This window comes from Miscanthus floridulus, chromosome 2, assembly GCF_019320115.1.
Source record: "Miscanthus floridulus cultivar M001 chromosome 2, ASM1932011v1, whole genome shotgun sequence".
In the NCBI taxonomy this organism is placed as follows: Eukaryota; Viridiplantae; Streptophyta; class Magnoliopsida; order Poales; family Poaceae; genus Miscanthus; species Miscanthus floridulus.
Window position 1 is genome coordinate 160,110,829 of NC_089581.1, and position 140,757 is coordinate 160,251,585.

Below are 140,757 nucleotides of genomic sequence, written 5' to 3' on the forward strand. Positions count from 1 at the left end.
AGGCACCCAAACTTGCTATGTAACTACTCACTAAGAGCTCAACTAGATGAATGTAAATAATAAAGCAAGCTCTCAATTCTAATTACACTAAAGAGCTTGTATCAACTAGTTTGCAAGAATGTAAATAAGTGAGTAGGGTGATTATACCGCCGTGTAGGGGATGAACCAATCATAAGATGAAGATTAAGCCAATCATCGGGAGAATGCAAATGACAAGAGACAACCGATTTTCTCCCGAGGTTCACGTGCTTGCCAACACACTAGTCCCCGTTATGTCGACCAACACTTGGTAGTTCGACGGCTAAGAGGTGTTTCACAAAACTTGTCCACACCATTGGACACCGCAAGAACCTACCCAAAAGTGTGGTAACTCAATGACACGAGCAATTTACTAGAGTTACCTTTTGGCACTCCGTCGGGGAAGGTACAACTCCCCTCACAATCACCAAAGGCGGCCATGAACAATCATCAACTCGTGCTGATCCTCCACGCTGCTCCAACCGTTTAGGTGGTGGCAACCACCAAGAGAAACAAGCAAAATCCACAGCGCAACACGAATACCAAGTGCCTCTAGATGCAATCACTCAAGCAATATACTTGGATTCTCTCCCAATCTCACAAAGATGATGAATCAATAATGGAGATGGGTGGGAGGGCTTTAGCTAAGCTCACAAGGTTGCTATGTCAATGAAAGTGTGCAAGAGTTGCTCCTTGAGCTGGCCATGGAGCTTTAAATAGAAGCCCCCATCAAATAGAGTCGTTATACCCCTTCACTGGGCATAACGTGGGCTGACCGGATGCTGCAGTCCAACTGACCGGACGCTCTGATCGTGAATACCAGACACGTCCGGTTGGCATACCGGACGTGTCTGGTAGCCCCAGACTGCCACGTGTCCGGTTCAAATCATCATAGCCGTTGCCGCACATTCTGCCGATGACCGGACGCTCACACCGGACATAGAACCTCAATGGACCAGACGCAGCACCACCGAGTTCGGTCGAGTCCAGTAAGCCACTAGGGCCGACCGGACACGTCTAGTAGAGACTGACCGGACACTGAGCCTCAGTGCCTGGTCGAGTACAGTAAGCACCCATGGACGACCGGACGTGTCCGGTCACACCGGACCAGACATTGCCAGCGTCCGATCGACTTCACTGTGGAACACTGTTTTCTGAGTCATACCGGACGTGTCCGGTGTGGCGACCGGACGCATCCAGTCGCTGAGTCTGCCGCCGAATACCGGATGCGTCCGGTCACTCTGTAAACAGCGCGACTCACTCCTTTTCGATTCTGTCTCCTTCACCCTTGCTCAAATGTGCCAACCACCAAGTGTATCACCTTGTGCACATGTGTTAGCATATTTTCATAAACATTTTTAAGGGTGTTAGTACTCCACTAGATCCTAAATGCATATGCAATGAATTAGAGCATCTAGTGGCACTTTGATAACCACATTTCGATACGTGTTTCACTCCTCTTAATAGTACGACTATCTATCCTAAATGTGATCACACTCGCTAAGTGTCTTGATCACCGAAATAAAATGGCTCCTATGATTTTACCTTTGCCTTGAGCCTTTTGTTTTTCTCTTTCTTCTTTTCCAAGTTTAAGCATTTGATCATCACCATGCCATCACCATTGTCATGATCTTCGTCATTGCTTCATCACTTGGAGTAGTGCTACCTATCTCATAATCACTTTGATAAACTAGGTTAGCACTTAGGGTTTCATCAATTAACCAAAACCAAACTAGAGCTTTTAGTTGGGGACTCCTCGCTCCTCGGTGCTCGGTCATCGCTGCCTACGCCGGAGACTCCTTGCTCCTCGCTCCTCGGTGCTCGGTCATCACCGCCTACGCTAGGGACTCCTCGCTCCTCGCTCCTCGGCGCTCGGTCATCGCTGCCTACGCCGGAGACTCCTCGCTCCTCGCTCCTTAGTGCTTGGTCATCGCCAGCGACATCGAGGACTCCTCGCTCCTCGGTGCTTGGTCATCGCCGCCTACGCCGGGGACTCCTCGACGCTCGGTCATCGCCGCCTACGCTAGGGACTCCTCGCTCCTCAGTGCTCGGTCATCGCCGCCTACGCCGGGGACTCCTCGCTCCTCGACGCTCGGTCATCGCCGCCTACGCCGAGGACTCCTCGCTCCTCGACGCTCGGTCATCGCCGCCTACGCCGGGGACTCCTCGCTCCTTGCTCCTCGGCACTCAGTCATCGTCACTTACGCCAGGGACTCCTCGCTCCTTGGTGCTCGGTCATCGCCGTCTACGCCAGGGACTCCTTGCTCCTCGCTCCTCAGTGCTCGGTCATCATTGCCTACACCGGGGACTCCTCGCTCCTCGATTCTCGATCATCGCTAGCTACACCAGGAACTCCCTGGGTGGTCGAACATCGCCGGCTACGCCGGGGACTCCTCAGTGCTCGGATCTTGCTACGTCTCGTCGGTGTGCTATCAAGCTGCTCCATGTTGTTCGGATCAGGGTGCTGATCTTAGGCAGCACATCTGGGGTCTTGATACGCGCATGTCAGACGACGTCGGCAAGCTTTCAGACTTCTTTGATCTTGCTACAAGATTCATTCTTCATCTTCCAACAGGCTCGAGGACTAAGTGGGCACACTTCACCTTGTGGTGAATGTGCTTGTTCTCATCTCGAGGCTACGCCCAGGGACTGGCTGCCTGCTCGGCTGGTCTTCTACTTTATGACCCTGACACCACGTGACTGCGTCACCTACTGTCAGGCTTAGGGACTAGCTGTGGGGGTATGGCCCCCAAGACATGGGCTACACCATTCGAGATAACCCAGCCCACAAGATCAAGGCGTACACGGCGCTGCTCGGCGTGCACTGCAAGACATTGTATAGTACCAAATATGATACTTACCTTGTAACCCTACCTCCTCCAGAGTATATAAGGAGAGGTAGGGGTCCCCTAGCGGATAAGATACATTAAGATCTATCTACTACAGATTAATACAATATACCAAAGACACAGGACATAGGGTATTACGTCGATCAGACGGCCCGAACCTGTCTAAATCGATGTCTCTGCGTCTTGTGTCACCATCCGGTTCCTAATTACACGCACCTCCACCGACAAATCTACCATCGTGGGATACCCCTCGGTGGACTGCCGATAATATTCTATCAACAGAGAGAGTATGTATGCTTCTAAGCCTTATTGCCCACGCCGGCGGGTACAGGATGATGGTAGGCACCCGCAATACTATTGGATGTCGGATGCATGTGGGAGGTTACTTCGTTTTGTTTAGGTATGGCAGATGTCGATACCTTCTATACTGTTGATGCCTAAAGGCATGTGAGGAGTTTTACTATGTTCACTCGGTATGGTAAATGTCGGCGCCCACAACACTGTCGATGCCCAGAGGCACGTGGGGGAACCTTACCATATGGGAGTTAATGGTGCCCACAATATTGTAGGGGAAAATGTTGGCGCCTACAACATTGTTTGGGCTCTGTTGTGCTAGGGAGGTTGCAGAATACTATTTCTGTAGGTGTACAGCATATGGTCCCTGGTATCGTGGTTTGACTTGTGCGCCCTACCTTGCTTTCTCCGCCCGTTTCCTAGTCCTTACCGAGCGGGCATCCCCGGTCGGTTAGTCCCAGTCGGCTCTGATTGAGCCAATTGGAGAAGAGTAGTAAGTAGGGTTTTAGTGTACCCCGATCGAAGACGTGGGGTCAGAGTCGGAAGTAGTGCTTTGGCTAGACCTTCTAGTTAGAGAGGCCATTCGGAGGTGGGCTAAAGATCGAAGTGAGCGCTCCGGTCGAAGGGGTGGGCAGGAGTCAGAAAACGGGTACCGCTCCTCCTCGGCCAGGCCTTTCGGTTGGTGATTGGATCACCCTTCTGGCCTGTTGTTTAGATACTTGGGACGGCCCATGAGTTGCGCGTTGTCTGTTTGGGTCGAGCCTTTGTTAGAAAGCCAGTCCTTGAGGGACCCCGGGTTTATGAACCCAACAGGAGCCCCCGAGCCCTCGGTCGATTCAGGCAGAATCGTCTAGGGGGTTTTCATGTTGCCAGCGGGGGAGGTTTTCATTTCATCAGCGGGTGCGCGCGAGCACACCCATGGGTGTAGCCTCTAAGCCCCCGGGCGATTTGGGTAGAATCATCTAGGGGGTGTTTGTCAGTGGGTGTGTGCGCGTGTTTTCAGTTGAGACGGAGTTGTCAACCAAGGTGTCGTTGCGCAGTCAAGGCGATTAGTTTTTAGGGATTATGTTAGATGAAGCTCGTGGATCCTGTCGTCGATGCGTGCCATGGGATCAGGGGAGGCAGTTAGTCTTTAGGGATCGAATGAGACAGAACTCATAGGTCCTGGCTTCGATGCGTGCCGTAGGATCAGGTGAGTTAGAGTCGTGGATCCTGGCCTTGGCGTAGCCAACGTAGTTAGTTTAGTTAGTTTTAGGGATTGAGCGAGCCAGAGTTCATGGATCCTGATGGGGCGAGTTTGAGGTCGTAGACCTAGGCATTTGGTGTACAGTCGAAGTGTAGCCGATGGATGGGGCAAGTTTGGGGTTGTAGACCCGGGCCTTTGGTGTGCAGTCGAAGCGTAGCCGAAGGATGGGGCGAGTTTGGGGTCGTAGACCTGGGCGTTTGGTGTGCAGTCGAAGAGTAGCCAATGGATGGGGCGAGTTCGGGGTTGTAGACCCAGGTATTTTATGTCATTTGCCCCCGAGCCCCGTTGGGCTTTGGTAGGGGTCGGTTTGAGTTATGTGTGTTACACCGTCGTTAGTTTCTCATAACCGGAGGGGCTAAGTTTTGTCCCTTGTCCCGATCGCTCAGGCTCAAGTGATGCGCTCGGTGAGTTTGCTAACGGGTATGATCAAGTGGAATCCGGGTCCGTCGTTCGTGACGGGGTTAGCATAGCCCTCTTGTGACATTCCACTGCTCCTTTACCTACAACTCGACAGATGCCTAGGTCATTTCAGAGACTGACTCAGGTGGTCTGACGGCCTCCCCTCGATAGAGATTCTATGGGCTTGGCAAGAGGTTCAGGATCAAACGAGAAGGTTGAGATGACCCTGTCTACTTTGGGCCAGATGGGTCGAGGGCCGCACGGGGCTCATCTACGTTTTCTCCCTGGCTTTGTTTGACATGGGGTGGCCTCGAGCCCTTCATGGGCCAGCCTTCAAACCCTGGTCGGTCGTTGCTCATGTCAAATAAGGCAAATGTCGCTCCGTGACGCAACACGGAGCGTTGTGATGCATTTCGCTGCACGTGCGATGGCTTAGTTCTCGAGCCCCCGAGCGGTTCAGGGCCTAAATCATCTGGGGGCATGGGCGTATGGAATAAATGCGTGTATGGATGTATGAAATGTTTATAAAGAAATAGCGGGGGTCAGCAGTGTTACCTTGATGACTCGAGTGACGGGGTTTGAAGAGCTCTAATTAGAAATGTTTGACCGGGGCCCATGCTCGTCGTTCGTGACAGAGTTGGTGTGGCCTATAAGGGGCGTCCCTTCACTCCCTACCTATCTCTCGGTGTTTTCTTGAGCCATTTGATCGACTTAGGAAGCCCAATGGTTTCTCCTGGCGAAGATCCCGTTGTTTGGGTTTTTCTAAGTCCCGTCTAGGGAGGTGGAGAGCTGCCTGCGCGTGGTGATGCTTTGGTTTTCGCACCTAGGGTGCAATAGTGGTGGGCCATACCTAGGCCATGTCCTGTCTTACTAGGCAGTGTTCTATCTGACCAGGTGTCGTTCCGTTGATCAGTGTGTGTCCCATCTATCGGGGTGCGTCCCTCTTTAGCTATCGCATTTTCTCCTTAAATAGGGGGGGGAGAGGGCTCTCTGTCATAGTCCTCTGACTGTTCTCCAACTATTGTCTTTCCTCCTTCTTCCTCCTCACCGAGAGTGCCTGTATGTCATGGCGGTTCCTAAGTGAGATAGAGGGTAAGCCAGGGGGAGGACTTACAGATCCTTTCATCAATCCGTAGCGCGATGTTGAGCTAGAGGCTGCCCGGGGTGGTGCTGGCTGTCTTTGCCTGAAAAGGGGCGGCTTTTGCCGAAGGGGGTGCCGTGATGGATTCTTATGATGGATTCATCTATGAGGCCTTCTTCAGGATGGAGCTGTGTGAGGATTTTCTCCAGTGGATCTTCACCGGGCGAGCCTTGTTGGAGGGGAAGTTGCTTAGGATCATGCCGGTGGAGGGTTTCATGCTTGCAGCTGCTCAGGTTGCCCAGTTCATAAAGTTTGATGAGATCTCTTCTAGCCATGGCGGCCATACCTCGGTAGCAGTGTCCTTGCCCAGGAGCTGCCTTGACTACATGAGAAGGTCAGGAGCAATATGCTCTTCTGCTAAGCATCTATGGGTGTGACACCCTTGACGTACCCGTTGTGCTCACCGAAGTTGAGGGAATGGAACTGGGCAGGGCCCCTGTAGCGGTGGTTAGTCTGGTGGCATGTGTTGTGGTCTCACCTTTGGTGTCAGGCGATGTCGTCGAGGGGCCATAGTAGTATTTGGATTAGAAGTAGTTAGAAAATGTAATAGTTGTGGGTGAGCCCCCGTGTGAACAATTTTTGTATCAATGAATCCATCAATTCTGTTCTTGTGATAGAACCACTATCCGTTCCAAGTTTTTTATCATGGCATAACTTTTGTTTTTATCCTTTCCTTTTTTGCACCCGCCTGTTAGTTCCGTAGGCTGTAGCTATTAAGAACCTAGGCATGGCTCGCGGGGCTCGGCTGTTTGTAACCGTAGATCGTGGTGGGATGTGTTCGGTTGGGGGTAAGAACAGAGTCACTTAGGGCAATCAAAGGAATGGAATGTGCTTCTGTTTGGGGACAAAGTTGTTTACAATGTGATAGTAAAAAGAGAGGTAATATTTAGTATTGTAACCTCATAGATCCCTCGAGCGACCTGGGCTGAAAATGTTCAGGCTAGGGTGCTTTTACAGGAGCAAGTGTTGACTAAAAATCGGTAAGACCAAATTTTGGGGAAAATGACGTAGCTATTTAATGTTCTAAGTGTTGGTGAGAACGTCATCGTTGTTGTCCTCTAGTCAGTAGGTGCTCGGTCAAATTACTTCGGTCACTGTATAGGGCCCTTCCCATGGTGGAGAAAGTTTGTGTTTTTCCTTCGTTGATTAGGTCTCCGGAGTATGAGATCACCGACTTCGAGTATCCTCCCCTAATCTTCCTTTCATGGTACCTACGTAGGGTTTGTTGGTAGCGAGTGGAGCAGATGATGGTCATCTCATAGGCCTCTTCAAGTAGGTCAACTGCATCTTGCTAAGCCTCCACAGCTCAGTCACGGTCGAAAGCCTTCACTCTTGGGACACCGTGGTCGAGGTCGGAGGGCAGCACTGCCTCAGCTCCGTAAGCCAGGAAGAAGGGTGTGAACCCAGTGGATCGGTTTGGGATCATTCTTAGGCTCTAGAGGATCGCTGGGACCTTTGCAACCCATCGCCCGGCATACTTGTTGAGTTGGTCGAAGATGCGTGACTTAAGTCCTTGAAGGACCATGCCATTGGCACGCTTGATCTGACCGTTAGTTCATGGATGTCCGATCAAGCCCAGTCGATCCTGATGTCGTATCCATCACTGAAGTCCAGGAACTTCTTTCCGATGAAGTTAGTCCCATGGTCAGTGATGATACAGTTAGGAATGCCAAACTGGTAGATGATGTCAAGGAAGAATTTGACTGCCTCTTCCGAGCGGATGTTGGTGATGGACTTGGCCTCTATCCACTTGGAGAACTTTTCGACTGCTATGAGTAGGTGAGTGAAGCCGCCTAGGCTCTTTTTGAGGGGTCCTACCATGTTGAGGCCCCAGACCATGAATGGCCAGGTGATGGGGATGGTTTGGAGATCATGCGCCGACAAATGGGTTTAGCGAGCATAGAACTAGCATCCTTCACACATGCGGACGACCTCCTCTGCATCTCATAGCGTGGTGGGCCAATAAAAACCTTGGCGAAAGGCTTTTCTGACCAGCGACCATGAGGCCATGTGGTGTCCGCAAATTTCGGCATAGACCTCGAGGAGGAGCTGCTTCCCCTGGTTGGTGGGGATTCACTTCATGAGCACCCCTGATGGACTCCGTTTGTAGAGCTCGTCATCGAGCGCAATGAAGGTCTTGGCGCATCGAGCGATCTGATGAGCTTTAGTCCTTTCGGGCAGGAGAACCTCCTCGAGGAGGTAGGTGAGTAGCAGTGCTCACCAGTCGATTTGATCGAGTGCCAATACGGCGATGTTGGCGGGTGACGTCGTCATAGAGGTACTAGGATCGGAGCCCCTGAGCGTTGGCTTGGCGTCGGGGTTAGAGCCCCTGGGCACCAGCTGGGCGTCGAGGTGTGTCTAGACCAGACCTTATAGGATGCGGGCGGATGGCTCATGGACGTCGTTGATGAAGACCCTGCTTGGGGATGGATCCCGCCTGGCGGCCAATTTTGCAAGAAAATCAACGGCATCGTTGTCCTTTTGGGGGACATGATGCAGCTTGATCCCCTAGAATTTGTCCTCGAGCTTGCACACCTCTTAGCAGTATGTGGTTAGGGTGCTTTTGCAGGAGGACTCTATCATGACCTGATCAACGACTAGCTCCGAGTCACCATGAACATAGAGTAACGTAGCACCAAGCTCGATGGTGATGCGTAGTCCATTGATGAGGGCCTCATACTCCACGGCGTTGTTTGAGGCTGGAAAGTGGAGGCAGATGGTGTAGCTGAGCCTACTCCCATATGGGGAGATCAAAACCACTCCAGCCCCAGAGCCGGGCGCCATTATGGACCCATCGAAGTACATTATCTAGTACTCGTGGGTGACGTCCGGGGTCGGTAGCTGCACCTCTATCCATTCGGCAATAAAATCTATGAGTGCTTGAGATTTAATGGCTGTACAGGGGATGTACCTCATGTCATGGCCCATGAGTTCGAGTGCCCACTTAGAGATCCATCCCACAGCGTCGTGGTTGCGGATGATGTCCCCGAGCAGGTATGAAGTGACGACTGCAACTTCGTGGTTGATGAAGTAATGCAGGAGCTTCTGGGTTGCCATCAACAAAGCGTATAGGAGTTTCTACACCTGGGGGTACCGGACCTTAGGGTCGGTGAGTACTTCCTCGATAAAGTATATGGGCCGCTGGACCTTAAGTTGGTGTCCCGGCTAATCCCTTTCGACGACTAGCGCGGCGCTTACCACATGGTTACTGGCCGCGATGTAGAGAAGGGGTTCTCCCTGTTTAGGAGCAACGAGGATCAGGGCTAACATCAGGGACGCTTTGAGCTCTCTAGGGCCTACTGAGCTTCCTCAGTCTAGATGAAAGTGTCCATCTTTTTTAGGAGCTTGTAGAGTGGCATCCCCCGTTCGCCGACCTAGGAGATGAATCGACTTAGGGTAGCCAGACAGCCGGTGAGCCTTTGCACACCCTTGACGTTGCGTATGGGACCCATGTTGGAGATGGTAGTGATTTTTTTGGGGTTGGCCTCGGTGCCGCACTCGGACACAATGTATCCCAGCAGCTTCCCCGAAAACACATTTTTTGGGATTTAGCCTGATGTTGAATCTTTGGAGGTTCGCGAACGTTGCGGCCAAGTTTGTGATCAGGTCATAAGCTTGAGTTGTTTTGACCACTATGTTGATCATTGGTCTTGGCCGCTCGGCTTGATCATGTTGATCAAGCATGTCAATTTGGTCGGTGAAGCATTGCTGCATGCACCTTTGGTAGGCGGCGCCAGCGTTCTTCAAGCCGAATGGCATGGTTTCTAGCAGTACGAACCATATAGGGTGATGAATGAGGTTGCGAGCCGATTAGACTCTTTCATCATGATCTGGTGATAGCTCGAGTAGGCATCTAGAAAGGAGAGGATCTCGCAACCTAAGGTGGAGTCGACTATCTGGTCTATGCGCGGCAAAGGAAAGTGATCCTTTGGACATGCTTTGTTGAGGCCAGTATAATCAACACACATTCTCCACTTCTTGGTCTTCTTTTTAACAAGAACAGGATTGGCAAGCTAGTCGGAGTAGAATACCTCTCTGATGAATCTGGCTATCAGGAGTTTGGCGATCTCTTCGCCTATGGCCCCGCGCCTCTCGTCGTCGAAGCGATGTAGGTGCTGCTTGGCGGGCTTTGAGCTCAGGATGAGGCGCAATGCATGCTCGGTGACCTCCCATGGTATGCCCGCCATGTCAAAAGGCTGCCATGCGAAGACATCATGATTGGCGCACATGAAGTCGACGAGCTCACATTCCTATTTGGCCATGAGCTGGGTCCCTATCCGTACCATCTTGGTTGGGTCGGTGGGGTCGATTCCCACCGCCTTGGTTTTCTTGAGCAGGCGGAAGGCCATCGAGGGGGTTGGTTCGTTGCATTCTAGGACTACCGGGGTCGACGACTCCTCGAGCCACGGGAGCTCGGATGAGTTGATGACCACGGTGTTGAGCTCAAAATGCTCATGGTCGCACGTGAAGGCATGCGAGAAGTTGCTGCTCACGGTGATGACATCGTTCGATCACAGCATCTTTAGCTTGAGGTAGGTGTAGTTGGGGATCGCCATGAATTTGGCATAGCATGGCTGCCCCAAGATGGCATGGTAGGACCCTAGGAAGTCCACCACTTCGAAGGTGAGGACCTCCGAGTGGAAGTTGGCTTGGTTGCCAAACGTGATGGGCAAATCGATCTGCCCGAGTGGGTATGCCTGCGCTCTCGGGATCACCCCGTGGAAGAGAGAACCCGCAAGGCGGAGTTCCGACCAAGGGATGCGCATGGCATCGAGGGTGTCGACGTAGAGGATGTTGAGGTCACTACCTCCATCCATCAGCACCTTGGTGAGGCACTTCTTGTGGATGATGGGGTCGATGATGAGCGGGTAGTGTCCCGGTCTCACGACATGGGAGGGATGGTCCCTCTGATCGAAGGTGATCGGAGATTCTGACTAGCTGAGGAAGGAGGGGACGGCCATCTCGATGGTGCATGCCTCCCTATAGTGTACCTTATGCTGGTGCTTGGACCAGAAAGATCATGATGCATTCCTCAGTGTCGGGGAAACTGTCTCTATCCTTGCCCGCCGTGCCTCCTTTCTTAGTTGTCGCCTCTTTGCCGTCCCCTTCTTTTGGCCCGCAGGCCTGTTGTAGGAAACGTTTGAGGAGCTCGCAGTCCTTGTAGAGGTGTTTGACGGGGTAGGCGTGGTTGGTGCACGAACTGTCCATGAGCTTGTTGAAGTGGTCAAGCAGTCCCTATTGGGGCTGCTTGCCCATGCGGTTAGCCGCGGCGACCAACGCGGTGTTGTCCAATCGGCGCCGATCCTTTTTGTTCTTCTTGCCCCTCTATGTGGAGGGGCCCTCATCTTGGTCCGTGAGCTTGGCCCTGCCTTTGTCCTAGACCCTGTTGAAGATCGCTCCGACTGCCTCCTCGTCGAAGGCGTGGTTAGTGGCGATGTCGAGCAGGTCGCGGGTGGTACGGGGCTTCAGGCATCCAAGCTTGTGGATCAGGGACTCACAGGTCATCCCAGAGAGGAATGCGCTGATGACGTCCGTGTCGACGACATTAGGGAGGGAGTTGCATCATTGGGAGAACCTACAGATGTAATCCCATAGGGACTTGCTGGGCTCCTGCTGGCAACTCTTGAGGTCCTAGGAGTTTCCAGGGCGGACATACGTCCCCTAGAAATTTCCAATGAAGACCCTCTTGAGGTCCGCCCAGTCGCAGATGCTGTCGTGCAGGAGGAATTCAAGTCATGCCCGAACATGTTCCCCCACGCAGATGGGGAGATATTGAATGATGAAATAGTCATCATCCACCCCTCCGGCTCGACAGACGAGCTAGAAATCTTCGAGCCAAATACCGGGGTTTGTCTCCTCGATGTACTTGGTGATGTTGGTGGGTGGTCAAAAGCATTGTGGGAACGACGCTCTCTAGATACGTCGGTCAAAGGCCTGTGGTCCTAGGCCCTTAGGGCTGGGACTCTGGTCATCCAGTCAGCGACCGTGCCTAGGGCGCGTTTCACCGCTCCCCTTGATGGTTCAGTCGGGATCCGTGTCACCTGCTCTCACCATCGCTTAGTGGACATCATCATCATGCTGAGCCCGATGCCAGTTGCTGACGATGCTACGAGCGTCCTGGTGTGGACTGGGCCGCTCATGTACCGGCGGTCGATGCGGAGCAGGCGCCAGGTCGGACCAAGGCGCAGCTGCTGCCTCCCGAGTTGCACCTGGCGGCTGTACCGATAAGCGGATGGAGCGATCCATCTGGCACGTCCCCGCTCCTCCAGTGGGGAGAGAGGGCGCGTGTCGGAGTCACGATGTGGAGCTTTCCGCTTGTTGAATGGTGGCGGCTTCTACTAGAACCCAGAGGTTCTGGTAGACCACTGGCTCCTAGGGGTCGACGGGCTCGGGAACGCTACGCAGAAGCATTGCTGCAGCTGCGATGTTCTAGTTAGCATGAGCGAACTGTGGGAGATCATTCCCCTCGTTCATGATGTCATGTTGGACCTAGCGGGCGTGACCTCGGGCGCCACCCGCTGGATTATGCGCATAGGGCGCAACGTGCGGCACCGAGCTTGTCGGCGTAGGCGATGGCTGGTTCTGCCACCGTGGTCGTAGTTCCTCGGTGTGCCCTTGCGCAAATGTGAGGGCCCCCGCATGTGCGCCTAGAGGGGTGTGAGTTTGCGTAGACTCTGCAATGATCGGTGGCTGTCCTGGAGAGTCCGCCATAGCGCACTCTCAGGACGGACGGTGGCTAGGTGCCACATCACCAATGCTGGAGCCATCGCTCTCACCCTCGTCATCCGAGAGTTCATGGAAAGTGGTAGGAGCATAGCTCGCCATTCCCATGAACTCGGATGTGGGGGGGATGGCGGCAGCGTCCCTCGGGGGCCCCGAGCGCACGCGTCCGCAGGGGACGTGAGGCCGTAGGGGAACTGATCGTACAATGTCCGTGATGCGGTCAATATAGTCCCTCTGAATAATCGGTGGGAGATAGTAAATAGAGAGTAAATTACAGTATGCATATTACTCACAGCGGGGTTTAAGCAGAGAGTTTGCTCAGAATAAAGCGCAGATGCCTCGTCATTGAAGTCATCGTGCATCCTAGAGCCGATGGAGGGTGCCCCTCCGATGGGTGCCAGAACGAGTCTCCTCACGAAGGCGTAGTACGCCGAGCCGATCGGCGATGAAGTCCAGGCTTCCAAAGAGGAAGGCCTAGGACGGCTCGAAGACGGGTGGAACCCACATCCCAACTGGTGGGAGAGCAGAAACTCGAGTGAGCCAAAGCGAGTAGTATTGCCTAAGCCCGCCATGGTGAAGGTGGTGGAAAAGTGGGTCATCCGATGACCAAAAAGTGTTGAACGTACAGCGTCTTCCCCACGGACGGCGCCAACTGTCGGTGAAGAAAATAACCAATAAGTAAATATTTGTAGTTTTGCCATACGTTGTGATTGGAGGTGGCCTAGCACTCAATGACACATGATTTATACTGGTTCAGGCAATATGCCCTATGTCCAGTACGAGTCAGTCGGTGACTTTATTCTTGAGCCCAGGTGCTCGAAGCTTGTAGTGAGATTACAAACGAGAAGGAGAAAGATGGAGGGTACAAGAGGTCCGGTCAGACTCTAGTCGAAAGGGCCGAGAGCGATAGGAGCTCTGCTATGAGCTAAGTGTTCGAGCGTGTGCTTATGATTCAAACCTGGTGGTTCTATAGTTATGTACTAGTGAACTTGATCGGTCTAATGAATCTAGAATCACTTGAAGGTTGGGAGAGAGCGCATCCTCTTTTATAGATGAAGGAGATGGCCTTACAAGTGAGAGGGAGAGAGTATGTATGCTTCTAAGCCTTATTGCCCACATCGGCGAGTACAGGATGATGATAGGCACCCGCAACACTGTTGGATGTCGGATGCACATGGGAGGTTGCGTCATTTTGTTCGGGTATGGCAGATGTTGGTACCTGCTATACTGTTAATGCCCAGAGGCATGTGAGGAGTTTTACCATGTTCACTCGGTATGGTAAATGTCGGCACCCACAACACTTTCGATGCCCAGAGGCACGGGGGGAGGGCCTTACCGTATGGGAGTTAACGGCGCCCACAATACTGTAGGGGAAATGTCGGCGCCTACAACATTGTTTTGGCTCTGTTGTGCCAGGGAGGTTACAGAATATTGTTTCTGCAGGTGTACAGGGTATGGTCCCTGGTACCGTGGTTTGACTTGTGCGTCCTGTCTTGCTTTCTCCACCCATTTCCTGGTCCTTACCGAGCGGGCGTCCCTGGTCGGTTGATCTCAGTCGGCCCTGATTGCGCCCGTTGGAGAAGAGCAGTGAGCAGGGTTTTGGCGTACCCCGGGCGGAGACATGGGGTCAGAGTCGAAAGTAGTGCTTTGGCCAGGCCTTCCGGTCGGAGAGGCCATCTGGAGGTGGGCTGGAGATCGAAGTGAGCGCTCCGGTCGGAGAGGTGGGCCGGAGTCAGAAAATGGGCGCCACTCCTCCTTGGCCAGGCCTTTCGATCGGTGATTGGATCGCCCTTATGGCCTGTTGTTCTGATACTTGGGCCAGCCCATGAGTTGCGTGTTGTCTGTTTGGGCTGAGCCTTTGTTGGGAAGTCAGTCCCCGAGGGACCCCGGGTTTATGAACCCGACAGATACCCAAAGCAAGGAAGTTAGCGCCCACGCTGACTTCCCCGGATGGCTCGAGACGTATTAAAAGGTCTCGCCCGGCCCTAAGGACGCGGCTTCCGTCTCGCCCGACCTCGAGGACGCGGTTTCCGTCTCACCCGACGGGGACCCATACCGCCGCCAACCACTCCAGATCCAGGCAGATGGGCCTGGGTCAAAACTCTGACGCCAGGGAAGAGGCTGGCACGCCTCGATGTAAGCCGTGGCCATGATGGGCCATATCTGGGGATTCACATCAAGAACAGTGTCGGACGTGTCGGTGCTGTTCTGTCTAATCCTCATACGGACGCTGACAGGCGCGTCAGTTCACCACGACGTCTATCGGGACAGAGTGGAACGCCATGACCGGCAGATAACGCCTGTGCATGGCACCAGTGACGAACAGGGCTACGACATGGAGCCGTCCTTGTTGACATCTACACGATCAGCGGGACCCGCATGAAAGAGAAGGACCCGGCAACCCTGGAAGCCTTCTTCTCTCTCACGTTCTTATCCTTTTCCTCCTCTGTAACCCGTGCTTTCCCTTCGTCTATAAAAGGGAAAGCAGGACGCCCTACGCTGGGGAGATCGGAACACAAGAGCACAACACGAGTACACAGCTGAGCGACAATCGAGCTCTCATCACCCGTTCACTCCTTCCACCAGAGACTTGGGATCCACTCCCTCTCTCGTCTATTTGTAACCCCTACTGCAAACCAAGTGCCGATAACACAAGCAGCAGCGAACTGGACGTAGGGATGTTCCGTCCAAATCAGTATAAACCCTTGTGTCCTCCGAGCACACCATCCGAGCCAAACGCGCAAATACAAATTTACTCGTCGGTGGTCCGAAAACACCGACACGGATACTAATCTATGAATTCAGATATGGTACATTTCAAATTTGAGGATTTAGAAACGGATACTAAATCTATTAATTTAGATATTGTACATTTCATGCAGATACTAAATCTATGAATTAGGATATGGTACATTTCATACGGATATTGAAGCCTGTCGATTGGTCAGTCAAAAAATATTCGTACCATTTACACTCCTTGGGTATAGTTTTAACTTGGACAAAGCTATACAATTTATTGGTGTTTGATCATTTTGATAGCATACTATACACGGTTATACATGTGATTAGTTGCCTACATAACTGCGAGATTGTGCCTTGGGCTGCAAAGCAGGTGCACGGTGGGATTGTGCCTTACTAGCTAATGTTGCATTGGCAGGATTGAGCACTGTACAAGCCTACATAAGAAGCTTTACAGGCAATTAAATGTGTACAAACTACAGTGCACAAACTCAAGCTAAGCAGGCAATCAATCAGACTGGTAGTTATGTCAAGACCTTTAACCTCTCGATAAACCCCTCCATACAAACGGTAGTAGCCAAACTCTTAAAGTAAAATTGCTTATCTAATGTTGCATTGGCCAGCTTTGAGCACAGTACAAGCCTGAATAAGAAGCTTTACAGGCAACTAAATGTGTACAAACTACTGTGCACAAACTCAAGCTAAGCAGGCAATCAATCAGTCTCGTAGTTATGTCGAGACCTTTAACCTCTCGATAAACCCCTCCATACAAACGGTAGTAGCCAAACTCTTAAAGTAAAATTGCTTGCCATGATGGAATCGGAGTATATATAAATTAAAAGGTCAAAAACTTTAGCTTTACACTGCGATCAGCTTCAAGTGGCTGAAATGAACTTGAGCAATTACATATTGTACAACAACAAATTTACATATAATTGGCTACTAATATGTGTGCAAGGAAAAGAATACCCTAAGCATGTGACAACACCTGTTGCGATTAGCAAACCTCGACTAGGCCTAAACTATAGTTCTACGAGCAGTGCTTTGGCAGATGGACTCGAGAGCATATGTTAGCATGTCTGTGCAAAATTGGTCGTCTGGTTTCAACCATAGAGCCTGACCAAAAAAGGACACACATGAGAAAACCACTGGCCAATAAAGCATTTGTTGCTGAATGCAACGGACACAACTGAACAAAAAAAAGGAGTTGGTCCCCATTACCCAACACGTCTGGTTAGAGACAATTTTGGGGGTATGGGTTGCAGACTTGCAGGCATGTATTAACAACAAAGTCAAAGCACAGAGAACTCAAGGAAAGATGTATCTCACTTAGTACTATTTTTGCATAACCAGTACCATGAATTTGCTTAAATAGAATTGATAAATTTGAAATGATCAAAAGGACACACCTTATGGTAATAATTTATGGCAGCCTCAAAATTATCCTGCATAACAAAAAGGGCATGCATAGAATTCAGATAAATTCTGGACATATATGAAGATCAGTCAACCAGTCAACCTAGAACATAAAAAAATCATTTCTATGTTCTACAGTAGTACATAGTACTTATTTATATGCAAGTTGAACTTTCTTCTGTTTAATTGTCAGTGTACACAACTTATATTTCAACAAACTGACACTACAATTAGCAAGCTTGCAACAAGACAGTGACCCATTATTATTTGGTTCTTATTTGTAAGAGAACTTCTAAACAATGGCACCCCTAGTTAACGGATATACCTCAAGCATCACTCAGTATAAAATAATTGCCACCGTAACTGAAGAATAGAGATGCATATGGCTGTGGGCTTATGGATAAAACTTTGCCGAATATCAATGGACCTAAAATCGACAGAAGCTAAATGATCTTTAACATACCACAACTTTCAGCCTATATAAATACATTTATAGTATGACAAGACAGCAAAACAGCAGCAAACATTGTATGAAACAATAAATGGAAGAGGATCAGAGAAAAAATACCATCAGATGGTAAGTATAAGCAAGACCAGCAAATGCACTCAAACTTTTGGTTGGTAAAGTGAGTGCCTTTTCATAATATGATACTGCTTTCTGATATTCCCTGTTCAAACAATAAATAGTTAAACCATGGACGATAGTTCAACAAGAGTCAATAAGAATAGAAATTAGGGAGGAAAAAAGGCATTCATCTGAGAATATCTTAAGCACAAAAACTATTGTACACATATACTAGTAAAGTTATATTGTGACTGTCGGCTATACATTGAATGTCAAGACATAAAGAATCCTACAAATTCAAATGGAGTGTGGTGACCCAAAATAAGTGTAATGTGTTCTTGTAATTTATATATACAAAACAATGACCGAGCAAACAACTATAGTTGCATACTAGGATAACTTTGATAGCTTAATTCAACAAACTGATTTGTCATTTTCATGCATAAAATTCATCAATTGAGAAGGCTATTGGATCAGCAAAGGCAAGTCTATAGTTGAGTTAGTATTAAATAAAGAAGCTCAAAGAAAGAAAGAACTCAGTAAAAACTAAACATAGCAATATGGCATAATTTATCAATTACTTGAGTTTCCGAAGTGCATGCCCAAGATTCACCAATGTTGGTTCCCACATTTCATTCAGAGAGGATGAAGTATGGTCCAATGTTAACTCAAACAACTGAACTGCCTTTCGGTACCTAAATGTTGAACAAACAACTCTATCAAGTGTTTGCAGAGCCAAAAAAACATTAAATATGAATTTAGCAGTGGATGTTAATCAAATTGATATTCTATTCAACAAACTATCACATATAGTTGGATGGAATGTCATAAGGAATTCGGTGCTAAACAGAAAAATGAATGAGTATCAGTAAGCAAAACCATATTGTACAAAAGCAGACAACAAACTTGCCCCACCAAGTTGAAGAGTGCACATATCTATTAAAGATTATGTTCAAATTTTCAGAACCACCTATTCAAGTGTACGTACATCGTAAGCACTGATTAATGCTTTTTACTGTTCTTTTGCAGGCATTTCATGGTTTCCAGAGCTCTGTATGGTACATCCAGTTTTTTTTTTACTTTCAGATAATAAGAAATATGTCCTTGCGCAAAAAAAAAAAAGATAATAAGATATATGTAAAATGGCACTTCTAGAGCAACTAGTAGAGCTAAGAATGATGCTGTTCATGAAAGCAAAGCATCTAGAACCAAAAGTAGAACAAAGAAATTTCTTACTCCTTCATATTATACGCAACGACCCCCAACTCATTGTAAATAAGTGGATCAGATGGGCACATGGATTTTGCTTGTGTGAAGAACTACATCACATAAACGAAAAACAATTTGTATCAACACCACGTGAGAAAGAACTTTTCTGTAATGCACAATGTTCAGAAAGGCGCTAGGCGCTCTCTAGGCGGTGACCCTCAGCCTAGAGCCTAGGCGGGCCTAAGCGAGCCTAGGCGTTACAAGGCGTTTTTCTAGGCGCTAGCATTTACATACATATATGTTTAAAAAAAGAAAAGGAAATAAGAGATAAGTGGACTTTATTAAAGAGAAAGGCCTGTTAGCAGGCTAAAAGAAGCCCAATAGCAGTATTTTCAGCCCATGTCCAACATATTCATATATATATAGTGTGTAACCCTAAGAGACAACGCTTCTCTCCCATCCCAGCCGCCAGTCGCAGCTCATCCGCTTTCTCCCTTACGCTTCTCTTCTCTCCCGCTGCTTCTCACCCGAAGTCCCTACCGATGGTTCTCCTGCCTCCGACGGCGGCAGCTCTTCCGCTCGCCCTTCGTTCTCCTCCCCCATGGCGGCGCTCGCTTGCTCCCATCCCGCTGCTGCGTCTCGTCTTCCTCCCGTCCGTGCCCCAGCCTCCGCCTGCATGCGGCCTCCTGGCCGCGTTCGCAGCCCGCCCTCCTCCCAGCCATGCCCGCGCCCGCCGCTAGCCTCCTCCTGGCGCGCTCGCCGCCACCCGTTGTCACTCCCGCAGGCAGCGCAACCCTGGATCCGGGGGCACACCGCCTAGCCTCCGCCTACCCCCTTAGGCGAGGCGGTGCCCCTCCGCCTAGCGCGTAAGCGCGCGTAGGCGAGCGCCTAGTAGCGCCTTGAATTTCATTGGTAATGCAACAAGCTTAGGATGACTGGTTATTGGTAGTGCTACAATCTGCAGATGCAAGAATACTTAAACAATGGAGATGTTAGCAAGCAAAACTTGATTGCAGTTTAACCACTCTGATAGTTAAACAGCATGAGAACCCAGCTCAGATTTGGCTCACTTGGATCAAAAGCCAAGCTCCAGCCAAAATTCAGAGAAGCCAAAGTGCTGAACTAGAGCTGGTCTGTGTATCACATTCACAAGCATGTTCTGCAGCGTATTTGAAATATTCTCATGTATGGAAGTTTACCAATGATAAATACTAGGTAAGGTGCCCTCAGGATGCGAGTTAGCATAGCTCTAATCATGAGATACAATAAATAGCACTCCCCTGGAAGGAGATCAACAAATACCAAAAGAAACATGCTGATTTCTGGATAGCAATTGCCAGGCTGCTCATTTGCAAGATGCATTTGGACAACAACCAGTGCCGTTTTCAAACCTGTCTTTGGCCGAAAACATATAGTACTGAGGTAAATGAGGGGGATATGGCACAGAAAGATAGATTGCTCTAGTCACAGTTCCTGTATCAGAATGAAGTTCCTTACAAGAAAATCAGAACCAATAAGCAGTTGTCAATTAATATTACCTGCTCAGCAAGTTTGAAATTGTGCATTCGCACATATTGCATGCCCATGTATAAAGTGGGCAGATGACATCTGAAAATGCATTATTGAAAATAATTAGATGATAGCTTGAGAATTTTTTACAATATTTTGCATTAAGAATAGTTACGAGAACTTATAGTAAGATTTACAGGAAATATTTTGCACTGAGTCACATATTTGATAGCGTAAGAAATATGATAAATAATTAACAAGAAACATGTAGCTTATTAAAAAATGTTTCCAGGTTATAATATGATTAAAAAATACAGTATAAAATACTACTAAATCCCAGAGGAAACTTAAACAGTGGTACATATAACAGAAAAAAAAATCTTGATAAACTAACAACTCTAGTATTCTGTAAGACCGAACTTAATTAACACATGAAAACAATAAAACACAGCAAGTATTCTCAGAGATGGTCACGCCTGACTAGATCAAGAAAAAAACAAAAAAAAAGGTGTACAGTGAAACTACAGGAACATTGAAAGGGGATCGGATTTAAAAAAACTGTGATGGTCCGGTGCTACCAAGTTGAATGGGGATTGAGCGGGGATGGATGAGATGCAGTAATCAAATAAAACTGTGATTTAAAGGGGATTTAACAGGGATGGATGAGATGCAGGCACGAGAGACCTCAGGGATTGGCTCAGCGCTGGAGAGTACCTTGGCAATCTGGATGGAGATGGTTGAGTCGCCGCTGCACTGCACAGTACGCTTGCGCCGGCTGCATGTAACTCGATTGGGTCCAGCGGGGTGATTTTGTAGCTGGTCCTATGCGGGACATAATACCCAGACGTAATTTTGGGGATCTTGTTTCAGCTCTTCTTTTCAACGGAAAGAATTCGGGGACGGGCATAGCGTCGGGGGGCCGGTGATTTTGGCGGCGTACATGGTAGCTGCGGCAATCAGGGGATAGGGGAACGCGGGATGTAGCATCGGAGGCGACGATTTTTGCGGCGAAGGCAGAGCTGCGGCAATGGGAGGGTGGGATCCGGCTGGATTGGGAGCCGATGAAAGAGCCCAGTTGAGGATAAACAATAATCGGCTAATCTGAGTCCGAGCGGATCTAAAAGCCGAGCTGGAAAGACCGGTGGGTGCGGGCGTCGGTGGGTTTGGTGGTGCGCTGTTGGGTCCGGACATAGAATTGGGTATTCTGTGGCCAGCCATAGAAAAGTACATATATATATATATATATATATATATATATATATATATATATATATATATATATATATACTTATGCCACAACAGAACATTTGAAAGAATTTTATACCCCAACTTAGAGAGCAGGCATAAATCCAAAAAATTCACTGTGAAATAGATACATTAAGAGAGCTCATCAAAGTTTCAGAAAAGAAACACCAAAGGTATCATAGTTAACTTCCCGAAAACATCCCAAGTATACCAGACAAAGTTCAGGCACAAAATTTCAAGAATAAAAGATAAATGTGTCAACATTCAGTACACGTACAGAGTTTTTTTTTTTCTAGCCAAAGCCATGAAAATTAAGTTGACATCAACAACCACTTTGGATCTTCAAGAAATCAAGAAAATAAAGGAAATGGATTACTCACCCAGGAAATAACCGAGCTGCCGTTCGAAATGCAGCCATTGCTTGGTCACCCTCCTCTTGAGCAGCATAGGCAATGCCTGTACCAATCCAAGCAGGAGGAAACGTCCCGTCTAAACCTGTAGCTTTGCTGACAGAAAACATATTAACGTACATTAAACCACAGTACCTACCGAGTTTTATCAATTAAAATAATTCCAGTGAAACATAAAAGTTAGAACAGAGAAATAAAATTCAAGTGAGACCTTATTTGGCCCTTGCTCAGCCTTTATGCCAGAGGTACATGTCTTAGAACAGCGCTCAGCATATTGTTCATACTGGTTAGAGTTAGTTGATACACAACTTTGGGATAAAATGTTGGTTGTTTCTTTTTACATGTTTAAAACTACAATTCTGCATGATTGATACATGAGCTTTCCTGCAGGTTCAAGGGGAAATAGTACTTCTTCCAAACTTATAAACTGTGCCTTACATTTTGTTTACATTTTGAAATGGAGAGATAGTATAACAAAAAAATATATGGTGTGGCATGTGTGGCGTGTTTTGCAGCACATGCATGCGTGTTCTCTTAAATAAGCAAGGTGTCTAATCCAATTGAAGATAACTTTGAGAGCATGGTAGGAAAAACCTGGAGTTCGCTCAAGTTATCACATGCTTACTACTGCTTAATAATATCCTGTTCACCATAGCATGGTGTCAAAATTAATAGATTAAATGCAGAATTGCTTGGGAAGCAAGCTTACACAATACTTTCAAAGTCATAGGTTTTTCACGACCTGTAACTACTAACTACATGCCGTCCAAGACGTGCACTGGCTCAAAGAAAGGGAGTGGTACCAGTTCGACAAAAAAAAATATTCTAATAGCAATTACCATGACAAAATAGCAAGTAGTGCCAGAGTTTCTGCACTAAGAAGATTTTTTCCAAGAGAAAAAAAAATGGTACAATAATGAAGCTAGAAATGAAAATGATAATGTGGTGAATTGTGACATTTAAACAGGACAAGATGATCACCCGAAGTATCTTCGCGCTTGATCATACTTCTTAATACAGTAGTAATAGCAACCGACAGCAAACCATGAAATAGCTCTGCAAATGAAACGAGTAGAAATTAGAATTATGCAATGATCATGATTGGCCGCAAACTATCAAGGACAAAAAAAACTTCTACCCAGTTCATGCAATGAAATGTTGCATATAGTGCACAGTACAACAGAGCCTTACTATATCTCAAATTATTTATTAGCATGTTTACTGTTCCTTTATTACTAGCTGACTGCCTTGGAACCTCCCCTGGCTGCCACTTTAGGAGCTAGGCCTTGTTTAGTTTGCAAATGTTTTGGCGAAATGGTACTGTAGCACTTTCGTTGTTATTTGGCAATTAGTGTCCAATCATAGTCTAATTAGGCTTAAAAGATTCGTCTCATGAATTTTGTCTAAACTGTGTAATTAGTTTTATTTTTTATTTATATTTAATGCTTCATGTATGCGTCCAAAGATTCGATGTGACGGGGAATCTTGAAAAATTTTGCAAAATGAAGTGCAACTAAACAGGCAGCTAGACTAACACAAGAGAGAGAGGGGGAAGCACACAGGCGACAGCCAGGGAAGATTCCCAGGCAACAGCAGTCTAGCAGCAAAAGGAGAAGTAAGGGGGTGTTTGGTTACTACAGGGAAATTTTAGTCCCTGTCCCATCGGATGTTTGAACACATGCATGAAGTATTAAATATAGACGAAAAAAATAACTAATTGCACAGATTGTGGCTAATTTGCGAGACGAATTTTTTAAGCCTAATTAGTCCATGATTTGACAATGTGGTGCTACAGTAAATATATGCTAATGGCGGATTAATTAGGCTTAATAAATTCGTCTCGTAAATTAGTCTCCATCTATGTAATTAGTTTTATAATTAACTTATATTTAGTTCTCCTAAATAGCATCCGAACGTCCGATGTGACATGGACTAAAATTTAGTCCATGGAACCAAACACCCCCTAAATACTAGCAGTTAAGAGGGGGAGTAAGTAGGTGACAGCCAGGGGAGGTTCCTAGGCAGTCAGCTAGTAATAAAGGAAGCAGTAAACATGCTAGGCAGTCAGCTAGTAATAAAGGAAGCAGTAAACATGCTAGGCAGTCAGCTAGTAATAAAGGCTAAACATGCTAACATTATTGACATGCAAATGAAGTGAGGAATCACTGAATCAGGGCATCTAGCAGTAATAGTCTTTTTATAGAATCAGATAAACCTTTGAGTCAGGGAGAATACTCCCAACTTTTGTCGAAAATTAAGTCAGAATACTGAACATATTGGACCATGGAGATAAAATCATGAATTAATTAATCAATCAATGATTAAGATCCATACTCACTTTTGAGGATAATCCTTCACTAAGTTGCATGCCAAAAGATAAAGATCATTGGAATGACCAAGCTCCATTGCAGTTGCCAAATGAACTAATGTGCTCTTTAAATGGAAAGGGTCTCTCTCGAGTAACCTGAGACAAATTTGAACATAAGTGAATGTGATAAACATTTGCAAGTAAATGAAAAGTGAAATAGTAATGAATGCTACCAACTTACGAGGATGTGAGTTGAAAACATTTTTGGTAATCTCCACTCTCGTGGTAGTATTCAGCTTTGCAAGCCAAAACATCAATGTTATTTTTCATTGTTTCACCAGAACTCGAGGACGAAATACTACAAGCTTCTTGTTCAAATTCCTTGAATTTTGCTTCAACTAAATATTCTTTTTCATGCTAAAGGCAGAAGAGAAACCGTCAGCAAAAAGGAAGCAAGTACCATTATACTTCCATCATTTGCATGTGCCAAAGTTCAGATACTAATTCAAGTACCTTCGTGATCAAACATGAGTAGAATGCTGATAGCCATCCATCTTCTTCCCCGAATTGCAGAGACGACAATAACTCAGATTCTGAAAAATACCGTTGCACCATCTTAGGCTCTATAATGCTCAAAACTACAGAAGGTTCCGAGTAAAACATGTGCTACAAATTATTTAAATGAAGAAAATAGAACTTATGATATTTTACAGAAATGCCCTCAACAGATACATTTTGCAGATGTGCCATCAGATTAATCAATCCTATCAAGCTGGTAGTAGAATGTCTAGCCATTTCCAGTTATAAGTTATCTGCTTAAAACATGATTGGAAATTTGGAATGCATAGGTTAACCGAACAATCTATATCGGTAGATCATATTGGGAATGAATGTGGTTCTAACTTCTAACTCTAAAAGTGATGCAACACTTAAAACTAATTCAAGATATAAGAAAGCCTCAAGATAAGCAAAAGCCCAATTTGAAATTACCTTCCTCACATGTCAACATATAATTATCAACAAGACATTCGAGAGCCTGAAACATATATAAATGAATCACATTCAGGAGACTACAAAGTTAGAATATCATATAGCATTACATCAACTCGAGAGACTGTCAACAAGAATTGTAATTGCCAAAATATCCAGTAAACAATGGTTTTTATATAATGCTATGAGCTCACTTCAATTTTCAGAATTTGTGGAAACAACAGTAGTAAACAGGGTGTGACACATTGTTCATTTGACACTACAAGTAATAGCACTATAGTTCTAACTTATAAGATACCTCCACAATATTCAAAGGTTAGGCATATTAATTGGTCGTAAGTATTTAACTTCAACAAAAACAGCACGTGCATCATGAGTGTCATAATAGACAGACTCAGCATGTCATACAGTTCAGACTACCCAAGTGAGAAATATACAGATCGAAGTAAATAAGAAACACATAAAACAATTCAGATATTGCATGTAAGGTGTGTGCACTGTACACGTACGGAATTAGACACTAAGATAATAATAACATGACACTACATGTTCTTTTTTCTCATAAAAAGAATAGTACTGTCATTGAGTCACTGTTCTTCTCACCTCATAACACAGAGGATCGGCTTTAACAGCTGCCTTGTACCTGACCAAGAGGGAAGAAAATCATAAAGGTCAGGTACAACAGAAGACTAGCAAGAAGCAGCATAACCAAACTTTCAACTTTATTTTACTATATAACTCTAAATTAAGGGTAAAAACTTGAAGGGGTAAAGTAGAACTAATTTTACTTTAAAGTGTACAGGAAAAAATATTTTAGCAAAAGTGCATAAAAATTAATTGAATATATTAATGATAATGGTACTATTTTGAAATACACTATCAACTTTAACCAAAAGAAAAGCAAATGAAGCTAATTATTTTTACCATTGGCAAGCAAGATCACGGTTATCCAGTGCTTCATACGCCTTACCACGTAAGAAACATAGAGCTGATTTGATCTGTCAAGCAAGTATTACAGTAGTAAGCAAGCATCTAACAGCCAGAAAGGAGGAAGAAGGTGTTCAGGGAGGGAAGGAGCATCATCACACATTGATCTCATGAACTTCAGCGTCCTTATCAAAATAAATATCACTGCCATCATCCTGATCAAGGACATTTCCATGCTCATCCACTTTTGCATCCCCAAGCATCAACAAACACTGATGCCACTCTGTCAACTCCTCCTAATAAACAAAGAAACAAAACTGTGAAGTTGAAGTTGTAGCAGAAGCACAAAGCTCTCACTAAGTTAACAATCTAGAATAACCTAGAAGTGGAAAACTGAAGCCTTCAGCTAAAAATCCATATATGACAAATACATTTATATAAATAATATGTCACGTCATCTGATATGCCCGCATGCTCTTCTCGTTGCTTTAATGTCCAGGATTAGGAGAAATACATCAGAAACATGCTGCTCATTCCATGCGGCACTATTGACCATTTTCCCTCTAAGAGATCCTGACATTGTTCTAACTAGATCTAAGTAGCAGGAGGCTGATCAAAAAAGAATACAAAAACATACAATCAATTTGTTTAGTGGCAAACATAAATCAAGGCAGCGTGTGGACATTTAGAAGCTTTCCACCACAGGTCCAAAACGAAATCGATGGCACTAGGGGCGCAATGTATCTGAGCAAATGCCCAGACACACTCAAAAGCATCACCCGAAATAGAATCAAGCGAATTTCAGTATTTTAACATTAGCTGAAAACGTCCGCAAGGTGTTCGGCCAAAGTACTAGCCCAGAACGCCTGACGAAATGTCGAGAGTTGCTGGTAATGAATCAATGGAAACCAAAGGACGCCCCGCGATCCAAACAGCGAAAAGCAGAACGCGCGCCCCAAACTGACACGCATGGGACGTGCTCGACGGAATGAAACGGCGCTGGGGGGGGTGGGGGGTGGGGGGGGGGTGGGGGAGGGTGGATGATCAGAGCAGCCTTACGAGGCACTTGGCGGCCAGGAATCTGAACCGGAGGTCGCGGAGCAGCCGGGAATTGTTGAGGAGGTGGAGCGCGCGGCGGAATTGGCGGCCGAGGAAGAGTGCCTGCGCGAGCATGTAGACGTCGCAAGGGTCCCCCGTGACCGCGGCCACCTTGTCGGCGAGGAAGATGGCCGACTTGTAGAGGTGCTTCCCGGCGCAGTCCCGCACCACCCCGCGCAGCCGCTCCAGCGCCTCCTCCCTCATCTCCGGCGGCGGATCGGTGGCCTCTCCTATTCTCCACCGCTTGGGGCTCGGCTCGGCGGCTGCGGAGGATGTGGGCGGGATGCGAGGGAAACCGAAATTTGAGTTCCGCATTCGATTTAGGGTTCGGGATTGTTTCGAAGGAACGGATTGTGTCATGTCTCGTGTGTGGGTCACCTCAGCTGGTCAGGATGTGTGCATGAGATCAGTCCCGTGGAAGTTTCATATTTAGGCCTTGTTTAGATTGTGAATAATTTCAACCCGATGAATAGTAGCACTTTCGTCTTATTTGGTAAATATTGTCCAATCGTGGACCAACTAGACTCAAAAGATTCATCTCGTGATTTTCAACTAAACTGTGTAATTAGTTATTTTTTTACCTATATTTAATACTCCATGCAAGCGTCCAAAAATTGATGTGATGGAGAGAGAGTGAAAAAACTTGGAATTTTGATGTAAACTAAACAAGGCCTTAGGCTCAGTTTAGTTCCAAAATTTTTGGCAAAATGGGTACTGTAGTATTTTTGTTGTTATTTAACAAATAGTATCCGATCATAGTCTAATTAGGCTTAAAAGATTCGTCTCGTGGATTTCGTCTAAACTGTGTAATTAGTTTTATTTTTTATTTATATTTAATACTTCATGCATGCGTCTAAAGATTCGATGTGACGGGGAATCTTGAAAATTTTTACAAAATAGGGTGGAACTAAACTGGCCCTCAATCCTGCGACTAAAAAGAACTGGCCCTCGTTTAGTTGCCCCGATTTGACGGCGGCAAATTTCTGGTAGCGCACTGTAGTGTATTATAGCATTTTGTTTGTATTTGGTAATAATTATCCAATCGTTGACTAATTAGGCTCAAAACGTTCGTCTCGCAAAGTACAACCAAACTGTGCAATTAGTTTTTGATTTCGTCAACATTTAGTACTCCATACATGTACCGCAAGTTTGATGTGACGAGAAATCTTCTTTTTGTATAGTGCCAAAGTTTGGATTTTGGTGAAACTAAACACCCCCTGGATATTTTTTGATGAGACGTTTATTTTGGATCTGTCTCTCCACCCCGTGTGATACCGTGGCTCCAACCTCGCCACTCCGTTCGCGTTCAAAAGTAAACCTCGCGTCGGACGAACCAAAAGGAAACCTCCCCCGCAGTCTCATGATTCCACGCCTCCCTGCTCCATCCAGGGCAACGTCGTCTAAAAGGAAGGCTCCAATCTCATAAAGCGCAGCACTGTTTCCCCTTCCCCCAGTCAGCGCTCTGTAAAAAGGAAGCATCGGTCGGTTCCGTCCGTACCGAAACAATCGCTAAATTGGTGGTTCGCCCGAGCAGGCAGTTGCAGCGTCCGACGAGCGCCGGGGCAGGCGGTGGTGGTGGTGGCGCGTGGGCGCGAGCGTGAGCATGGGACCGCCGGGCACAGCAGCTAGCAGCAGCCGAGCACCGGGGAGGCGGCGGCGCAAGCCTACGGGTAGAGCCGTGGACGCGGAGGCAGAGGGATGGCAGGCTCCGGCACGCCGTAGGCGGGAGGCGGCACCGCGGCGGCTGGGCCCGACCGACCGGCTGCCCGGGAAGGCAGAGGCAGCAGCAAGCAGACCTCCTAGTTCGATCTGCTTCACCTCCTGGATTAGTAAGATCTACCCTCTTCCCTCTTTGATTCTAAGCATCACATATTGCTCATATATGACATCTCCAACTTCGGTGTTCGCTCGTAAATCAGGGGCTTCGTGACCGTGGAAGAGATGTGCCCCTGTAGCACCACTCACAAATGAGCATTCTGGCATTCAAGTAGGTTCAGTAGCCACGTAGGGGAGGTGTTTGTCGAAATTTCCCAGAGAAATGTGCTTGCGTTTTTTACCATTTATTTTGTTCTAATCTGTGTCTTTTTTTTCTTTCTGGATATTTGAGTTGGATCACCTGAACATGTTCAACCAAACATTATGTTGGATCCAATGAGTATATACTGAATATATGGCGATTGAGGATCAGCTACGATTTCTTAGATAATATGTATGTTTTTTCACCATTTATATAGTTTCAATGATAATGTTTGTTTTTCCCAATTGACATATGTTAGAAGACTAAAAATTATGGGTTGAAAGTTGTCCATAGCCAGTAATTTTTTTCAGTTCTCCTATCATACTCATTGGTTTTGTTCACTATTACATTTCAATTTTATTTTGACCAGATAATCTAATAGGCAAATGCTGCTTCGATGGTAAAACAAAAACATATTATGTTCTGACTGCTATACTAAATTTCCTACTTTATGCTTTTTGGGACAAAATAAAATGGAAATACCCTCGTTGTGACGAACTAATCCTAAATCAATTGTTAAGTGCAATGAAAGTATGAAACTGTTCGATGGAATGCATGTATTGGATTGCACGGGGATGTATTCTCAAAAAAGCTGAGGTATTTCTTGCATTCAGTTTACTTTTTAGTTGTAAGAACTCAATTATTCATGCCAATACATGCCTCTAAACCACTGCTACATGTCAGGTACTGCAATATAAATCTTTATGCTAAAATCATGGAACTCTAGAAGAGTAGGTTAGTGATCTATAACTCTACATATACATATTTGCACTATTCATGCGATCGAATTCACTAGATAAAGCTTGGTAATTTTCTTCAATACAAATACAAAAATGATAAAATTTACCTGTGTTAGCTAATCAGGCATGACTAGAAAAAACAAATGTAACCTCCAAAAATCTCCATTCAACTCTTATCATATGCTTTATGCATATCTAATTTCACTGCACAGAGACCGAATTTTTATTTTTTCCGATTATTAATAGCATGCACACACTCATAAGACAAAAGAATGTTATCAGTGATCAATCGTTCTGGCACAAAGGCACGTTTGCTGAATGTCTGATAAATAATTTTCAACATATTTGCGAGTAATTTTGCTATCACCTTATAGACTTGTATTACATAGACTAACAGGGTACAGAGATAGTATGCTCTTTGGTTATTTAGTTTTGATATTGCTTGCTAACCTATATCAACAAGACCAAAACTGGATTGATATACTGTCATATTATTTAGTATTTAGTCCCTGAGTAACCAAAGTCAAATCAAAATTTTGTTTTTTTTCCGTAAGTCTTTCCTGCGGCTTCGATTTTCATTCTGTTGATGCCTTCACGACAAATGAAATATAGAATATAAATTGCTTCCATTTACCAAGCTCTTTGACAACACATGTTTAAGCTAATCTTGGTAGTATGCTGATTCTTTGGTCATCGATGCTGTTGTGTGGTACCGGACTATGTATTTGTGGGATCTGGCGTCATCGTTAGATGGATTGATCAAAGAGAATGTAATCCTAAATGACAGTTTTTTCTATCAATTAAAGATCCAAATAGAAAGGTATCAGAACGCATGGTTACATTGATTCGTTTTGAGATAGACAACGTGATCGAGAAAAAAGGTATATTTTCCTCTTCTACTAGACATCTTGTGGTGGTTCAAAATTCTGCTTCTTATCCAATTTTAGTATCCCTTGTGGAAAGTGTTATACGCTACAGATTGAAACAAATTCCTAGCTGTTCGTTCAGGAACGAGTCCTTACGAATTTGTTAATACCGTGGAGCCATTTCAATATGATAATATCTTAACAGAGCAATGTGTCTGCTACCGGTTATAATTTCAATGGTGACGTGAAGTTGCAGCCTCCAAGACCGACCAAGGATAAGGAGAAGTACCATCGGTGACTACTGTACACTGGCCACATAGGTGATGATTGTTGTAGGGCATATCTTTTGTATTTTTTTGGACAAAGATTAAGGTCTGGCATCGGTAACTTATCTAATGTGATCGAAGTCTATTAGTGTCCAGATTGCTATCCGGTGGATACACAAATCATTTAACATTGTATAGCAAACGAAGAACTAGCTGCTTAGAAAAACCCTTAAAGAGTTCATGACAATTCTGATAGTTCTGTTGATCTATTTATCTATTCTATCTTTACCACATCGATTTTTCTTTCTCTAAAACATACTTGATTACTCGTAAATTCTTGGTTAATGCATTAATTTTTGGATTGTTATAGCTATGGGCAAGGTTGTTGCTCGGCCCTTACTGAGTCGGTGAGCCTACAACGCCGTGCTCTCCGTGACGGTGTTAATTTTATGAATTTTGCTTTTTGGATTAAATGTCACTTTAACGTTTTCACAGTATTGGTATTTTATCGTGCAATCCTTATGTTTTTAGTACAAAAGTTTTACTGTCCCGTAGCAACGCACAGGCACGCTACCTAGTCTATTTTTAAGAATAAAGAGAAAAGGCGAGTTTTATTGAGATAAATAAAAACGTCTATAGAGTGTCTCAATGGACTAAACTAAACTTTAGTTCATGTGTTTAGATGCCAAATTGAAGACCTCGTAAACTAATCACGGTCTAGAGACTAATTAATGAGCAGAACACGTTAGGAAAAAATTGATTAGTTCATGTTTAGTCTATTATTCAACCACAGACTAAAGTCCGGCCTAGTGTGTTAACATACGCGCGACTCAGGCATTTATGCTCTCTTATATGCGTCAACAGAGGAGGAGACATGGAATTCACTGGATGGACAACGTTACCGAAACAGAGTAATTGCAAAGTCGCAAACGGGCATATATGGGCAAAGGAAACTCGGGAGCAGAGATAGATGGGAGCGTCTAGTGTGTTGGCATATGCGGAAGATTCAGACACCCTCTTATGCGCCAACGGAGGAGGCGTGAAGAGAAGCACTCGGGAGCAGGAGCAAAACCCAGTACATTGAGGGCGTTCGGCTGGTCAGGTTTTGGCTGGTTTTAGATGATTTTGGATAGTTGAATAGTATTATGTGAGAGAGAATAAGCTGAAACAAGCTGAAATAAGCGAAAACGAGACGAGACCCTACCAGTCGAACGCTGTGAAAACCACTTATTACCCTCACATCTCAGCCCTGTATGCACCTACACACACCTCAGCCTAATATGTTGCACCCACACATACGCTCCACTCAAAAGTTTGAATGTCAGCCCATGATTGAGTTAGAAGGGGTATGTAGTCTATTCGGTTGGCCTTGCTTGGCTGGCTGCAGCTAGCATACAATGGAATGTGAGGACTTTATATCGGACGCGGATACATGGATCTAGGCTCGTATCAAAACCGAGTAGGACGCGGACGTGTGAGCTCTAAGTTGAGGATGATTCATATCAAACACGGTCATATGGACATGGGTCAAGATTTAGTATCACTATGATGGCGTTACAATCTTTTACGTGTATAAGGGATTGATTGGGCTAGTTATGTCTTCGTATGGTGTTGAACAATCTTGACCCTGATCAATAGGCTTCATGTAGCAATCTAGTCTCTTGAATATATAATAATCTACTTCATGATCTGCAGTTCTTAGAAGAAAATTTCTTTTAATGTCTCTGGTCTTTTGAATAATAGATCAGCTTCACAACGAGGATTTCGAAAAAAAAAGTAGCACAAGTGATAAGGCTCACTTGGAAATTGTCAGGTCTCCAAATCGATCCTTTGTGTATGTACAAACAATAGGAAAGGCAACATAATCTGAACGCTCGAGCGCTCACACCTTTAAGGTTAGATTAGCCAAGTGTTTAGCAACTACCGCTATCCGAAGGGATGCCTCCTCCCGTCCTCGATTTTCTGAGAGAGCACGTGATTTGAATATATCTTTTGAATCTGCCCAGCCTGTTCGCTTTTTATCAGCCGGTTTATCAGCTAGAATCTACAGTATTTTTCGCTCACAACGAAACAGCTTCAGCCGGCTTTAATACCAGCCGAACAGGCCCTGAAGAACAGTATAAGTCAACTTGACACATGACATAAAAATTACTTGAATGTGATGGAACCAGAAGCGCACGCCATGTTAACATTTCACAACTTAGAGCATGTTTGGTGAGGCTCTGCACAGCTCCGGCTCCATGACTATAGCACCACTTTACGTTTACTGTAGCTGAGCCATGCAGAGCACCAAAACTGCAGCTCCGTCTGCTCCTGTCTGAGTTGAGCCGGAGTCGGAGCCGTTTCACCTACATACAAGAGACGCACAGTGCTAAATAGTGTTGCAGCCAAACAATGTTTTATTAAAGCATCTCCGATAGTACATAAAAAAAAATCTGGTTTAGCAACCTTTTAAATAAGAATTTGAAAAGATATAATCCAACAATCATCAACCGTGTTCTCAACAATTTACGCCTAAAAATAAAAGAAGTAGGATTACTTGGAGATTTTGTTACCACACGTGCCACATAAAATATGTCGCCAGTCGTTTCACCACCGACGATACCAACCCCTAAGTTGCAACTGTCCAAAATAGAATCTCCATATTGTCCGGTCTACTTCTCAGTATTATGAGATCCTGAACATAGTGATTGGAGATCTAATTTCAGCGAATCTCCCAGGTGGCAGCGGGGCGATTGTGATCGCCTTGGACTGTAACTTAAAGCCCAGAAACTATACAATGAAATCTGCATTGCATAATATACTTCTTAGTATTCCTGTATCTGAAGATAATGCTTGGGTATTCAATTCTGGTAAACCACGCAGCTGCGAGCCGAGCGTATGGGAGCGACAGAGTTTTGAAGAAAAATAAATGAGTAAATTGCACGGCCGGTCTTTAAAGTGTTGGACTGATTTCGTCTAGGACCTCAAGCTATGAAATCGCACTCTTAGTTCCCCAATCTATTTAATTCGGTCCATGTAGGTCCTAAACAGCCCAGACGGTGTCAAGCAGTCGACGTGGCTTTCCACCTACGCAGGGGAGGCTCGACTTTCCACGTACGCAGGGGAGGCACGTGAGGCACACGTGACCCTCAGCTGCACACGGATGGGTGCCAATGCCGCCATGCTTGCTTGCGCGCGCACCGTATAATCGTTGTGCCGTCGTTGGCATATATGCATGCAGAGGGGTACTGCTGGCGCGCACGGCGGAGCGGCAGGCGTTGCGGATGCGGGAGCGGTACCTGCGGGCGGTGCCCCGGCAGGACGTGGAGTACTTCGACCTCAAGGTGGGGTCCACGTCGGAGGTGATCACCAGCGTCTCCAACGACAGCCTCGTGGTGCAGGACGCGCTGAGCAAGAAGGTGCCCAACTTCGTGATGAACTGCTCCATGTTCCTGGGCAGCTACGCTGTCGGGTTCTCGCTGCTGTGGCACCTCACGCTGGTGGCGTTGCCGTCCGTGCTGCTGCTCATCATCCCCGGGTTCATGTACGGCCGCATCCTCATCGCCCTCGCACACCGGATCAGGGAGCAGTACACCCGCCCCGGCGCCATCGCCGAGCAGGCGGTCTCGTCCGTGCGCACCGTCTACTCGTTCGTAGCCGAGCGCACCACCAGGCGCAGTTCTCCGCCGCGCTCGAGGAGTCGGCGAGGCTCGGGATCAAGCAGGGACTCGCCAAGGGCGTCACCACCGGCAGCAACGGCATCACCTTCACCATCTGGGCGTTCAACGTCTGGTACGGCAGCCGCCTCGTCATGTACCACGGATACCAGGGCGGCACCGTCTTCGCCGTCTCCGCTGCCATTGTCGTCGGTGGCCTGTACATGACCGTGATTTTATCATCAGCCTGCTCTGCTGCATGTTATTCCTAGTCCTAGATGATGATGTGATGACGGCGCCATTAACGAAACCATGCAGAGCTCTGGGGTCCGGGCTGTCGAACGTCAAGTACTTCTCCGAGGCGAGCTCGGCGGCGGAGAGGGTCCAGGAGGTGATCCAGCGGGTGCCCAAGATCGAATCGGAGAGCAGCGCCGGCGACGAGCTGGCCAACGTCACCGGGGAGGTGGAATTCAAGAACGTGGAGTTATGCTACCCGTCGCGCCCGGAGACCCCGATCTTCGTGAGCTTCAACCTGCGCGTGCTGGCGGGGCGCACGGTGGCGCTGGTGGGCGGCAGCGGGTCCGAGAAGTCGATGGTGATCGCGCTGCTGGAGCGGTTCTACGACCCGGCGGCCGGCGAGGTGACCCTGGACAGCGTGGACATCCGGCGGCTGCGGCTCAAGTGGCTGCGCGCGCAGACGGGGCTCGTCAGCCAGGAGCCGGCGCTGTTCGCGACGTCGATCCGGGAGAACATCCTGTTCGGCAAGGAGGACGCCACGGAGGAGGAGGTCGTCGCGGTGGCGAAGGCGGCCAACGCCCACAACTTCATCTCCCAGTTGTCGCAGGGCTACGACACGCAGGCAAGCTATTTACCACACCACGTTTGCAACTGTCGTATGCATGCAGTCGTTTGGTTCGCTACGTTAGCTGCCTCACGTGCCTCACAGCCACATCGACTGCTTGACACCATCTGAGCTGTTTAGAATGTACATGGACCGAATTAAATAGATTGGAAAGTAAAGAGTGCGATTTTATAGTTTAGGGACCCAGACGAAAATCAGCCCAATACTTTAAGGACCAACCGTACAATTTACTCAAAATAAATCGTCACCTCATGATATGGACTAACGACATATATCTTTCGATAATGATACAATTAAGATGTTTATCTGTCCGGATGTCTCCGATCACTCCCGCACGTGCCGCTTGTCCAATGACCCTTTTATCCACTCGTTCATTTCTATAAAAGAATATAACTCCAGCACTCCTCGCTCTGCTCCACTCCCGCAAGCGGCGCTCGACCGCCAGACCTACCAAGCGCGGCGCGCGGGCTGCCATCTCCTAGTCTCGGCGCACAACCAGCTGGGAGTCGCGGCGCGCGACTGCCGGCCTGCCAGGAGCAGCGCGCAACCGCCTACGAGTCGCGGCGCTTGGCTGCCGGCCTGTCAGGCGTGGCGCGTGACCGCTACCTCCCCGCCTCGTCGCGTAGCCGAACCGCTGCCTACAAGCGCCGCCGGGCTACTGCCTTTGGTGAACTCCACGTGCCGACGAGCCTCTATTCTCCCAAGCAGTAAGAAGATGTTGCGATGTGCTAAAAATGCATGCTGCAAGAGTGTGTTAAGTGTTTCAGATATTTTAGAAGTATCACTACACCATAACCTTTAAATAGCGATTGATTTGGAGTTGCTGAAAGGGGTGTACAATGATGGATAGTCAGTTGCTAAAGGTTATAGCGATGGACCCCTGCAGTTGCTAATGAAACCGTCATTATAGGTAAAGAACAACGGACATCATCTTTAGCAACGGACAGTTCGACGGTCCAACTTTTAGCGACCGACAATATGTTAGAGCTTTTAGCGACCGACAGTCCAATGCTATAATAACTTTTAGCGACCAACAATTTGACGGGCTCAATTGTAAACAGATAAAAAAAAAGCTTTGTCTGAAGGTATAGCTGATGATCAAACATTAGCCATACATTGATTCACGTACACAAAAGTGATGACATTCAAAACTGATCACATTATCCATACATTGATTCATGTATTGAACAAGTACATTATACATGTAATGTCACTTAACATCAAACTAGTCCTTGTTTGAAGTACCTGCTGATCAAAAGCAAGGCTAATCCTAGCTGATGATAAAAAGTTTAGCATATCACATGTCCATGAAAACCAACAAGCTCAGCATCCAAAAGTTCCTGAAAAAATGATAGAATCAGTAGTCTAATAAAGTACAAGTTCCAATGTACAACTTATACGGGAGTGAGAAGACACAGTTTTACGAATATAAATCACATTCAGTTTGCCTTAAAAAATGAAACGTCCAGTGCTTACCCCTTAGTTGTTTGTGTTTTATTTTCACCATTCAAGACTTCACTACTTGAGTTTATTGTTTCCCAGACTTTGATGACTGGCTCGGAGCAGACAACAAAAATAATGATTCAACAAGACAAGCTGATAAGCTATCCTCTATTCAATCCACACATCCAGTACTTGTAAATTCAACTTGTAGATCAATAAATTTAATTTGAACAGCAATGGATCGAGGAAGGGAGTAACACTTGCCTGGTGTTGGCTGACTTATTTTAAGGTAGGCATGAAGATGGTCTGGCAAAAATGAGAATTTTTTCAATGAGCCCAAGACTTGTAAACATTGAATACTACTAATGCCATGTCTGAATACTACTAACACTACTATTGCCATGTTTTCCTATGAAGTATTTGGTTACTACTAAAACTACTAATACAAAGTAGTATTCATGATGCAAGAACGTGTCAGAGGTAAGTCTACTATGTTCAAAAATATACTACTATACCACCAGAACTACTGTTAACTTAAAAAGCGTCTGCGGCTATCCTAAAATGGATCTGAGAAGAATTTGGAGAGTTGAGTTAAAAGGTTTACTCTGAAGAACTGAGTTAATGGCATTCAAGAGTGCTCCAGCAGAATCGATACTCAGCAGGGACCATGCCGGTGACCTGTCAATGACAAGTCAATTATCAGTAACCACTAAACAGCATTGAATGAGAAAACCAAATACTACATACAGACGTGCTGAAAGAATAAAGTAGAACTAGCAGGTAACCCCGCGATTCACGCGGGTAGGAGACTGACTATATTCTCGAAATGCAACAGATTTAGATGCAGTGACCAATGCGGTATATATCAGTCAATTATGATTCAAACATTGTCTCTCCATTTCAACACGTTGCGCCAGCTAGAAATGCAGAAGGAATAAGTAGTCCTTTTTGCGTAATAGCATATAAGCCGGTACAAATGTGTGTGTATGTCCTCTTGCATACCCAGCCCCAAATAAAGTATGCGTACAAAAGTACATGAGCAAACATAGTGCTGTTAGATATAAATAGCACAACCAAAATAGGTAAACTCTTGTTAAGCTGCTCAAATTTGCTTCGCTTGCCAATTTAAAGAAGCGGGAACAGTGACAACCATAAGCCTTTGATAAGTTGACGGATGAAGCCTGGCACACTCTGCTCATAAGAAAGATCAACTTATGAATTCAGAGACATGAAAGAGAAAACTACAGAAAGAGTGCAGAGATGAGCATTCAGTAAGAGCATAAGGCTACAGGATTATGACAAATCACATCGCAAAAGCTGCAAACTTTACATAATGATGGAATAGACATAATAAAGCCCTTCTTGTCACTGATGTAGTGCTTTGAAACCTTAAATTTGTGAACTAAAGATGAGATAGTGCCAACTGTATGATCACCAAAAAATATTATTGAAATAAGAGAGTATTTAGTGGTAACCGGGCACTATATAACATTTTTCTCTATAATCAACAGGTAATTAGCAAGTTAGGCTACTGCCTTAAGAAATTAAGAAGGTAGATAAGAAAACAGATAGTGGTGAGAAGAAGTAAAATATGCAGAAATGAAGACACAATGAACCAATTTTAGAAGGGAGGAATCTCTACTTGCAGACTATAGACTATGTACACATTGTTGTTATAGTTTTCAGATTCAGAAATGGCACCAGCAGGAGGGCATGCGCTTTGTTATGGAGCCAAATATTGTAAGGCCAAATATCCTTTTTCCTAATCACCCTATGCAAGAGGAATGGCAAATGTTTGAAATTAGAAGTGGGCATGATAAAATTTTCAAAAAAGTGGTCTGATAAGAAATCATAGAATCGAAAGAATATCAGGGAAAAAAAGAGATCTGTTTTAGTTGAGCTCACTGAATCAACAATTGTCAGCACAGCCATGACCATGTGGGAAGTCGTTGATGTAAGTAGATAATGACCTGACAATTAATAACAAAGGCAATCAATGTGCATCATGTAAAATCAAATGTATAGAGGAAATATCTAGTGTGGTGACACAAAACAATTGTTGTGCTCATCGTTGGCGTACAACTGAACTCAAGAGTAATAAAACACATCACTTTTTTTCTGCAGGAATAATAATTTTGTAAAGCCCTGGGCAAGTCTGTTGCATTAACCGGTAAGTCGTAGCTAACCTTGGCATCAACCATCACGAAGGGGGGTTTTGAGGGTCAAATCAATTTAAATATATGTTCGTTGTCAGCCTATTAACTTAGATTAGAATATGGTTTCTGAAAAACCATCACTGTTTATTTAACTGATTCAGACAGGGAGAAAAACAACCTACACAGTGTGCATGCTCGTTAGAAGTTGCCGTATTCACATTTGTTTAGGTCAGCTTACTACATCTGTTTTATGCTAAATGGCACTGGGAATCACGGTTTGCTATGGTGACAGTTGCAAAACAAATATTAAGCATCCATATTAATTGCTTGCAAAATAGATGCAGAGAAGGAAAAATAAATATAGCAAAAAGAAGAGAGATAGGTCCACTAACCTTGTTTAGTTCCGGCAATCTTTAATCCTCTCTGCTTACTTTTGGCATCACAACTTATTCCACTAAGTGTAGCCAATGTTGAGCTTTCGTCTTATGCATGCAAGGTAAAAAGAAAGAAGGAAATAAGACGAAATAGGACAATTTCAAACTCCTGAGGCTTGATATCAGTATAGCAAGTGCGTTTTATGGAGCACCTGGTGCACAGCCAGCATTTGCAGATGTAATTGTCTCTCCTGGGATAATATTCAATAGGTCCAATTGAAAACAAACTACGACAGTTGGTGCTAGTGTACCTTTGATCCTCCTGCATATCGATGTTGACAGAAAGCGCATACAGAACACCGAAGACGCAGATACATAGCTGATGCTCAGCACCGCGGCGCCCAGGTGCACGCCGCCTCGGACCCCTCCATCGCCGGCGCGCAGGCCGACCTCAAACCCTAGCGCGCTGGCACACAGGCCGGCGCGGCCGCCCTCAGACCCCTTCGTAGCCGGCGCTGAGCACCACGCGTCAGGCCCCTGCTTTGCCGCCGTGCAGCACCCCGCCTTGGATCCCTGCATCGCGGTGCTGAAGGGCCGACATGGGAGTCATCACCGCTTGCGCTGAGGACATAGGGAAAAGGAAGGGGAAACCGTCAATTCCTGGACGGAAATTGCTAGATCCATGCAGAGAAGAGGAGAGGCGAGAAGAGGGAAAGACGGCACCGGTGCGGGCAGAGAGCAGACGCTGGACGGGGAACGGGGCGGCGGCCGTCGTGTCGCGCGGCAGCGGCGTCCGGACCTCGGCAGGAGCGAAACGCGGGCGGCGCTGGGTGGGGCAGTCGCGCCCGCGGCCACCGGCGGACGTGAGGAGCAGGGAGCGCCGCGCCGGAAGTGTGAGGCGCGGGACGGCGGGGTTGTGGCGGCGTGAGAGGGAAAATTTGGGGTTGGCAGAGTTTTTTTTTTTTAGGGTTTCATCTGATGGGCTTTTTAGGCGCGAAATGGGCTATTTGACCGCGTGGCAAGTTCAATTATTTATATATATATATATATATATATATATATATATATATATATATATATATATATATATATATATATATAGAATTACTATCCTATAACTGGCTGCAGAATAACTTATTCTGTAGTCACTTTGAGTTACGATAATTACTATGTTAATTTACGAGATTTACAGTAACTCCTTACTAAGTGGTTTACTATAACGTTATGGTAAATATTCCCATGTGTTATAGTAACCCAACTATCGTAAATATGTATTGACATTATGGTAAATTAGTATATAAAATTATGGTAAATAGAGGTGGCTACAGAATAACTTATTTTGTAGCCGGCTGCTGAATAGCCTCTCCCTATATATATATATATATATATATATATATATATATATATATATATATATATATATATATATATATGACGGATGGTTGATGAAATATGAGGCTTTAATGATCGATTCTTCAATGATAAAGCAAAATAAAAATAGCGATCGATGTTCGGTTAGAGAAATGAAAAGTAGCGACCCATCATCTGTTATAAAATTTTCGCAACCGATCGTCCATTGATATTTTGGTACTTTTAGCGACCCACCTCCGACGCTATTTTTTGGTTGTGGTGTAGTGTATATTGCAAGCGTTTCAGATGGATATGCAAAACTAGATCGTGATGTTGCATATATTGCAACACGTATATTTGCAAAGGTCTGCTCCCAATGTTTCATCTGTGTTTTCGCACGTATTGTTACGAGTGTGTTTATTTAGTTGTTGCATACGTTTCAAATATATGTTGTTTTATCTGGATATTATATATGCTTGCAGTGGTTTTTAACTATTTTTCAGGTGTTTTGTAAGTGTTTCAGAAGCATATTTTAAGTGGTTCATCTGTCTTTTTTTATATTATAAATATTATATTTAGATATTTTAAAAGTAGATCGGATGGATCTCCATGTGGTCTGGCGTGGATCAGATTTGGTATTTCTCGTCTATATGACAGTTAGTGGAGACGGGCAGACCATACCCTGCAGCAGTGGTCCAGCGGCGGCTTGAAGCAACTCTCGAACGGTGCCTCCGGACGATACGGACCCCGTATGGGCATGCGAAATGGCACTTGAAGTGAATTGCTGGCTCGTCTGTCCGGACGTGGAGAGCCAGCAGTACCGGTTGGACGAAATCTCTCAGCTTTTATCACGTCTTCTAAGAAGTGTCCAAAGTCATTTGGTTTGGACGCAAAAGCGCTACCGGCACAAACTACGCACGCGACCTGACACGCACTCGCGCATGGCCACATATGCAGATGCAGCATCGCACACGCGCGGTACGCGTCCATCCATCGTAGATCGGAGCATCCCAACAGAGCTAGCGCCGTCGCCGCGCACCACCAGCACGGAAGACGGCGCCACGCAGAGACGGCGTCGCAGTTACCTGCGTGCCGCACCGCTGGAAATCCGCGGGTCGGGGCGGCGTTAAACTCCCCTGGACCGCAGCCGCCGTCGGCGCTGGCGCTGCGGTCGTCGCGGTGCCCATGGCTTTCCTGTCGCTGTCGGCCATGTCGCCGCCGCCGCAGGAGAGGAGGCACGTGGCGATCCGGGCGCAGCCGAGGCGGGTGACGACGATGGCGTAGCTACCGTTCCGGTACAGCTTCATGACGTAGCACTCGTCGTCGTCGTGCACCCCGCTGGGGTTGGCCGCCGACGACGACGACCGCAGCGCCGCCCGCGCGGGCGCGGGCGCTGCGGGAATGGCGGCAGTGTCGGCGTACGCATCGTACTCGTCGTAGCAGACGAGGTGGCACTCGTCCCAGTAGATGGGGCAGTACCTGATCAGCAACGGGTTGCGGCCCGTGCAGAGGTAGCAGATGTATCTCTCCGTGTCGTCGGCGAAGGGCGACGTCCCCGTGCCGTTGGTAGACATCTACGGGTTCACGCCGCCGTCGCCTGGCGGCACGGAGGCCGTGGCGCCGAGGAGAAGGGTGAGGAGGAAGGCATGGAGGACGGAAGCTGCTGAGAGAGGCATCTGGGGCAAAGAGAGAGATGGTGCGTGTTGGTGCGAGACGTGGGCGAAGCGGCGTACTTGCTTGTTCCTGGACTTTTCCGGGGAAGCATGAATGCCCGCTATCAATTTGCAGTTAATTTTGACCAGTTTAATTCTCACTTTAGAAGCAATCGAGCTCCTGAATTTGGCTGTGTTAACGTTTTGGAGTGATGCTACTCTACTTATTGCTTCTCGCTAGCTAGCAACGTCATTCGCAGACGTTCTTCACCAGGCCAGCCGGAAATCTACAAAGGACAAAAGCTGTCCATAATGACTGTTGTGTGTGTGTGGTTGACTGCGTTTGGATTGCCAGCTCGACTCTGGTCTCTGGACCGCGTGGCAACGCTTTTCACGTACGGCCCTGAATGTTTTTCAGGCCATGAGACGTAGTACCAGGCTCTTATCTTATTAGCCCCCATCTGTAGCTAGTAGGCGTGGTCGTGGATAATGCGGAAAGCAATGGTTGTCGTTGAAAGCTCATTGCGGTTTACGAGTCGGCAAAACTGTTTCCTCGAAAACAAACCACCGAATCGCCAAGTTGGGGTGTTTGTAGCCTGGTAAGTGAGGTGACTTCTTCACCTATAGCCACATAGCCGGCGCAAACGCTTCAGAGTTCCGTCTACTGATCGTTCTTGTTTCATACTAGAACTATATATTAGTATCAAATTATGACTGCACATCGCCCTTTTTGTTGTTTCATGTACTTTCTAATTTCCTCGAAATCAAAACAAGCAGATGGATGTCTTGGTGTGCTGCAGACTGCATTTTTGTTGTTGTTTGAAGCACTGTGTGTATAAAAATCTGAAAGGATTATTTGTAGCAAAATGTTTTTTGTTATCTAAAGGAAGAAATCGGATTCGATTCTCCAACATCGCTTATCGTCTTTCGTTCTTCTAGCGAGAGCTGCGCGCATCACTCTTCTGAATATTGTTCCCTGCACAAACTATGTGACCAACGACTTGGGCGGGCCTCACGTGGACATGCACACGCACAGGACAAAAAAAGTCTCGACCGGACATTTTGACAGCATGCATCGTCGTGGCTGCTGCTAGTGCTAAATGGCTGGGACGGCGGCGCCCTGTGCTGTGGCATGGTCGCCGCACCGCTCGAAGTCAGCCAGGAGGGACGGCAGCGCGGCCCTCGGCGCTGCCGGGGTGGTCCCAGCGGCCCCGTCCCGGCCAGGCTCGTCGCCGTCTTTGCACGTGAGGTAGCACGCCGGGGCGGCCTGCCGGCAGCTGACCACGTCGACGACGACCCAGCTGCCGTCCGGGTGCACCTTCATGACGTAGCAGTCGTCGGCGTCCCTGCCACTGCCGCCGAGGGCGGTCACCGGAGGCGGAGGGGAGCGCGTGGAAGGGGTCGGCAGCGTCACGCAGGCGACGTGGCAGCCGTCCTTTGCGATGGGGCACCGCTTGATCATCAGGCTCTTGCGCTTGTGGCACAGGTAGCAGGTGTACTGGAGTGAGCCGTTGGACGCCGCCGTCGACGCTGGCAGCGCCGCGGTGGAGTTTACACCACCGCGGCGCGCCTCCATCCCTGCGGTGTTCATGGCCACAGTGGCATTGTTCGCCCCAGCCGCGGTGGCCGTTGCGAGAGGACGGCTAAGACGGCGGCGGCCGAGACTTAGCCGAGAAAGCCATCGGAGAGGGAGCGCTTTGCGGCGTGAGTGGAACCGCAGAGACGATCGAGGATTGGGTTGCCGGCGTGGTTACATATAGGGCGTTGTATAGGCAGTGGCGGATCCAGGAATTTAAACACGGGTACGAACCTAAGCGATGCAATTCGCTAATGATATAATATAACGAGAGAAAAAAATAGTTAGGTATACAGATTTAAGGATACAATTCGTCAACATTCATACAAAGATAGTCATTCCCAAGGTCATGATAAGCATATTAGTTCCTTGGTGTCGGCCTCTCCCTCCCCTTATGTTGTAAATATATGTTTCAAGTGTTTCAGATATTATCACAGGTACGTTGCAAGTGTTTATTCAAAATGTTTCATCGATTTCAGACGTATGTTGCAAACGTTTTTGATTTGGATGTTGCACATGTTTCACACATATGTTGTAAGAGTATATTCGAAATGTTTCAGTTGTTTAATTCTTATGTTGCAATAAGTGTTTTCACGTTGTAAGTTGTAAGTGGTTTATCTGGATGTTACATATGTTTCATACATATATTGCGACTGTATGTTTCAAATATTTCATCTGCTTGAGACTTATATTGTATTCAAGTGTTTCATATTGCAAGTGTTTCGTGTTCCAGATGTATGTTCAGAGAGTCATGGGGGCACGGTCTGGACGCTGGGAAGGGGCGTGGTGAGCCGGGGGGCGGTAGATGGGGCGCACGAGCTCCTGGAGTGTGCTCGTCCTCATTCAGGCTCTTGGGTCCCACCCACGTGGAGAGAGGAGGGGAACAGGGGAAGGAGTGGCGAGCGTAGCTGGGGTGCGTGTGTGGGGCGGGGCGAGGCAGACGGGAGCAGTGTACGCGTGTCGGGGTGGGGCGAGGTAGACGGGGGATTGACGTGCGTGTTCACCAGCGATACGACACAGCGGTAGGTACGGGCGCGCGAGCTAGGGCAGCAGCATGCGCGGGGCATCCGGACGCGCTCATCTGCTTCGGACGTTCGACCATTCGTATTTCGCTATTTTTATTTGATATTAAGTGTTCTACATATTAGCCCTGTACGCTTCGCTGAAAAGTCATGGCTGAAAATACTGTTCGCTGATTTGTTGTGAGAGAAAAATACTATTCCTTCGCTGAAACAGTACGGCTCATAAGACAAGCGAACGGGCCAATAACCTACTTAATATTTTTACAAAAATTTTGGGGTACACGCCCCTGGTATAGGTGGAGTTGATTAGCGTTAACCCCTCACCATATATTAGTCAGAAGAAGTACTTGTTTTGAGTTTTCATGTATGGGGATAAATAAAAGATGATACAGGATTTAATCCTTTCTTCGGTTCTTCCTATTTAAAAAATCATGGAATGTTGCAAAATGAGAGATATTAGCCGGTGGCATTTATCTAATGCGCTGGGGGTGATTTGCTACTACCCTGAACGTTACATCGATTTATATTTTTTTTTACACATCAGAAAGTATGAGCCGACAAATCTCAAGGACCTAAAGTCATCACATACATCTCACAATTGATATACAAATAGCATTGTTAAATCTTAAAATAAATTCATAAAAATAAGAGCATCCTTATTAAGGCCATGTTTGGGAGTTGGGACCGTGGTGTGGCTACCGCATGGCGCGGTATGGTGACCACGGCACAGAAAAACATGAGCGTAGTTCTATCTCGCAGTCATTGTCTCCGGCGGTGGAAAGAATCATTTTCTGGGTGTGTTTAGTTTCCACCCAAAATCCAAAAAGTGCTACAGTATCCATCACATCGAATCTTGCGATACATACATAGAGTATTAAATATAGACGAAAAAAACTAATTGCACAGTTTGATTGGAAATTACGAGACGAACGTTTTGAGCCTAATTAGTCCACGATTGAACACTATTTATCAAATAAAAACGAAAATGCTACAGTAGCCCAAATTCCAAAATTTGGGCAACTAAACACGCGCTCTCGTGTTGGGACGAATCTGCTCATTCACTACATCGATTTATATTATTAGCACTTGAGTCGATAACACGCAGGACTATCAGACAAATATTTTCTTGGCAGGCTTCCATACAATTTTTTATTTTCAATATTTTTAAATGCAATACAGTTCGATTAAGAAGCCTGTTATGGGAACATGATCTCTCCCTCTCCGTCAAGAATACAACTTTACCCGACAAAGCTCAAATTTAAGTGTTTCAGTGCCTTTTTAGGTGGTCTGATACTCTGATAGATACGGGCTTGCATTGTGAGCCATATTTGCATAAAACGGACTCCAATAATTCGGAGACAACTATCCCTAAGAGTTTGGAGCTAAGCTATGGGGAATTTATTTAGTTCATTATTATTTTGTAGTACTTATTTTAGATTAAACATATGTGGTTTTAAAAGTACTTTCTTTTTTCGCAAACTCTACTAGGCGTCCCGTCTCGTGGAGTGCGGACAATGCGACCCTGCGGCCCAAGAGCTCGCCGACGTTAGGATTCCTGGTTAGAGGATCTACTCATCGGCAGCGCTACAAGGAGGTTTCGGGGCGGCGGCCGTGACATGGCGGTGGAGCGCGGTCGAGACGGCGACAGGGCGAAGCAGCAGGGGCGTCGCCTGCTCGGGCAATGAGAGATGGCGGTTGGGTGGGGCTGGCGACGGGGCGTCGCAGCGGGGCGGTTGTCGGCTACCCTGTGGGTATGGGAGGGCAGAGTCGAGGGGCGGGGGCGAGAGGTGTGGCAGGAGTCGCTGGCCGTGGGTGGTGGAATCCAGAGGCGGGAACGGGGACGAGGACGAGGACAGCAAGGTCGCACGCCCCTCAAATGCGTGTTATTTTTTTTTTAGAGTTTAAGGGCATATCGCCCCCAGCCTTTCAATTAATATCGAAAGACTAGCAAATTTTTTACAGCACCGGAGTTTAAAGCCAAAAGGTGTCCACCAGAACGATACATCCAGGAATGAAAACAGTTTGAGCTACTTTTAGCATAACACTACCAGCTACCAGCTAAAACAACTAAAGCTTAAACCATCTCATCTTCAGTCCAGATTTAGCGAAACGTTCAGAGCATTCCACCAGGTCATCTCGCTGAGCTTCGAGTCATTCCCTGCGTCTTCAGGATTCAGGGGCATCCTGAACAAGTCGTCAACTTCACTCTTGTGAAACTTCAAGTGGTGCTTTGGGTCACAAAAGGAAGCCAGAGGATCTCGCCTGCTACAGATTTGATCTTGCTGATGTACTCCATTAGTAGATCCTTCTTGTCGGTACGACATAATACCATCCAGTTCAGTTAAAGTCCAGAAATCCTGAAAAGAAGCATTTCCATGCTTCTCCAGCCAATTCTCTAAAAACATAAGTCATTTCTCAGTTTCCAAATAAACCAAATAGTAGCTGATGAGATCATGTTTAGAATACAGTGTCTCTTATTACTAAACCAAAACTTGCCTGTATCTATCATGCTCCCCCTACCTGGAAACCTAAGATATCTGATAAGATTTTCCAGCATTGTTTAGCTACTACACAGTCAAAGAAAACATGTTGAATAGTTTCTTTCTCTAAACAGAAAAAGACAGTTTTCATCATCCACTTTCCTTCTTTTTGCTAGATTGTCTCTAGTTAAAGCCCCATTATTAATCACTAGCCATAAAAAGAAATGAACTCGGGGAGGTATTTTGAGGCTCCAAACAGCTGAAGCATGCACAGATTTGATGCCTCTAAAATTGATAACTTTATAAAGGGACTGAGAAGAGTAGACTCCAGAGGAGTTAAAATGCCAAATCATCTCATCCTCTTCATTTGTAAACTGAACAGTTGCCACAAGTTCTACTATATCTAACCAAGTTTGATACAACTCACTAGAAAAGTTTCTTCTAAAAGTACATTTCAAGTTTACACCATCCCATAACTCTGCTAAAGTTTTTCTTTTTTCATTAACAATTCTATATATAGGCCAGAATTGAATGGCCAGGCTTGAGGAACCCAACCAATTGTCCTCCCAGAATCTAATCTTTTGGCCATTACCTACTTTCCACCTATAACCCATCTTAGCTGCTTGGGCAGCCCACATGAAACCCTTAAAGAAACTTGAAGCTCCTACTGTCCTAGACAAAAAGATGTTGGGATTTGTAGTGTCATACTTATAATCTACAAGCTCTTTCTAGAGTTTATCCTTATCTATCTTATATCTTTTCAACCAAGAAGCCAGCAAACTAATGTTGAGGTCTCTAAGATTTGGAAGACCCAAACCTCCATATTCTTTGCACATAGAAACTAAATCCCAGTTAGCTAAATGATATTTATGATTTTCTACTGAGTCATTCAAAGGTAATTGCTCATATGTGTGTTAAGGATTTTGATAGCCCACTTGGGAAACTTAATAAATGATAAAAGGTAAACTGGTATACTTGCCAGACAAGATTTAAGTAACATAGCTCTAGCAGCTAAAGAGAGAAGCCTCCCTCTCCAACCTGCAACTTTTTTCAAAATCTTATCTACCAAAGGTTGTATGTCATCCCTAGTCAAATTCTCATAATGTAGAGATACTCCTAGATAATTGATAGGAAAGATCCTAAAGGGGCGGAAAAAATATGAGCTAATCTATGTGCTTCATTTTGATCTAAATTCAAGGGAACTAATTCACTTTTGTGAGAATTTATTCTCATACCCGACACTTGCTCATACCACATCAAAACGCATTTGAGATTTTTTAAAACAGATTCCTCTGCTTTAGCGAAGAGGATAGTGTCATCTGCATATTGCAGTGACACTATGCCTCCAGGTCTGAAATCTTCAAGTAGACCTTGCACTAGACCAGCATTTAAAGCTTTCATTAACATTTTAGAAAGACCGTCACCCACCAGGTTAAACAGGAAAGGAGATAGAGGATCTCCTTGCCTTAGACCTTTACTAGTTCTGAAATATGAGCTATCCTCCCCATTAAGCATAATTCATATAGAACCTCCTACAATTATTTTCTTAATCCAATCAATCACCATTGGGTTAAACTTCCTAGCTTGAAGCATATAAAAAGAAAGGTCCAATTTACCCTATCGTATGCCTTTTCATAATCAAGTTTGAGAACAATTACTTTCCCCAGACTTGTTAACACTATGAACAAGTTCATGCGCGACTACTACGCTTTCCAGAATGTATCTACCTTTGATGAAAGCAGTTTGTGTTGGAGCTACAATCCTTTGAACTATAGGACTCAGTCTAAGAGTAAGAATTTTGGAAAAAAAATTAAAACTACAATTTAGAAGGTTGATCGGTCTAAACTGTTTCATATTGGTAGCCTCACCAACTTTTGGGATTAAAGTAACTAAAGCACAATTTAACCTATATAGATCTAGTTTTCCTTTGTGAAAGTCTTCAAAGAGAGCTACTAAATCTTTTTTCATTAGGTCCCAAAATTTTTAGAAAAACAAGAAAGGAAGGCCATCAGGACCAGGGTCTCCTTCAGCATAAGAACTAAAAATGGCTTCTTTTATCTCAGATTCTGAAAAGGGGGCTATTAAAGAGCTATTCTCTTCGGGTGTAACACTATCCTGTTCATCCCAAAAGTTAGCACCTAATTTAACCTTAGCACCTAATTTAACCAAAGCAAACAACTTCTTATAGAAGTCTACAGCTATTTACATCATACCTTTTTTATCATACACTAGACCAGTGGGACCCTCAAGGTACTCTATCCTTTTCTTCCTACTTCTTTGATTTGCTATTGCCTGAAAATAGGCAGTATTCCTATCACCTTTCAGAAGATTTCTATCCCTAGACCTCTGTCTTGTCTTAATCTCTTCTAATTTACAGATATGTTCTAATTCTTTTTCTACTGATCTCAGTTCACTAAGTTCAACTAAATCAAGCTCTCTAGTTTCAGATAAACTTTCTAGCCTACTAAACTTCTCCATGAGAATTGTTTTGGATTTATTTAAGGAAGCAATCTCATTAGCTGCCCAACCCCTCACCACTCGCATAAGGGTTCTGATTTTAAACTGCCATCTGTCTATACTACTAACTGACCTACAAGGAGTGTTCCAAGCTTTCACAACCACATCCCTAAAAGTATCCTTTTCCAGCCACCATTTTTCAAACCTAAACCTTTTTTTTTCCGAAGCTAACATTCTCCCCTGAATTGATAACTAGAGGATTATGATCACTAGGTAACCTTTCTAAAGCTTTTACACTGACTAAGGGAAAAGCAGCTTACCAAGCTGTTGTAACAAAAAATCTATCTATTTTAGCTAAAACTGAAATATCTTGGTTATTTGTCCAAGTAAATCTTTTATTGCTAGCACTCAGCTCAATCAAGGCCCACTTATCAACTCACTCATTCAAACTATCAGCCCATCTGTGATTAATCACACCATTGTTCTTATCAAACGCGCGTTATCTTGTACGTTATCTTCCTCCTTTCCTACAAACTCCACTTCCTGTATGGATGTTGGACAAATTTGCCAAACATGATATCAGTGTGGTGGTGGTGTGTGTGTGGTCGTCATCCTTGTTGGTTGGTAAAATAAACATATGACCTCTCCATCAAAGTCCTGGTAACTCACTCTTGATTTTACGACGTATATGTTATATACGCGCAGCAACAATAATCACAGAATCTGGAACCCAGGCAGATCAACAAGACGACATGCCGAGTTCTACAGAAACAGCGAGTTCAATAGAAACATGGCGCATAAAGCGGCCCTCTGCACTTCAATTTCAGTCTCCGGTACATCACCGAATCATCAGTACAATTCCTCCTCTAATGCTAATGCAGTCTTGTGAATTGAAACTTGGAAGACAACAAAAATGCAAGAACATCATCGAAACTTTCCCTGCTTCCTAACTTCTGTATTACTAACCTCTATCCTCCATCGCAAGTTCAGTCGGTCATGGAAATTTGTTACAAAATCAGAAGTTCAGAATAAACACAACCAAGGGACCACAACCACAGGACATGAAGAATTCAGGCAGATACAAGACAGTCTAGGGCGCCCGAACTGCCTGAACGCCGCCCTAGTGGTTCGTGGACGGCCAGAGCCTCAGCTCGGCGAGCGATTCGTCGCCTGGAACGCCGCCCTCGTGGTTCGTGGACGGCCAGAGCTTCAGCTCGACGAGCGATTCGTCGGTGCTGCAATCCACATCCATCACCGCAGCCTCGCTCGCATTATTGCCCCTGACGAGATCCCCCGCCACCAGCGGAAACAGGTTCAGGCACTCGCCGCTCAGATCAACCCCGGGCGGCGGGTGGCGGAGCACTGGGATGGTGTCCATGCCGAACGCCTTGACATCCCCCGGCGTCAAAGGAAACAGAACCAACGTCCCGTCGGGGAGGCGGCGGATGGGTGCAGCCGCCCGCTGCTGCTGTTGGTACACCTTGCTGAGGACGGAGTGCCAGCGGTTCTTGATGGCATTGTCGGTGCGGCCCTGGAGGAAGCCCGCGATGGTGGCCCACTTGCTAGGGAACATGCGGTAGAACGCGATGATCTTCTCGTCCTCCTGGGGGGTGAAGGGCCTGGCGGTGTCAACGATGGGGCTCAGGTGCTGGCACCAGCGGAGGAGGCACGACTTGGGGTTGCGCCCGGCCAGTGCCTTGCTGATGGCCGCCCAGTTCAGAGGGCCGTGCAGCCGGACCTGCTCCCGCAGCACGGCGTCCTCCTCCTTGGTCCACGCCGACTTCTTCATCGCCACCGGCCGGCCGTCGCCGACCGCCGCCTCGTCCGGCACCGCCATCGGCTGTCGATCGCCCACTTCCGCGTGCCTCGTTTCTTGCGGCGGAGGCTGCGATCGAGTCGTTTCTTCCGTGCCTTGTGGGAGCGGGATAGTGGATGAGGTGGTTCGGTGCCGCAGTTCCTACTTTTGTACACGGAGTTCGGGAACGAACTACGAGTTCGATCGGTACAGGGTTCGCGACGCGCACGGAGTAGATACAGATAATTCAGGCCCCGTTTGTTTGAGCTCCTACGCGCTCAGACTCCTGCTCCTGCCCCGTTTCACAGTCACTTTAGCAGTGAAGCCATTTTTTTTTGTTTTAGCTTCACAAATAGTTTCACCGGTAGAGCTGAAGCGGTTTTGATAAACCGTTTAGTAAAATGGCTTCCCTGTGAGAGCATGTTTTAGGGGCCTGGAGGAGGAGCCGGGAGAAGCCACTTTTTTTTTTTCTGCATCCCACCCCAAATCACTGTGAGAGCATGTTTTTAGGGGCTTCACAAGTGAAGCTATTTTACTTTACCCTGTTTGGTAGAAAACGGCTCCAAACGGCTCCTGAAGCCGGTGGAGAAGCCCTGCCAAACAGGGTCTTACTGTTGCACACTGTCTAGAGACTAGGGTGTTGTTTAGTTCCCAAAATTTTGCAATATTTCCCGTCACATCGAATCTTTGGACGCATACATGAAGCATTAAATATAAATAAAAAATAAAACTAATTACACAGTTTAGACGAAATTCACGAGACGAATCTTTTAAGCCTAATTAGACTATGATTGGACACTAATTACCAAATAACAACGAAAATACTACAGTATCATTTTTCAAAAAAAATCGCCAACTAAACCAGGCCTAGAAAAACCAGCTCTGGGGAGGAGCTGCAGTTTGGAGGCTTCTACCGACTCTGCTACTGTGCAATTTTTAACTGAAATTTTATGTTAAAGCTATCACTATGCAATTCTAAAGATACTTGTAGTGTTTCAAATTGTTTGAAATATTCATAATCTTAAAGGTATCATTATGCAATTTTTAGCTGAAATTTTATGTTAGTACTTGCAACTTTTTCTTAAAAATAATAAAAAAAATCATTAAAGGTAACAACTCAACTCCAAGAGCCCCTCTAAAATCCAATCGCTGTATCTCTATTTAGAAAACCATCTCATAGTTATTCTCCCTATATCTCTCATGTCTCCAAAAGACTGTAAGTTTCATTTTTTATACTTCAATGGTTTGTCATAATCTCCTTTATATGAAAAAATCATTAGAAAACTACTATATCTTGATTTTAGAGAGATATAGCCTCTCCATTAGTAGAGAGCGGAAAGGTGGTTTCAGAGAGCGGAAGAGATGGAGAGTTGTTAAGAGAGTCTATTGGAGCCTGTTTTTTTTTTATTTGTTTTCTAAATTTTGTGATAAAGAGCCATATAAAAGTTCCACGGATATGCTTAAGCGACTCCAAGAGTCTCTCTAAACTTCAATCTCTACATCTCTATTTGGGCAACCATTCCATGAATATTTTTTACATATATCTCATGTCTCCAACAGACCCTCTGGGTTTCATTCTCTATACTACAATGGCTTATCAGAATTTTCCTTGTGTGAAAAAACATGAGAGAACTACCACATATTGAATTTAAGAGCTTATTGGAAAGCAAGAATGGTTGTTTTGGAGAGTAGAAAAGAGCGAGAAAGAATGGTTATTTTGGAGGGTGGAAAAGACAAAGGTTTGGTTTAGAAAATCTAATCAATTTATTGGAGCCTATTTTTTTTCTTTGTTTCTAAAATTTTGTGATAGAAAAGCAATGCTCAGAGGCTCTTGGAGACGCTCGCTCACGTCAAACACAAGATGAATCTCCAATTTCCAGTTGACTGATTTAATAACTACTATATATGTTTATATTGTACTACTACTTAAGAAATCGCTCATGCACGGCGAACATTAATCGACACCAGCCTCAACTGTTACTCTCTTCCTTGGGGAAAAAAACTGTTGCTCTCGAACATAGCAACTCAGTGCATAGCAACTGCACAAATTACGGAAAGACGAAGCAAATTAGTAACAGACTCTACCTAGATTTGTAATACTAGATCACAGTGCTCACTCAAATCAGCACTGACAGGCCCGAGGACCATGGTGTGGTGTTCTAGTGGTGGAACTGTCACTAGCAGACGCCGTTGGTCTTCTTGGCGAGCACAAACTTCTTCCACGCCTCCGTCACCGACCTCTGCGTCTCGATCTCCGACTTTTTCCTAACCAGCTGCGCCGGCGGTAGAGGGGGCGGGAGCCTGGACGGGAGCGCGTCCAGCTGGTACATCACCTTCTCGATGTCGAGAACGAGGCGCTCGGCGAGGGTGCGGCTGAACTCCTGCCGGATGACGACGCGGAGCACCGTGACGTGCTGCGCGTCGGGGGGCATGGTGTAGGCCGGCACGATCCAGCCGAAGCGGCGTAGCATGTCGGAGATCTCGAACTCGTCGTGCCGGCTGCGGTCCTTGAGCGAGAAGGCCACCAGCGGGACACCCTCGTCCTTGGACACGATGTTGAAGCGGCCCGTCTTCTCCAGGCCCTCCTTGAGCACTATGGCGTTCTCGTGGCAGTTCTCCATGATGTTCCTGTACCCCTCGAAGCCGTGGCGGATGAGCTGGTAGTACTGCGCGATGACTTGGCTGGAGCCCTTGGAGAAGTTGAGCGTGAACGTGGGCTGGTCGGCGCCGAGGTAGTTGATGTGGAAGATGAGCTCCTCCGGCAGGTCCTCCTTGTTGCGCCAGATGCACCATCCGATGCCGGCGTAGACGAGCCCGTACTTGTGGCCGCTGACGTTGATGCTCTTCACCCAGGGCAGGCGGAAGTCCCACTCCAGCTCCGGGTACAGGAAGGGCGCGATGAAGCCGCCGCTCGCCGCGTCCACGTGGATGGGAGTCCCCCACCCGGTCTCCCCGTTCTTCACCTCCAGCAGGTCGTTGAGCAGCTTCACGTCCTCGAACTCGCTGTTGAGCGTGGAGCCCAGGATCGCGGCGACGCAGATGGTGTTCTCGTCCACCATCTCCACCGCCTTCTCGGGGTCCATCACGTAGTAGCCGTCGCGTAGCTTCACCTCCCGCAGCTCCACCTCGAAGTACCTCGCGAACTTTTCCCAGCAAACCTGCAGGTTTTTAAGATTCGTCACCATCAAGCAGGTGATTGCGATGCGACTGGTTAGAGCCGATGCATCGTCTTGTTGGGGATAATAACACAACTCAAATTAAAGCTGAACACGCGAGGCAAATCAAATGAATTACCTGGACGTTGGCGCCGGTGACGATGTTGGGCTTGTCAAACGGCTTGCCCTCGGCCCTGCGCTTGTTCTGCCATCTGCGCTTGAAGGCCAGCCCGGCCAGCATGATGGCCTCCGATGAGCCCACCGTGCCGACGCCCACCGCCGTCTCGGACTCGCCCAGCGGCGCGTTGAAGAGATGCGCGATCATGTTCACGCACCGGTTCTGCAATGCAATGTCGACGCCGCCGGGTGTTAGAAGAGAGAGAAGAAGACAAAATCTCAGTGGCTGCTGCAACGGCGCGGCCCAAGGTATACTTTTCCAAACGGATCAAACCCGCTGGGCCGACACGAGCATGGTACTATTTGGCCCGGTACGAAAACGGCCCAGCCCGGCAGCTACCGTGCCTGTGCCAAGCACGGCACGGCCCGTGCCCGTGCCTGGGCCGCGATGCCAGCACGATGGCACGGCACGGGCACGGCCCGCTTCAACGACCGGCACGGGGGCGGCACGGCCTCGAGCCGTTGGATGGAGCCCCCCGTCTGCTGATCGTTGGATCTAGGGGTCGGGTGGGACAGCTTTATAAGCCAGCCGCCGCTCCTGGCTCGGAGCCTTTTCAAACCCTAGCTCATTCCGTCGGTCCGTCCCCTGTCCCCATTCCAGCCACATCGAGCTCTCCCATCGACTGAAACCCTAGCCGCTCTCCTCTCTTCTTCCCGCCGTCCAGTGGCTGGTTAAGGCGACGGTTGCTGCCTACTGGCACAGGCACACGACACTTCCACACCACTCTTCCTTCCCCCTGATCGTCGATGTAGCTTTCTCGTCGAGATCCACCACCATTCGTCTTCGTCTCTGTCTCGTCGCTCTCATCGACCTCGCCGGAGTCCGGCATCATTGGGGCTCCGCTCTGATGCGTTGAGGTATAAGGGTGTCGGGTCTCCGCGACGTCGTCGTCGCCGTTGTCTCTGGTGCTCCGTCAAGAGAGGTGAGCCGTAACCCTAGATCTGTTCGTTTTTGTTCTTCTTCTTGAATTCTTCATGATCTTCTATTAACCCTAGGTGTTCTTGTTGTTCTTGGTTTTGGTAGGCGTTGGCGTTGAGGGACCGGAGGCCGGTGACGACGAGATGTCGGACGAGCAGGAGGACATCGGTCACTCGTAACCTGGGCTTCGCCGCTCTTCGCCGCACTCGTAACCTGGGCTCCTCGACGCCGTCACCATGGAGTCTTCCGGCGGGTAAGGGGTCAGTTCCGGTGGCCGGTGGTTCCCTCTTCTCCCTCTCCGCCCTCAATCTCCCTCTTCTCCCTCAGATCCGGTGGTTTCCGCCCTCAATCTCCATCTGTTCCCTTATTCTTCATCCCTGAATATCGATTGAGCCTCGTTCTCGGCATCCTCACCGCATCTCCGTCATATGTCCGTCGTCCACATCGCTGCCTGCCGCCACCTCTGGGGCTCCAGTCTCCGTTGAGGTACCGGGGGTGTGCAATCGGTCCATCTCATCGTCGTCGTTTACGGGGCTCCGGTCGTAGAGGTAAGGGTAAACCCTAACCCTAACCCTAACCCTGGCTGCTGTGAATCCTCTCATTGAGGATTTTAGAACACAACCTCTTTTATGAACTCCTCTAATCAAAGAATTGCTGCATACAAGAGTTATTGCATTGCTAGTGGTGTTAGACCTAGGAAGTTTAGATTAGACATGAATGTTAGATGGAACTCTACCTATCTAATGCTTAAACACTTGCTACCTCACAAGAGTGCTTTCAGTACTTTCATTGAGGCCAATTACCCTAGAGGTTCAGGTAGTGGTTTCCTTTTGACTAATGATCACTGCGCTATGGCAAATAAAATCTTGGAATTTCTTGAACTGTTCTATGACTCAACTGTTGATTTGTCTGGTGTTTACTATCCTACTTCTCCACTTATAATTCATCATCTTGTTAAGATTGCTATACACCTGCATAGGTATCAACATGATGAACATCTAAGATCTGTTATCCAACCTATGATTGACAAATACAGTAAGTACTGGAAGAACATACCTGATCTTTATCCTATTGCATTCATATTGGATCCAAGAGCTAAAATTAAGGGATTTACCAAAATGCTTAGGAAGTTACATTCTCTTTTTAATATTGACTACACTAATAAGTTGCTGGACACCAGAGCTCTTTTGTTTAAAATGTATAACATGTATGATATAATGTATGGCTCTAATAGGCTGAAAAGGGTTGTTCCTCAATCCTTGTCTGGTAAGAAAAGAACAGCTTGGGCTGAAATTTATGATGATGATGAGTTGGATGTTGGAGCTGGCTGTTCTTCCCTCCCTTCTAGTCTTGTTCATCCTAGGAGTGTTTCTGCCACTTCCTTGCTGTAGGCAGCAACTGCTAGTTCTAACTCTAGTGAGCTTGCATCCTACCTAGACTGTGACACAGTAAGCCAGTTGGATAATGAGTTTGACATCATGCAGTGGTGGCATGAGCACAAGCTTACTTATTCAGTACTTTCTGTTCTTGATAAAGACATTTTGACAGTGCCTGTGTCAACCATTTCTTCAGAGTCTACTTTTAGCTTAACTGGCAGGATCATCGAGGAGCGACGGCGGAGGCTGAACCCTGAAACTATAGAGGCGCTTACCTGCATCAAGGATTGGGAGAATGCTGAGACAAGACTGCAGCACATGGTGGAGGACAAGGAGCTGGAAAAGGCCTTTACTAGTCTTTATCTTGATGTCGACTAGTTCACTTCCCATTTATGTAATGGTTCTGTAATAACTGAGACTTGGACTTGTGGTGATTGATGTAATGAACAATCAATTTAGGAGCTGGCTGTACTCTTTTTCTGTTTAGGGTTTCTCACAAGGGTGAGTTTTGCCTAAACAGGTTTTTAATGAGAGCCATTGCACAGCTCCTACTTAAATTAGTTTTAGTTTCAAAAGTTTATGTTCTTTGGTGTGCTGTGTTCTGATCTGTTTTTGATATTTTGTGAACTTAGTCATTTTAGATCTCTTTGAATTGCTGTGCTGAATTCATTGAGGGGTTTTGCCAGTTTAGTGCCTGGGCCGGCACGGGCACGCTGAAACTAGAGTCGGCATGGCATGGCATGGCACGACACGGCACGCTCCAGGAATGATAGTGCCGTGCCTGCGCCTGGAGTCGGACACAGTGGCACGACACGACACGGCACGGTTCATCAGCAGTGCCTAGCGTGCCGTGCCCAGACGTACCGTGCCAGGATGGGCTAGTGCCGTGTAGTGCCGTGCCGGCACGTTTGGAAAACTATAGCCCAAGGTATATAGCCCAAGGTATATTTGATTTTGAGGCAAAACAAAGTTCCCACTCCCACGAGCGCCATGAGTGACGATCATGGCTATTGGCATGAACTGATGAACAGAAAACTCGTGGGCTGCACCGGGAAAAACAAGTCGAACTTGGGGGGCCCAGCCTCCCGGCAAGTGGCAGCTTCCTATCCCCAACATAAACAATCGTGCCTTTTCTTTGCTAAAAAAAAAAAGAAAAGCTAAACAATTGTGCCAGCATGGCGGGCCCCCGGCATGGTCAGGTCAGGCAACCTTCGCCGACCAAGAACCGTCTCTCCGATCTGAGAGCACGGCACGACAGGCGAGGGACAGAGTGAAAAGATTGCCGAGGCCGGGTGATGTACCTGGAGTTCGGTGGTGACGGGGTACTCGTCCATGTCGACGTAGTTCTTGTTGATGGCGGCCATGATGAGCTTGTCGCACTCGGGCTCCATCCAGGTGGTGACGAAGGACGCCAGGTTCAGGCGCGGGTTCCCGTCGAGCATCAGCTCGTCGTTGATGATCTGGTACGCCGCCTCCTTGGGGATCGAGTTCTCCGACATGCGATACCTGCGGGCGCGCACCCACCAAAACTCAGCATTAATTCGGCATGAACTGCCATTGCTCAAAGCCAGCTGCAGATAAATCGGTCGTTCGTTTCAGCACAAACGCCGGCAAGAACAAATCGGTGCGAGACAGAGTAACCAGCCGGTCCAATCGCAAGAATGAACAGCTGCAAAGGGGAGAGGGGGGAATGGGTGCATACCTTGGGAGAGACGACCGGACGTAGCGCGACGCGAACGTGGAGTGCACGGACATGTCACTCTCGGACACGGCCTTGGAGAGCACCATGGTTGCGATCGATCGACCAAGCGATCTGCCAACCTGTTTTCGTTCTTGGGTTTAGGCTTGGGGAAGAAGACGACTTGCAGGTGCAGGGGCTTGTGTGTTGTGGTGTGTGTTTGTGGCGGGGGTAGTGCACCGGTATTTATGCACCGGCTGGCCCAGGCGGCGTGACGAGAAGGAGAGACGACCCCGGGCTCTAGCAATAGCAGCAGGCCACTTTTCGTCTGGAAAAAAAACTTTCCATTTTCGACGACTTGCTTGCGTCGTAAGACGGCGGCCTCTCTATCTAGTACGTTTTTGACATATATACATACGCTTCTGCGTTGAATTTTCCGGTCAGCACGAGTCAGTGCCGGAAGTCGGTAAATAAAAGAGGAAACTTCTTTGTGTTGTATCCACTCTCGCTGGGCTACGCACTAATTCAGAAGCCTAAGCTAACGCACCGAGATTGAGCCGTTCTTTGCAAAGATCACCCAAGTCCACCTCCCTATCTATCTTGATGCTTGGCAAATCAGGCACGGAGAAACTGTCTCGGGAGTCAAAGGCGCAAGGGGACGCGGCTACTAGACAACCGTCTAAAAGTATTCTGTGCCTGCGACGACAGTGCATCTGGGGGAGGTGCCTGGATGTTCGCACACACATTTGCGCTTTTTGCCTCAGTTTTCTGGCAGGAAGGCACGCTCTCGCATCATAGCCACCGAATCATGCTGAAATTTTTTCACACGAACCATTGCTTTGCTTCCTTGCCAAGAGCAAGGAATCCGAGTACTTGTTTATGCGTTCGCTAGCTGCAACCGACCACGTACACGCCGCTTCAACTTTTCTAGATTATCTTTAGGTATTGACGACGCTGAGTCTACTGGAATCATGCTGAAATTTTTTTCACACGAACCGGTGCTTTGCTTCCTTGCCAAGACCAAGGAATCCGAATACTTGTTTATGCGTTCGCTAGCTCCAACCGACCACGTACACGCCGCTTCAACTTTTCTAGATTATATCTTTAGGTATTGACGACGCTGAGTCTACTGGAATCAGGAGTTGTTTTTCTTGCGTCTGGGATGTACAGGAATTACTCAAATGCGCACACGTCGCGCCCTTGTTATTGATTTCTACGGATATATTTCTTATGCGTGTGGGTACCTGAACGTGAATGGATGAATGCCTGTTCCGTCCACATACAGTACATCAGAATAATAATGTTTAGGCACATGTCTGGAATGTCCTCCAACGACCCCCAATAATCGTAGCACCATACTGTGCAGCAGTTTTCACGAAATCAGCGGCAACAGGACAGGACTCTGCACGGCGCGCCCATATCAGTTTTCTCAAGGATAAATCAAATTAAACCCCCCTAGATAGGACTCTCGAGTGATGGTGTATGTAGAACAAGGAACTCTAACCACCAACAACCAAATATATATGATCACACTGTAATTAAGAATTTGTTCAATATCTAACTAAAGCACGTCGGTGTCTAAACATAAATACAATGTTATAACTTAGGGCCTGTTTAGATCCATTAGCAATACGGAGGCCAGACGTCGTGGCCGGCCCAGCGATAGGCAGTCGGCCTGGCCGTCTTTGGGTCGGCCTGGCTGGCTTTGGGCACTCGGCCTAGCCAGCTCTGGAAGCCGGCCCAGCAGGGGTAGCGCCATCTCCATCTCCTTTTTTTTGCTTTGTGTTTTGCACTGTGTTGCACCAAATATTATCTAGCACGTTCTTGATGTCAGCAATTTGATGGTGTAGCCCAATTTTTGTGCCGGGACGTTTTTGCATGTCAACACATTCCAAACCAGAGTAGGTAGATAATTTGAGCTGGGTTTTAAGAGTTCATATCGTAAGATGTCTAGTTTTGAAGTTTTAAGGAGAAAAATCAAACTACGAGGATAGGTATAACAGACTTCTTTTTTCCCAAACAAAACTACGAATGGTTTTGGCCCGGTTAAAGAGGTCGGTGGCAGGAACGAAAGATTGCGCCCACTGGGCCACTGGGGCGACGCCGCTGCGGCGAACGGGGTATGGCCGTTTAAGTTGGTTGGCCGTGGGCCGTGGGCCGTGGGCCTGTAACCAGTAGAATTAAGAACCAGCCCGAACAGCCGGAGCTCGTGCTCCGCCGCCTTCTCAAGTCAAGAGCTCGTGCTCGCTTCAGCCGCCGTCGTCCTCTCCTCTGATACGCCGCACTTCACCTTCATGTTTTTGTCTGTGCCTTGTCGCCTTCGCCCTTCGCTGTTTAGCGGTGGCGGTGGAGAAATGCCACGCGAACCACCCCAGTCCCTAGCCGCGGGGGCAGCCTGCCACGGAGACGGAGGCACGGACATCCAATCCCGTGGCATACAAGCGTCGCTTTCGGGGATTGGTGGTTATGTCCACGAGATGGGGGTACAGTACAGAGGCAATACGACGGCCGCTGCGAGGCGGCGAGGCAGGCCTCGATCGGTCCGGGAAGCCATCGTATCACGACGCTTGAAGCTCGCGAGGCGGCGGCACCATTCGAGCCCCCTCGGGGTGTGGGAGATAAATGGCGGCAGAGCAGCTTGCGGCGGAGGCGGAAGAAACGCCCGCCACGCATTCGACCGTAAAAGCTGTGGCGAATGCTTCTCGTGGCTAAGGCGAGCCTAACCTCGGTACTCAACCAAACACCAGCCTAAGTAGTTGTGGCAAGCCTAACTTAAGGTGTGGCAGATTATGGTGGGCAACCAAACAGCCCCTTGTCTGCCTCTTGCTTCAGCTGCCTGCCGCCGCTTCAGTAACTCCAGTGTGTGGACAGAGTCGAACACGCGTAGAGAGGCATCTCCAGTGTTTGGACAGAGACGAACTCCAGTGTGTGGGAGATAAATGGCGGCAGAGCAGCTTACGGGGTGTGGGAGATAAATGGCGGGGAGCCGGGGAACCATTCGCGCGACGACGAACGGGGTGCCACCGCGATTCACCAAAGGCTTGCTGGGATTTCCCCTCGGCGATCCACCCACAGAGAAAGAAGTTCTAGGTGATTTTATCCAGGTGAGAAAATTTACTTGATTCTTTTCTTGTTCGGGTAGATATATATGTGGAGGGCTGATATGATAGTATTAGATTGCTGCTTCAGAATAGGTATTAGATTGCTTCTCGTTTTGTTTATGTTCATAGATACTAGTATTTTTGGGCTAAAACGTAGCATGAGTTGTAGTCATTGTATTTATTTCCCTGATTAGAGGTAGTCACCTTTCATGTTTCTGTCAAATTAAGAACATAGGGCTTTGATTCTGCGAGGTCAGTCCATAATGATCTCAAAGTTCGTCAATCAGTTACATGTTCTAAGTACCAAAATATAAAGTTGCAGATGATTTGTACTCAGCGTCTTAAGAGCATTTAAAAACTGCAACAAGCATCTTTAGGCAACTCACATATGATTGCAGCTTCTTTTCCTGTCCCCTTAGTTTGGGTGCTTTTAGAAGAAGAATCAGTGTAGGATCTTTTCTTTACTAAATAATTCGCTTTGTGCTCACCACGCAGCTGCTTAATATAATGAGGCATCTTGGTCTAATTGCATTCTTCTTCTTAATATAATGATTCATGGTTCTCGTGCGTGTTTTACAAAAACATTGTAGGATCTTTTCTTTAGTAAATAATTCTGCACGATTAAGACGTCTGAACTAGAGGTGCACTATGCGTCCTTTTATGTTCATGTTGTCTTTGTTCTCGACCTTTCTCAGGATACAAACCTCATTTCTGCAGTCTGATTGTAGGAAAGGGAGCCATGGACTCCACAGGCCAGTTTTACAGAAGTCCTCTGCTAGAAGAAGACAACTCCGTCCAAGAGGTTCTCTCTCTCCCTCACGGCCTCACCCCCTCAGTCCCTCCGTCCTCCCTCATCATTTTTTTTTTGAAAACATCCTCCCTCTCATCATGTGTTTGGTCCCCAGGTGCTTACAAAAGAGCTTAGTATCCTCCATGCCAGCCTGCTAGGCCAGAGAAAAGTCCTGATTTGTTTCGGAGGACCGTTTGGCCTGCATTTTCTTACTCTGAAAAATAATTACAACAACAACGACACAACAACAACATAGCCTTTCAGTCCCAAGCAAGTTGGGGTAGGCTAGAGTTCAAACCCACCAAGAGCCCCAAGTCACGTTATTTGGGTTTCATCTCCATTAAAGTGGCTAAGTTTTTACATTGGATCGTCGCACCTAACATAACCCTCCTCCTTTACCAGGGCTTGGGACCTGCTATGCTGGGACACCAAAGGCGCCTCATCATAGGCGGAGTTACTCTGAAAAATAATTAAACAACAGAATACTGGCCTGGCCTGGCTCTTTTCTCATTCTGACGCTGCCTAGGCCCAGCTTGAAATTGCTATCGGGGTTGGGCTTGAGTGTTCTCCAGGTCGTGTTTTTTCTCCTTGTGGCTTAGGTGCAGCTGGAGCATGCTTTCGGTGTAATGCTTGTTCACAGATGTGCTTTCATTTGTGCACATGTATTGATTCTAATTATTTTACACAAGCACGTCCATTACTTGCTGTAGTGTCTGTAAATCTGGACTGTTGATATGATCAGCTACGTAGCTTTTTTAGCTGCAGGATTGGAACAGTACTTCCTTGTTCTCTGTAGTTCTGTATACGTGAACAGCTTTATAATTTTGGTTGTTCAAATTTTGAAGTATGATCACTTTTATATACCACATCCAAGACTGTAAGAACATTTCTGGAGTTCATTCTTGTTTACTATAAATACTACTTAAGTAATTATAAATTACTTAGCTACATGTAAAACTATTGTGCATCCCATTGTCCTATCAGTGTGGTTGTATTCTAATTGCATCAAATGGATATAGCATTGTTTTCTGGTAACTGGCCTTTTGGTATTGTTCAACACTAAGTCATTGCATGTTTCAAGAAGGAGCTGATTATTTTAATACCAATCTTTATTGAAATATTTGCTTGGCTTAATTCTTTTGAGTCACAACTGAGGACCACAAGTAAAGAGGATTCTGAAGAAAATCTGGAAGGGGGAAGAAATAGACATGTGCTAACTCTTTTGATTCTTCTTGTTGATCATTATTTTTAAAAACTGATCCTTGGGTGTTCCCTCTTTTTTTTTTCTCAACTAATCACTGTAGCAATATATTTTCAGCGTAACCATACAAAATGGTAGTTCTGTGTTTTCTTCTTTATACATGATTAATTTGACTTCTCTTACCTTAGTTCGTGGTCCTGGGTCCTTTAAAAATTAAAATAATGTTCATTACATTGCTTTTAGCTGTGAGAACATTCTTCTCAAAATTAGATGGGTAAGACTACCATTTTGGGTTCAATTTCTGAATGCAGGATTCTGTAGAATGCACAGGTGATGGATCTGTTTGCTTCCGTGGACATCCTGCTTCCAAAAAACATACAGGAAAATGGAAAGCTTGCTCCTTAACCATATGTAAGTGTGAAAAAAGTTCCATTGTTCAATCATCCTTTGCTTTGGAAGACAAGTAGGACATGAAATGGTGAAATTTCGTTGAATTTAAAAATAGTTTTTTATGCATGTGCTCATTATTCAATACAAAATCCGACATGAAACGAAATGCACTGTTGCAGTTTGTTCATTCTGCTCGTACCTGGCCATTTCTTCAATTTCAAAAAACCTAGTGAGTTATCTCACAAAAGTGCTACATGAAACAAATGTGGCTGCTGCAAGAAATGTTTCAACTTGGCAAGGCACTAGTTTCCTTGTACCTCTGATTGGAGCGTTTATAGCTGATTCATATCTGGGGAAGTACTGGACGGCTCTGATCTTCTTCACAATCTTCAATACTGTAAGTGCTAAAAGTATCCATGTTATAATTGGGCACATGTGCAATAGGATAAGATTCTTCCTTTGAAAAAAACCCCACTTCAGAGAGATCCAAAGTATGCAGAAGAGTTGAAACCTTATTTTGGTGAAACAACATAGTTGTATTTTAATGGATGCATGATAAAACCAATCTGGCTTCCCAAAGTAGACTTCTCGTTACTTGCCTGTTGTGATATACATGTCCATTCGACACTTGAATGAACTTAACATGCTTTCTTTTTTTCCCTTTTGATTGACATCTTTTTCCTATTCTGTTGATTTATTTAGGGAATGATGATGTTGGTCCTGTCAGCAACATTTCCATTGATCTCTACTGAACCACATGTTTGGCCTGCTTGGACATATTCAGTCTCATCTCAGCACATCATATTCTTTTTTGGCCTGTATATGGTTGCTATAGGGTATGGTGGACAGAACCCCTGTGTTGCATCCTTCGGTGCTGATCAATTTGATGATACTGATGATGAGGAGAGAACAAAAAAGAGCTCTTTCTTCAATTGGCACCATTTCGCAATCAATGCTGGTGCACTGATCTCAGGGACTATTATCGTGTGGGTCCAAGACCATGAAGGTTGGCTCTGGGGTTTTGCCATACCTGCACTGTTTCTCATTTTTGGTGTGGGTAGTTTCATCTTGGGCTCTAGTGTGTACAGATTTCAGAAACCTGGAGGTAGCCCTTTTGCAAGAGTGTGTCAAGTTATTGTTGCGGCTACTCGCAACTTTGATAAGGTCTTGCCAAGCGATTGTTCACTTCTTTATGAGACTCCAGGGCAAGGTTCAGCAATTGAAGGAAGCCGGAAATTGGTGCATACAACTGGATTTGAGTAATATTTTGTTCTGAGTTTTTTTCCTTAACCTTATATGATCCATTTATTTACGTTTGCATTTCCATATAAGTTTAGATGATTAGTTTATTTTGCAGATAATACTTTCTTATATCATGTATAAATAGCATGTGAAACCCTACAGAAAAAATATTCTTGCACGCTGGATGAAATTCTAGAATCTAGAGTAGTAAAAATGGATGTATTGTAATTTGTACATAAACCATTTGCCATTTCTTTTATTTGTTTGTGCCATATGAGCAGTGATTTGAGTTATGTTTAATTTGATAGAGCTTGGTCCGCCTTTGCTTCAATCGATACTTCAATTCTTATATGACTAATTTTTGTATGGGATTCCACGCAATTCCACTTTACTAGTTCTGAAGTGTTAATTTAGGTCGGCTAAAAATTGCTTCAGGAACTGGTATTTATTGACACATGGCTAGGATATGCAAAATTTGAAATCTTGTTTTTATTGGATGACCTTAAATGTTAATGCTGACATGTTTGGTTTATGATTATGTTGAAATTCATGGAGCACAACCATAGATCGCAATGAATCACATAAGTTAAAAATTATAAGAGCTATAGAAATGTATTCTTAATATCATCTCCAAAGTAATGTTGCCTGTGATATCTTTAGTTCTGTTGATGATTAATACAATTTTAAATTCTCATGCACTTTGATTTGCTCAATAGGAACCCTGCATTCTTACTAAATCTAAGCATTTAGAGAAGTTAAAATGCACTAATGGTATGGCCAATTGTTTTTCTTCAGTTAGTATTAGTAAGGTAATATTGTTCCGTTTCTCAGGTTTTTTGATAAAGCTGCAATTGTGACATCCGTTGGTTGTGAATCTGTTGGCCGGCTTAATGCGTGGAGAGTCTGTACTGTCACTCAAGTAGAGGAGTTCAAAATTTTGATCAGGATGCTCCCTATTTGGGCTACAATGGTTTTATTTGCTACAGTTCTGGCACAGATGTCTTCAACATTTATAGAACAAGGGATGGTCATGGGCAGACACGTTGGCCCTTTGGAAATACCTGCAGCATCATTCCAATCTGTAGATATCATCACTGTTCTTGCCCTAGTTCCGATCTATGAAAAAATCCTTGTTCCAGTGTTCAGAAAATTCACTGGCATGGCTAAGGGCATTACCCCTCTGCAACGCTGTGGGACCGGTTTATTTTTATCCACACTCTCAATGGTGTCAGCAGCATTGGTGGAGGGCAATCGGTTGCAGACTGTACAAGACAGAGGCTTGGTGGGTCAGAATGTGGCTGCGCCAATGAGCATCTTGTGGCAAGGACCCCAGTACTTTCTGATCGGTGCTGGTGAGGTGTTCTCACTAATTGGGTTAAACGAGTTTTTCTACGAGGAGTCGCCTGATGCCATGAGAAGCTTGTGTCTAGCATTCTCACTTGCTAACATCTCGGCTGGACATTACCTTAATTCATTCATCATTTCTCTTGTTCCTGTGTTCACGGCCAGAGGAGACAGCCCAGGGTGGATACCTGATAACTTGAACGAAGGGCATTTGGATCGATTCTTCTGGATGATGGCTGGTCTGTGTTTCTTGAATCTGTTAGCCTTTGTATTCTGTGCAATGCGGTACAAATGTAAGAAGGCGTACTGAGCATAAGTATATAGGTTGTGTTTAATTTGCACTCTGCGCAATGAGTTTGTTGTAACGATTTTAAGACATTCAGATTTGAGAGCGCGAAGTGCCAGTTTGGTAAACGAGGAAATCTTTTCCCATTGAAAACCCAATTTCAGTACAAACCATGTTCACCATTAGATTATGCTAGAGCAATAAATAGAGAATATGTCGTACTGCAATGTCAAGTCGGAATCGTGCGATGAAGGCAACCGGCTTTTGCACTTGAGATTTGCCAGCACTGAGCCTATAGGCGGCAAAACCTCAAGTGATGCTTCGGATTTGGATTGGATGTGTTCTAGAGCCGACCCCAGTCTGTTGAAGCACCTGAATTCCTTGCGTGCAAGCTGTTGATGAGACTGGGAAGTACTGTAACATTATGTTTTATTGCGTGCAACTATGGATACATGAGACACATTCATACGCTACCTACGGATATCGGAAGTACTGTAATTCCTTGCGTGCAATTTGGATTGGTTTTCTTATTCGTCCGGTTCACTTTAGCCGTGGAACAGTATTTTTCTCTCACAATATTTCAGCATAAGCATCAGCATAAATCAAATTTCAGCATAAGCGAACAGGGTGATTATGTTTTATAAATATATTTTGTAATAAAGTTGTGTTTTGGAGACTAGACCAGAAACTATTTACTTTAGGGTAAATATTTTTTTTCCGACCTCCAAGCTTCATGACAATCCGATTTTCAATCCTAAACACAAAATCGATTAGCGGACACTCTTCAATTATCAAAACAGATAAATTTGGTCGACTAGTTTTATAGATGGTTTTCTATGTTCTAAAATAATAAAAATCTATTTTGATCTCAAAAATTTATAACTAATTTATTTTCACTCAGAAAATATGAAACTAGTACTAATGTTTTTTTTTCCCTAAAAATGTTATCTAGCTATTTATGATGCATATATAGTTATTGGGAACTGGCCTATTTTTGTTCTTATTGCTTGTAGTCGTGCTCATTATTTGTTTAAAATAAATAAGATCTAAATAAGTCTAAATAGGCACCAATATATAGATAACATTTCTTGAAGAAACTTGGAAGTAATTTTATATTCGTTTTTCGATGGTGCAGATGGTGATGACGCCATACATTCTGACGCCCATTGTTTTACTCGCTATTCTGACGACATACGATTTTGATGGCATACTACTCTAACGCTCATTATTTCCGATGGCGTCAGAATAGTGAGGACGTCATACTATATTTGATATCGTAAGTAGGAATGAAAATGAGACGGATATTTCTTGATATCCGTCCATCCTGAAGGGTCAAACCACTTATTACACTCAAGGAATTAGGTGCTTCAACTTTATTACAAAATATTTATAAAACATGATAAGACAACCTAAGAATTGCACTTGTTACTAGGAGTATATCCTTAGATTATTTATGCAGAAATATTGGCACACTTAGGTACTGTTTGGATACAAAGTATTTTTAGAATTTTAGAAAAATACTATAATTTTGTGACATGCTTTGGTTTTAGAGTGTCATGAAGTGTTTGGATACAAGGCTTATGATTTTGAATACTATGATATTATTAAAATTGTAGTCTTTTTGAAGTTTTTTAAAACTCCATTGTAGACATCTTTTTTTCTAAACCATAATTTTGCACACCAATATGTTCTAAAACTGTAGTTTCTTGATACCACAAATTTTAATACTAAATATCCAAACAAGGCCTTATCTGCAAAAATGCAAAATTACCCCCCTAATGGTTAGCATACAGAACTAGCGAATTGCACACAGCTTCACGTGAAAGTTAAATCAACCATTTGGAAAGTATTTAACACTTTTGCAATTACGTAGTTTGAGGAGGATGTGGATGTAATATCGCCAACGAGTTATTCCCAAAGTTTCACCAACCCGTTCGTTTGGCTATGACTTATTATAAATAATCTTAAATTTCTAGTCAAAATAGTATCTTTCTCTCACACAAACCAATCAATCATACTTCTCCACGAACCAGCAACTATACAAAAACAGCCGATCAGTATTAATATTAGTTGCAGCAGCATCAATTGCCGAAGAAGCAACCACTGATCACCCTTCAAGGCTCGAAGCCTTCCCTTACTCCTGGAGAGAGAAGCCTCCACGGCTTCAGCAGCTGCATCCATGGAGTCGTCGTTGGAGGAGGAGCGGCGGCAGAACCTGCTGGTGCGCGCGACGGAGCCGGAGGTACTTCACCACTATTTCTGAATGGAGATTTTGTTCCTTTTCCTGAACTATTTTCTAATCCCCTTTAGCTTCTTATTTTGGTTAAGTCCCGCTTGATTGCAAATGCTTAAATTGGTCAGAATCGGAAGAGAAAGGAGGAGGAAACTACACTTCGATTGCTCAGTTCCTGGGATTCTTGGGATCGCGTGGACCTTTGAATTTATTAGCGTGTGCCTCTGTTTGCTGGATTGCATATTCAATAGTCACGTGGAAGGAAAATACCAATGGAAAAGGGGGGCACTGAACAAATGAAAGATAAATAGGATATATCTTGGAATAATGGATTGGATGTAGTAGGTTGCTACACGCAACAGTTTGAGGACTATAGGCCGATTGACTTGTAAAAGTTACTTGTGGAATGCTCCCAAAAATTCTTTTTTTGCTCTTAAAAAAGTACTTATGGAAGTGAACCAAATCGGTTTTCTTGAAATTTATTTATTTTTCATTACTACAAGATACACTGATGTTGCCTTGATTGAGAGCTTTGATGTCTAATTTGATTGGTAGTGGGTAACTTTTCTGAAGACTTGATTGAAACAGTTGGAGTGGAATGGGTTACACGTGTTTGACTGAAACGTGAATGGTTTAGACCCGTTCATCTATTCTTGTCATAGTCATTTAGGTTACGGGTTACTCAACTTCTAATCCACCCTCTGCAAAAGAAAACCTTTACTTTTTCGATCAAAATATTGTTTTTTGAAGAATTAGAAAAATCGTTCAGTATACTATTTCTTGTTAGTAGTAATTATACAGCCAGTATTCAACTGTGGAATAGTTCCCTACTAGTTTATGCTCTTAGAAAAATAAAGTTTAGCTGTAACGAACTTTAGGAACAGGAAAAGAGGATATCTGCTATGCTCAGCTGTTCAATGTGTCGATTAATATTCGAAGGCAGTTACCAACCTAACAATGGACCAAACTTTTTTTGTTTTTTTCTTTGGACCAATAACAATAAAAGTTCCTTCACCACTTTTGTTGAAAAAAAAATACTTACATAAGTGAGATTAGATGAACAAAGATGGGAACTGATTTTTTTCTGAAAGGTCAGGGAACTGAAATTTAGATAATAGATTTAGCATTATTGCTAAAATATTCCAGGTGAGGCCATAGCAATTGTCCTGGACATGTGAGGTTTTTTACCTTGTGGGTACTCCCTCCGTCCCAAAATAAATCAATTCCTAGAATCACCTAGTCAAATTATCTTAGGTTTGACCAACTTTATAGGAAAGAGTAACAACATCTATGACACCACATAAATACATGAGTAAAATGCACCGGAGGTCCATTAACTTTTAAGGAGGTGTCATCTAGGTCCATGAACTTTTAAGTATCTAGTGATACTAATTTAGTTTCATAAATATTGGTGCTCTTTTCTATAAATTTGGTCAGATCTAGAAGTTGATTTATTTTGGATGGAGGGAGTATATAAAGAGGTCTAAGCTCTCCAATCATGTTGGAACATTCATTTTGAAGTAATGATGATTTGTTCTTTCTAGTTCTAGTTTATATTCATGTTGTCTTTCTAAAACTACTCTTGGAGGATATCTTGCCATTTGATAAGAGATGTTTGTCCTCGTTTTTCCTGGAGTAGTTCTCCTAAAATGCCACAGTGCTGGAATTATCTACTAATGAAGTAATGATCAATTAACGAAGTGCACATTGAGCTTTTTTCGGTGGGGTTGAGAAGTGTATATGAACACTGTATGGTGATCACAGAGTCATGTACACCTACCATTGAAAGCATCTTGTGTTGATCCTGAGAAATGACATACTCCTTACATTCTCTGTTCAACATCATGTAAAACTGGTTTAGGATTGATCATAGTTGGCAGGTATGAAAGATACAAGATTTATGCCTGTATCATTAAATAGAATGCCACTTCCTACAAATTCTATCGACTTTTTTTTCCTGTTGTTTCTTTCAATAGTTTTGTGTTCTATGTGCCCTTTACTTTTCTTATGATTTTGATGATGTTATAGGAAGCACCTGCCTGTTGAATGGTTTGCAGATGAATTATAAACAATTTTACATTGTGGACAGGATCTTGCCGGGCACACAGGTGATGGGTCAGTTGACTTTAGAGGTTTTCCTATTTTAAAGCATAACACAGGGAACTGGAGAGCATGTTCATTGATTCTTGGTAAGAATTCCGTCAGAGCTTTCCGCTGAGAAATAACATGAACATATTTTTTTTTTCTTGAATGAAAATCAGTGGAATCATGTCACTGTAAACTTCTTTATGGAATCATAGGTCCAACTGACTTCTTAGTTTTTAGCACATGTAACTGATTTAAGTGGAAACCTTTGTTCACATTTTTGAACTTAAGAGTGTTTGTAAATCTATGATTCTTTGATGTGCTAAACATCAGAAACATAAGTTTCTCATACTTAGATCTAATATCATGTCCAATTGGAAATTGCCTTTCTGTTATATGATAGGAACTGAAGTACGTGAACGCTTGGCCTACTATGGAATCTCAAAAAGTTTGGTCACCTACCTTTCAAAAAGGCTACATGAAGGAAATGTCTCTGCTGCGAGGAACTTCACAACCTGGCAAGGAACTTGTTATCTTACACCACTTATTGGAGCAACCCTAGCAGATTCGTACTGGGGAAAGTACAGGACAATTGCTGTTTTCTCCACTATTTACTTTCTTGTAAGACACATATGTGCATTTATCTCAAGAAACTCGTAGTTGTGCCTTAGTGTCATGTTAATGTATTAATTTTTTTAGGGATTTTTAGGGAAGTTAATGTATTAAGTGCCCTAAAATAGTAGTATGTTGTTCTGCATTGGTATTTACTCATGGTTGAGAATTAAAGAAAGATTGGATAGTTTCGTTCAAAAAAAAAGAAAGATTGGATAGATGTTCACATATAGCTTTTCAGCTATGACATAAGTAACTTCTTAATTGTTATGAGTATTTAGTGGCATGATAGTTCGTTGAAAACATGCATGATGCGTCAATTGCAGACCTACTTGTCTTTCTCTACCTGTGAATTATGAATCTTTTATCCTGCTTAAGCACTCATTCCTGCAGATAGTCTGTGCTAAGTGCTAACGACTTCTTAATGTGCATTTAATGAAGGGGATGGCGGCATTGACACTTTCAGCATCAGTTCCTTCTTTCCAGCCCCCTCAATGTGTTGGGTCTATTTGTCCACAACCGACCTTACCTCAGTATCTTTTATACTTTGTTGGACTATACATGATTGCTTTGGGAGCTGGTGGTATAAAGCCATGTGTTTCATCCTTTGGGGCTGACCAATTTGATGATACTGATCCAGTTGAGAAAACAAAGAAAGGTGCTTTCTTCAATTGGTTTTATTTCTGCATAAATATTGGTTCTTTGATCTCTGGCACAGTTCTTATTTGGGTACAAGAGAATTATGGATATGGCATTGGATTTGGCATCCCTACTTTTTTCATTGCCTTGGCTATTGCAAGCTTTTTTATAGGTTCAGAAATATATAGATTTCAGATACCGGGAGGAAGCCCACTTACAAGAGCATTTCAGGTAGTTGTGGCAGCCACTCACAAGCGAAAAGCGGATTTGCCAGTTGATAGTTCTCTTCTCTATGAGCTAGATGGTAAGACTTCTGCTATTGAGGGGAGTCGTAAGCTGGAGCACAGTAGTGAATTCAGGTACTTTTCTTGGTTATCAGTGACAATTATTTTCCCTGTAAGATATATCCTTTTAGGCAAAGAAGGAGAAAAGCATTAAGAAGTTGTGGTTTAGATTACATATTTGGGGAAAACATATATTCAAAGATAAAAGTTTACTAAAATGTATCAAATACAGATTTTCATTTATACTGCACTTTTGTTCTGACGTTGCATGCTTTTAAGCTTGTGTCTTGGAACGTCCTGGACACAGCAACCTTTTTCAGAACTATGAAAGGTAAGCATACACAGGATTTTTGTACATAAGCAGAGATTCGCATACTGTCCCAGTTGACACGTTCTCTTTCCTGAACAGTTTCCTTGACAAAGCTGCAGTCATTTTGTGGAATGAACGTGATGGTTCTCGCAATCCATGGAGACTTTGCACAGTCACACAAGTTGAAGAGCTTAAAATATTACTGAGGATGTTTCCAATCTGGGCAACAGGAATTGTGTTCTTCACCGTATGTGCTCAAAACTCATCGATGTTCATAGAACAGGGGATGGCCCTCGACAACCAAATTGGTCCTTTCAAGATTCCAGCAGCAACTGTCATCTCTAGATGTTATCAGTGTTGTTGTTTGGGTTCCAATTTATGAGAGGTTAGTTGTGCCCATAGCCAGGAGATTCAGTGGAAAAGAGAGAGGTTTCTCAGAACTTCAACGGATGGGAATTGGTCTATTTGTGTCTACAGTCGCAGTGGCAGTTGCAGCATTAGTCGAGATCAAGCGTCTGCAGGTTGCAAGAGCAGAGGATCTGGTTCATCAGAAGGTACCTGTTCCTATGAGCATCCTTTGGCAAGCACCTCAGTACTTGCTGGTTGGCGTGGGCGAGGTGTTCACATCAATTGGTCAAGCTGAGTTTTTCTACAATCAGTCACCAGACGCAATGAGAAGCCTATGCTCAGCTTTCGCTCTTGTTACTGTGTCACTTGGAAGTTATCTCAGCTCATTCATCTTGACCCTGGTGTCATTTTTCACAACTCGAAATGGGCAACTGGGGTGGATCCCTGATAACTTAAACGAAGGCCATCTTGACCGTTTTTTCTGGCTGATAGCCGGTCTCAGCTCTCTAAATTTCCTTGTTTTTATATATTACGCTCAACAATACAAGTGCAAGAGCGCTTCTGTTGCTTAAAGTTCCGGGTTTCCTTTTCCTCTTTGCAATTTATTTGTACAGCAAAGCTCTATGTACAATTTGTTTATGCTGAAATACTTCATCATCTTTTACTGGATGCAACATTACTTGGATAATAATGGAAACATAATGCATCATTTTTCCCCATAGCCATTTTTCCCTGAGGCTGTGTAGTGGAGGCATATGTACTTAACTAACGTACTTTGTTTCGATCATTCCATTACGGATCTGTTGATGTACTCCCTCCCTTTCAAATTGTAAGTTGCTTTGACTTTTCTAGATATTTTTTATTTGTATTTAGACATAGCATAAACTGTATTAAAAAACTTAAAACGACTTACGTTCCAAATTGTACCCTATTGAAACAGCTTCCAGGATTTCTGTGCTAATGCTTGTGGAACGCCGCCTATGCCAGATATCAAATTTAGGGGTGTCTATAAAACTATCTTAGAAGCCGTTTCAATAGTAACCATCTTATATACTAACGAATTGGAGGCTAAAAGAACCTTCATGTTAATCCTTAGGAGATGCTCTATGAAAAAAAGATAAATTATACACTTCCATCGATAGATTTAAAGTAAGCATAATGCTATGCATCACTCTATAAAGAAATTAGACATTCAAACATTGGATAAATAATTATTTTAATAGTTTATCGAGCGTGAAATTTTTCCCCATAACATTGATAATCACTTTAAATTATATTATAATACTCAACAATGATAACAAATTTTGTAAATTATTAGTTTAACTAAATTTATATATTTTAACTGAAATATTATGTCAAATTCATACATGTAATTTAATTTTAAGCACCGTATACACATGTAATTCTTTGCTATAACACAACATCTTGAGTGCCGTAGCACCGGCTGAAACGACGGTTTATACCATTGTAGAGTAAGGCTATAGTTTAGGACCTATAATCTTTTTTAATAAAATACAAAAGGAAATATTGAATTAAAACTACAATGAGCGCTTGTGTTTCAACTCAACAAGTGATACAAAATTTACGACACCTAATATTATTGAAAGTTGAAAGTTAAAATATAGTTTCATAATGTCACATAAAGGGATACAACAAGGGCTTATTTAATTTAAGTTTATGTTTCAACTAAATTTCATATTGAAGACCCAAATAGGTGTAATGCAAATGATGACAACACATATCTTAATATTATTACTAATTGGAGGCCCATGTTAATACGTACAAGATGTGTTAGAAAAAACATAAATCCTAAAAATTATTAAAAATCAGAAAGATATGACTATCAACTTGGTAGACTCCTATCACCTCACTTTAAAGTTTACCATCGATCTTGAGTGACGTTCTATTGGAGTACTTAAAGTATAGTCCATGTTCTAAAATCATTATTTTTATTAAAATACAAAAAAGAGAATTAATAAAAGATACAACAAGCACACGGCTTTTAACTTAAACTTGATGATAAGAAGTCTGTAGCAACTTGAAAATCAAAATAGATTTATACGTCATGAGACATGTGCTGCAATAAGAACCATCATACCTTAAGGTAATATTTGAACTAAATGCGGATTGAAGATATTAGATGTGTCATGTAAAAAGGAAAAATGATAGATATGGACGAAAAAATGAGTAGAAAGTAATTGTTAAGTTTATCATTGTTAGATAGAGATTACATAATAGCTATAAACGTATTGCCTCAGAAAATGAATAAAGAGAAAACCATGCAAATTAATTACTATAAGTAATTCTCTGCATGGGTTGAAGGCCTACCCTAGTGTGTATGCTAATTGCTATGGTAGAGATCTAATTCAGTTAGTTCTATAGCAGAGTCAAATTTAGTAAGAGGTGGGAACATTAAAACCGATTCAAAAAATTATTTTGTCTGTTCAAAAACAAATCTGAAATTTGGCACATCCATAGTGCATATAAATATGTACTCACATGCAAAAGTTGAGTTACAAACTCGCCTAAAATTATTTTGTCTGCTCAAAAAAAATCTGAAATTTGGCACATCCATAGTGCATATAAATATGTACTCATATGCAAAAGTTGAGATGCAAACTCGCCTTTGAAATTTTAGGTCTAGATTTTGTCTTATAGTGCATATACATCTAAAATTTATTATTTTTGTATGAAAATTTCTAGTTTAAGTTTGTATCTCAACTTTTGCACATAAGTATACATTTGTATGAACTGTGGATATACCAAATTTCATTTTTTTAGAATGATCAAAATATGTTGTTTGAATTAATTTTCATGTTTTCACCTAGTATGTGGTTTCAACCACATATTTTCACGAATAAACGGGCCTTCAGTGAACACTTCAAGGGTGTGGAAAGGACGATTTATCTGCCATCCTACGATATGGGCGAGATACCAGTAATGCGATTGAAAGTGAGATTGCAGATATCAGAGTCATGTTGGCTTGACTACCAAACCAATATGAAAAGGGATAACCCAATTTTGTGGCAGAAAGGAAAGTGACCCTAGGGTATGATTAGTTGTCTCAATTTTTTCGGGCTAGGTCCATGAGATGTGACTTATGCGTGTTTGGTTTGCTGCTCCGGCACTTTTACTTTTTAGCCTTTTTTTTAAGTTTTTTTATAAATACGTTTCTGAAGGAAAGATTTTAGAATCTAGACCCTTAACATGTCTCGGCGTCAGCGTCCCTAACGTCGAGATCTTGAGCTCGACACTGACGTGACGCTGATTTGATAGATAGCTCGGCGTCATAGACGTTGACGCCGAGCATCACACGCACTGCACGTTGCCTTTGGCAGCTCTCACGTTACCGCACCAGAAAACTAACTGGCCGACCTGTACTAAAAATCTAACGGTGACGGCAGAGACGTAGGAACGCAGCGCAGTGCAGCTCAGCGCAGACAGCGACCTGGCGTGCGGGTGAGCGCTGCGCACACTCACTCACCCGGACAAAAGCAGCCCCGACGGCGACGTGGGGGCGTCGTGATCGTGGGACGAGTGGAAGAGAAATCCCGGCGGTGTCTCGGTGGCACAGGAGTGCACGCAACTCGCTCCGATCCTGATCCTCCTGTAGCTGTCACTGTGGGTGTTACACTGCTACTACCTGTGCATACCAGACCAGTCAGTGTAGCAAACACTGCTCACTGCTGTGCGGTTAATTCTTATCTTCGGAACTCTATCTGAACTCCAAGAGACGAGATTAAGACCAAATTAATAACAAATTTTGAGAAAATCTCTTGAAAAAGCAGAAACCTAGGCTCAATTGGCTGAATTGGTTGAAAAACACTGTTCTAACTGAATTGTTGTGAGAGAAAAACACGATTCCTGTTGAAAAAACCAGCTGAATAGTACGGATTATAAGATAAGCCGGCCCTAGTTTATTGCTAGCAATAGATGAAAATAGTAAATTCTTCCTCTGTTTTATTATAATAACTTTTAGGTGGATGAAATTGTATGACTTGAAAAGTTATCCATATGGTTCCCAAAACAACAAAAAAAATAGTTATCCATATGCACTAGCAGGAACCTCTAGCAACCACTGGAAAGGAACTGCCGAAAAAGAGGTTTCCGGACCAGGACCTCTTGGTTATACGGCTATACTCGTTTATTACTTGGTAATAAATGTAAAAATGCGAACTATATATCTCAAATCAGTTCCAGTTTCATGATATGGAATTATGAAACCTCACCTTCCCCGTTGTATCTTTTTCAAAGGATGTAAGCACAGTTCCTTTAACAAAGGTGACCCCTTTTGAGGTGCAGTAGTTTTCATAAAATTCTGCAATTTTTGGTGTAAATAGACGACCCACTGCAGAAACCAATCAAGTTCATAATTAGACCAGCAGGAGAGGTATTAAAGCATGTTGGAAGCCCTGACACAAATAGGTGAAATTTTGTTTAGGTGATGAAAGAAACTAGCCAACTACTTACCGCCGCGTCGACGTCCCTCTTCTCGAACCTCGCAACTCATTCATGCACGCACGGGCACGGCCGCACGTCACGTCGCTGTCTATGCTACACTGCACTACACTGTGCTCCCACGTCGCTGTACACGTCACTACTGGCCAGTCGGTTTTTTTGTGCGGCAACGTGGGAGCTGCCAAAGACAACGTGCAGTACGCGTGATGAGCCAGTGATGAGAGCTCGACACCAACGTCTACGGCGCCGAGCTCGGCGCCATCTACCAAATCAGCGCCACGTCAGCGTCGGATTCTCAAATCTTTCCTCTAGAGACGTATTTGTGAAAAACTTTTAAAAAAAGACTAAAAAGTAAAAAAAATCGGGCTCCAGCACTTAGAGCCTGGATCATCGGGTGCAAAAAGCGTCCTCCAACTTGGCTTTGGGGACACGAGGATTGTAGCTGTTTCTTTGTCAGGCTCACGGGATACGAATAATTAGCCATCTAGTAATATTATTAATGTATTATTAGCACATATAATGATATTAATATATTTCAATTAATATTAAGGAGTAATAAGATAAATTAAGAGTTATAAGGTAATAGTTGTATATAATAAACATCAAGGGTTTTCAATTTCAGTATTGTAAAAATTTCGGCCACCACCGAAACTACCGAATTTCGTGAAATTTGACCGAAATTTCGGCGAAATTTTTTTAGAGACTAACACATGAAGTATGCTTTTTCTAAAAAAAACATTTAAATCTAAACAAATATTAGTATGATTTATGACTACACATCTATTGAATACAAAAATATGTAATATAAACAATAAAAATTTGAGTCTAAAGTTATATAACACATGTATTAGTGTATTACAAAATTTCGGATTTTTCTTTCGGCCACCACCGAAATTATCGAATTTCGCGAAATTTCGTCGAAAATTTGAACCCTGTAAACATCATGTCATCATGATGGTGATTGTTTATATATTTTTTTTTATCTCATGTAACCTATTTTTATGTGAGCAAACAAACAGTTTCTTAGGACAATCTGACTCCAGGCAACCAAACGCCACGTTCTTGCATGCACTGACCCTGCCAGACTGGCTACCAGGAGCCTGTAGAATTTTTTTAACCCTTTTTTTAAATTATTTTTAAATCTAACACTGTTTATTTTTTTTAAATCTAACACTTTTGGCCACACCTATTCGCATGGCGCGGCGAAATCACGTTGCTGCGCCATGCATGGGGCGCGGTAGGAGCGATGATGTGGCAGCAACTAGGGCCGCTGAACGCTGACGTGGCCGGGGCTGCTGCGCCGCGGATCTGGGCGCGTCAGTGCCGTGCCCAGATCCGCGGCGTAGCAGCCCCGACCACGTCAGCGTTTAGCGGCCCTGGTCACTGCCACGTCATCGCTCCTACCACGTCCCATGCATGACGCGACAACGTGATTTCGCCGCGCCATGTGAATAGGCGTGGCCAAAATTGTTAGATTTAAAAAAAATTAAATAGTGTCTGTTGGGTACCTTAGAACGGGGTACCCCAAGCAAACATCAAATGGGTCGCTAAAGTTCCATCTAAAAAGTAAAGCTAGAAGGTAAGCCGTGGGCCCCTCACCTGCCACGACCGGGCCCACTGGCTCCTCCTCCTCCTCGCTTCGAGCCTCGAGCAGGAGGTCTCGGCATCCTGACATGAACCCCGCCTCGCGCGAGGCTCCCCAGGGAAGGCCTCGGCAGGGAGCGCCGTCTCCGCCTCGCCCGAGGCTCTCCACGGAAGGTCTCGGCAAGGAGCCCATTCTTCGTCTCGCGCGAGGCCTCATTCTCTGTATCGCTCGAGGCCGGGTCGTCAGCAGCCCATCACCCCCTGCCTCGACCGACCCTCCAGACAGCGCGTCATGTCTCATTAATGCTTCAACCACTCCTGCAATCTCAGTCGGACGATGGCTCAATGCCACGGAATGGCCGACGGGACCTGAGGTCGCATCAGTGCCATACCGGCCGGGACAGGGCATGGTGGGGATTACCGACCACTGTGTCCTAACGCTGTACCCACGATCAGCGCCATACCGGCTAGGACAGGGTACGGCGGGGATTACCGGCCACTGTGTCCTAACGCTGTGCCCACGATCAGCCGTCCACTAGAGGCCTCGACACTACACACCAAGGTCTCGGCTATCTTGGGGTTCGTGCCTGCCGAGACCCTCCACTGCGATGCGGCCTCGGCGCTGACCAAGCCTCGGCCTCACGCACAGTCCGTCCATAGTGGTCTGCACGTCCGTCGCCACACCCACTCCGAGGCTGTCCCGAGGGCTCCCACGACGCACAGGATCAGATGGGACGGCCACGCCGCCCCTAGTGCTCCCAAGGATCGGACCACTCCGATGACCACGCCGCCACAGGAACTAGACCATAGGGCTCGGACACGCCGCCCCTGTTGGTACGACGCCGCATAGTAATACATGTACTGTCCTTGTCCTCTCTTCAACTATAAAAGGAGAGGACTTGGGCCATTTAGAGAGGAGGAGAACACCTCGTAACACACACATACACGCGCACATCCCTGCCGCCTGAGAGCAACAGCCTCAAGCGGCCCGCACGACACCCTACCGAGACCTAGGACCAGCTCCCTCTCTCCCTTAGCTTGTAACCCCCTACTACGAGCACTTCGGTGCAAGGAATACAAGATCGACCTCTCAGACTGGACTGTAGGGCCTCGATTGCCTGAACCAGTATAAACCTTTGTGTCTCTTTGCATCACCATCCGGAATCAGGAGCACTGCAGAACAAATTCACTGGTTGGTTGAGGACCCCCTGGTCCGAAACACCGATAGTTGGCACGCTAGGTAAGGGGCTCTGCGTGTCCATTTCGTCATCCTAGCAGGTTCCGATGGCAGACCCCGTACGACCATTGCGTCTCGGCACCGTGGTTTGGTTCGGGAGCCTAGAGTTCATGTCTCTAGGGCATGAGTACGACATGGTACTCCTCACTCCTCGAGCCCCACCGCCCGACGATGAAGTTACGCACCGGTAGCCCTAGGCGCTAGGTGGCGCCCGGGCGGCCGCTCTCGCCGCGCTCGCCAGGCACGACGCGAGCAAGGCCACCCCGACGCTACACGAATCCGGGGCGGCACGCCACCCCTCCGCCGATATCCTACGACCAGCTGTTGGCACAGGGTCCCTGGCTGGGGATCTGTCTAGCCTGAGCTTGGACAAAGGAAAGTCGCCTGTGACACGCAGGCGATGCCCAGTCGTGCAAGCTCCGCTCCACCACTCCCTGAAGAACCGACCCCGGTGGGGCAGAATCTGGCGACGGCACCATCCCCATACCCCTTTGGGTTGAGAAATGCCACCGCCTCTTATGCCTACGCTTACACTGCCAGCTCACGAGCATCCCTCGGAACGCCACCAGCGCTTTGCTCTCGACCTGAGCATCCACGCCGACTCCTCGGATGAGAACGAGGCATGGCCCGAAGTGGATTTCTCCGACTCAACGACCCTAGGGCTTTGCGCCAGTTCTTGGCCGCAAGCGACTACTGCTTCGGCTACTCTGACTCCGACGACGAAGGCACCTACGACCCCACTCAGTGAGTGTTTTCACGTCGGGCTCGGGATGCCGAGGACGGGCGAAAGAGGACGAGGGGGCAGGTGGCCGTTCCTTGCTTCGCCCAGGCGCGGGCACCGTCACACCTCCACGCGCTGTCCTACCGGCCGCACGAAATGAGAACGTCGCTCTTGCGCGACCTCAGCGCCCAGACATAGAACAGCTCCGTGAGCTCCTAGGCCAAGGTCGAACAAGACCAACTCCTTCTGCAGCAGCTTCGAGACTCTCTCGAACAGGAACAGCGAGGTCGCGGTGAAGGCGGGGGAGCCCGATGGAGGGCCTACGATGTGCATCACCGCATCCATGATGACGAAGGGAGTGAGCAACCCCTAGTCTTCAATCGCGCTAGCCAGAACATCGCGGCTGTGGCAATGCTGGTCCGCGCAATGCCCGAGCCTTCTACCACGGAGGGGCGGCGGGTCCGCGGCGAGCTCTGGGATCTCCTAGAGACCGCCATGGTTCAGCAGGCTAAGAGTTCCGCCTCCCGATGACACTGGGGCGCCTCAAACCTGCCCATGGCACCGCCTTGGCAGGATAGGGAAGCCCCAGCTCATCCCGAGCCCGATCGAGCGCCGATAGCCCACAGGCCCCCCGTGCTTCTGGACTGCCTCGGCAATCGATGTGAGGTACAGGGAGACCATGAGGTGGTCAGCAGGCGATGACGCCATGACAACGAGGGGCCCGCTCGGGGCTACCACCCACACCGAGGCGGTCGCTACAACAGCGGGGAGGACTGCAGTCCTTCCCCTGAACCGCCAGGCCCTCGAGTCTTCAGCAGGGCCATCCGCGCTGCTCTTTTCCTCGCCTGGTTTCGGCAACCAGCCAATCTCGTGAAGTATAGTGGCGAGACCAACCCTGAACTCTAGCTTGCCGATTACCGCCTAGCCTGCCAGCTAGGCGGCGCGGACGATGACCTGCTCATCATCTGCAACCTCCCCTTGCTCTTGTCAGACTCAGCGCGAGCCTGGCTCGAGCACCTTCCTCCCTCGCAAATCCACGACTGGCGCGACTTGGTTAGAGTCTTCGTCGGGAACTTCCAGGGCACATACGTGCGCCCTGGGAACTCCTAGGATCTTAAGAGCTGTCGCCAGAAGCCAGACGAGTCTCTCTGAGACTTCATCCGGTGCTTCTCCAAACAGTGCACCGAGTTGCCCAGTGTCGGCGACTCGGAGATCGTCCAGGCTTTCCTCTCTAGCACCACTTGTTGGGACTTGGTTCGAGAGTTAGGTTGGAACGTGCCGCGCTCTACTGCCGTGCTCTCAACATCGCCACCAGCTTCACCTCAGGTAAGAGGTTGTTGGAGCCATCTTCCCCAACACTAGGGGTAAGCGGAGGGACGAGGCCCCCGAGGCCTCAGCCTCCCACCTCCCCAAGAGAAAGAAAAAGGGGCGCCTGGGGAAGCAGGAGGTCCTAGAGGCTGATCTGGTTGCGGCCGCAGAACGCAAGAACCCCCGAGGCTTCAAAGGCCCTAGGCCCTTCGACGACATGCTCAAGAAGCCCTGCCCTTACCACCAGGGTCCTGTCAAGCACGCTCTCGAGGATTGCACAATGCTATGGCGTTACTACGCCAGGCTTGGGCTCCCCGACGACGATGCCAAACAGAAGGGTGCCGGCGACCGAGACGAGGACAAGGACGACAGGGTTCCCCAAGGTACACAACGCCTTCATGATCTTTGGTGGGCCCTCGGCATGCCTCACGGTGCGGCAGCGCAAGAGGGAATGCCGAGAGGTCTTCTTGGTCAAGGTGGCCACCCCCCAGTACCTCGACTGGTCCCGAGAGGCGATCACCTTCGATCGAGATGACCACCCTGACCATGTTCCGAATCCCGGGCAGTACCCACTAGGTTGTCGACCCGATCATCGGCAACACCCGACTCTCCAAGGTGTTGATGGACTGGAGGCAGCGGCCTCAACATCCTCTACGCCAACACCCTTGGAGCTCTTGGAGATCGACCGGTCGAGGCTCGAGGCGACAGTCGCGCCCTTCCATGGCATCGTGCCAGGGAAGCACACGCGACCCCTCGGGCGCATCGACCTTCCTGTCTGCTTCGGCACCCCCTCCAACTACCACAAGGAAGTCCTCACCTTCGAGGTAGTCGGGTTCAGGGGGAGCCTACCACGCCATTCTGGGGCGGCCGTGCTACGCCAAGTTCATGGCAGTGCCCAACTATACCTACCTCAAGCTCAAGATGCCAGGACCTAGCGGTGTCATCACGATTGAGTCCACGTACGAACATGCATACGACTGCGACGTTGAATGCATCGAGTACGCCGAGGCCCTTGTAGAGGCCAAGACCCTCATCGCCCACCTCGACCAACTCAGTGGCGAGGTGCCTGACTCCAAGCATCGCGCGAGGGCGTTCGAGCCCGCAGAAACCATCAAACTCATCCCGGTCGGCCCCGCCTGCCCTGACGACCGAGCGTTGAGGATCAGCGCCACCCTCGACATCAAATAGGAAGCCGTGCTCATCGACTTTCTTCGTGCGAACGCCGACATATTCGTGTGGAGTCCCTCGGACATGCTAGGCATACCAAAGAAGGTCGCCAAGCACGCCCTGGACATTCGGGCCGGATCTAGACCCGCGAGGCAATGCCTGCACCGCTTCGACGAGGAAAAGCGTAGGGCTATCGGTGAGGAGATACAGAAACTCTTGGCGGCTGGGTTCATCAAGGAAGTGTCCCACCTAGAGTGGTTGGCTAACCCCATGTTAGTTAAGAAGAAAAATGGGAAATGGAGGATGTGTGTAGACTACATCGGTTTGAACAAAGCCTGTCCAAAGGTCCCCTTCCCATTACCTCGAATCGATCAAATCGTTGATTCCACTACAGGGTGCGAGACCCTAGTCTTTCCTTGATGCGTACTCTAGTTACCATCAAATCAAGATGAAAGAGTCCGACCAGCTCAGCGACTTCTTTCATCACGCCATTCAGCATGTACTGCTACGTGATGATGCCCTTTGGCCTCAGAAACGCAGGTGCCACGTACCAGCGGTGCATGACCCAGGTCTTTGGCGACAACATCGGGTAGACCATCGAGGCCTACGTAGACGACATCAGTGGTCAAAACCTAGAAAGGCTGAGGATCTCGTTGATGACTTGAGGATAACCTTCAAATGCCTTAGAGAGAAGGGCATCAAGCTCAATCCCGAGAAGTGTGTGTTCGGGGTCCCCCGAGGCATGCTCTTGGGATTCATAGTCTCAGAACGCTGGCATTGAAGCCAACCCTAGAGAAGGTCTCGGCCATAACCGGCATGGGATCAATCAGGGACCTCAAGGGAGTACAGAGGGTCATGGGATGCCTTGCGGCCCTGAGCCGCTTCATCTTGTGCCTCGGCAAAAAAGGTTTGCCTCTGTACCGACTCTTAAGAAAATCCGAGCGTTTTTCTTGGACTCCCGAGGCCAAAGAAGCCCTTGACAGACTCAAAGCATTGCTCATGAATCCTCCCGTCCTAACACCCCCGGCCATGGACGAGACCCTCTTACTCTACGTCGCCATAATGACCCAAGTGGTCAGCACTGCCGTAATGGTAGAGAGGCAGGAAGAGGGGCATACTCTGCCCACCCAACGACCTGTTTATTTCATCAGTGAGGTGCTCTCCAAGACCAAAGCACGCTACCCCCACATCCAGAAGCTGGTCTACGCCGTGGTCCTGGCCCAGCGCAAATTGCGTCACTACTTCGAGTCGCACCTAGTGACTGTGGTATCATCTTTCCCCCTCGACAAAATAGTTCATAACTGGGAGGCCTCGGGCAGGATAGCCAAATGGGCTATCGAGCTTATGGGGGAAACTTTGACCTTTGCGCCTCGAAAAAGCGATCAAGTCTCAGGTCTTGGCCGATTTCAGTGGCTGAATGGACAGATACCCAACTGCCACCCACTCAAATTCAGACGGAGTGCTGGACCCTAGTACTTCGACGGATCCCTGATGAAGACCGAGGCAGGCGCGGGTCTGCTCTTTATTTCGCCCCTCGGAGTACACATGCGCTACATGGTACGGCTCCACTTTGCCGCCTCCAACAACATGTGGCCGAATACGAGGCCCTCATCAACTGGCTTACAAGTTGCCATCGAACTTGGGGCGTGGCGCCTCGATGTCCGAGGTGACTCGCGGCTCATCATAGATCAAGTGATGAAGGAGTCAAACTGCCTCGACCCCAAAATGGAGGCTTACTGCAAGTTGGTACGACGCCTAGAAGACAAGTTTGACGGTCTCGAGCTAAATCACAGTCGTGCGGAAGTACAACGAGGCCGTCGACTGAGCTGGCAAAGATGGCCTCGGCACGTGCCCCAGTCCCCCCGAACGTCTTCACTAGAGACCTCCACAAACCTTCCATTGGATACACCTCAGCAATAGAGGAGGGCCCACCTGTGGAACCTATGGCGAAGCTCGACGCCCCCTCTGCTGCCGAGACCCCCTCGACCAAGCCCGAGGTCATGGAAGTCAACGCCAAGCCTCCGCAGACTAATCAGGACGTGGGTTGGCGAGTCCCGTTCCTCGATTGGCTTGATCGGGGGGAGCTTCCTGACGATAGAGCCGAAGCGCGACGGCTTGCGCGGTGAGCCAAGACCTACGCCCTCTACAACGACGAATTGTACAGGCGAAGTCCCTCAGGTGTCCTCGAACGGTGTATCTGTTCTGAAGCGGGCCAAGCCCTGCTTTGGGACTTACACACAGGCGCCTGCGAGCACCATGCGGTGCCTCAGACGCTCGTAGGGAATGCTTTCCGCCAGGGGTTCTACTGGTCGACGACAGTCGCCGACGCTACCAAGCTAGTATGCTTCTGCGAAGGATGCTAGTACTATGCTCGGTAGACACATCTCCTGGCCCGGGCCCTGCAAACCATCCCCATCACGTGGCCATTCGCCGTGTGGGGGCTCAACATGGTCGGGCCTCTACAAAAGGCCCCCGGGGGCTTCACCCATCTATTGGTATCAATCGACAAGTTCTCCAAATGGATCGAGGCTCGTCCGATCAATCGAATCAAATCCGAGCAGGCGGTGTTGTTCTTCACTGACATCATCCATAGGTTTGGGGTCCCCAACACCATCATCACCGACAACGGGACGCAGTTCACCAGCAAAAGGTTCCTGACATTTTGCGACTGACCACCACATCCGTGTGGCCTGGTCGGTCCGTAGGACACCCAAGGACCAACGGCCAAGTAGAGCGTGCCAACGGCATGATCCTACAAGGCCTCAAGCCAAGGATTCACAACCGGTTGAAAAAGTTTGGCTAAGAATGGCTCGCTGAGCTCCCGTCGGTCATCTGGAGCCTAAGGAACACTCCAAGCCGAGCCACAGGGATTCACTGCCTTTCTTCCTAGTCTATGGGGCCGAGGCCATCCTCCCAACCGACTTGGAATATGGTTCCCCGAGGCTGCAAGCCTATAACGAACAAAGTAACCGCACCACCCGAGAGGATGCCCTTGATCAACTAGAGGAAGCCCGAGACGTCGCGCTACTACACTCGGCCAAATACCAGCAGAGCCTGCGGCGCTATCAGGCCCGACGCGTCCGAGGCCGAGACTTGAAGGTAGGCGACCTGGTGTTGAGGCTAGCACAGAGCAACAAGGGTCACCACAAGCTGACCCCACCATGGAAAGGACCGTACATCATTGCCCGAGTGCTGAAGCCCAGGGACCTACAAACTGGCCAATGAGAAGGGTGAAGTCTTCACCAATGCTTGGAACATAGAACAGCTACGTCGCTTTTATCCCTAAATTTCCAAGCATTGTATATATCGTTTCTCGAAATACAATTAAAAAGCGTTCTTTAGTTGGTCTAACTTTTTGAGAAACCCCCCGAGCCCATCGTAGGCCTCGGCAATACAGTAACACGGTAAGGGAAACTCAGGTTCTGCCTCAGCAGAACCAAGCCTCCCTCAGGGGCTAGATAGGGGACCCCCCTAGGCGTCCCCTAGGTCCCATGCACCATTCTTCAGTTGTTTTTCGCAAAAATTCCTATGCCAAGTCCCTAGCAGGCTCTAACGAATCAGTTGTAAAAACCCCTCGGACCAAGGTCTGTTTCCTAAGCAAGAGGTCGGTAGAGTCGCGAGACGGCCTATGCCTCCAGGCTATGGCACTCCCTCACTACCTCTCGCTCAACGGACAGCTTAGGCCCCAAGGGGGTGTTTTGCAAACGAAATCCGATCAGGAGCGACAGAGGGCAGAGGCTCAGAAACATAAGAAAAACAACTAAGAAACACAAGTACTTCAAAAGTAAAGGCCTCGACGGCCACAAGCGTTACGATACAAAAAATAACCCCTATTCTATTTTTTACATGGCCCTTGGGACCCAGATCAAGGCTCAGGGCCTTCAGCACTGGTAGATTGCAGGGAAGGAACCTCCTCCTCTTTGAAGAGCATCGCCAGCGTCATGCCAGGGCCTTCCACCACCTCCATCAGCTTCGCAACCGCCGTGTCGGCCTCCTCGTCATCATCAGGCAGAACATAGCCATCACTGATGGCCGGGAGGTCGACACCAAGGTAGTGAGAGGAGATGACGGCCAACGCCCACTTAACACCCATGTGCAGTGCCTCTCGGAGCCGCTCGCGCATCTGGCTGCTCAGCGCAATCAAGCGGCTCCCAAGGGAGCTGCCTGACTGAACCCCCTCGACCTCCAAGGCCTCGCAGGTGGAAAGGGCAGCACGCTTCAGTGCCTCATGCTCCCTGATCTCGGTCTCGAGCACCGTCTGCACCGCGCTGGAAGCCTTGGCAGCCCGAATGATCTCCGCCTCTGACTCTGCACTGTGGAAAATGGAATGAGGTCGAGCGAGAGAAAGGACAACCTAAGTTAGGGATGGAAGCCCACAGAACTCACCCTTGGCCTTCTGCTCCCAGCGATGGGTCTTCGGCTTGACAGGCCTCGGCCTTCTCCTTCAACCGCTGGGCCTCGAACCTAGAGGCCTCGGCTGCCCTGGAAGCTTCACTTCCCTAGCTCTGCGTCATACAAGGAAGTCAGGGAGCAAACATAAGGAAAAGGAAACAAAACAAGGGGACTAGGAACTCACCCTCGACCGCCCCCTTCAAAACCATAGCCTCGATTTGTGAGGCCTCAACCGCATAGCAAGGGCCTCACTCAGAGCACCTTTTGTCAGCCTGGTGCGCACTCTCCTCTGCCCCTAGCTACCCGGCTGAGGGCCTTGCCCGAGGCCATCGCTTCTTAGGCCCGGACCTGAAGGCATCCCGATCGCTGACCATGCGGAGTAAGCTCCTCCTCCTAGCTCCTTGACCCACGCTGCCAAAGGGGCGAGCTGTGTCTGGGCCATGTGGCCGCCTCGACCTTCGCGTCAGCACTAGCGAAGGCGGAGGTCCTCCACCTCCAGCGCTTCGCGCCGATAGAAGCTCATTAGCGTCGGCAAGAAGGCCCTTCTGCTGCTAAAGCTGGTCCCAGATGCCCCTCTCCCATTGGAGAAAGACCGACTTCCCGAGGGACCAGGTCTCAAGCTCCTGAGGAAACAGAACAGAGGTCGTCGATTGCGACAAAACCGAAAAAAGAACGACGTCACACGAGAAAGGAAAACATGAACCTGGGCGACTCCGGGCAGTTTGTTGGCCACCACGGACAAGGCCGTCCGCAGCGACCGCTCCGCTAGCTGGCGGTATTGCTCGAAGGTGCCCCACCGCCCGCCCTCGGCTGCATCCTCGAGGGTGAACAGAGGCTCCCCCTCAGGGTTGTCCCAGCTCCGCCATAGTACCCACGGGTGGTCCCACCCGCAAGGCTCGGGTCACGCCCGCACGAGGGCCGAACTTCCCTCATTCAAGATTGGCGCCGGCTGTTCCACGGCACCAGCGTTCTCGGCGTCCACCACCTCCCACGCCCGGGAGGTATCGTCGGAAGAGATCGGATAGACCTCCACCTCCCGGGCGCTCTCTCGTAACAACGGTGGCCCCTGAGCCAAGGGCGCCACCGAGGCCTCCATCGCCTTCATCTCTGCCTCCTAGACGGACAGCCCCGCCGCCATTACAATGGCCGTGGTGATCTCAGGGGCTCCGGCCTCCGCCATCGTGGCCTCAGAGGACGCAGAAACACCGGTCGTGGCCACCGTGGTCTCACCAGCCTTGGGCGCCCTGTCCTCCGTCGCCTCAGCCTCGGAGATCCTAGGGGCCTTGGCAACCAAGGGCACGCCGGTCCCATCCGACTCGTGAGCCTTGCCCCGCGGGATGGGAGCGATCCCTCTCTCGTCGGTGTAGGGGCCGCCTCGGTAGCCCCTCCTTGGGTGGCCGGTTCTTTCAGGTCGACCCTCGCCGACGCCGCGCCGTGATGGATGGCGGCTTGTGCCTCCGCCACCCAGTGGGCGGAGGAGCCGGGGCTCGCCTTAAGCGCCCTAAGGGGCACCAAGGGAAGGTCGTCCGCAGGCCGCTTCCGACTAAGGAAAATTAACCTATAGGGTCAGCGCGAGACCAAAAAAGCGAATGGAAGACACCATGACCCTGCCAAGAATACACTTGCCTTGAACGGGGCAGCCCCTCGCTTCGCCACGGCAAACCTCATCCGTAGCGGCGGAGGCGGCGGTAGAGGCGTCGCCTCCGTATCCATCGGCGCCGGATCGATCTTCAGCGGACCCCGAGGCCCCTTCGGTCCTCTACAGGGGCGGTGGTGTCGCCTCCACCACCACCTGCTCCACCACGGCCGCCGAGCCTACTGGGCTGACAGTGCAGTTTGCCTAACGCCCGCGCCTCAGGCGTGTCGGCCTCGGCCCTAGAGCGGGCAACAGCCTGGCCCCGGGTCCGTTTCTCCTCCCCTTCTCGGGGGTGCGGGCTGCTTGCCGACACCCTGGGCGCCACCTCCACGACATCAGGAAGGTGGTCCAAGGGACCTCGCCCTCCCTCGCCCTTGTCGTTCCCGTCCGAGGCCTCCGTCGACAACGACATCGACGGGGACTCCTCCAACAGGAGACCATCCTTCTGTTGTTGACAGTGGCGCTTATCCAGCTCCTCGCGCGCAAGGATGTGCTTCGTGCGCCTCGCTGCCTTGGCATCCTTTTGCCTCTTATGCGCATCGGCGTGAGCGCGGTTGATCGCCCGCCGCCCCGCGTCCTCGAGAACGGGCGGTGGAGAGGAGCACACGTCCCTTATCCCCTGAAGGAACGATAAATGCACATGAGGGAACAAGGGGTAAGGGGAGACTGAGGAGGTTCAGAGGCTATAGCGGCGCACAACTTACCAGCGAAAGGAACCCTCGCGACAGCCGCATCGCAATAGGGGTCAAGTTGCCACCCCTCAGCTTCGCCTCTACCGTCTCCCCCACCCGACGAAGAATCTCCTCCTCGGAAAGGGCGGAGGAGGACATCCAGGTGCCCTCAATGGGCTCACCCGACTTCATCTCGAACAGCCGCCGCCGCTGAGCCATCAGTTGTAGCACCCTCCGGTGGTGGAACGCGGCCACAACCACAGCCACGGTGAGGCCATGGCCCCGCAGCCTCGCCAGCCCTCTCCAGGAGCGGCTCTAGCTTGGGCTGGTCGACCTTCGGGACACCCCACTTCCACTTCTCCGGGCAACTCCCCACAATCCGCCCGGTGTAGGGGGGAAGCCCTCCGTCATCGTTGCGGAGGTAAAACCAACTCGTGTACCACCAGCGGTTGGAGGACGCGAGTTGGGCTAGGATGTAGAGGTGCAGGCGGTCCTGACGCACTTGGAGAGTGCAGCCTCCGGCCCTCGCCGCCTTCCTCTTACCCGACGTGCCCGTCGGCTTTGTAGTATGCCCCACCCGGAACAGATGGAGCCACAACTCCCAATGGGGAGCGATCCCTAAATACCCCTCGCAGACGGCAACAAAGATAGCCGCCTGAGCGATGGAGTTGGGATTAAAATTGTGGAGCTCCACGCCGTAGTAGTGCAGGAGCGCCCGCATGAACCGGTCCGCCGGGACGCCGAGGCCACGCTCGTGGAAGGAGACGAAGCTTACGACGTAGCCATCGTGAGGCCTTGGCTCCGGCTCACCGAACAGAGCAATCCACTCCGGTCTAGTGGAGTCTGTCACCGGGCGGAGGAGCCCACCGTCGACAAGCGACTGGAGCATCTCCTTGGTGACGTCCGATGGATCCTAGGGGTCCGCCTCGACAACGACGATGTCGCCGACCATGGGTGCGATGGAGGAATCAGGTGCGGTGGTGAGTTTTTTTCTCTCCCTCCCATGCTCTCGCTTTTTTCTCGCTTTCTCCCTAGGCTCGCTCTTCCTCCTCTTCTTCTCGGCACCCGCTGCTCTAGCAACAGCTCGATGGGGGCGGTGCTAATACAGGAAAGGTAAGACAAGGAGGGGCAAGAGTCTTTGGGTATTTATGCAGGGAGGAGGTGAAACGAACGGGCGACGAAATTGGGAGGTTTTCCCCCCCGATCCGGCGCGGTTAACCACGAGCCGGTTTCGCCGGTCCACGCGCCCACGTCTCCCTGCATTAAATGTGAGGATAGTTATGTCCCATCCACCATGCCACGCTCGGCCACTACAGCAGCAGGTGTCGTTTCGACTCCCCATGAAACTGCCTCAAAAGGCGCGCCGCCCGTACCGAGCCAATAGGGAAGATATTCCCTGCGGCCTATTCCTTTCAGTATGAAGGAACCGGGCTCTGAACCTATTACGATCCAGGGGTTCGAAGGCTTGGGCCCCAAAGGGTTTCGACAGCCGCCTCAGGGTAATAGAGTCAGGGATGACCAGCGAGGTGAGCCCATACGGGGCCGAAGGCCCAAGCAAGCGAAACGCTTGGGACGCCCAAAGTTGTGTCCGAGACCGGAGGAAAGTCTCCGAATGGGATCCCACCGTAGGGAGGCACCGAGCCACCGAGGCCCTAGCGAACAGCCTCGGCACCCACTAGAGACATCCTCTGGTACTCTTGGAGTGTGTCTCTTAGACCGCTAGCCATCCCCTAGCGAACAGGGTACGGGCCTCCACTCGGACTACCCGATAACAGCTCACCGGAAGTGCCCCCGCTCGTGCCCATCGAGGGTAGCGAGGCACATTCCACCCCTCCTTCCGAGCGAAAAGGAAGCGCGAGGCCAGGGGCTCCCTGACAGGCCCTCTCGCTCTGCGCAGAGGCTAGGGGCTCTTCCTGCAACCTTGCTGAGGCCAGAATGGGCTCGGCAAACAAACCCTCCGTCCGAACGAAAAGGATATGTGAGGGGCGGATGAAAAAGTCAGGGGACCCCCGACCGCCCTCTTGCTCCAGGCGAGGCTCGGGGGCTCCTCTTGCACCCAAAGACCAAGACAAACGGTTCAAGGCCACGCTAGAGGTTTCATTACAAAACACGATAAAGGGCACCGAGCCCGTTACTGTCTAGGGGTTCGAAGGCTGGGCCTCCAAGAGGTTTCGATAGCCGCCCCTAGGGCAACAGAGTCAGGGACGACTTCGGGGCGAGCCTACGAATGGCCCAGGCCCGAGCGAACAGTCGCTCGGGGCGTCCTAAGTCGTGTCCGAGATCGGCAGGGAAGTATCCGAATGGGATCCCACCGTAGGGAGGCATCGAGCCACCGAGGCCCAGCGAACGGCCTCGACACCCACTAGAGAAACCCTCTGGTACTATTGGAGTGCGTCTCTGGACCGCTAGCCGTCCCCTAGCGAATGGGGCTCGGGCCTCCACTCGAACTACCCGATAACAGCTCACCGGAAGTGTCCACGCTCGCGCCCATCGAGGGTAGCCTGGCACATCACACCCCTCCTTCTGAGCGAAAGGAAGCGTGAGGGTCATACCCTAAAGTCAGGGGGGCCCCTGGCGAACCTCTCGCTCCGTGCGAAGGCTAGAAGGCTTTTTCCTACAGCCTCGCCGAGACCCCCGCAACCCGAACTTACGCTTATGGGCTCGGCAAATGCAATAAGAACTACTCGCTCAAACGCGAAAATGGAGAAAGCCCCTAGGAGGAGTAACTTCACTCCTCCAGGGGCTCGGGGGCTACACTTGGCGGGTGCGCTCGTGCGCACCCACCAGAACCTCAAAAAACAAACCTCAATTCCTACGGAGCAGGTATAAACCCAGTCGCGACAAACCCTCAGGGAGAGTGCATACACTCCCCCCGAGGCTCGGGGGCTATTGTCGGGTACCTTAGAACGGGGTACCCCAAGCAAACATCAAATGGGTCGCTAAAGTCCTATCTAAAAAGTAAAGCTAGAAGGTAAGCCATGGGCCCCTCACCTGTCACGACCGGGCCCACTAGCTCCTCCTCCTCCTCGCTTCGAGCCTCGAGCAGGAGGTCTCGGCATCCTGACATGAACCCCGCCTCGCGCGAGGCTCCCCAGGGAAGGCCTCGGCAGGGAGCGCCGTCTCCGCCTCGCCCGAGGCTCTCCACGGAAGGTCTCGGCAAGGAGCCTATTCTCCGTCTCGCGCGAGGCCTCATTCTCCGTATCGCTCGAGGCCGGGTCGTCCGCAGCCCATCAGCCCCCGCCTCGACCGACCCTCTAGATAGCGCATCATGTCTCATTAATGCTTCAACCACTCCCGTAATCTCAGCCGGACGATGGCTCAACGCCACAGAATGGCCGACGGGACCCGAGGTCGCATCAGCGCCATACCGGCCGGGATAGGGCACGGCGGAGATTCACCGGCCACTGTGTCCTAACGCTGTGTCCCACGATCAGCGCTATACCGGCTGGGACAGGGTACGGCGGGGATTACCGGCCACTGTGTCCTAACGTTGTGCCCACGATTAGCCGCCCACTAGAGGCCTCGGCACTGCACACCAATGTCTCGGCTATCTTGGGGTTCGTGCCCGTCGAGACCCTCCACTGCGGTGCGGCCTCGGCGCCGATCAAGCCTCAGCCTCGCGCACAGTTCATCCACAGTGGTCTGCACGTCCGCCGCCAGCACCCACTCCGAGGCTGTCCCGGGGCTCCCACGACGCACAGGATCGGATGGGACGGCCACGCCGCCCCAGTGCTCCAAGGACGGACCACTCCGATGACCACGCCGCCACAGGAACAGACCACAGGGCTCGGACACGCCGCCCCTGTTGGCACGACACCGCATAGTAATACATGTACTGTCCTTGTCCTCCCTTCAACTATAAAAGGAGAGGACTTGGGCCATTTAGAGGAGGGGAGAACACCTCGTAACACACACATACACGCGCACATCCCTGCCGCCTGAGAGCAACGCCTCAAGCGGCCCTGCACGACACCCTGCCGAGACCTGGGACCAGCTCCCTCTCTCCCTTAGCTTGTAACCCCCTACTACGAGCACTTCAGTGCAAGGAATACAAGATCGACCTCTCAGACCGGACGTAGGGCCTCGATTGCCTGAACCAGTATAAACCTTGTGTCTCTTTGCATTATCATCCGGAATCGGGAGCACGCAGAACAAATTCACTGGTTGGTTGAGGACCTCCGGTCCGAAACACCGACAGTGTCAGATTTAAAAATAGTTTTAAAAAATGTTAAAAAAAAAATCACCGTAGATGCGAACGAGGCTGGGCTCGTCCACAAACCAATAATGCCCTAGAGATCCTCACAGCAGAAATGATGAGTTGATGACCAGTTCTCTAGTGGTCTAGTGGAGCTACACAGCACATGCCACCATGTTAGTGCAGGATCCACCACATGTGGCAGTTGCCGAAGAGAAATGAACATCCTGACTAGTTTTTCATGATGGTCAACTCTCTGAATTTTCTTCTTTAGTTTACTATGCACAGCAATACATTTGTACAGGTGCAAGGGAGCTTCTGCAGTTTAATTTAAAGTTCAAGTCTGTACATACTTTATCTTTGTGTTTATAATTATAAAAATTATTTGGTAGAGGCCTCCACTGCTGACCTTTCATTTTTTTTCTAGTTTACATAAATATATTGACATTTACCATACCATACCAAATAAGTTCACTCTCGAAGCATATTGCATGGTGGAGTGAATGAAAACTAATTTGATATTGTAAGTGTTGGTACATTCTTCTCTAGACTTAAGTTAGAGAAGTGTTTAGTTTAGGATACAGTCTCTAGACTTGGGTTATTGAAGTTTTGCACGTACGTATGCCAGGTCATTTGTTTATCCTTACGTGACTGTCCTTTACTTTTTGATATAGTAGTTTAGAGTGGAGTGTATGGGTAACTGGGATTTGCTGCTGCAAGCTCCATATATAAATTGAGGAATCATTCTTTCGGTCTTGCGTCCAGCCTCTCAGTGCCCTCAATCATACGGTGTGCTCTTTAGCTTGGTAGTGTCGCTTCTCCTGGTAGACCAAGTGAAACAGCTTGAGTTACTATGGAATCTCAGAGGGGGAAACTGCTGTCTGAAGAACCACTTCTTGAGGTCGATTTGTATAGTCCATCTGCCACTCTCATGCTTTCTACAACTTTGATTTGTTGTGTCCTTACAGCACTTAGCTGAGTAATCTTTACTAAAATTTTTTCCCATCGTGTGTTCGTTTCCATACCCTCGAGAAAGAAGGAACAGCCGCCTCAAAAAGTTCCAAACTGGTTTTCTATATCTAATTTACATTTGTTTTCTCAAAGGTCTAATCTTTACATCCTGTTTTTTTCACCTTTTTTTCATATTGCTGAGATTTGAGTCATGCCTGAACTTAGCTTTCTACAACCCTATCTTATATATGAAAGGATAATGATGAGGAAGAAGTTTACGTGCGACTAACTCCTGCTTGCTTCATGTTTTTTTTCATATTGCTGAGATTGAGTATGAATGCCTGAACTTTCTTACAACCCTATCTTATATATGAAAGGATAATGATGTGGAAGAAGTTTATGTGCAACTAACTCCTGCTTGCATCCATATTCTCTGGCTCTGATTCCAGACTCTTTTGCTGAACTATCCTGCATTTAATTTGTAACAACTATATATAATTTGTTTTTGTGTCACTACAGAATTTAATAGAAGGTACAAGTGAAAAGATTGTTGAAATCAAGGGAGTCGAGCACCATACCGCGGACAGTTGGAGAGCATGCATTTACATCTTAGGTAAGCTTAAGAAAACAAATTTCATACATATCTCACAAAAATGTTTATAAAAAACGAAAGGCCATGCAAAATGCTAAGGGTAGCTAGTTGGGACGATTATTCATTGTTTGCCACTGGGAAAAAATCCTCAAATCCTATACATGCCAAGATCTTGATCCACATGTCATAGACACAGACGATGGCAAATCCGGGCTAGAGGATTTGCAATGACGTGAAGAATTTTTCCTAGTCAGTTTCAATTCACTGATTAAAGCCGTCTAAGCTCTCTGATACTACTACTCTTATACAGTTCAGGGTTCAAAATTTCGGCGAAATTTCACGAAATTCAGTAATTTCGGTGGTGGCCGAAAGAAAAATCCAAAATTTTGTAATACACTAATACATGTGTTATATAACTTTAGACTCAAATTTTTATTGTTTATATTGCATATTTTTGTATTCAATAGATGTGTAGTCATAAATCATACTAATATTTGTTTAGATTTAAATATTTTTTTAGAAAAAGCATACTTCATGTGCTAGTCTCTAAAAAAATTTCGCTGAAATTTTGGCCGAATTTCGTGAAATTCGGTAGTTTCGGTGGTGGCCGAAATTTTTGCAATACCGAAATTGAAAACCCTGATACAGTTTGCTTGACAGTTGCCACTTGTTACTTCTTTACTGCAGTGACTGAATGCTTTGAGGAGCTAGCATACTACGGGATCCAGTTCAACCTGGTTACATTTCTCAAGACAGTGCTACATGAAAATAATGTTACCGCAGCAAGAAACTATACAAATTGGCAGGGGACTTGCTATATCGCACCACTGGTTGGAGCTATCATAGCAGATTCCTATTTGGGCCGATACCTGACTACAGTGGCTTTCTTCACAGTTTACCTAGTTGTAAGCACACAAAATTCAAACTTTATAAAAATAAAAAGTAATTTATTAAAAAAGGGTCAGGAAAAACTCTAGCATACCATTTCTGGAGTCAAATTTACATCTTTCCGCAATGCTGTTGGGCACACCTACTTTATTTCCACTGACCAGGTTACTGTTCTTGTTCAACACAAGGGGATGGCTGCAATGTCCATTTCAGCATCATTCCCGACTTGTGCCGGACCTGATTGCCTGCAGGATGGTTCATCGAAGTCATTTGTGTTCTTCCTCGGCCTATACATGATGGCCATTGGAGCTGGCGGGATGAAGCCCTGTGTTTTATCATTTGGCGCTGACCAATTCGATGACAGCAGCCCAGCCGAGAGGCTGAAGAAGGATTCCTTCTTTAACTGGTTCTTCTTCGCCATCTACATCGGCAGCTTCGTCTCGGGCACCGTCGTTGTGTGGGCGCAAGATCATTTCGGGTGGGTGGTTGGCCTCTGGATCCCGACCCTGTTTATCGCGTTGGCCATCGCGAGCTTCGTGTTGGGTTCGAGTTCATACACGGTCCAGAAACCCATGGGGAGTCCAATCGTCAGAGCTTTCCAAGTCATTGTTGCAGCTATCCGGAAATGGGATGTTAGATTGCCGAATGACGACTCTCTCCTCCACGAGTTACTACAAGAGAAGGCGTCAATGGCGGATGGCGATAAACTGCAGCATACACCAGTGCTAAGGTCCTTGCCTGAACCTGCTGTGATTTGTGAACGCTCTTTTCATTCTCAGGTCCGGTCCTTAGATGTAACTAACAAGTTTGTTTTGAGCAGATTCCTTGACAAGGCTGCAGTGATCTCATCAGCCGAGGAGCTGGCTGATCCATGGAGGCTCTGCACCGTCACGCAGGTACAAGAACTGAAGGTGATCATCGGAATGCTTCCCATCTGGGCCACCGGGATCGTATACTTCGCCGTGCTCGCGCAGTTCTCCTCGACGTTCCTGGAGCAAGGCAGGACGATGGACAAGGTGGTCGGCGCGTTCGCCATCCCGCCAGCGTCCCTGGCGTCGTTCGACGCAGTCAGTGTCATTTTCTGGGTGCCCATCTACGACAAGGTCCTCGTGCCCGCAGCCAGGCGACTCACCGGCAGGGAAAGGGGCCTCTCGGAGCTGCAGCGCTTCGGCACTGGCCTGATCCTGTCCGTCCTGGTGATGACAGCCGCGGCGCTGGTCGAGACGCGGCGCCTGGCGCTGGCGGCCGCGCACGGCGAGGGCGAGGTGCCCATGAGCATCCTGTGGCAGGTGCCCCAGTACTTCCTGATCGGCGCCAGCGTCGTGTTCGCGTGCGTCGGGCAGACGGAGTTCTTCTACAACGAGGCTCCAGCGTCGATGCGGAGCCTGTGCTCGGCGCTAGGGCTGCTGGCCGTGGCGCTCGGGAGCTACCTGAGCTCGCTCGTGGTGACCGCGGTGGCATGGCTCACGACGAGGGGCGGCGAGCCCGGGTGGATACCCGATGACCTCAACGACGGCCACCTCGATCGCTTCTTTTGGCTCCTCGCGGCGCTCAGCTCGCTCAACCTGGCGGTTTTCGTGTGCTGCGCGAGGCAGTACAGGCGCAAGAGCGCTTACTAGCGTGAGTATGTGTGGGATTTAATTAGACTTGGACCATTTTGAAATCAATTATTGAATCAAATAAATTTTAAGGCGCATGTTAAATGCTAGGTAAGATCTTTCTTTAACTTTCGAAACTAAAGTTCAAGCTCAGGCAGCTCATTGCGCCACGTCGTCTGTTTTTTTTTTTTCTGGCCGTTCGATTCGCTAGCCACGTTATATCGAGCCGTCGAGCAGCGTAGCAGGATCTTCTATTTCGCGCGCCTCCTACAGAGCAGCGGAAATCCCGGCGAATCCTCCATCTGTCTTCTTGCCGATTCCATCGTTGAGGAGCAGGAGCCCCACCACGAGCGATCAGAACAACGCCACAGTACACGGTGTAGTGTAGGACTGGAGGCATTGCGGCGTCTGTGGCTGACCAGCAGTCCAGCACTGCGGCGACCCCTTGCCTCTGTCCGCGCTCCATCGCCGCTGTCATCATTTCACAGAGCGTGTTTTTGCTCGTCGACTGGGTTTGACATCTCGGCGGCCAGTTGCAAGCGGCGCGTGCCGCACTGCGGCCACACCGCGAAATCGAACGCGTGAATCACGACCCCGTGGTGGAAGCCAACGCCATAGGCTGATAGGCATGTGTAACGATCCTTCACTGCTGAGTAGCAATTACAAGAGTATCTGATACAAATTGAGAAAAATGGGAGGGAATTTAGACTGGGAGGAGCAGGAATCAGGGGTAGCGGCAAGAACAGCAAGGGGCAGGGGAGGTCTCGGACAGAGGGCTTGAGGAGGAGGACCGAATTTTTTATTTTTTTTCTCTTTTTTTAAAAAAATTTACAAATATATCCTTGAATGTAAGATTTCAAAATCTGGATCCTTAGCTCGACGTAATCTTTGTTGGCGTCGAGCTCACACTGCTCGGCGCCATCGTTGCTGGCGCTGAGGTTTTGGACTCGACGCAGACGTAGCGGTGACTTGACAGGTAGCTCGACGCTATAGATCATGGCGCCAAGCTTGGCGCCGTAGATCCTGACGCCGAGCTCGACGCCGTAGATCTTGACACCGAGCTTGACGCCATGATCTATGATGCCGAGGTGGTGTTTTAACCCCGTCAAGATTTCAAAATCTGGATCCTTAGTTCGGCATCATCTTTGTTGGTGTCGAGCTTACACTGCTCGACGCCATCATTGTTGACATTGAGGTCTTGGACTCGACACTGATATGACGGTGACTTGATAGGTAGCTCGACATCATAGATTGTAGTGCCACACCATAGATCCTAATGCCAAACTCGACGTCGTAGATTTTGACACCGAGCTTCGTCATGATATATGGGATGCTGAGGTGGTGTTTTAACCCGGCACTGTCCGCCTCCATCGTCGTCGTCACACACCGGTTTGGCATGACACGACGTGTACGTACTGGACCGGCACGTAGCAGCACGCCGGACGCACGCACAGGGTGAGATCTGCGGCAGCATGTGCTCCCACAGTTGCAACTTGTGGTACGGCCTTGTTTAGATGACTTCAAAGTTCTAAGTTTTTTCATTTTTTTTTCATCATATCAATTTTTGGACATATATATAGAATATTAAATATATGTAAAAAAAATAACTAATTGTACAGTTTAGTTATAAATCACGAGACGAATCTTTTGAGCCTAGTTAGTCTATGATCAGACAAAGTTTGTTAAATAAAAATAAAACGTACTACAGTATCCAGATTACAAAAATTTGCAATCTAAACCAGGTCTAGCCCGGCCATGCCGCCGCACCTTCTGGCTTTCGTGCTGCCCGGTACGGCACACTGCCCGCGTTTTCTACGTGCTCCTATCCTCCTCCTACACCTGCTACTAGTATACGCTACCTGTACGCATGTACGTCGTCTACCCATCACCTTGAAACTTTAGTCCTTATCAAATCGGATATTTGATAAATACATAGAGTATTAAATATAAATTAAAAAAATAACTAATTATATAGATTACGACTAATTTGCGAAACGATTTTTTATACCTAGTGAGTCCATGATTTGATAATATGGTGTTACAATACACATGCACTAATAATGGATTAAGTAGGCTTAATAAATTCGTCTCGCAGATTAATGTGAACTTGTGTAATTTATTTTATTATTACTGTCCAACCCTTCCGCGTAACCGCCTAAACTTTAGCGTGTAGATTTAAACAAGCATACGACGAACGTTTCGCGCGAAATTTTGGGAATTTGACTAATGTATCACCTTCGTTTTTATTTAGCAATTAGTGTTTAATCGTAGACTAATTAGGCTCAAAACGTTCGTCTCGTGATTTTCAACCGAACTGTGTAATTAGTTTTTTTTCATCTATATTTAATGCTCCATGCACGTATTGCAAAATTCGATGTGATAACTACTATAACATTTTTTTTTGAAAGTTTTTAGAACTAAACGTCGCCTTTACTCCTGCTATACAATGCCTTGGTCAGGACTCAGATGGTCGTCGTGTGGCGGCCGGTGTGCAGTGGGTGCAGATCGAGGACTGTTGCCCAGCGCTGCAGCCTGCAGGCTTCAAGTGGACAACAGTGACAAGTCTCTAGTCGCCGCACAGCGTTACGGGCCGGGCGCGCGGGCATCAATTCTACACAGGCGTTTGCAGGCGCGGGACTGTGCGCTGCTACACGGAGCTGGAAGGCTGCCGATGGTGATGTACATGTACGCGCGCACAATACGTGGAGCGCGCCTTTGGCGTTGGCCATTCGTGTCCGCGGCTGCATCGCGAGTCTATGGGTCTGTTTGGTACGTTGTCGAGCTCAGACTGGCTCGTATTCCTCCGCCAGGCCCTGGCAGGCCTGGTCGAACGCATGCAACGGGCATTGTTTGGTTGCTCGGTTCAAAAGAGTCTGGTTGGTGTGAGCTCTTGTTTGGTTACCTGTATGTATAGACAGATGGGACAGAGAGATGCATGTTAGGGTGTTTGGTTGGTTGCACAAACTCAAGGTTCGAATACCTCCTGCATCATGTGGTGAGTATACCTCCCAACCTTCATGTGCTTAGTTTACACATGATTGACTACATCAGCTTAACAATGACCATAACTAACAATAGAATTATAACACTATTAATATAACATCTTTTGACTTAAAGGAGGCAACTTCTTTTTCGGCCGTCCCATGGTTCTTCATTCCCTTGTCTCCCAAATTGACATCTTGTTTGTCGGCCGTCCCAAAGAAGGCAGCAATAGCTTCTTCTTTGGTCTTGTACTTCTTGAAGAGTGCTCCAGGAAACACATTCACATGTTCATGACACTCCTCCCAACTTGTAAAAATTCCAGTCTTTCGTCCACAAGTAACAACATATCAGAACCAAAAAATAGCAAAGAGGCATATGCTCAGATGTTCCAAACAGTAATTGTAAATAAGGCATGTGCTTAGCCTAAAAAGAAAACATCATTGGCATGAGGCATTAGGTGCCTGCAGCGAGATTGTGAGGGAACATTCAGTGAGGGTTCCATCACCAAGCATTAGGGTTTCAAAATGAAGAGGAAGAGGCAAAGGGAGGGGGACAAATCACTTGCCTGTATAGCCTCAAATCCACAGCACCTGCAGAGAGAGAGAGAGGGGAAGGTTTAGGAAGCCATGAATCGATGAACTACTGAGTAGAGAAGAGGAGATCAAGGTGGAGCACATACCTCTCCGAAGGTGCTCCCACGGCGAGGGAGTGGTCCCAGATCCGGCGAGGCAAAAGGCCAGATCAATCAAAAAATATCACAGGCAATGAACATGTGCTCAGATCAATCCAAAAACATCACAGGCAATGGACAAGTGCTCAGTTCAGCCATAAATCATCACAAGCAATGGACATGTGCTCAGATATAAGAAAACAAACATCATAGGCAATAAGGCAAGTGCTCAGAATAAAATTATGCAAATCACAGGCACAGGCTGGTGCCCATATAAAGTTCAGAACCACAAGGTTCACATCATTGGCAATGGACTCATGGTCAGATTGCCACCACTAGGTTAATCTAGGTTGTAGGTGCAAGGTTATCTAAGACACTAACTATATGTTAGTGTTAGTAAGCTATGCAGGATCAGATCAACTGCACAAAAGAGAAGGTCAACCCACTACATATCCACCAGCTGTAGTTAGGTATGCACAAAAGAGGCCACCACTGCACAAGGACAGGCACTGCATCAGAAGACCACCATGATAATGTAGGCACTGCACAAAAGGATCAACCCCAAGCTGTGAAGCCTTCACATGTAGTAGTGCTTGGCCAAGTAGGTCCTTAGCCACAGCTCACGGTGGGAGTCAGACATCTTGACAAAAGCTGAACCCAAAGCCTTGTTGTCCAGCAGATGGCCATAAGCACACATCAGTGCTTCTTCAGTGAAGCCTGGCACAAACATAACAGCACCATACAGCTCAGGGTGGGAATCCTCAACCTTGATTGACCTAATAGCATCAACAACATCCTTCACTGCCTCTGCCATGCCAGTGAATAGAACAACATCCTCTTCTACCAGCATGGATCTCTTCCTCTTGTTACCAACTCCTCCCTCACTCTTGGTATCCTCAGGAGTCGCAGTCTTGCCACTGTTCAGGATCTCAGTCTTCAGTGAGCTCTCAGCACAGTCAGATGGTGTGCCAAGTGGCTCATTGGAGCCCATAGCCCACTTGCCTGTTACCTGACCATTGGCAAAGATGACTATCATCTGCTTGTAGTGTTGTATGGGCTTGTTGAGCAGTGGAGCATCATTGGGGTGGTCCTGCAAAATGAATTGTCCCTTGTTAGCCATAATAACAAAATGTTTCAAAGAGACATCTAACAAATCAAGTTGTAGTATCACAGGTTCTTGCTCACCTTGGTATGACCATTGTAGTGTTCCTCCTCAAGAACAATCATGCAGTTGTCCTTATCCCATTGAGCTCCACTAAGGTCCCTCAGCTTGGACAGTTTCACCCACCTCTGCCTCCACTTCCTCAGGTGGTTGTACACCTGGGTACCACTAACTTTATGACCACAGAACTCTTGCAGGGCCTTTGCCACCTTGTTCAGGTGCACTTCTTTGAAGCCCTTATCAGTCCTCACTCCAGTGGTAATGAGCTAGCACATCTGCTTCAGCACAAAGGCAGACATGGGCTTAGTCCACCTCAGAGAGGTCCTCTGCTGAGCAGGTTCCTGTGATGCTGGTATGAAACCAGTCACATCATCCCCAGCAACCACATTATCACCAGCCAAAAGACCACCATCCAGTCCAGGGAACACAAGGTCATCAGCAGGCATCATCTCCTCAGCCATAGCCTAATTCATCATTACACATGCCTAGAGCCTCAGCACAGGTGTTTTGTATCACAGAAAAAAACATCATTGCACATGCTCAAAGCCTTAGATCAAGTGTAGTATCACAGAAAAAAACATCATTGCACATGCCCAAAGTCTCAGATCAAGTGTAGTATCATAGAAAAAAACATCATTACACATGCCCAAAGCCTCAGATCAAGTGTAGTATCATAGAAAAAACATCATTGCACATGCCTAAAGCCTCAGATCAAGTGTAGTATCACAAAAAAAAACATCATTGCACATGCCCAAAGCCTCAGATCAAGTGTAGTATCACAGAAAAAAATATCATTGCTATTGCCCAAAGTCTCAGATCAAGTGTAGTATCATAGAAAAAAAACATCATTGCTATTGCCCAAAGTCTCAGATCAAGTGTAGTATCATAAAAAAAAATATCATTGCTATTGCCCAAAGTCTCAGATCAAGTGTAGTATCACAGAAAAAAACATCATTGCTATTGCCCAAAGTCTCAGATCAAGTGCAGAATCACAGGAAAAAAATAGCATTTGTCCATGAATAAAATGAAATATAGGCAACTTAATGATACATAATAGAACTCTAGATTCTAGAAAGACTCCTATTAGCCCACATGTGATTAGCCCATTCATCCCTCTGAAGTGCCCAGGCAGCATTGTCATCCATATGAGCAGGATGGGACTGACTGTTTGTGTCATTTGGTACCCAAGAGAACTTTTCTAGAATAACCTCATCAACCCCAAAACTAAGGATCCAGTTATGCATTATACAACATGCAAGCACAAGCTCGATTTGTGTTCTCAAGCGATAGAATGGTTTGTTGGTGTCAATGATGCGAAAACGGTTCTTCAGAGTCCCAAATGCCCTTTCTACAGTTACTCTCAAACTAGAGTGCCTCAAATTATACAACTCTTTTGGGTTGGTTGGGTAGTTCCTATTCCCATATTCTTTAAGATGGTACCTACAACCTCGATAAGGAGGAAGAAATCCAGGCCGACAAGCATATCCAACATCTACTAAGAAGAATTTGCCTAAAACAAATGTGGAGTTCAATTAGATTCATCATTTTGCAGTTACATTTGCTTCTTATTATCACAGTTGATTTAATTACCTGGTGGAACCCTCAACCCATCCTCTCTCTGTAATGCATCAGCAAGAATTATGGCATCATGAGCTGATCCCTCCCAACCAGCCAGCACATAGGTAAATTTCAAGTCAAAGCTATCTGCTGCTAGCACATTTTGTATGGGGGCATTCTTTCTACCCCTAAATGCAGCTTGCATCTTGGCTGGAACTTTGGCAAATACATGAGTCCCATCAATGGCCCCAATGCAGTCCTACATGGCATCCAAAATTGTATAGTAAATTGACATGAGCTAATGCAACAATATCCTAGCAGCTATATGACAGGTTTTTTTACCTTAAAGTAAGGATACCATCTATGACTGTTGCTAATCTTTACTGGTGTCTCATTGCTTGGAGGTCTAATCATCTCTTGTCTAAGCTCACCAATAGCATACAACACGTCTTTAAAATGGCGGTGGACTGTCTCTATAGACCTTCTCCAATTTTGCTTTACAACTCTAAATCATTGGTTATGACCAACAATATGGAGAAACATTGCAACTTGCTCTTCAACACAAGAATTTATGTTGTCAGCAAGTAGCTTCTTCTCTCTAAGCAAGTTGCACAAACTAAAAAAGGGTGCCCTTCTCATTCTAAGCATGTTCACACACTCTATATCATTGTAGTTGTAAATTAAGTTCAAGTTCCTTTGGCACTCCTCATCCCTAATGCTCATTGGACCATAACTGATCTGAGGCCGCTGACTCTGAAGCATTCTAAGTCTAGCAAACAGCAGGGCATACATAGCAGTGATAAGAGCAGCAGCACGAGCAAAAAGAATGCGTCTCTTCTCTTCTAAGTCCATCTAGAAAAAATGAATGGAATTTAAGGACAAATGCTCAGAATAACAATGTCATCATCATGGACTTGGACAAAAGCTTAGAAAAAGGATTCATCATATACTAGAACATGCTAAAAATAAGACTTTCATCATCACAGGCTAGGACAATAGCTCAGAAAAAAGGCATCATCATAGACTAAGGCAATAGCTCAGGACAAAAGGAATCATCACAGACTTGGACAATAGCTCAGACAAAATGGCAACTTCATATACTTGCTCATAATCTCACAAAGTAGGACATGCATCCGAATCCAAGAACGCAGGACTCACTATCGTACGGTACAGATTAGGGGAGAGGCGAGAGGGGAAGTAGATATACAAAATACCCACATCAACAAGCAGCAGCACCAGCTAAAGCCCAACCCAGCAGGTGAGGGAGCTCAGATCTGCAAGCACACAAGCAAAGAAAAGAGGATTAGCATACACAAAATAGGATTTTTACTTGAAAAAAACAAGAAAATAATATGAGACCTAAGAATAAGGATCCATACCGCAATAACAGCCAAGAAATCAGATCTGGTGTGCCTGCAGCGAGATCAACAAACAATGGTGACCTAGGGTTTCAAATCGCACAGAAAAATGGAGAAAGAGAATGGGGAAAAACTCACTTGCTTCGAGAGGACGCAAATCCACGGCACCTGCAACAAATCGAGATAGATGGTAGGCATTAGGAGGCCACGAATCCATCAAGAACATCGGGGGAGGAGGAAGAGGAGGTGGAGCTTACCGGCGGCGCAGACGGGAAGCGACAAGAAGAAGAAGAGAGGGAGGCGGCGGGAGGGAAGATATATAGGCGGTGAATGGCGGAAACGGGGGAGGTAACCCTAGGATCTTCGCGCCATCTCTCCGCGCACGGAATCGCCAAGCGCGCGAGCTCGCGGGAGCACAGAGCGAGCCAGGCTGAAGAAAAACGGACGATTTGGGCGTTCCTCGCGAGCCAGGCCAGGAGACGGCTTTTGCACGAGCAGAGCCTGGCTCGGGACAGTGGCCAGGGAACTAAACATAAGCAGACTACATCCGAAGAAGCTGGTTTGCCCTTATGCGGGCAACCAAACACGCCCTATGAGACACGGTTGCGTTGCGCTCGTCGCCAGCAGTGTATAGGTTCAACAGCTACACTGCGGCTAGGCCGCAACGAATTGAATGAGGTAGTATACCATGCATAACTGTAGGCGTAGGACGGTAGGAACAAGCTAGCCAGCTAGGCACGAGCAATTTGTTAGTGGGATTGCTGATGCCAGCTAGGCGCACGGCTTTGGCGTTGGCCAGCGGCACGCACGTTGCGAGAATTCTACTGGCCGCCATCTATCTGTTCTGAACCATGGCGGCCATGGCCCATGCCCTGTGTAAGAGGGCTCGGCGCCAGGACTGACCGTCCAGATGTACGACGTCGAGTTCGGCGTCAAGACCTACGGCGCCGAGCTAGCTACATGTCAACGTCTATGGCGTCAACGTGGAGTGTACATCTAAAGCTAAAAATAATGATGTTTGCATCAGCCTGAAAGAAAAATCTCGCAGATAGTGAAAACAAAATGGACAACTTGGAGATTACGAGTTGATCACTGAAAACATGCAAGATATCTTTCCAGCACAACCAACTAGAATATTAAGATTGTTTTTTTATAACATTGCATATAACTCATGCTGTCACCAGTATGGGTATTAGAGATCAATGACGACTTTAGTGCAAAATGCTCGTTTCCTGCTTTATCTTGATCCAATCTATTACAATTCATCTCTTCAGTACTTGGCAGTACAATCCAATGAGAGATCATAACATGTCCATCGGTCAATAATACCAATGCTTTGATAGCCCATGGCCTGTTATATTCTCATGGGAACAAAATTTGACGTTAGCACTTAGCAGCCCATTTGCAAACCAACAAAGTACCCATGGGCTGGTTTTCTCCAGCAAGGTCATGGCAAAGTATCTTATGTTCTTATGTGAAACAAGTTAGTTAACAACTTTAATTATTTCTTTCATCAACATCGGCGACAATAACAGAGTGTATAGGTAGTAAACCAAAGGTAGGAAAACCTATTGGTAGTATATTCAAGCAAAAGGCCTACAAAGGCGTGGCAACGCCACGCCATGTTTTCTCGTAAAGTCTTAATTTTGTATGAAATTTTGACTGAATGTTGACTCAATGGTTTAGGTGTGCATTTGTTGTGAAGTCAAGATACAATGATTTGTTTCCCAAGGTTTGGCTCCTTTCAAGGACCTATGTTTCTGTTGAGGAAGCTCCCAGCGATCTAAGGGTCAAGCATAAACTAGTTTTCTTTCAAATACTTCTATCCATCCACTATTTTCATCTCTTTCATTGTAGTGGTGAGATTGGAGCCTTCACAAACTTTTTTACGGCTTAACAAAAGCATGGGAGCTCGTTGCATGACGCAAGCCGTCTAGGATGTCCCACCTTCAAGACTAACAGATGTTTCATGAGCAATTGACGAATCTGCAAGTGCTCAAGGATTTGGATTGCTCACTTGTACACACAATCACCCAAACTTTCAACACAACTCAAATCTTACAAACCCCACAAAGAAGTGTTGGTGAGAGCTCACAAGGCTTTTGGTTCAGTTTGGGGGCATGGGGAGGTAGCATCAACCCCTCCAAATGAGGATGGGGAGAGGTTATATATACTCCACTGATTATAAGAACTACCTGATAAGTTAGTTAAAGTCTAGAACTTTCACACTTGAACATAAACTAGTATTTGGAACTCGAAACTAGCCGTTGGACTAGAAATATGCGGAACCTCCACAGCTGAATAAACAACCCAGGTCACCTCACAAAAACACCACAACTTTAAGCTTTGAACTCCGATTGCGCTAATCTTAGACTCTACAAAAAAAATTATAGAGGGCTAACCATTCCAACTGAAAACAAGCTCAAATACCTACAAGTGAAAGTGTTGTGGCATGTCTTTCTCTCATATTAACACTTGGTGTTCAGTTAGTTTGAGCACTTGAGACTTGTTGATCAATTGAAGTTGCATCCCTCTTAATAATATGGCATACCTACACTCGATATTAAAAGGAAATGTCTATTTTAAACACTTGAGTTTTCAATGTATTCATATGCCGTCTCTTTTGAATATATCTTCATAAGGATCTGCAACCACTCTTGTCTCAATCCTTTGAGCAAATTCACCTTGAGCTTATGACATCAACTATTCTAACTCATAAAAGATCAATTTATTTTAAGTCACTTCAACTTATGATCCAACAATATTTGATACTTCACATTGCATCACTCCTCATGGCATGATTAGTTCATTGGTCTTAACAAAAGCACTTGCTTCTTCATCCTAGTCTTGGTTCCTTGTTTCCAAGCCGCCGCTTGCCCTTCACCTTCACTTACTTCCTTGAGGCTAAATCCTTACTTAACCCTTCAAACTATATTTGCCATCCTCAAGTCAAGCTTTGCTTTGTATAAAAAAAAAGGCACTCAATGAAATCTATATCTATATATCTTATATTTTCAATCCCCACTAGCATTCTATTTCGCCATGCAAGTTGTCCACATCAGCACCCACTAGCACACATGCAGTTATGTCTTCATTCAAGCTAATTACATTAGCAAACTACATCATTCACTAATATATGCTATATACTTAGATATACAATATGTCTAGATATATATAAAAACAATATATCTAAAAAGTCAAAACATCATATAATTTGGCATGGAGGGAATATCTCTTTGGGGAATAAAACTGCAAAAGGGGGCTGTTGGACATATAGTTAGAGATAGGCCTGACTTAGAGATGTACTTGTATAGCACATCTATAGGCGGCCGTTGGACTATATCTCTAAGAGTCCCTCATGGTCATAACAGATGTACACCTCGCAAGATGCAGACCGGGTAAGCCACGAAAGGGGGTCCACGGCCTCCTACTTGAGGTGTGAACCTTCCTAATCGGTGGTATGTTACACTCTCTAGAGTTCGGACTGAGATTCGAGTTGCCATGGATATAGAGATTCAAGAGCAAGTTCCTGAGGTAGAGATTTGAACCCCCCTGCTAGTTCTTGTAATTTTTCTTAAGCAAATGGCAGGACCTCTGTCTTTCGAATTAAGAAGCAAGGGGAGAAAAGCTGTTAGTTCTTCTATATCTGCCGACAATTTGGTCTCCAGGGTTACAATCCATCGTTCTTTGTTTCACTTTTTACTTAGTGATAAGCTTGTTTCTGTTTCCATTTGGCCTTACAAACTATTTTTGAAGATGAAGGTGCACATATTTAAGTTCTAATTCTAGGCCCAGTCATCTCGTATTTGTACATAGCATACTAATAAAAGGAATTTGGTATGTGTTATTGCAGAATTCAATGGAACATATAAGCGAAAGGATGACTGGCACCGAGCGAACAAAAGACCATACCGACAGTTGGAGAGCATGCAGTTACATCTTAGGTGATCACAAATTATGAAATCTCAAACATCTCTAAAACAAGAGATTGCTCAAAACGCTGAGGCTTTGCAGCTTCAATTTGCTTGTTCCAGCTTTCTATTCAGACCTCTGATACGTTCTCCCATGAACAACATCCTTTTGTGTTGTCCTACAATTTGCAGTGAACCTATGCTTTGAGGAGCTGGCATACTATGGAATCCAGTTCAACTTGGTGGCATTTCTCAAGACGGTGCTGCACGAAAGCAATGTTGTGGCAGCAAGAAACTATACGAATTGGCAGGGGACGTGCTGCATCGCGCCGCTAGCTGGAGCTATAATAGCAGATTCTTGTCTGGGCAGATACCTGACTACAGTAGCTTTCTTCAGAGTCTATCTGCTTGTAAGCACACAAGCCGCACCCATTGGTAGACCTACCAAACACACCTAACCAGTTCGTTTTCGTGTTGACAGGGGATGGCTGCAATGTCTTTTTCAGCGTCGTTCCTGAAGGTGCATGGTCCATCCCAGTCCGCTGTGTTCTTCCTTGGCCTCTACATGATGGCCATAGGAGCTGGTGGCATCAAGCCCTACGTTTATCATTCGGCGCAGATCAATTCGATGACAGCAGCCCAGCTGAGAGGCTAAAAAAGAATTCCTTCTTTAACTGGTTCTTCTTCGCAATCAACATTGGCAGCTTCATCGCAGGCACCGGTGTTGTGTGGGTGCAACATCATTACGGGTGGGCGGTTGGCCTCTGGCTCCCAACGTTGTTCATCGTGTTGGCCATTGCAAGCTTCTTGATGGGCTCCAATAAGTACAGGGTCCAAAAGCCTTTGGGGAGTCCAATTGTAAGAGTTTTTCAAGTCATAGTTGCAGCTATTCGGAAATGGAATGTAGGCTTGCCGCAAGATGATTCTCTTCTCCACGAGCTACCTCAGAAGACGCCAGTCGCAGACGGCCATAATCTGCAGCACACACCAGTTCTTAGGTACAGTAGTTGCCTCGATACGGTGTACACTCCTTCCATAGGCCCCATGTTTCTCTGACCTGGAAGGCAATTTCTTTGCGTAGATTTCTTGATAAGGCTGCAGTGGTCGTCTCATCAACTGAAGAGTTGTCTGGCTCTGATCCATGGAGGCTCTGCACAGTGACGCAAGTAGAAGAGCTGAAGGTGATCATCGGGATGCTGCCCATCTGGGCCAACGGGATCGTGTTCTTCGCCTTCATGGCACAGTTCTCCTCGACATTCCTGGAGCAAGGAAGGACAATGAACAAGCACATCGGTGCGTTAGGCATCCCGCCGGCGTCGTTCAACGCCATCAGCGTCCTCATCTGGGTCCCTGTCTACGACCAGATCGTCGTCCCGACAGCCAGACGCCTCACCGGCAATGCTCGGGGGATCTCGGAGCTGCAGCGCTTTGGCACCGGACTGCTCCTGTCGATCGCGGTGATGGTGACCGCAGCGCTGGTCGAGACGCGGCGCCTGGCGAGCGCGCACGGAGAGGGCCAGGCGTCGATGAGCATCCTTTGGCAGGTGCCTCAGTACTTCCTGGTGGCCGCCAGCGTCGTGTTCGCATGCGTTGGGCAGGCGGAGTTCTTCTACAACGAGGCTCCGGCGTCGATGCGGAGCCTGCGCTCGGCGCTGAGCCTGCTGATCGTGGCGGTCGGGAGCTACCTGAGCTCGCTCGTGGTGACCACGGTGGTGTGTGTCACGACGAGGGGCGGCAAGATCGGGTGGATACCCGATGATGACCTTAACAAAGGCCACCTAGATCGCTTCTTCTGGCTCCTCGCGGCACTCGGCTCGCTCAACCTGGCGGTTTTCGTGTGCTGCGCAAGGCGGTACAAGCGCAAGAACGTTTAGATTCAGACCGGCAAGGAAGATCGTTGGTTTATATGTTTCGTTAGATTCATGTATGATTCCAAGCGACGTGATAAAAATATTTCAATCATGTATTCCCTCTATTTCAGATCGTAAGTCGTTTTAGTTTTCTACGTATGTAGATTTTACTATGCATTTAATTTACACTATGTCTGGATATATAATAAAAACTATGTGTTTAGAAAAGGAAAAACAACTTATAATTTGAAACGAAGAGGGCCGACGTGGGATCCGGCAAGCAAACCAGCTTCGTCAGATCCGTCGGCGAGGCGACACTGGGATCCAGCTTCGTCAGATCATCCACAATCCTAGCGGGTCTTGTCCACAACCTTCAATCTGCTGCCGACGAGGAAGAAGGTGTGTAGAAACACAGGGAGTTCGAAGCAGAGGTAAGAGCGAAGGCGCGAATCGACAGTGGCTTCCGCAAGGCCACCACGAAGATTGATGGTGGCGCGGATCACGAGGGCCAGGGCCTCGTCCTCCACCACCTCCATTTGTTCCCCCGAGCACTATGAGGATCGAAGCCGAGGCACATGCCTCGTCTCCCACTGCGAGGCGTGTCTGAGAGAGATGGAGGACAAAATACATCTTTTCTTCGCCACTTTTAGCTCTTGATAGTTTGGTTTCTTCGACTAGTGAAATAATGGTTAGTTTGATATGGTCCATCTCGATTCTATCTGGCAAAAACTTAAGCGGCTAACTGTTAGCCAAAGGGATCCAAGCAGGCTCTATAACTAAATCATATATAATATAGAGTAAAATGCACCTAGGTCCTCAAACTTTTGGGGGTCTTTCCACCTGGGTCCTCGAACTAAAAAATGACTATCCGAGTCCCTAAACCACTGCCTCGGTGCATCAATGGCCCAAAACCAGCTACGCCAACATCAGCATTCGACTGTGGCTGTGCCACTTTGGCAGCTGGACGCTGTGGCCATGCCAACTTTTCAAAAAAAAAACCCTATCCCATTTCTCTTTCTCTCTTCCAAGTCCGTGCTGGGGTGGGATGCCCACGAGAGCTTTTTGGAAATAGACCATTATGGGAAGTGGGCTTTGGTAACATGCCATCCAGCAATGGGGCTTCGCCAGTTTTCCATTATAGAACGCGATCCACCCGCTAGAATGCCATCCGATGCCTTTAGGATCCTTTTATTCCTCTTCCGCCCTTGCCCCTTATCTTTTTCTTTGACTGAGAAGCCGCTGGGACAGAACGGAGGCACGCAAAACGTATCTAGCGTGGGCGCGCTCATTCTTCTCTGACGCCATGCGAGCGAAAGGTCGCACCCACGGCGATCCTCCCACCCACGGTGAGCCCCCATGGCCAGCTCCCCCACGCCTGCCCGCCTCCCCACGGCACGCCCACTCGCTCCCCCACGCCCGCCTGCCGAGCGTCGCCTACGTGAATCTTTTGTACTTGTTATCAAAAGGTATCAGTTATGCCAATGACTCAATGAAAATGACATGTTATGTTCTCAATTGACAAAAACTACTTTCTTCTGAAATGGCACAGGGTTCATAAGACCCATTAGTAGGCTGGCATAGGTTCAAATGGCACAGGGTGAAAAGCATACATGTTCAGGTTCACAAACACATACAAGTCTAGTAGCATACATGTTCAGGTTCAAAAACACATACAAGAGCCATCAGTAGGCTGGCACAAGTTCTTTTCGAAACAAGACACAAGTTCTCAGACTCATATAAGACACAGGTTCACACACATACAAGTTCAAATGACGACACAGGTTCTTAGATTTTTTTCATTTTTCTTGGGACCAACTTCTTCGGTGTTGTTCGCTTCTTTCTTGGTGTTCCTTGAGTGGTGCTACACAACCCATCAGTAGGCTGGCCATCTGATCCTTCTCCCATCAAGAATGCCAAGCGTCGGAAAAAAAAACAAAATTAAGTAACTGAACATTGCAACTTCCAGAAAGTATAGATGGCTGTCATTACTGTCTTTACCCTCTTGTTAGCCTAATTGGGCTCTCTTGCAAGATTATTTCCTTGATCGGATTGGTTACTACAATTGAGTTTTCCGGAACAAATGGGACTATAGCATTATCATTTTCAGCTTACATAGCTTGCACAGATTGCACAGTTGCATTTTCATCTTGCACAGTTGCTTGATCAGATTGCACAGTAGGATTTTCAGGCTCCTTATCTTGCTTCTTTGCCCTTTTTGTTAGGATTTTAGCATGTGGTCCATATTTAGTAGTATTTTTCCTAGGCTTCCTTTTTCTCCGGAGAAAAACGTTAAACAAATATTTAAAATAGCATGGTGCAATCAGTCACTAAATAAAATGAAGAAAAAAAGATGCTACCTTTTCTTTGTCCCATTAAACTTGCACTTGTAGCTAGTTTGTCCATGACCTAATATACGCACCGCTTGCACTTCCTTTTTCCCATAATTAGTTGCCTCTTTCCCTTAGCAGCTTCCTCAGCTTCCATTTCTGCATCCTTATCGATTTGATTGGCAGCATCCTTTGCATCTTTTTTGCTCATGCCACCACTTCCCCCATCCAAACATCCTTTGATTCGTAGTTTTCTAGGCTTTCCAGCAGGCCTTTTACCTAATGGTGTGTTAACTGCAAAGTCAAGCTCAACTTCAGGCCACTAGGTCTTATCTGGAAGTGGCTCTATCAGTCTCTTATAAGCATTCTTGAACCTCTCTACTGAGTAATAATCATGAACAAAGTCTTCCATCTTAACATTAATACTTTGTTGCGTTGTTATGAGGACCAAGGCATGCTGACAAGGTTTTCCAGTATGCTGCCACTGAAGACATGTACATTCATGCAAATGTGACTTGACAACATGCCTATTATGTGTGCTGGTTATGTCATGTATCTCTGCAGCAAAAGGACATGCCTTCACAACTATTAGGTTTCTTAAACTCCTAGTCCTCGCTTTCAATTGTTCTAGTACTGCAGGTAGGATCCTACCATGAAGCCTCTCTGAAATTGCACGTCTCTTGTTCCATAGTATCATTATCATCTCTCTAATCTTGTCAGCAAGCTCACGGTCGTCCCATCAGGTTGTGTTCGCCCATTAATATGCCATGGGCAATCAACATCAGCGCAATCAGCAATGTACCTCTTCTTATCTGTTTTGACTAAGTGAAGTTCAAAATCATCATTTATTGTAAATTGTTTTATGGCCAGTCTAAACTCCTTTATGTTTGGATACACGGTGCCAATATCTATACAAGGCTTGTTAGGATCATAAGCATATAGTCTTTCCCCTGGTACATGATCTTCAACAGGAATTGCAGCACCAGTTATATCAATATCAATGTCAGCAGTTCTATTTTCAGCTGTGTTGTCCCTCTCAGTAGCAGCCTGAGCCTTAGCCTCACTAGGCCTATCATGCTGATCATCATCAGTTCTCAAACCTAGAAGACAGAACAACTGATCCTCATCAATTATATCTAGTACACCTTCACCCTCTTCATCAACTATATCAGCAATCTGCAGTCTGTCCCAATCAACACCTCCATAACATTCTACAGCCTATGAACTGCCAAGGATATCACATGCTTCCTGTTCTATAGGCTTATTATTGCTATCAACATCTCCAATTTTTTCTATTGCATCTACACTAATGTTAGGCTTCTCATCGAGCCTGGAGAAATTGGAAAAAATTATAGTGTTAGAAACCTATTGAGCGAGGTCACTGTATTGGCTTCCCAAACTCAGTTAGAGAAATACAAACACTGAAATAAAAGAGGAATCATACCGAATGAGGTCACTCCATCTGCAGTCCATTGGGGAAGGTCATTGCATCGGCGCTTGAAGAAGAAGAAGAAGAAGCAGCAGCCTAGAATAGGAGAGGGAGCGTGGGAAGGGGCGGCACAGTGGGGAGCTGACAGGGGGGCGTCATGGGGGCCTGCTCGCCGTGGGGGCTGCTCGCGTCGGAGTCGGACAGGAGCACCGTGCCTCGCTCGATCTGTTCTCCGACTACCTCCGTTCCGTCCCAGGCACGAGGCCGATGAAAGAAAAGATAAGGGGCAGGGGCAGAAGAGGAATAAAATAAGCCCAAAGACAGATATCGGATGGCATTCCAACGAGTGGGTCGCGTTATAATGAAAAATTGGTGAAGTCCCGTTACGAGATGACAAGTCACGGAAGCCCACTTCCCATAGTCTGTTTGCAAAAAGCTCTGCCGATGAGGATGGATGTGCCCGTGCTGCTCCCCTCGTCGCCCGCGCACCTCCGGGTCTAGGTGGACGTGGCGCTATGGGGCGTCGTCACAGCATCCGAGGCTGCTCGACGCGGCCATGGGCTTCGCCTCCAGCATCCACACTAGCCGCAGGATGGCGTCCAGGAACGCGACGGGGTTCTGAAGGATCGAAATGGGCGACCAGAGGGGAGGTGAATGGTCGCGGAAGCCAAAAATTTATAACCCTTCCCCTAAACACAAAACTTGATTAAATCACGTTTTTAAAATCTGGACAGAACTCTATGTACCTAGTAAACATGATGTGGACGAAAATCCGTAACTCCGATTGACCTAAAAATTTGTCAGATTAAACTAGATGAAATTACGAAACTAACCTAACTGGAATCACGTCAATCTGACTTACGGATCTTGAGATAAAAATAAAACAAGCAGACTATGTCAGATGCTAACGAGAATTGTAAAGAACAAATCGAGATGCACAAGATCAATCATTATAGATGAAAGATTAAATTGAGTAATTGAACTTATAAAAGTGCATCTAGCCTCCGCCCGAACATCCTCCCTCTCTTAATCGGAGAGATCAACAAAAACCTCTCACTAGAATTCAAACCCTAGGCTAGACCGGAGAGAGGAAAACTGAACGGGAAACCCCGGGGCATGAGTACTGTTCATGGGTACTGTTCATGCGTGAATAGTAACTCGCCGGGAGTCCAAAACGTCCCTCTCTTCTCAACCCTAGGTGCCACATATTTATATCTCCAAAGGGTGGTATGACCTATTTTCACATAACCCCCTACGCTAAATAAATCCAATGTAGGGGTGTAAATTCCAATTACGTCCTCCATGGCAAATTCCACGATGTCCGTGATCCCTCCATCTCCGCGATGTGATCATCGCGATGTCATCGCACGACCATCCGAAATCGTATCGCGATCGCCATAATTTTCCATCTTCGGCCAACGCCTACCGCACGGGCGTCCCGGTACGATGCACGGCATTGTGGCTCAACCAGCGAACCCCGGATTTTGTGGCATAATCCGGAAACCTCCCTCGACGTCCTCCCGCCATGTAGCCAGGTACAGTAGACGTACACCGCACGATCGCCTGTCCCTCGAACGCAAGCCTCGATCCATCCTTCTCCGCCCCCGTGGTTTTTCGACGCGGCATCCTATCTTCGTTCTTCACTCGTCACCGCATGTACCTTGTCTCCACCTGTCACCTGCAACCACAACCTGCCAAGAGACACGTCACACGCACATCGTGTTGTCAATCGCTCATCACCAAGGTGCTAGCCCACTGGCATCTCAGGTTCCAACGCGTGGAGCTCGCCGCCTGCACACGCGACCAGGAGCGCTACCGCCTCGCACGCCTTAAGGCTTAGCCAAGCTTGCGCTCGCCTCCACTCTCTCGCCTAGCCCTCTTCTTCTCCCTCTTGCTCTCCCTACTCGTCGCAGGCACGGCCGCCATGGTCACCGGACGCGAGCTCGTAATCTACCGTCGCCGTTCTGCTGTAGCCGAGCCACCCCACGCCTCACCGTCAGCACGACTAGCTGCAATGTAACGAGGCACACCCGGAGCACCCATCCTCGACCACGCTCTTCGTCGGTGTCGCCGCCCCACCATCGCCATGGGCGTGCGCTCCCGGGCAGCCGCGCTCTGCCCGCAGCCGTGGCCCCGACCGCACGTCACCGCCACCGTGTGGACCTCATGGGCCCCGCAGCTGCCGCCTCCGTGCTACCGGCGGCCATCTCCATGAACGCGTGTGAGCAGGCAAGCGGGGGCACGCGAGCAGGCGCCACCGCCACCGCTACGGGTGTGCATGCGAGCCGTCGCGGCCACGTGGGCGAGTAGCAGCAGCCGACGTGTGGGCGCACGTGCGAACAGGGGTTGCAAGCACCGTCACACAGAGAGAACAACCGCCATGCCACTGCACGCCGCGAGCGCCGACGGCGTGCTCGTGTACGTTGTCCACGCGCTCGCCAGGGCCAGGTGCTGGTGCGACGGTGCCGAGAACCCACTGTTCCACAAGGCCACTGTGTACGGACCCAGAGCAGGGGCGTCCAGTGGGCGTGTGTGGGTGAGCACTGAGCAGCCGTGTGAGCAGGCGTGTGTGCGTGTAGGGTCGCGCGAGGAGGAGAAGCGAGGCTTGGTCATGGGGTCCAGCTGCGGTGCATGGAGAGCACGGGCCGGAAGCGGCACCTGCTCGTGAGGCATGGACGTGGCGCTTGTGTTGCGTGAGGCTCGAGCGCGGGCGGCAGCCGTGGGTCCGTGGTGGAGGAACAGAGAGCCAGCGCCTTCTGTTGCTGTGCTAGCAGACAAGGTGGTGGTAGTGGAGGAGGTGCAGTCTGGCCGCAGCCCGTCTGCCTCAGTCTATGCCATCGGCAAATGCGGTCAGGAGCATGGCCACCTCGCCACGTGCATGCGTGCTCGATGGACGCCGCGCCGGAGCTGGACTCGAGCACGAGGGGATGCCCAAGAGGAGGATGGCGGTGCCCGTGTAGGATGCCGGTTTAGCGCCGTGCGTCGTGGCAGCCGGTGCCAGCAAACCCATGGCAACGCAGCGCGGATGCTCAGGCGGTCGACGTCGACGCGGGTGACAGTGGCCGCCCTTCCTTGCACACGTCAGTTTGCCGCCACCACCCAGCAGGCTGGTGGGCGTTCAGGGAGGCCATGGAGCTGCTCTGCGATAGGCCAGTCTCCAGGTCTATGACCAAGGCGGCACTGCACCTGCTCGTGCGCACGACGGCGTGGGGCCGCGACCGCGTCAAGGCGGTTGACACCGGGGCGGTGCCCGTGCCCGTCGACATGCTCTTCAACGACGGGGCGGAGCACCGTGCATGCGAGCTCATCCTGGTGGCGCTAGACATGCTCTTCGACGACGTGGTGGAGTGCCGTGCGTGCGAGCTCGTCCTAACGGCGGCGGCTGTGTCATGGGAGCGCGTCACGGCCGCCATGCTCGGGATACGACAATTCTGGAGCTTAGACAGGGGGTTTTGGAAAAATTGCGCAGCCACGGTGTACACCTGCCATTGTGGCACCGCCACGTTGGCTGTTGGCGCTTGCGTGGTGGGCTTTGGATCTTTGGTGCGCGACGACAGAAGATTAGCGACCTAGACTGTTGGTTTTTTAGTTCGAAGATGAAGACTCCAAAGGTTTGAAAACCCAGGGTGTATTTTATCCTATAATATATCATACATAACTATTATACAGAAATGCTATACAACACACATGTGTTTTAGAAAAAAAACACATGGATTTTTTTCAACCGGTTTTTGGCCTTCCGATCGGGATCGGTTGGTTCAGGCGGGCGAGACGCGGGCGCATGCAGCTTCTCTTGTCCATTGCCTTTTGTCAACCAGGGCGCGGGCCCTACCTCTCTCATGCGGTCAGAGGGAGCAGCGCCTCCTGCACCTCGCCCAGCGTAGGCACGCGGCTGTAGCAGCACATGCAGGTGGTCCCCGCCAGCTGTAGGCCTCACGAGCGCATGCAACAACTGATGGATCCCACTGCAACCTGTGGACAATCTGTTATTTGGTGGCGGCGGCGCCGGCGACGATAGATCTGTGATTTGTCCTTTCATAGAAAAATAATTATGATCTGTGATCTATGATTTATAGAGGCTAGAGGCTGGAGGTAGAAGAATGGTGAAGGTTGTTCTTAATCCTATGGTGCAAAAAAGAATTCATGTGTCATAAAAGACATGGCTATGTAGTCTTATGGTGAAAAAAATTATGTGTTTAAACTACATAAAACATATGATCGTGTATTAGACATACTCTTATTATATCGCTACATTATCAAGGCTGTGTTTAGTTGGGTGAAATTTAAGAATTTAGCTACTGTAACACTTTCGTTTTTATTTTGTAATTAGTATTCAATCATGAACTAATTAGGCTCAAAACATTCGTCTCGCGATTTCCAACCAAACTGTGTAATTAGTTTTTTTTGTTTATATTTAATACTCCATACACGTATCGAAAGATTCGATGTGATGGTTTTTTAAAAAACTTTTTGAGACTAAGTCTGAAATGTTACACCAATATACTACTCCGTAGATGGGTATCGGAATACTGCTCTGGCAATTCCAAATCGCGTCTCCGAATCTGTATGAATTGACTGCCGCGGTCCCCTCCGTCTGAGACCCTCCTATCCAATTATTTTTCTCTGTCGTGACGTGAAATGAATGAAATCCGCCCTGTCAGACGAAGACAGAGCGTTGCCAGTGCGGAGCTTCTTTGATCCGCTCCGGCTGTTCCCGTGGACCGTGGACCGGACTTGGGGTTGGGGGAGGCCCTCTGTCTCCAACTCTTCATGGATGAGGCAGCAGGACTGCTGTTGCAAGAAGAGGGTGGAGGTGGGGACCACGAACCACTCCTCCTTCCACTTCCACAGGTGAACTCCCCGATTACCATCTCTCTGTGGTTCAAATTCCATCCCGTAGTATATCGTAGTCAGTCTGTGAGATTCAGTTAGTATTCCTTTCCGGGCCAGCTAATTTGTTCCTTTCTTTGTTTAACGAAAATTGCTGCTTGAGGAATCCATCCCTCGAGTTCAAGTCAAAACTTGTGAGGCATTCAGAGTTCTTCAGTTTCTGTTTATGAATTGGGGTAATTTCTTATTTAGCCCTGGTTTAAAGTTGTCTTTCTTCCTTGGCCCTGAAACAAAATTCCTTATCTATTTGGCCTCACTCGAAGTTTTCTTTTCCCATCTAGCCTTACGTCATATCCCGCCTCTAACACCGTTAAGTAGCACATGAAATGACCAAACTGCCCCTGAGATATTATGAGAAACCAAAGATTACACAGGCATCGTAACAAATGCTCAAAATTATGTTGTTATACTGCCTGGGTGACCTTTGGTTTCTCATAATGTTTCAGGGCCAGTTTGGTCATTTTATGTGCCACTTAATGGTGTTAGAGGCGGGAGATGACGGTAAGGCCAGATTGGAAAACAAAACTTCGAGTGAGGCCAGATAGGTAAGAAATTTTGTTTGAGGGCCAAAGAAAAAAGACAACTTTAAACCAGAGCCAAATAATAAATTTTCTCTTATGAATTTGTGATGCCATGTTTTCTGTTCGAGAAAAATTGCGATGCCATGTTTTGCATGGTAATGTATTTGATGCTAATTCGGAGTTCAGGCAAGTGGGTGGAAAATCCGACTGCCCAAAATAAATGTGTAGTTCTATTTCGACAGGGATTTGTTGAACGCCTACCGTTAATTCATAACTGTTTGCCCATGTTGGGAAGATTGATGGGAAGCAATTAAGTTCCTTTCCTTTTTCTTTGTCTTTCTTTTTGGAGGATAAAAACAGTAGCACTGCTAAAGCATTACGAAAGTGTATGTAATCCATTTAGGCCTTGTTCGTTTCATCCCCAAACCATGGGAATTGAGGGCGATTGGAGGTGATTGAGGAGGATTTTGACTTGTAGAGGATTTAATCCCCCTCAATCCCTCCCAATCCCCTTGGTTTTAGAGCAAAACGATCAGGGCCTTAGGTGGTTTAAGCCTAAGTGCTAGTGTTATCTTTTAGCAGGACGCTGGCCTTTACACAGGTGATGGATCTGTTGATGTCAAAGGGCGCCCTGCATTAAAGCGCACTACAGGCAATTGGAAAGCATGTTTTTTCATCCTAGGTAATTTTTTTGGCAGATGCATATGCCAGAAAACTTTGGCGCATAATTTGGCATGTTCATATTCTGTTACCCACACTATTCTTCGGTTTGATATATGATCACATTAATAATCTCAACTATCCATTGTTAATGTGTAATATGTGATTTTGGTTTGCTTAGGAGGTCAAACTTCCAACATGTTCACCTCTTCTTACAAGTGCTTATATAGTTTCACATACCTAAGATTCTCCATAGGCACTTGGCAGGCACCGTGCTGCAGGATAACCAAAAGAAAATCCTTGATTTTTTTTTCTGTAAAGCATCTCTCCAAACATCTGCATTGTACATGAAATTTTATATCCTCAGGAAAATCATATATTCAGCATTAGCCAGAACAGTCAGAGTCATATAGCACAACACGTTTCAAGACTAACCCATATTACAGATCATAAGGTAAATTGAAGCATTCCTGCACTTTATAAATCCAGAAACAAGTTTTGCCAAGTTTCAGCATTGCTAGTCTTTTGACAGGGAATGAGTGTTGTGAAAGGTTGGCCTACTACGGAATTGCGAAAAACCTAGTTACTTATTTGAAAGTGAAGCTTCATCTAGGCAACCTCGAGGCTGCAAGACATGTCACCACTTGGCAAGGGACATGCTATCTCACTCCCCTTGTTGGAGCCATCTTAGCAGATTCTCATTGGGGGAAATACTGGACAATTGCTGTTTTCTCATCAGTTTACTTTATTGTAAGTACAAAGATATTGCCACCCAAGTAATAACCATATTTTAGTACAATATCCATCCCATGCTAACTTAGAAAACAAAATAAAATCTTTGTGGCATATACTACTTAATAATTTATGGATAGTCTTTATTCTTATATTGTGGAGCCCACTGAGCATTAAAAATGAACATGTAGGATATTGGATTGCAATCTTAGTGTCAGACTCAGATTAACTTGAACATTTTAATATTTTCATTTTCTTATATTTTTTTATCATGTGAAATAAATGTCTACCCTTGCCTGAAGCACTAGTTAAATCAAGTATATGACTTCTTTTTTCTTTACTGAAGGGCCTGGCTATTTTGACGCTGTCAGCATCAGTCCCAGCATTGCAGCCACCTTCATGTTTAAGAACAGTTTGTCCAGAAGCAAGCTTACTTCAGTATGGCATATTTTTTGTTGGTCTCTATATGATAGCCCTAGGGACTGGAGGTATCAAACCTTGCGTCTCCTCCTTTGGAGCTGATCAATTTGATGACACTGACCCAGCAGAGAGAGCTAAGAAGGGTTCCTTCTTCAATTGGTTCTACTTCTGTATAAATATTGGTTCATTCATATCAGGCACTATCATAGTGTGGATACAAGATAACACTGGTTGGGGAATAGGATTTGCGATTCCTACAATATTCATGGCATTAGCTATTTCATTCTTCTTCACAGCTTCAAATAAGTACAGATTCCAAAAACCTGGTGGGAGTCCACTCATAAGAGTGTGTCAGGTAGTTATAGCAGCATTTCGTAAGGGGCACATTGAAGTGCCACATGATACATCTCTCCTTTATGAAGTTGATGGCCAAACTTCAGCAATTGAGGGAAGCCGGAAGCTGGAGCACACAAATGAGCTCGAGTAATTCTCATTTTCTGTGATGGAGTCACTACTTACTACTTTAGTTTCAGTATCATGTGGCACCACATTTATGTAATCTTTGGAAATGACAGTACTTACTATATGCATAAAGACATTGAACTTCACTACAAACTTTTTACTGTCTCAACTTGAGGATACTGGAAAATAAGTACATAAATGCAATGAAAAATAAATAGGAATTATTCATAGGATCAGACAACCATGATACTTTCTCCCATACAATTGAATTATCCATACTTTGGCCGCAATATATTTCATATGTTCAGAATGAAATAATGGTACGAGCTTATTTATCTTGAAAAGTACTGAAGTAGTTTGATAACAATATATTGCAGCCGAAATTAGTTGTAAAAGTTGCTTTTGGGGGGACCATTTCAAATTGCCAATGTCCTAAACAACACTTCTTTGTGAGTTTGTGACAAAGAGTAGTAGTATGTTGTAGTTCTATTAGACATCCAATACAATAGGAATAGTGACTGCCACTTAATTGTCAATACTCAGTAGTCAATAGTAATCCAAATCAACTTGGAACTCCATAGAGGAAGCAAATGCATCGTGACACCTGTTACTGTGTACTTGTGATCTTGTTAAATGCTTGCTTGTAAATGCAATGTTTGGTAACATAACTTAAGCCTCAGGACAGGACTAGACACATGTTACTTGCATCTTGTACCCTTCTTTTCCTTCTTAATACAAAAGATACGCAACTCTCCTGCGTGTTCCAGAAAAAAACATGTTACTTGCATAATTGTATTTGTTCCAAGTATGTTACGCCTGTAAGCAGCTTGATTTGCAGACTTGTCTTTTGTTGTGTGACTGCGATAACATTCTAGCTACCTCTCTTTTGTGTAGGTTCCTTGATAGAGCTGCCGTTATCTCATCTGCTGATCTGAAGAACGAATCCTTTACAGACTCATGGAAGCTTTGCACAGTTACCCAGGTGGAAGAATTGAAGATCCTAATAAGAATGTTTCCCATTTGGGCTACTACTATCATATTCAGTGCTGTTTACGCCCAAAACTCTTCCATGTTCATAGAGCAGGGCATGGTTCTTGACAAGCGCATTGGATCTTTCAACATTCCTCCTGCATCTCTCTCAACTTTTGATGTAATCAGCGTCATCATATGGGTTCCACTTTATGACCGCATTCTGGTGCCAATAGCTAGAAAATTCACCGGAAGGGAGAAGGGTTTTTCGGAGCTACAGCGGATGGGAATTGGATTAGTCCTGTCAATTCTTGCGATGGTATCTGCAGCTCTTGTTGAGTTGAAGCGTTTAGAGATTGCCAGGTCTGAAGGTCTTATTCATGAGAAGGCTGCTGTTCCAATGAGCATTCTTTGGCAAATACCACAATATTTCTTGGTGGGTGCTGCTGAGGTGTTTACTTGTATAGGCCAAGTTGAGTTCTTTTACGATCAGGCCCCAGATGCCATGAGGAGTTTATGTAGTGCATTTGCACTTATTACAGTCTCACTGGGAAGCTATATAAGCTCCATCATACTGACGTTGGTGGCGTACATTACAACTCAGGGAGGAGATCCTGGATGGATCCCTGACAATCTGAATGAAGGCCATCTCGACCGGTTCTTTTGGTTAATTGCAGGGATAAGCTTTGTGAATTTGATAGTTTACATGGGTTGTGCTGTGAGATACAGATATAAGAAAGCCTCTTGATTATATTTACGTGAACTCTTGTAATGTGATTCCTGGTGCCATACTTAGCAAATACAATGCATTGTACAGACTTCTGAAGTCCTGCGATTCACTGACTGACTTTCTATTGCAAATCCTACTGTAATTTATTACATGCAGAATAAAGTATCTTGTGATTACTTTGTCTGTGGCAGTAGAGTTATTGCCTTGTTCTATGAAAAAGCTTCCAATTGTTTGTTCAAAGTAGGCCTTTGTGCTACTTGTTTGCTTGAAATGTAGCCACCCTGTTCTGCCTTTTGAATTGTGATTGCCTTAATTTCTTTCATAGTAATACTCCATACCATACATGGATCCAAGTAAAAACATTGCAAAGCAGCCTTTCGCTGCCAAACTTAACACCACAAATTCCATTCTCCTTACGTACATGATCTGTTACTAAGAAAGAGCAGCAAAAAGAAAGACATCAACATTTTATTACTTCAGCAAACAGATGGGATGTGCAACGTTTAGTAAGCCTACATCCATGTAGGTTAGCGTAACAGATATTCTGTCAGGTTGTGAGCCCCTCGCCTTTCTTCTGCATTTGACAAAAGAAACAGCTGGAGCATGTGCATGCTCATCTACAAAGGAACAAGCGAAATGAGTGTTTAGTATTCCATGGCAGATCTCTCGAGACAGAAGATCACAGAATTTGCAGAAGGAAAGGTTCAAGTGCCATTTTGTTGCAGTTTGCCTAGGTACCGCAAAAAGCCAACTTCCCAAACAATGCCACAATATCAGTACTGCCGTACATTGGCCTTAGTCATTTCTGGTCTTAAAAAGTCAAAAGTTAAAAAACCATTTCCTTGTATATGCAGCACAGATCACCAATAATCCCTGCAAGAACAACTCCCATTCTTGAAGTGATGGAACCTATGAGAGTCCCTGACAATGATCTCTCTCTGCACAATCTTTGATATTAACTTAATAGTGGTATGACAGTCCCCACAAATGCGCAGATTCTTGAAAACCTTGATGGGAGCACCCTTCGGAGTAGCAATGATTCCAAAAGCAACAGCAAGCCGCTCGCTATGATAACCAATGTCCTGCTGCTTCTGCTCGTCTTCTACATCATGGAGAACAAATCCGGTGTCTGCTACATACCCTTCTTCCCTCATCTTCAGATACAGCTTCTTCAGAAGCGCATATATTTCTTCAGCTTGAGGATGCAACTTATCCCCAACCAGAAACACATGCACCCTTGTCCCAACCTCAATCCAACTTGAGGCTGGCATTTTAGTAATGCGCTTTAACTCCATGATCCGTCTCGTATTCTCAACTTCATCAAACAAACCAACTGATGCATAAATATTGGCTAGAGTAACATATGTTGCTGGATTTTCAGGTTCAATTTCAAATAATGCTTCTGCTGCCCACTTTGCGAGGCGGACATTCTTATGAATCCGGCAGCCACCAAGCAAGGACGCCCATAGGAACTTGTTAGGCTTTACAGACATTGTGTCGATCATCTCTTCTGCTCGCTCAAACAGGCCTGACCGGCTGAGGAGATCAATCACACAAGCATAATGATCAGCAGTGTGCTCAATACCATATTCATCCTTTATCGAATGGAAGATACCGAGACCTTTATCGACCAGGCCAGCATGAGCACATGCAGATAGAACACCAACAAAGGTGACATGATCAGGCCTGAATCCGGACCTCAATAACATGTCAAAGTAATGCAATGCCGCATCTGGCTGCCCATTCTGTGCATAGCCAGAGATCATGGCTGTCCACGACACCAAGTCCAGCTTTGGCATCCCCCTAAAGACACCCACTGCAGTTCCCATGTCGCCGTACTTGGAATACATGTGCACAAGCGCACTCTCTGCAAAGCATGAATCCCCTGCCCTGCTCTTTGTCATTCGACCATGCACCTGCTTCCCGAGTTTCTCGCAGGTGAATTCTGCGCAAGCACGCAGAACCCCCGCATACGTGAACTCATTCGGTTGAATGCCACTCCTCAGCATGCGCACGAACAGCCTGAAGCCTTGGCCATCGCGCCCGGCGTCAAAATACCTCTCCACCATGGCCGTCCAAGAGACGACGTCCCGAACGGGCATCCTATCGAACACGCTCCTCGCGTCGTCCACGCGCCCGCACTTGGCGTACATGTCTGCGAGCGCGCTCCAGACGACGGCATCCGCGTCGATCCCTCTCCTGACCACGTGGCAGTGCAGCTCCCTCCCCGCGCGCGCGCACCGGGCGGCCGTGGCCGCGGCGAGCGCGCTGGACGCGGTGAACTCGTTGTCCGCGCCGGCGCTCACCGGCTCCCGCAGCATCCGGCGGTAGATCGCGAGCGCGGCGCGGGGCTGACCGTGGCGCGCGTGGGCGGAGATGACGGCGGACCAGGAGAAGTGGTCCCTCCGGGGCATTCGGTCGAACAGCGCGCGCGCGGAGGCGAGGCCGCGCGAGGAGCGGCCGAGCGCCGCGACGAGGGTGTTGTAGGAGCACACGTCAGTGCTTGGGAGGGAGGCGAGGAGGGCGACCGCGTCCGGGAGAGTGGCCGGGTGGGAGGAGAGCAGGTGGAGGATGCGGTTGGAGAGGAGCGTGGAGGGCGGCCGGAATGAGGCGACGGCCGCGGCGATCGCACGCGCCGCGGAGGCGTGGGAGGCGTCGGCGCGGAGGAGCGGGAGGAGGCGGTCGATGGCGTCGTGGAGCTGGGACGCCGTGGTTACGGACACCGAGAAGGAAGAGTGCTTCATGCGGATAGCGGCTCGCGACGGCATGCATGGCCGCCGTGGTGAAAGTGATGAAACTACACGAGCTGAGCGAATACTGATACGCGGGAAGCGGCAATGGTGATCCGTGAATGCGACTTCTAAAATCTGTAGCCGCTGAGAGCATCTCCGCTTTTTCTCAAAACCCACTCAATCTGAGAGTTTTCAAAACTCACTCTCAATCTTGTTTACAAACTTTCAACACTTAAGAACCGAGTTATCGATGCAAATGTACAAAATAGAAATAAAGTATAAAAGTACAAATGACAAGATAGAAAAAAAAAAGTATAAAAGTAGTTAAGATGATTTGGAAATAGTCCAAGATTCCTTACACGAAATTGCCTTCTATATTTTAAAAGCAAGATTTTGAAAACGGTTGGTTGAACCAAACAAATGAACAAATGACTTAGCCTCTTGAAAAACTCATTGGTTTACCGAATCTGTTTTTAGGAACTATTAGAGATTCTCTAATGCAACTCTTCCAATTGATTCTGACATTGGGGAAAAAATGAGCTGCTTTGCACAGTTGCATCAAACTGACAGCAGGAGCGTGAATTCGATGCCCAAACCATGACTGAAAGAATTTGCGTGTTGCAAGCACCACAGGTTTGAAAGGAATGTCAATGAAAAATCAAATCCAATATTTGCACTGACTGGAAAGGGGTTCAAACATGTCTTCTACATCATGTACAGGTAGAACACAGGTGAAGTTTTCAGATCAACTGCTTGCATTGAGCTTAAACACTGGTGAAAGGGGTGAACTCAATTGCTGCAGGCGACAATCTATTGACAGATCCGGAGCAAAACACATGCAGACACCAAACAGGCTTGGTGCCTACCCTCCGTTATCATCACCTTGGCAGCAGATTCATATCGATGGATCTTCCAGTGCTGCAGTGGTGAAGTCGTTGATTCGTGGATATGCCGCCTTTTCGTCCAGTTGATTTTGTGTCCACTTCAACATCTTTAACAAGCTTGGAAGCTTCGGATCTGCCAATGTGGGAAAAGGAATATAAAGAGGAGCTTCAGTAAAGTCACAACATATCCAAACAAGGGAGGTAGTAGTTTGTGATTCCAAACAAATAAGACAAACATAATTGCATTGTGTACTGAATTTTAGTGTAACCTGAATAACTTAGGTGCTAAAAACAATTTAAATTTGAGCGTTAAAATTGTAAACACATATCGTAAATTCTTTAAAACATTCCAGTATATATCGATTTAATTAACACTTTATAAGCACAACAGTTGATGGGCGGGCCTGTGACCGGAAGGTCCCAGGTTCGAGTCGCGGTCTCCTCGCATTGCATATGCGAGGGTAAGGCTTGCCACTGACACCCTTCCCCAGACCCCGCACAGAGCGGGAGCTCTCTGCACTGGGTACGCCCTTTTTTTATAAGCACAACAGAAAAAAAAAATGGGCCTATACATTTAAATATCTGGACCTGTTGGTCAGTCGCTGACTGTCAAGTTGCAGTCATAATACAACTGCGCAGGATTCAGGTCCACGATACTGCTGAGCCTTATATGTTAAGACAGATGGGATAGTGATAAAATTCATCATTCCTTTCTTCTCCAGTAACAGAAACTAATAGAGTTGGCTATAATCTACTCCATTCGCTCTGAAATGTACTTCGGTTTAGCTTTGTCCTAAGTCAAACTTCTCTAAATTTGACCAAATTTATAGAAAAAATGCACTAATAACATCTACAACATCCAATTAGTTTCATTTAATACATCGTGTATATGATATAAGACAAAACTAAAATAGTTAAATGCATGAGCAGCCACTGAACTTGTCAAGGGGTACCACTTAGGTCCACAAACTTTGAAAACACATTTCTGGAGACATAAACTTGTTAAGTGGTGCACCGCAGTCGTCGGTGCGGTCCAGAAATGGACCTGCAGTGCACCATTTAGCAAGTTTAGGGATGTACGGTCCACCAATTGACAAGTTTAATGGCCCAGAAATACATGTTCAAAGTTTGTGGACCTAAGTCACACCCCTTGACAAGTTCAGGGGCACGCTCATGCATATATCCAGGGGCTGTTTGGATTGATAACTGCCAGGCAAGAAGCTGCCCAGGCATCGATCTCCACCCCAGGCGTCCAAAAATCGGGCGCCTGGGGGAGCTCCCTGCGCCAGGCAACTTTGCCAGGGCAGTAACCAAACTAGCCCTTAATTCAAACTAAAATGACCTATATTTAGGGCTGGATGTCATGTGGGGGCGCACGTACGCGAGACGCCGTGCGTGTGACGTGCGCCGCGCTGCAGAGCGCGCCAAGCTCTCGGCTGGGAAGGCCACCGTTAGTGGCTAAGTTTAGCAAGTACCAATTAGTTATTTGGCTTTCCTATTAGTTTGTTGGCTTTCCTAAATTGTAGGCATGGCTGTTCCAGCCATGGGCTATTTATTATTGTATCCGGCACTTTGCAAATTAAGAAAGATCATTATCCCTAATCTCTCTCTTCTCCCTAACCAAACCTACGGTGGAGGGGCAAAACCTCACCGGAGGCGACACGGACCGCGGCTACAACCTCCGTAGCCAAGGGCCGGCTACCCTGGGCGTCGAGGCCCTTGACAACCTGGTATCACGGTCACACCGATCCCGTTCGTCCGCCGCCGCCGCCGCTTCATCCTCCGCTGCCACGCTGCCCACCTCTGTCGCGCCTGTTTCCAGCACACCGGACTCCCCACCATCAGCCGCCTCCGCTACATCTCCCATGGCGGCTCCCTCCAACGCCGACATCGCCAAGATGATCGAGAGCCTCACCGGCACGATCGCCTCCCTGCAGTCCGACGTCGCGGCCTTGAAGAAGGACAAGGACAAGTCCTCATCGTCCTCAGGTCCGGGCGGGGACATGGACGGCCAGCACCACAACGATCGGCCTCCGCGGTTCCAAAAGATGGATTTCCCGCGCTATGATGGTACGGTCGATCCGCTCATCTTCATCAGCCGCTGTGAATCTTATTTCCATCAACAGCGGATCATGGAAGAGGAGAAGGTGTGGATGGCCTCGTATAATCTTGAGGACGTGGCCCAGCTGTGGTACCTCCAGCTCCGGGATGACGAGGGCGTTCCTCGGTGGAGCCGTTTCAAGGACCTTCTCCAGCTGCGTTTCGGTCCGCCCCTGCGCTCTGCACCCCTCTTCGAGCTCGCGGAGTGCCGGCGCACAGGCACCGTGGAGGAGTACCAGAACCGGTTCCAGGCGCTCCTACCCCGCGCCGGGCCCCTGGAGGAAACGCAGCGCGTCCAGCTCTTCACGGGGGGTCTTCTGCCGCCGCTGAGCCATGCGGTGCGGATCCACAATCCGCAGTCGCTCGCGGCCGCCATGAGCCTCGCCCGCCAGGTGGAGCAGATGGAGCTTGACAGGCAGGCATTGGCGCCGGCTCCTGCCCGGCCAGCACCCCGCGGCCTGCTCCCAGCACCGGCTCCGCGTCTCGCGCTTCCTGCACCGCCGCCACCACCGCCATTGGCCGCCGGGGGTGCCCGCCAGGAGCCCAAGCCGGTGAGACGCCTCTCGCCGGAGGAGCAGGCGGAACGCCGTCGCTTGGGGCTGTGTTATAACTGCGACGAGAAGTACTCCCGCGGCCATAATCGTGTCTGCCGCCGTCTCTTCTACATAGCCGGGGTCACGCTCAACGACGACGAAGACGCCGCCCTGGACGGCCCTGATACGGAGGCTCCGGTCTTCTCGCTGCAGGCCGTGGCCGGGGTGCCGCCTTGCGACACGATGCAGGTCCGGGTGCGGGTGGGCGCGGTGACGCTGACCGCCCTCCTTGACACTGGCTCCTCTCATAACTTCATCGCCGAGGAAGCGGCGCGCCTCTGCAAACTGCCAATCCAGCCCAAGCCGCGCCTTACCGCCACGGTGGCGAACGGCGAGAAGCTCCAGTGCCCCGGCGTCCTACGCCAGGCGCCCATTTCCGTCGAGGGCGAGGCGTTCGAGGTGGATCTCTTCGTCTTGCCGCTGGCGGGCTACGATGTCGTCCTGGGGACTCAATGGCTGGTTACCCTGGGGCCGATCACGTGGGACTTCAAGGCACGCACCCTGTCGTTCGCTCGCCAGGACCGACTGGTGTGCTGGTCAGATGTGGCTGCGCGCCCGGCTCCGTCTCTCGCAGCCACAGCCGGCGCAGGGGACCTCCTCGACGAGCTGTTGGCCTCCTTCCAGGGGGTTTTCGCTGAGCCCTCTGGCCTACCTCCACAGCGTGGCCGGGACCACAACATCGTCCTCAAACCCGGTGTGCAGCCGGTAGCCGTTCGCCCCTACCGCTACCCGGCGGCCCACAAGGATGAATTGGAGCGGCAGTGTGCCGCCATGATCGCCCAGGGCATTGTCCGCCGCAGCGACTCCGCGTTCTCGTCCCCTGTCCTTCTCGTCAAGAAGCAGGACGGGTCGTGGCGTTTCTGCGTCGACTACCGCGCCCTCAACGCAATTACGGTCAAGGACGCCTTCCCAATTCCTGTCGTCGACGAGCTCCTTGATGAGCTCCATGGGGCGCGTTTCTTCACCAAGCTGGATCTCCGCTCGGGGTATCACCAGGTGCGGATGCGGCCAGCCGACATCCACAAGACCGCCTTCCGCACCCACGACGGCCTCTACGAGTTCCTGGTCATGCCGTTCGGCTTGTGCAACGCGCCGGCGACGTTCCAGGCGCTCATGAACGACGTCCTCCGCCCGTTCCTCCGCCGGTTCGTTCTTGTGTTTTTTGACGGCATCCTAATCTACAGCAGGACATGGGCGGACCACCTTCGCCACATCCGCGCCGTCCTCAGCGAGCTCCAGCGCCAACAACTCTTCCTCAAGCGCGCCAAGTGTGCCTTCGCCAGTACCTCCGTCGCGTACCTGGGCCACGTCATCTCCGAGGCAGGCGTCGCCATGGACCCGGCCAAGGTACAGGCGGTGCGCGACTGGCCGACACCGCGCTCGGCCCGCGCTGTTCGCGGTTTCCTCGGCTTGGCGGGGTACTACCGCAAGTTCGTGCATAATTACGGCACCATCGCCGCGCCGCTCACCGCTCTGCTGAAGAAGGAACGCTTCCTGTGGTCTAGTGAGGCCTCGGCGGCCTTCGACGCCCTCAAAGAAGCAGTCACCACCGCCCCGGTTCTCTCCATGCCGGACTTCTCCAAGCCCTTCATCGTCGAGTGCGACGCGTCCTCCCACGGGTTCGGGGCCGTGCTGGTCCAGGACAGCCACCCTGTGGCTTTCTTCAGTCGACCGGTGGCACCTCGCCATCGCGCGCTTGCGGCCTACGAGCGTGAATTGATCGGCCTCGTGCACGCTGTTCGGCACTGGAGGCCGTACCTTTGGGGGCGGAGCTTCACCATCCAGACTGATCATTACAGCCTTAAATACCTGCTCGATCAGCGGCTCTCCACAATACCTCAACACCATTGGGTGGGGAAGCTGCTTGGTTTCGACTTCACGGTCGAATATAAGCCGGGTCAGGCGAATGCGGTGGCCGACGCGCTGTCCCGCCGCGATACACCACCGGAGGGCTCTATCCTGGCACTATCGGCTCCACATTTTGACTTCATCGACAGGCTTCGCCAGGCACAGGCCTCTGACCCTGCCCTCGTCGCCCTCCAGGAAGAGCTCACCGCGGGCTCCAGAGGCGCACCATGGGCGCTGGTGGATGGGCTCGTCCAGTTCAGCGGGCGGTTGTACATTCCACCGGCCTCGCCCTTGCTGCTCGAGCTGCTGGCCGCCGTTCACGCGGAAGGACACGAAGGCGTTCAACGCACGCTGCACAGACTGCGGCGAGATTTCCATTTTCCTAACATGAAACAGCTCGTGCAGGACTGGGTGCGGGCGTGTCCTACATGTCAGCGCTACAAGTCGGAACATCTCCATCCGGCAGGCCTCCTCCTTCCGCTGCCCGTGCCCCAAGGCGTGTGGTCTGACATCGCCCTCGACTTTGTGGAGGCGCTGCCTCGGGTCCGGGGGAAGTCCGTCATCTTGACGGTGGTGGATAGGTTCAGCAAGTACTGCCACTTCATCCCGCTGTCCCACCCATACTCCGCGGAGTCGGTCGCCCAAGTCTTCTTCGCCGAGATCGTTCGTCTCCACGGCGTGCCACAGTCCATCGTGTCGGACAGGGACACTGTCTTCACCTCCACCTTCTGGCGTGAGTTGATGCGGCTGGTGGGCACCCAGCTCCACATGACGACAGCCTTTCACCCCCAGTCCGACGGGCAGTCCGAGTCGGCCAACCGCGTCATCATCATGTTCCTGCGATGCCTCACTGGGGACCGGCCGCGGCAGTGGCTCCAGTGGCTGCCATGGGCGGAGTACGTCTTCAACACCGCCTACCAGTCTTCGCTGCGGGATACGCCATTCCGCGTCGTCTACGGCCGGGATCCCCCATCCATCCGGTCTTACACGCCGGGAGAGACCAGGGTGGCCGCTGTTGCGCAGTCCCTGGAAGAGCGGGATGAATTCCTCGCCGACATCCGCGCCCGCCTGGAGCAAGCTCAGCTGGTCCAGAAGCATCAATACGACAAGAACCACCGCCAAGTGCTGTACAAGGTGGGAGACTGGGTGCTGCTCCGCCTACGCCATCGACCGACGGCCTCTATGCCCCAGTCCGTCACCGGCAAGCTGCGCCCGCGCTTCTACGGCCCCTACCGCGTCACCGAGCTCATCAACGACGTCGCGGTTCGCCTCGCTCTGCCGCCGCGTGCCCGTCTGCACGACGTGTTTCATGTTGGGCTACTCAAGCCGTTCCATGGCTCACCGCCGGATGCACCACCACCGCTCCCTGCTGTCCGCCATGGTGCTGTCATTCCGGAGCCAGAACACGCCGTCAAGACGCGCCTAGCGCGCGGTGTGCGCCAGGTGCTGATTCACTGGAAGGGCGAGTCGCCTGCCTCGGCAACCTGGGAAGACGTCGACGCTTTCTCCGCCAAGTACCCAGATTTCCAGCTCGAGGACGCGCTGGCTCTCGAGGAAGGGGGAGATGTCATGTGGGGGCGCACGTACGCGAGACGCCGTGCGCGTGACGTGCGCCGCGCTGCAGAGCGCGCCCAGCTCTCGGCTGGGAAGGCCACCGTTAGTGGCTAAGTTTAGCAAGTACCAATTAGTTATTTGGCTTTCCTATTAGTTTGTTGGCTTTCCTAAATTGTAGGCATGGCTGTTCCAGCCATGGGCTATTTATTATTGTATCCGGCACTTTGCAAATTAAGAAAGATCATTATCCCTAATCTCTCTCTTCTCCCTAACCAAACCTACGGTGGAGGGGCAAAACCTCACCAGAGGCGACACGGACCGCGGCTACAACCTCCGTAGCCAAGGGCCGGCTACCCTGGGCGTCGAGGCCCTTGACACTGGAGGGAGTATTTTTCACAACCTTGAAGTTGTTACATACAAACTTAATAATTTGATAAATTCAATGTCAAATGTTTCAAGGGGTATAAAATGAGAATAGATATGACCCTGTTTCAGTTTTTCCACCTCCTTTCTTCTCAATTATTAAGATATATTGATACCAGCCTCACTTTCCTATATCCAAATATAACTTTGACTGGTTTAATTTAAATAGCAAACTAATCAATGAATGGACATGAAAGGATTTGATGTAAATTCTGCTAAATTAAATCTTGAACTAAACAGTAGATGTTACTAACCTTTCTCATGACTTTGGCTTGTAAGAATAGCAGCATTAACTTCACTTGCAGTCTTCAAACGTTGAGAAACATCCAATAGTTCCCCATAAGGGCAATTTTTTACATCTTCAAAAACCAGTAGTGCTACGGTTTTTTCTATCTCTTCGAGAAACGTTTGCTGCGAAATCAGGGGGAAAAAAGCAGAAACCACACAACATGTCTTTAAAGCGGTTCAGTTGCATGTGGAATAAATTAGATCTGAATCCTGAAACTAAAATGAAGTATACAGGTAGATCTAAAAAGATACATTTTCTTCGCCTCTCGGTGCAAGTTCTTCTTGAGCAAACTCCAAAGCTTCATTTATTTTTCCCGCACGAATCAATTCTATTAGTTTCTGTTGCTGGAGATGGAAGTATAGTTGGGGATTCGTGTCCAGAATCTGCATACATTCATCCAAGTCAGCATAACAATTAAGGAGACATGAGTTAACAAATGCTTAGCTCCTCCCAGAAGAACAAAAACAAATACAGATGCTTCTAATCTATATCTATTACCTAATATATTAAAGTATCTATTACCTAATATTAAAGTACCAATTACCTAATATTAAAGTACGGTAATTTCTTTGGTCTGTTGTCTCTCACTCCCACCCCTTATTTGGTCCCTCACACGGTCTGCCATCCCTCACTTCAAACCCTCTTCTTCCGTCCATCGGTCAGCCGTCCCTCACTCCCACCCTTCTCGCTTTTACCGATCGCAAACCTCGGTCCGTCATCCCCCTTACTCCCACCATTCTCACTTTCACAGATGACAAATGTATACCTAGGAGTTCAAGGCCCGGGGCCCAGCCGAGGTAGACTCTATCCTTCTCCAATACGGCATCGGTCACAATTTGAAGCTACAAAACCTTCGCTGGCGCTGCACACTCATGTCATGGCCTGGCTGGCCAAGCCCGAGTTCGTGCATGTCAAGACTCAGCACGGCTCGGCACATGCGGGCTTGTGGCTCGCCTTCCATCTTTCTCAACCTCACAACAAGTTCACACAATAGCCACCCATTTAAGTTGAATCAATCTCCTGACAATTTCTCATGCAGGATTAATCCTTTGTTGCACCTAGCATTTATTATGGGCATTGGGATTTAATTGAATTATTGAAATAAGGTTGGGCCAAGCCCAATTAAGTCCAACAAAGATGTAGCTAGCTCTAGGTGACCATGCAACAAGCTGTGCATCCCATTGCAATGTCCGGGAATGTTTGCTAGTATATCGAAAAATAATGAACATTAAATGACAGAATTTTTATGACCTTGAGGATAGGGCTTCTCCTTTTTTAAGAAAAGGATAATAAAACAACACAACTGTCACAGTAAATCACTATCCGTGCAATATGACTGATTTTTTTCCTGGCCGTCTATGTTATCTGAGTTGTATGTAAAAATGAGCCGAACCCTCCTATAAATAAACATTTCACAAAACTTGTTAACTATTTCCAAGCAAAGGGATAACGAAGGTGGAAACATCATTCTGAAACAGAAAACGCTTGTGGAAAAAGGATGTCACATTGGATCCTCGTCTCATCACTCATTAGTGTTGGGCAAACATAACAATCAACTGAGTTTAGTCAGTAATCAATGAGGTGCCATATTTATACTGTTGGGCGTTTTTTCACATTCGAAATAATTGGCCCTAACTCCTAGATTGGTCCAAGTATATTGGATGCTACTTGTTAAGGGTTTCAGTTGTTTCTACCGGTTACAAAGATGTTCAAAACTGCAACCTGCTCAGCAGGAATCTCCAGCTCTTATTTGAACAATCAAGTATGGCAAACGTGGACAACTAATATAAAGAGTAGAATAACCAGTAAGAACTGATGATCAAATCAGAAACATATCATTTGACACAACAGGAAGCTCCTGCGTACTCTCCAAAGACATGACAGGTCATCAAATTAGATTGGGAAAGGATTCTGTTCCTGTATTCTAAACTAGTTGAAGCTCTAAATTGCTGACAAACACAGTGACAGTACATCCAAGTTACCCACATTGCAAAACTGAGTGCTCCTCTAGTTGACCGAATTTATTTCAGACCTACAGGAAGGATGGAAACCGAATATGCACAACCAGCAATCACAACCTACTTTGAGATCTTCCACAACACAGTAAAATACCTAAATGTGCATCTCGGCCGTTATTCCTTCGTTCCAAATTTCCAGACAGGCTCAACTTAAGCTGGAACTAATTTTGCAAGGGACAGAGACAGAATCGAACCGTGGGGTTAAGATCGTTGATTTTCTCGATTGCCTCCTGAACATTACCCGACTGTACTGCTCTCTTAACCTCCATTCGATCCGTGATGGTCGCTAGGTCAATCTCCGCTGCAAAAATAAAATTAGAAATTCAACAAATTCCCCGGGAAGTTCAATAGCGGAGGAGAGAAAGAGGAGCGTGCAATACGCTGGGTGCCGGACTCGATGCGGAACTTGTCGGCGGCGTCAACGAAGCCCTCGGTGACGAGAAAGTTCATGACGAGGCGGTTCATATCCTCCTTGCGGATCTTGACGTCGCGGAGCTTCCGCTCCCACTCGTCACGGGTCACAACCTTCTTCGAGGACGCCATGGAGGCCGGGGAGTCGATGGAGTCCAAGTCGCGAAGTACGATGCGGGAGAGGAACATCAGATGCGGGGGCTAAGGGAGAGATGGGGCGGACTGCTGGTCCGATCACACAGGCGCCATAAGCCTGCAGCGACGGGCGGCGAGGCAACGGGCTAGGGTTTCGCCGCGGGGAGGGGGCAGCCGGAGGATGGATTGAGGACTTGGAGAGAAGCCGAGGATGAGTCGACGTCGGGAGACCCCGAGAGTCCGGAGGAGAAAGAGTTGCTTGTTACTTGCAACAGTATCCAACGCCTAAACTGTGGCAAACTAGAGAATTAATTAATAGGGTTTTCACAGTTCATACAATGATTATAGTGAGATTTTCTTATTTACAATGCAATAGTCTATATGAAGAGCTGTTCGTAGAGGTGAAGCTAAAAAAGTTTCACCAATAAAATAAAGTTATGTTGAATGTGACCTAATACAAACTTCTCATATCTATACCACACAAAATTGGGAGCTTCGCAGGCAAAGCCTGGCCATCCATGATTTACGAGAAATCCAATAGTAACAAATCAAATTCAAACAAGCAAAGGTCACAAGTGCTCAAAAGATTTAGATAGATGACAACTTTTCTCGTATCCTCAAATCCTCTCCAAGAGAGTATAGAATCTAAGTACACTAGCTAGAGAGGAAGAAAGAGAGCTCTAAATATGTTTAACTTGAGATAGGTCGTTCTGGTGTCCAAGAGTTACAAAGAGACAGGTGGCGGGGTATATACTCTCTCCTTCTCAACTAGTTCTTAGTGTGCAAGTCAAGCATGGACAAAAAATCGATAAAACTTAGAGCTCGAGCACATATTAGATGAGAAAAAAATGTCAGGTCCCAAAAATTCTGACCGTTGACCAGAATTGGTGGTCACATAAATAGTGAACCTTAGTGAGCATTAAATCATAAAAAGTCAAGAAATTTCGATGGATCTGAATTTTCGGCCAAGACCTAGAATTTCCGACCGCATAACAGTTAGCACTCATTTTGCAAAATAAAGGGTCATCTTCTATCATGTCTAGGTTTTAGTTTGAAACTTTTGAGCAATTAGAAACTTTCAAGTGATTAGTATTCGATTTCCTTCATAGAACAACATTCCTACTACGCAAGATATTCAAAAGAACTCACGAAACAAATGATGCTTCCAAATTTATGTCCTTTTTGCCATAGGCTTTGTTGTGTATAGGGCAGGATATCGAGCCAGCTCAGCTCATTATAGCTCGTTATACAAACGATCCAGAAGACTAGGTTGGCTCGGCTTGTTAGCGAGCTCGAGCTAGCTCGCTTGGCTCGCGAGCCAAAGCACAAAAACACAGTACATAGAGATTATAATCTCCCATTAGCAATAAACATATCACATGCATATTTATAAATGGAATAAACAAAATACTTATAAATTTTGAACTTAGTCTCGCGTGAATATGATGTCGTTGGGTGGGCCGGTGGGGTAACTAGGTAAGGTCATGGGGTCTATTGGTCTAGGTTTTTAGTGTTTAATAGTGTTGGGCCATAGGCAGTGGGATATATGGACTGCTTAAAGTTATATTGGGCTAGACCGAAGGATATATGGGTCGATTGCAGTTGTTGTCATGTAAATTACCTTGGCTTGTTTTGGCTTGCGAGCGGCTCACAAGCTGGCTCGTTAATTAACCGAGCCACCACGAGCTGGCTCATTAAATAAAAATTCAAACGAGCCGAGCTCGAACCGAGCCACTAACGAGCAAGTCGAGCGAGCTAGCGAGTTACGAGTTTTTCATCCAAGCCTAGTTGT

At 47.3% G+C, this 140,757-nt stretch overlaps 9 protein-coding genes and 6 pseudogenes across 23 annotated transcripts; 6 read left to right on the plus strand and 9 right to left on the minus strand.

Annotated features, from left to right (window-relative positions):
• Positions 1–16,223: 16,223 nt before the first annotated feature.
• Positions 16,224–27,442, minus strand: LOC136540336 (anaphase-promoting complex subunit 6-like). Its single transcript, XM_066532338.1, has 16 exons — positions 27,048–27,442; positions 26,150–26,284; positions 25,986–26,059; positions 25,665–25,704; positions 25,062–25,107; positions 24,585–24,664; positions 24,313–24,488; positions 24,102–24,227; positions 22,745–22,819; positions 21,734–21,859; positions 20,138–20,207; positions 18,627–18,709; positions 17,972–18,085; positions 17,394–17,493; positions 16,819–16,854; positions 16,224–16,525 (listed from the first exon to the last, which is right to left on the minus strand). The coding sequence occupies exons 1-16, from the start codon at positions 27,399–27,401 to the stop codon at positions 16,427–16,429; spliced, it is 1,734 nt and encodes a 577-aa protein (XP_066388435.1). The 5' UTR covers positions 27,402–27,442; the 3' UTR covers positions 16,224–16,426.
• Positions 27,443–34,188: 6,746 nt separating this feature from the next.
• LOC136537346 (putative multidrug resistance protein) lies at positions 34,189–35,957 on the plus strand (annotated as a pseudogene).
• Positions 35,958–36,567: 610 nt separating this feature from the next.
• LOC136540337 (uncharacterized) lies at positions 36,568–40,401 on the minus strand. Of its 12 annotated transcripts, XR_010779921.1 has the most exons (7): positions 39,661–40,401; positions 39,467–39,556; positions 38,824–38,888; positions 37,523–37,596; positions 37,183–37,224; positions 36,952–37,027; positions 36,568–36,815 (listed from the first exon to the last, which is right to left on the minus strand). XR_010779921.1 is itself a non-coding variant. In XM_066532339.1 (5 exons), exons 1-4 carry the CDS (start codon positions 40,025–40,027, stop codon positions 37,537–37,539), a joined length of 582 nt encoding a protein of 193 aa, XP_066388436.1. In that variant the 5' UTR covers positions 40,028–40,401; the 3' UTR covers positions 36,568–37,224; positions 37,523–37,536. The 12 variants fall into 12 exon arrangements, 1 of the variants encoding a protein (XP_066388436.1); XR_010779922.1 differs by lacking the exon at positions 36,952–37,027; XR_010779920.1 differs by adding an exon at positions 37,993–38,109 and having other exon boundaries at positions 36,568–37,224.
• Positions 40,402–41,817: 1,416 nt separating this feature from the next.
• Positions 41,818–42,474, minus strand: LOC136540338 (uncharacterized; annotated as a pseudogene).
• A 1,072-nt stretch (positions 42,475–43,546) lies between these two features.
• Positions 43,547–50,964, minus strand: LOC136537347 (uncharacterized; annotated as a pseudogene).
• Positions 50,965–51,105: 141 nt separating this feature from the next.
• LOC136537348 (transcription factor MYB1-like) lies at positions 51,106–51,822 on the minus strand. Its single transcript, XM_066529347.1, has one exon. The coding sequence runs from the start codon at positions 51,820–51,822 to the stop codon at positions 51,106–51,108; it is 717 nt and encodes a 238-aa protein (XP_066385444.1).
• Positions 51,823–53,708: 1,886 nt separating this feature from the next.
• On the minus strand, positions 53,709–59,291 carry LOC136540339 (glutamate decarboxylase 1-like). Its single transcript, XM_066532341.1, has 4 exons — positions 59,110–59,291; positions 58,709–58,913; positions 55,075–55,275; positions 53,709–54,938 (listed from the first exon to the last, which is right to left on the minus strand). The coding sequence occupies exons 1-4, from the start codon at positions 59,193–59,195 to the stop codon at positions 53,958–53,960; spliced, it is 1,473 nt and encodes a 490-aa protein (XP_066388438.1). The 5' UTR covers positions 59,196–59,291; the 3' UTR covers positions 53,709–53,957.
• Positions 59,292–61,327: 2,036 nt separating this feature from the next.
• On the plus strand, positions 61,328–67,961 carry LOC136535058 (protein NRT1/ PTR FAMILY 8.3-like). Of its 3 annotated transcripts, XM_066527397.1 has the most exons (7): positions 61,328–61,979; positions 62,011–62,189; positions 62,904–62,988; positions 64,499–64,588; positions 64,747–64,964; positions 65,270–65,826; positions 66,641–67,961. In XM_066527397.1, exons 2-7 carry the CDS (start codon positions 62,061–62,063, stop codon positions 67,461–67,463), a joined length of 1,902 nt encoding a protein of 633 aa, XP_066383494.1. In that variant the 5' UTR covers positions 61,328–61,979; positions 62,011–62,060; the 3' UTR covers positions 67,464–67,961. The 3 variants fall into 3 exon arrangements, with proteins under 3 accessions (XP_066383494.1, XP_066383501.1, XP_066383507.1); XM_066527404.1 differs by lacking the exon at positions 61,328–61,979 and having other exon boundaries at positions 62,052–62,189; positions 62,915–62,988; positions 64,489–64,588; positions 66,641–67,958; XM_066527410.1 differs by lacking the exon at positions 61,328–61,979 and having other exon boundaries at positions 62,056–62,189; positions 64,489–64,588; positions 66,641–67,959.
• Positions 67,962–69,473: 1,512 nt separating this feature from the next.
• On the plus strand, positions 69,474–74,619 carry LOC136535082 (protein NRT1/ PTR FAMILY 8.3-like; annotated as a pseudogene).
• A 21,446-nt stretch (positions 74,620–96,065) lies between these two features.
• Positions 96,066–99,468, plus strand: LOC136540340 (protein NRT1/ PTR FAMILY 8.3-like). Its single transcript, XM_066532342.1, has 5 exons — positions 96,066–96,220; positions 96,790–96,883; positions 97,550–97,767; positions 97,939–98,480; positions 98,571–99,468. Exons 1-5 carry the CDS (start codon positions 96,173–96,175, stop codon positions 99,367–99,369), a joined length of 1,701 nt encoding a protein of 566 aa, XP_066388439.1. The 5' UTR covers positions 96,066–96,172; the 3' UTR covers positions 99,370–99,468.
• Positions 99,469–110,999: 11,531 nt separating this feature from the next.
• Positions 111,000–112,862, plus strand: LOC136540341 (protein NRT1/ PTR FAMILY 8.5-like; annotated as a pseudogene).
• Positions 112,863–114,946: 2,084 nt separating this feature from the next.
• On the minus strand, positions 114,947–115,577 carry LOC136537349 (uncharacterized; annotated as a pseudogene).
• Positions 115,578–121,199: 5,622 nt separating this feature from the next.
• LOC136535116 (protein NRT1/ PTR FAMILY 8.3-like) lies at positions 121,200–126,025 on the plus strand. 2 transcript variants are annotated; one of them, XM_066527435.1, is made up of 5 exons: positions 121,200–121,445; positions 122,585–122,687; positions 123,198–123,415; positions 123,744–124,300; positions 125,174–126,025. In XM_066527435.1, the coding sequence occupies exons 1-5, from the start codon at positions 121,365–121,367 to the stop codon at positions 125,994–125,996; spliced, it is 1,782 nt and encodes a 593-aa protein (XP_066383532.1). In that variant the 5' UTR covers positions 121,200–121,364; the 3' UTR covers positions 125,997–126,025. The 2 variants fall into 2 exon arrangements, with proteins under 2 accessions (XP_066383532.1, XP_066383539.1); XM_066527442.1 differs by having other exon boundaries at positions 121,201–121,445; positions 122,588–122,687.
• A 583-nt stretch (positions 126,026–126,608) lies between these two features.
• LOC136535104 (pentatricopeptide repeat-containing protein At4g37170-like) lies at positions 126,609–128,766 on the minus strand. The gene has a single exon (XM_066527429.1). The coding sequence runs from the start codon at positions 128,744–128,746 to the stop codon at positions 126,839–126,841; it is 1,908 nt and encodes a 635-aa protein (XP_066383526.1). The 5' UTR covers positions 128,747–128,766; the 3' UTR covers positions 126,609–126,838.
• Positions 128,767–129,344: 578 nt separating this feature from the next.
• Positions 129,345–139,236, minus strand: LOC136535092 (protein GID8 homolog). Its single transcript, XM_066527424.1, has 5 exons — positions 138,800–139,236; positions 138,614–138,720; positions 136,653–136,784; positions 136,367–136,523; positions 129,345–129,727 (listed from the first exon to the last, which is right to left on the minus strand). The coding sequence occupies exons 1-5, from the start codon at positions 139,017–139,019 to the stop codon at positions 129,606–129,608; spliced, it is 738 nt and encodes a 245-aa protein (XP_066383521.1). The 5' UTR covers positions 139,020–139,236; the 3' UTR covers positions 129,345–129,605.
• Positions 139,237–140,757: the final 1,521 nt, after the last annotated feature.

What these genes read in the sequence shown, in the direction of transcription:
- LOC136540336 (XM_066532338.1), bottom strand. Translation starts at nt 27,401, where the DNA reads ATGCGGAACTCAAATTTCGGTTTCCCTCGCATCCCGCCCACATCCTCC. An exon ending in TATGTTGACATGTGAGGAAG is followed by an intron (nt 24,665 to 25,061) that starts GTAATTTCAAAT and finishes GGTATTTTTCAG; the next exon opens with AATCTGAGTTATTGTCGTCT. An exon ending in ACTCATGTTTGATCACGAAG is followed by an intron (nt 24,489 to 24,584) that starts GTACTTGAATTA and finishes TTCTGCCTTTAG; the next exon opens with CATGAAAAAGAATATTTAGT.
- LOC136540337 (XM_066532339.1), bottom strand. Translation starts at nt 40,027, where the DNA reads ATGCAGGGATCCAAGGCGGGGTGCTGCACGGCGGCAAAGCAGGGGCCT. An exon ending in AAATGCTGGCTGTGCACCAG is followed by an intron (nt 39,557 to 39,660) that starts GTGCTCCATAAA and finishes TGCATGCATAAG; the next exon opens with ACGAAAGCTCAACATTGGCT. An exon ending in GATTGCCGGAACTAAACAAG is followed by an intron (nt 38,889 to 39,466) that starts GTTAGTGGACCT and finishes ATTAATTGTCAG; the next exon opens with GTCATTATCTACTTACATCA.
- LOC136537348 (XM_066529347.1), bottom strand. Translation starts at nt 51,822, where the DNA reads ATGGCGGTGCCGGACGAGGCGGCGGTCGGCGACGGCCGGCCGGTGGCG.
- LOC136540339 (XM_066532341.1), bottom strand. Translation starts at nt 59,195, where the DNA reads ATGGTGCTCTCCAAGGCCGTGTCCGAGAGTGACATGTCCGTGCACTCC. An exon ending in GTCCGGTCGTCTCTCCCAAG is followed by an intron (nt 58,914 to 59,109) that starts GTATGCACCCAT and finishes GCGCGCCCGCAG; the next exon opens with GTATCGCATGTCGGAGAACT. An exon ending in TCACCGGCGCCAACGTCCAG is followed by an intron (nt 54,939 to 55,074) that starts GTAATTCATTTG and finishes AAAAACCTGCAG; the next exon opens with GTTTGCTGGGAAAAGTTCGC.
- LOC136535058 (XM_066527397.1), top strand. Translation starts at nt 62,061, where the DNA reads ATGGCGGGGAGCCGGGGAACCATTCGCGCGACGACGAACGGGGTGCCA. An exon ending in TTCTAGGTGATTTTATCCAG is followed by an intron (nt 62,190 to 62,903) that starts GTGAGAAAATTT and finishes TCATTTCTGCAG; the next exon opens with TCTGATTGTAGGAAAGGGAG. An exon ending in AGCTTGCTCCTTAACCATAT is followed by an intron (nt 64,589 to 64,746) that starts GTAAGTGTGAAA and finishes GCACTGTTGCAG; the next exon opens with TTTGTTCATTCTGCTCGTAC.
- LOC136540340 (XM_066532342.1), top strand. Translation starts at nt 96,173, where the DNA reads ATGGAATCTCAGAGGGGGAAACTGCTGTCTGAAGAACCACTTCTTGAG. An exon ending in AGCATGCATTTACATCTTAG is followed by an intron (nt 96,884 to 97,549) that starts GTAAGCTTAAGA and finishes TCTTTACTGCAG; the next exon opens with TGACTGAATGCTTTGAGGAG. An exon ending in CAGCATACACCAGTGCTAAG is followed by an intron (nt 98,481 to 98,570) that starts GTCCTTGCCTGA and finishes TGTTTTGAGCAG; the next exon opens with ATTCCTTGACAAGGCTGCAG.
- LOC136535116 (XM_066527435.1), top strand. Translation starts at nt 121,365, where the DNA reads ATGGATGAGGCAGCAGGACTGCTGTTGCAAGAAGAGGGTGGAGGTGGG. An exon ending in TCCTCCTTCCACTTCCACAG is followed by an intron (nt 121,446 to 122,584) that starts GTGAACTCCCCG and finishes GTTATCTTTTAG; the next exon opens with CAGGACGCTGGCCTTTACAC. An exon ending in GAGCACACAAATGAGCTCGA is followed by an intron (nt 124,301 to 125,173) that starts GTAATTCTCATT and finishes TCTTTTGTGTAG; the next exon opens with GTTCCTTGATAGAGCTGCCG.
- LOC136535104 (XM_066527429.1), bottom strand. Translation starts at nt 128,746, where the DNA reads ATGCCGTCGCGAGCCGCTATCCGCATGAAGCACTCTTCCTTCTCGGTG.
- LOC136535092 (XM_066527424.1), bottom strand. Translation starts at nt 139,019, where the DNA reads ATGTTCCTCTCCCGCATCGTACTTCGCGACTTGGACTCCATCGACTCC. An exon ending in TCAACGATCTTAACCCCACG is followed by an intron (nt 136,785 to 138,613) that starts GTTCGATTCTGT and finishes GAATGTATGCAG; the next exon opens with ATTCTGGACACGAATCCCCA. An exon ending in AAGCCAAAGTCATGAGAAAG is followed by an intron (nt 129,728 to 136,366) that starts GTTAGTAACATC and finishes CCACATTGGCAG; the next exon opens with ATCCGAAGCTTCCAAGCTTG.